Source organism: Mustelus asterias, chromosome 8, assembly GCF_964213995.1.
Source record: "Mustelus asterias chromosome 8, sMusAst1.hap1.1, whole genome shotgun sequence".
In the NCBI taxonomy this organism is placed as follows: Eukaryota; Metazoa; Chordata; class Chondrichthyes; order Carcharhiniformes; family Triakidae; genus Mustelus; species Mustelus asterias.
The window spans coordinates 79,505,249-79,627,144 of NC_135808.1; the positions used below are offsets into that span (position 1 = coordinate 79,505,249).

Below are 121,896 nucleotides of genomic sequence, written 5' to 3' on the forward strand. Positions count from 1 at the left end.
TTAATGATCCCAATTTGTGCAACAAGAGGCCCTCAGATGCTATGACGACTCTACAGAATGGAACTACGTATGTTTTTAGAGGTAAGCTGTTTAAAGTTTTTCTTAAATATAACTGCTTTTTTTAAATAAAGTACAATTTTGACAAATATCTACACCTTCAGCATTGAGCATTTTGCTTTAGATTGTGATATGTGTTTCTAATTTTTTAGGCTTTAATTCCAAACATTCATTTGCAGTTTTTTTCTTGTTATATACACACACATGTTTACAATGATATAACACTGAATTAACAATCCTGAGGTAATGAATTCAAATCCCATCATAACAGCTTATGTAACTGAGCATGATAATTTTGGTAATTTTTTAGGCTAGCACCAAGGAAAATAGCAGTGAAAACTGCTGTATTGTTGTCAGTAACCTAAGTGATCAGTAATGTCCTTCAGTGAAGAGATCCAAGAGCAACTCTCTCTATAGCCCTGCAAATTTTCTATCTTTTGAAAGCCATCCGTAAATCCCAGAAAGTTCCAAATCCTAATGCTATGTAAAAATATTTTTCCTCATGTTTCCTTTTGTCATTCACCTTAACTCAGCACCCCTTGGTTCTCATTAGATATTTCTAAAGTGGAGCCACTGTTGTAATGTACGAAATGTGGGTGGTTCTCAATTCTTCTGCCAATGGGAATAGTCTCCTCATCTACTTTCTGCAGGCCCCACATGATTTTGAACACCTCAATCAAACCTCCACTAAACCTTCTTTAAGGAGAACAATTCTGCTTCTCCAAACTATGAAACTGAAGTCCCACATCATAGGAAACATTCATTTTTCTGCAACCTCTCTAATAATTGCATAAGTGTGGGTACAACACTCCAGTTGAGACTGAAAGTTCGCTATGACTTCCTTGCTTTTGTACTCTAAATCTCTACTTACCAAGCCCTGGTTATCTTTTTGACCACTTTCTCAACCTGTCCTGCCACTTTCAATGATTTGAGCACATATAGCCCCAGGTCCCTCTGCCCCTACACTCCCTTTAGAATTGTACCCTTTATTTTACATTATCGCTCCCCATTCTCCCTACCAAAATGAATCACTTCATACTTTGTTGCACTGAATTTCATTTACTACGTGTCTGCACATTCCACTGGCTATGTCCATAAAGAAAAATCCCTTCATCCCAGGAATCAATCAGGTGAACCTTCATTGCATTTTGTTAAAACTGGGTGAGGAGGAGTGAGTTGGCTCCCCTTCTATTCAACCTCTCAGTTGATTGCAACAAAGGTTTGGAAATTTCTTTTCCTTCAAAAATGCACTTTGCTTGTCTTTGAGGCTTAAATTGTTGAACACAGAGTGAGTGAGAACACTTTGCCACAATGTATTTTATCTGCCATATCCTTGCCCAATCACTTAACCAGTCTATTTCCCTCTACAGCCTCTGTGTGCTTTCCCACCAGATCTTGTACTGACAGTAAATTTGGCCATCTTACACCCAGTCTCATCCAAGCTATTGAAGTGGATTGTAAAGAGCAGAGGCCCAAGTACTGATTTGAATTATTTTCCAATCCTCAGGGACCATTTAGAATCATGAGAATTCTGGGAGATCAAAATTACTACGTCTATCATTTCTATAACCACCTCTTAAAACTCTGATGTAGCCGTCTCCATTTGGCACATTGAGCCTGCACTGACAAAAGTCCCACCCAAGCCCTATCCCATTAATCCCACGTATTTACCCTGCTAGTCCCCCTGACACTAAGGGGCAATTTAGCATGGCCAATCCACTTAACCTGACAGATTGTGGGAGGAAACCGGAGCACCCAGAGGAAATCCACACAGACACAAGGAGAATGTGCAAACTTCCACCCAAGGCTGGAATTGAACTCCAGTCCTGGTGTTGTAAGGCAGCAGTGGTAACCACTGTGCTGCCCATAAAACTGATAAAACCTTCTAAAACAATAACCATTAAGAGTTGGACTATCATCACCTAGTTCCCTTCCAAGCCACACAGCATCTTGATTTGGAACCACATCACCATTCCTTTACTGTGACTGGACCAAAATCCTAAAACCACAATTTTAATAGGTGTACCTACACCAGATGAACTGTAGTGGTTCCAGCAGCTCACCATTACTTTCTCAAAGGCAATTAGGGATGGACAACAAATACTGGCCTTGCCAGCAACCCAACATCCCATGAAATAATAATTTAAAAAATCTATTCTGTCACTTATCCCAACCCTGCTTTCGCTGAACCTATTAATCTATTGTGAGGGTATTTTAAAAATCCAGATAAATTACATTCACTATAGTACCATTGTCTACAATCTGTTACCTCCTCAAAACAGTAAGGTTAGTTACGCAAGACCTCCCCTTTTGAAATCCATGTTGACTTTAATTGTTATATTTTTGTTTTCTACTAGTTATTTTTATTCTCTCCTTTTGTACAGATTCCACTGATTTTCCTACCAGCAGTGTTAAGCTGACTGGTGTATAATTTCCTGGGCATATTCTTTCCGCCATCTTAAATATAGGATTTTCATTTTCTCTTTTCCAGTTCCCTGGCACTACACTTTTTTCTAATGAATTACTATGTTTATAGGTCATTTGTTTTGGACGGTAGACCAGAACAGACAAATATTAGGAAACGCTGGTAGAATTTCGGATGTGTGGGGAATTCCATCTCCTATAGATACGGTCTTCACAAGGTGCAATTGCAATGGGAAAACATTTTTCTTTAAGGTAAAAGTCTTTGATCTTTACTTGAACTACTTCTCCATTGCTCATTTGTTGAAGTGATCAATTTGACAACACAATAATATTGAACATAATGGACTTGACAATACTGTAACACAGAACCATTCTGAACATATTTTCTTGAACATTTTACTCTTAAATTGGGTCCCAAATAGTCAGACCAGGACTTTCACTGTCTTCACACTATTATTTTAAATCAAGATTCATGGAATCATACAGTACAGAGGACCCTTTGGGCCATTGTGCTGGCATTTTGAAAGAGCAATCCAATTTATTCAACTCTCCTTTTCTTCATAGATTTGTAAACATTTTCTTTTCAGTTGTTTATACAATTGCTGATAAAATTGAGACATGCCGAAGCTTTTTATCTTGCACTCATCGGGACACAAGAATACTGATATAAAGGGGAAAACAACAATTTATACTGTATGAGAAGTGCTGATTGGTTGGAAAGTGGACTCTGGCTGGTAGAGGTGTTGCCATGATGAATGCACCAGGTAACTGAGAACCAATCAACACTTTCTTCTGCTTCCCCCTTAATTGGTATTCTTGCAAAGAGTCCTGAGTGCAAGACGAACTTCAGCATGTCTCTTATTTTTTTCAAGTAATACTCAAGTTTTGTACCACGAAACAACTATTTATACAATTATCTTTTAGCAGTTACTACTTAGTCTGTTTCCACAACGCTTTCAGGTAATGCATTTCAGATCAGGTTGTTCAAAGCTGATGACTGACTGCTTGATGAAATTTGCTTTATACAAAAACAGTTCACAAGACCAATGAAAATATGATTTACACAGCTTCAAACAGAACGAACAGCATCTTAAACTCATGAAACCATGGATCTACAAATGCTTCTTCAGGTTAAGGCCATTTCCTCACCCAACACTAATCAGGGGAAGAAAATGACAGGCATCCAGAGCATGGATCTGTAAAAAGCAGATCATGCTTGACTAATATAATTGACTTTTTGATGACAATATAGAGGTGAATGAAGGGAATGCAATGGATGTTGTCTATATGGATTTTTAGAAAGTGTTTGACAAAGGTGTCGCATAATAACGAAAACTGAGGCTCATTGAGCAGCAGTGGCAGTGATAGGATGCGAAAAAAATGACTTACGGCAGAAAACAGTGAGTCATGGTAAATATGAGGTGGAGATGCCAGCGTTGGACTGAGGTGGGCACAGTAAGAAGTCTCACAATACCAGGTTAAAGTCAGACAGGTTTATTTGGAATCATGAGCTTTCGGAGCGCTGCCAAAGAGAACAATGCATGCGGAATGGGAGGAAGAACTTTCTTTAAAAAAAACACTGCCTGCAAGGGGGTGGAAGCAGAGATGATCAATGATTTCAAAAGGATGGGCACGTGGGTGGAATAAATTTGCAGGGCTAGTCATTGCGAGGTCATTGAGTGTCTTTAAGACAGAGATAGATTGATTAATAAGGGGATCAGGGATTATGGGGGAAAGGTAAGAGAATGGGGATGAGAAGAATATCAGCCATGGTTGAATGGTGGAGCAGACTCGGTGGACCGAGTGGCCTAATTCTGCTCCTATGTCTTACGGCTATGAAGTTAGAGCAGGAGAATGGGATTGACAGATTACTCTAGAATTGGCATAGACTCAAGAAAGCAGACAAGACGCGCATATAGACTCAATGGGTCAAATGTCCTCCTCTTGTACTGTAAGAACTCTAGGAGGTATTTTCCAGTCTTTTTCCTTGCTACGAAGTCTTCTGATTAACACGGCCCCTGGCCAGGAGTTCCCACCTATTGGCTAACATTGGAGGCAGATGTGTCCTGTGATTTTAAAAATTCACCCAAAGTACCTTTAAGTACATCACATAGAAAGATAATTCTTAGAGATAGGATGTATGCGCATTTAGAAAGGAAGAAACTCATTAACGATAGTCAGCATGGTTTTGTGAGAGGGAGGTCATGCCTCACTAACCTGGTGGTGTTTTTTGAAGAAGTGACCAAAATGGTTGACGAAGGAAGGGCCGTGGATGTTGTCTATATGGACTTTAGTAAAGCGTTTGACAAAGTCCCTCATGGTAGGCTAGTGAAAAAGGTTGGATCCCATGGGATAAAGGGGGAGGTGGCTAGATGGGTGGAGAACTGGCTTGGTCATAGAAGACAGAGGGTGGTAGTGGAAGGGTCTTTTTCCGGCTGGAGGCCTGTGACTAGTGGTGTACCGCAGGGCTCTGTATTGGGACCTCTGCTGTTTGTGATTTATATAAATGATCTGGAAGAAGGAGTAACTGGGGTGATCAGTAAGTTTGCGGACGACACAAAACTGGCAGGACTTGCAGATAGTGAGGAACATTGTCAGAGGCTACAGAAGGATATAGATAGGCTGGAAATTTGGGCAAGGAAATGGCAGATGGAGTTCAATCCTGATAAATGCGAAGTGATGCATTTTGGTGGGAATAATGTAGGGAGGAGCTACACGATAAATGGCAGAACCATAAAGGGTGTAGAGACGCAGAGGGACCTGGGTGTGCAAGTCCACAGATCTTTGAAGGTGACGTCACAGGTGGAGAAGGTGGTGAAGAAGGCATATGGCATGCTTGCCTTTATAGGACGGGGCATAGAGTATAAGAGTTGGGGTCTGATGTTGCAGATGTATAGAACGTTGGTTCGGCCGCATTTGGAATACTGCGTCCAGTTCTGGTCGCCACACTACCAGAAGGACGTGGAGGCTTTGAAGAGAGTACAGAGGAGGTTTACCAGGATGTTGCCTGGTATGGAGGGGCTTGGTTATGAGGAGAGATTGGGGAAACTGGGGTTGTTCTCCTTGGAAAGACGGAGGATGAGGGGAGACTTAATAGAGGTGTATAAAATTATGAAAGGCATAGATAGGGTGAACGGTGGGAAGCTTTTCCCCGGGTCGGTGGTGACGTTCACGAGGGGTCATAGGTTCAAGGTGAAGGGGGGGAGGTTTAACACAGATATCAGAAGGACATATTTCACACAGAGGGTCGTGGGGGCCTGGAATGTGTTGCCGGGCAAGGTGGTGGAGGCGGACACACTGGGAACGTTTAAGACTTATCTAGACAGCTATATGAACGGAGTGGGAATGGAGGGATACAAAAGAGTGGTCTAGTTTGGACCAGGGAGCGGCGCGGGCTAATTGTTCCTTGTTTCTCGTTTCAAGGCTTCATTCTATGATCATCTTGCTGGTGCCAGTACAGAGCGAGACTGCGGATAGTTGGGAACCTGTCTCGGGGGCAGGGAATTCATATGGTGTTCGGGGAAGTGGAAATGACTAGGGTTGGGAAGCATTTTCCGATCAGGGCCATTGTGATCTCCTGGACTCGTTTCGATCGCCTCAGGGGGTCGGAGAGGAATTTCCCAGATTTTTTTTCCCCATATTGGCCCTGGGGTTTTTCACTCTGGGTTTTCGCCTCTCCCTGGAGATCACATGGTCTGGAATGGGGGGGGTGGGGATGAGTTAATAGGTTGTAATGAACAAAGCATCGTAGCTGTGAGGGACAGCTCGGTGGATAGGATATTGGTATGTAGATAGGCTGGAAAATTGGGCGGGGATCCTGGATTCAGGATTCAATCCTGGACCGGGGAGCGGCGCGGGCTTGGAGGGCCGAAGGGCCTGTTCCTGTGCTGTATTGTTCTTTGTTCTATAAGTAGCACATTGAAAACACTCCTAGGAAGTTGTCGTAACATAAGAAATAGGAGTTGGCCATCTATTATCCCTCAAACCCGCTTTCACTATTTAATATGATCTTGGCTGATCTGATGAAATATACATCCATGGTTTCTAGCCCACTTTTGTGCCTGTCCCTCATAACCCTCAATTCACTTGTAGAACAAAAATCTGAATTATATTCAAGACCAAGTTAGACCATGACCCAGCCTCCCCAACTCAGTGGGGAAGGAATTCGAAAGATCAAAAACCTTTAAAAGATTCTTCTCCTCATCTCCATCTTAAATGAGACACCCTTATTTTTAAACTGTGTCCCCAGTTATCAATTCCAAGGGGAAACATCCTCCCAGCATTTACCCTGTTCAGCCCTCTCAGAATCATGTTTCATCAAGAACACTGCTCAGTATTCTAAATATATGGCCAACCTGCTCAGTGTTACATCAGAAACAGCCCTTTTATCTCCAAATTGCCTCCAAAGCAAGTATCTCGTCTTAAGCGACTCCAAAACTATGTGCAGCACTCTAGGTGTGGTCTAATTTTCTAAATTGCCCCTTCGTGTCCCAAGATGTGTAGTTTAGGGGATAAGCATGCCAAATACATGGGGTTACAAGGATAGGGCAGGTATGTGACTGCTGAGATAGTAGATGCATTGGTTTTACTATTTCAAAATTCCTCAGATTCTAGAGTAGTTCTATCAAATTGGAGAATAGTGAATCTATTTGAGATGGAGTAGAATCTATTGAGGTTATAACAGGGCACTTAGAAAATCTTAAAAGCTTAATGCAATTAGGCAGAGTCAACATGGTTTCGTGAATGAAAATAGTGTTTGACTAATTTAGTTGGGTTCTTTGAGGAAATAACATTCAATGCGGATAAAGGGGACCCTGTAACTGTCGTGTACTTAGATTTCCAGAAGATATTACACAAAGGTTACTACAAAAAAAAAGCCCATGGTATAGGGGATAACATATTAGCATGGATGGAGGATGAGTTAGTTAACAGTAGACATATTCAGGTTGGCAAGTTGTATTGAGTGGAATACCACAGGAGTCATTAAGTACTTAACAATCTATATCAATGACTTGGATGATGGGACAAAATGCATAGTTGCTGAATTTGCTGATGGCACCAAGATAGGAAAGTAACTTGTCAAGAAGACATAAGGAGTCTGCAAAAGAGACATAGATAGTTTAGTGAGTGGGCAAAAATTTGGTGCATCTAGTATAATGGGGAAAATATGATTTGGCCACAATGCAGGAAGGATAGAAAAAGCAGCATGTTACTTAAATGGAGAGGTTGCAGAACTCAGTAGTGCAGAGGGATCTAGATGTCCCTGTAGATGAATTACACAGAGTTAGTATGTATGCAGGCACAGCAAATGGAATATTGAGTTTATTGTAAGGTGAATGGAATATAAAAGTAGGGATGTTTTGCTAGGCTTGTGCAGGACATTGGTGAGAGCACCAACTGTGTGCGCAGTTTTTATCTTATTTAAGAAAGGACCCAATTACATTGGAAGCAGTTCCTAGGAGGTTTATTAGGTATATTCCTGGAATGAGGGGGTTATCCTACAAGGAAAGGTTGGACAGGTTAAGTCTGTATTCATTGGCGTTTAAAAGAATGAGGCATGACTCCATTGAAATGCAAGATCCTGAGGGGACTTGACAGGGTGGATGCTGAAAGAATGCTTCCCCTTGTGGGAAGCAAACTAGGGAACACAGTTTAAAAATGAGTCTCCCATTTGAGACCGAGACGAGGGCAGCACAGTGGCACAATGGTTAGCATTGCTGCCTCACAGCGCCATGAATCCACAATTCCCAGCTTGGGTCACCGTGTGTGGAATCGACACAGGTTTCCTCTGGGTGCTCCGGTTTCCTCCCACAGTCCGAAAAATGTGCTGGCTACGTTAAATTCTCTCTAAACATGTGCCAGAGTGTGGTGACTAAGGGATTTTCACAGTAACTTCATTGCAATGTTATTGTAAGCTTACTTGTGACTAATAAAAACTTTAAACAAGAATTTTTTTCTCCAAAGGATTCCGAGTCTGTGGAAGTCTCTTCCCAAGACAGCGAGTGGTGGAAGCAGCATCATTGAATATCTTTAAGGCAGATATCTTGACTAAGGGAATCAAAGGGCAGCAGGAGACAGGAAAGTGGAGCTGAAGCCACAAGGTCCAAAAATCAGCCATGATCTTACTGAATGGCAGATCAGGCTTGAAGAAACAAATGGCATCTCCTGCTCCTAACCCACATGTTGTCATGTCCATATTCTGTGACTAGCAACTACCTCCTTTATTATTGATTCCAGCATTTTCTCCAGTATTTGATTATGCTATCCTTAACATCTTTAGTTAGCCATGGATAATTCATCCTTTTCCGAGTCTTTCAATGGATTTGGAGTTAAACACCACTGTGCCAGTACCCTCAAATTTAGTTATGAACACCGGAAGGGTGAACAGACTTTCTCTTCCAGATCATCCAAATGTATTGAATTTAAATAAACCTGAACTGTTTAACAAATCGACAAGCTGTATGTCATGCATTTGGTCTTAGATTTCCATCCTAGTTAACACGCTAATGTACACATTGATTTCAAATCAGAATTACTTCATATTTATCATTCTTGCTTCATTTACAGGGTGATCAGTATTGGCGATTTCAGAATGGGGTCATGGACGGAAGCTATCCTCGATTAATAGCAACTGGCTTTTCCGGATTGAGTGGGAAAATAAGGGCAGCCCTTTCAGTGGCTGCACACAATAACAGACCTGAAACTGTGTACTTCTTCAAAAATGGTTATTTCCTTTTCTGACACGACTTTTCCATTCAGTTACCCACTTGATGGGCACTTATAATTTTAATTTACAAAATATTAATCTAAAGTGAAAAACATTTAACTCTTTACTACAAAATATCCATATACCCAAATGTTGATTATACAGATAGTCTAACACTATTTTTATGCAATGGCACAGTTCAGAAACATCTCGGCGGCAATGTTCCCATCCTGCTACACTGCCGGGAGACTCGAGCGAAGGCTGTTTCACGGCCTCCCTGCTGGGCACCATGGCCTCCGTAAGCCTCCGGCAAACTGTCAGTTCCGAGCTGACAGTTCAAATTCTTATAATTTTCATCTTATTAGCAGGTTTGGACTGAAATCTCCAGGCCCATTAGTGCCTCTCCTCTCTCTCCCCCCTCCCCCACCCGGGCCAGGAGTGGTTCACTCCAGCAGGATTTACTATAGCTCTCCATTTGTGGAGAACTGGGGCAGGGCCCTGCTGCCACTCTGCACTCGGGCTGAGTGACAGAGGGAGGGAGGGAGGCCGGCCAGTGATCGGGGTTGGGGTAGGTGATCAACAATTGGGTCATTGGGATTTGGGGAAGGGGGGGGCGGGGGGTTGGTTGCAGGCTGGCAATGCGGGGGATCGTGGGGCTGGCCAGCGATTGCGAGGCCAGCAGTGCGGGCTGATCTTAGCACTAACAGATCGGTCAGTGCATGCAGTGGCCTGTTCAGCTATGCTGCCCGCCTCTCCAGCGGGAATAGGCCCCACCCATTGATTTTCAATGGGATTCACACTAGTACACTCTGCAGTGCAGAGAGTTTGGGAGATTCATTTCGAAACTCCGGCTGAAAAAACAGCGTGATTTATTCCAGTTTTTACGCATATTCGACACTTAAATATTTTGGGGGGGGAATTGCCCCTTCATGATTGCAGCTATTTTCTAAATAGAATGAATATGTCACTGTGCAAGTTTCTTCAATAACCAAGGTAGTGTTATTATTTTAGGTGGAAGTTACCATAAATATGTGTATCATCAAAGATCCCCCACAACTTGCGGACAACGCACTATGACCTACACGTACCCAGTATTAAGGCGACGCTTCAAACGGCAGACAACACTGGTTATAAAACAGACAATTAAAACACAAAAGACAGGTACAATTATAGTATTGTAGTAGATTTTGTGGCTAGACAGGTCATTTTTGTTGGGTTACCTTGCAATAGCAATGTGTGGAACTTTACTTTCCTAACAATGTGATCCACCCCTTCCAGGTTAAAACATGGCCAAGGAATATTGAGAATCAGTAAACATCTTCCTTCATTTTTAAAAATGACTAAATGAGAAAATTGAAGCTTCTCAACCAATCCTTATCAGGCCATTAAGCAGAAATGGTTCAGTGTGATAGTCACAGTGGTTTAATAATTGTATACAACTACAATGTAGAAAGCTGGTGGTGCTTTTGAGAATATTTTGATTAATTCAGCCGAAGAGCAATTAAAAGGCAAGATTAGGAGTGTGATCACATTATGACAGTAATGCATCTCAAGAGTTAGCTGTTGGAGCATTTTTAATTAGTTTCTTTTATACAGTAAAAGGATACTCTTCTGCAGCACGGGCAGGACAGAAATAACCTACCAAATTATAGGGCGTGTGCTTCAACAGCAGCACACTGTTGCAGTTTTATTGCAGTCATTCATTCATACATACAGGTGCTACAAACACATTTGGCATAGAATGTGCAAATAATGCTACAATCAGAAAGTTGACCATGCTCAAATGATGACACAACCTGCCATGAGAGAAATTAGGCTCACCTAATTGAAAGATGTCTTATGTTGGTGCAACTATAATTTCTGCAGTTGGTCACAAATTTCAGATGCAGCTTTCAAGTCTGAAGAACCTATTTTGAACATTCCCTCTGTGTCCTTGCCAAGACCACCACCAACTGGCTGCACTCACTGCAGATATAATAAACTAGTCAGAAGCTTCATCTGTAAGACCTGTGGACAGTACAGTAACTACAGTGATTAGCAAATTTCTAATCCCACCTGCAGAATGTAGATGGGAACAAAGTGAGGGGAAGCGAGGAACTCCACAATTGCAGGTTCCCAAACTGTTGAGCCCCTGAACTATGAGGCACCTTGAAAATGAAGCTGCATTAACCATTATTTACCTGCATAGCAATGTTTTGAACTAAAATTGGTCTACCTAGTTTCGGTCAAATACATTTATTTTCCATTATTTTATTTGGGCATTATTCTTTAACTTCCTTCCAGCTCAACTTTCTATCGAAATGTCAGTCAGAAAAAATTGGCATGGATTTCCTACAAGGATCACTTCTGCCATTTCATTTCCAAATCATCAACGTGCTGAAAAATACGAATACTATGTTCTTTCTGGTGGTAAGTTTCCACTTTATTGTGTTTGGGGATGTCAGTTAACAGGGTAAAAAAGGCAAGAAAATCAGAAATGGTTTAATCACAAGTCTTCAAATTTCTAGACTGCACCTGTGGATCAGTAAATTGCAAGTCTAACTCCAGTATTTAACAGAGGGAAAAAACAGGCAGCTACAGGCCTGTTATGCAAATTGGAGTATGAAGTCACAAATAGATTGTGTTCAAACTTAGTGCAAATAAAGGAGTTCAATGCGAGGGATGAGTGAGGCCATTCACTTTGAAACAAGAGGATGAAAAATCAGAATATTCTTGAGACCAAGAACAACAGACGTGCAATGGGATTGTGTCCAGATACATAAATATATATAACACAAAGCTGGTGTACAGGAACAAAAAAAAACAAAAGTAACACTGACATTAATTGCAAGATGGTTGGAATTCACAATGAGAAAGTGATGCTTCAGTTGTCTAAGAGGCCTGGTCCGTCTCCAGAATACTGCATCTCAGGAAGGATGTATTAATCTTAGAAATTAGATCTTGAATGGGGGTGCAGCATTAATTCACCAGAATACCAATAGAGCTTAGAGGGTTCAGTTCAGGTACAAGTTTGCATAAATATGGCTTGTACTCCATTGAGTTTAGATAGTTGGGGTATGATCTATTTAAGGGATTTTACACAGTAGGCCAGGATTTCCCAAACTGCATTCCACGGGAGGCCAGATCAATATAAAATTTGCAAAACATTACGTAGCTGCTTCTCCAGAACCCAGTCTCCGATAGGACAAGCCAAAGCAGCACGAGAGTCAAATTGCCAGATATGGGGAGCTCAGAGCAACGGTGAGAACAGGCAATTTAGTGGGAGGGAAAGCAGGACTTGGAGCAGGAGTGAGGGGGTGATTGCACCTCCAAGCAGGGGAGAGAAAAAAAAAAGGGGCAAGGGTTAGGGTGCAGGACAAATGAGAATCACTGCATGTGGCGGGGGTAGGTGAGTGTGCGTGTGAGGGAGAGGCAAGCGAGCAAGTGAGGGAGAGGCATCCAGCAGCACTTTTCTCATTATCCAATTGAACCAAAAAGGAACAGCACCAGTCCTCCCATTAAAAATGACAAAAGACCCAAGTATTTTTTTTAAAATGAGAACTTTTTAATTATAATAAACACATACACGAGAGAGAGAAAAGACAAGTTTGGATTCTATATGTTTGATCTATTGTGCAAAAACATTTTTTGTGGTTTAGCTCTTCAACACAATAAAAATGCTTCTCTGGGTTCCATTACCACTCTTGAGAGATCAAAAGTGTTATGAGTGCGGCACAACTTTCAAATTATAATGACCAACTTTCACCATTTAAGAGTAAGTGAAATCGAGAACTCTTACAAAAATCTGGACAATTGAAATTTTAAGACAGTTCAATAGGTGCTTGTTGGGTAAATGTATAAAGAGCCATGGGACAAGGGTCAATAAATACAGTTTAGGTACAGGTCAGCAATGATTTAATAGGACAGCAGATCAGGCTCAATGGGTTGTACGACCCAACAGTTCCTGTGCAAAAATTTGCAATCGAACATAGAAAGGAAAATTTGCATACAGGAGCTGGTGTAAACCAAGTTGTTTCTCCTGCCTTCCTGTTATCTATTTATGAAGTCTCATTTACAACACTTCAAATGGGTCAGGACATACTTTATTAACTAGCAGTCTAGGCATGTCACTGATATAACAACACAACCAAAGTCTAAGCAATACCTTTGGTGGAGGGGAGGGAAAGAATCTGTAATACCTGCAAAAGCAGAGGAAACACTAATTGAATTTAAAGTGAAACCAAAAATTGCTTTTTTTGACCACATCTTCCCCTCACTTCACATCTCTCCATTTAGATAAATACTACAGCATTGATCCTGTTAACCAGAAGGCCATTAATACAAGAAGAAGTGTAACAAAGGACTTGTATGGATGCAACGAGAAAAACTTCCCAAGAAAAAATTCAAGCTTCACCACAATGTAAAAGGAAATCAGTTTATTTTTCAATGCGAAGATTACACTGTGACAAGTACCCACAATTGCTCAAAGTTCAGAATTTTTTGTTCTATTGCGACAAGACAATCAGGAATCAATTTGCAGCAATGGGTATAAGCAGTCAATTTTGATTCCCTCTGTTTATTCCTCTTCCTGCCATTGAATGCGTCATACCTACAAATAAGAAACATGTAAATAATAACCTGAAATTCTGGGAACAGCCTACCTAAAACTATACTGCTACTTCAAAACGTTTTTAGATGCCAATCAATAAATGTAAAGTTGGTGAATACCGATAGAAAAAATTTCAATTTTTTTTCGTAGATCATACTTCCTCTTTCTGTCTACAAAATAATTTAGCATGCAGAGCCCAGATAAATGTTTACAACCGAAATCGAAACTAATTTGACTTGTAAAATTAAATTAGGATTTAGACCGTGACTAAAGCTATAACTTTTTGAATTACAATTCTGCTTCAGAACGATCAATATGAGAAACACACAAGGAGGATAATCAGAAGCACAGCAAATATTTAAAACCCAGTCCTGGAAGTGTGCAAATTTAATCAGAACAAATTCTTCCCTATATGCTAATACATATTAACTACATCAATTCAATTGCAGCTGACAGAGCCAGGAGTCCTACAAACCAGGCACTGACAGCTTGGAACATATTTTGTTTGGGGCGAGGGAACAATACACCAGCTATTCTATTTTATATGTAATCATACATAATTCTTTCACTCAAAAGGTACAACATTTGCTTTCTCCTAACAAGGTAAAAATATAGCCTTGTCCTTTGAATGTAACTAAATTGTTTTTCTTAATACTTTTAACAATAGTCATTTTGAAAATGTTAATATATTTTCTGCCATACGGAACAGATATTATAATTTTAAAAGTTGATTGATTGGAGTTACTATTTAAATAGATGATTTCTATTGCAGACGGCAATTTCTAATTCAACTGGTCTCATTCCTGTTATCACAAATACTATACAATAAAAAATGAAGCAAAAATTGCATGCTTTGTCATTTTTAATGCAAAGTATATAGTGTTGCAGATTTTAAAGTATGTAATAAAATGACAGTTCACTCAATTATCCCAAGTTCCTTTCTTGGGAGCATATCAGGACCCATGCCCTTCATCAGTTAAATCTAGATCTCGAATCCCATGATCATCCTTGCAAAATTCTCTGGCGCTTTGAACCAATTTCAAGATTCTTCAAATCTAAGGCATCATCTGCAACCTTATAGCCCAGCTTGAATATGAATGGTTTTATTGCTTGCTGCCTGTCTCCCCTCAGTCACCACCTGCTCCCCACTTCACTAGGCATGTCTTTGTCAAAACTCACCTGTCTGACATGTCTTCTTGAATCATTGCCTTGTTCCACTTACACGCTTGTAAAACAGCTTAAAATCCATCTCTTGGACCATGCCTTCAGTCTCTCGCCTAAATTCCTACTTTGTGTTCACCTTTCACCTTATAAAGCATTCCAATTTTTTTCCCAAACCAATGCATAATAAGTATTGAAGAGGACCTTACCTCTTCGGCTAACAAACTGTCGCCCTCGGACAACAGTTCTCCCCATCTGTGGATAAAGTCGTACTCTTCGCAAAGGTTTCGGCTGACTGACACTTGTATCTATTAAAAGATGTCATATTAAACAAAATGAAAGAATGTTGAAGCATTGCATAAATATCCAAAAATCATGTCCGTTATGGTTATTTATCAAAACTTCATTACTGCTAGACCACAGATAGACCAGGTTAATATTTACACTGACATCAAATGCTCTGTTCGATTGTATAGTACTTTAAAAGCTATATCCAAAAACTGAAAACATAAGGAATTAAATAAAGTAGAAAAGCACATGCTCATCAGCAAGGGATGTGACACCAGGACGCACAATACTATACTCGAGACTCAAGTGCTTTGCATCAGGCCACTTTGTGCTACATTTCATGGATGTATTCAAATAATTATTGACAGAAGCCGCGGGCATTTCACTTTCTGTACAAATGTTGGGAAATGGAACTAAACAAAGAACATCTAGAGAAATAACTGCTGATATAGGCACACCTATGAAAAAAGGCCTTGCCCAACAGCCTGGATTTATCTGCATGCCTTACATTTTTTTTTAGAAAAGCATTCCAGAGAAGGTATTTTTCTATATTTATATACACCAGATGTGCAATTTATTACACTTTATAGAACTAAACACTGCCCTCATTCATTTCTTAAAGCACTTTGATATTTCACTGGTGTAGGATCAGAATCCCTTCCAACGAGACAAAACCCACAGACACAAGTACTATAAATAAAAAGCCGAACCTCAACGCAAAACAAAGGCAGGCTATTCTGTAAAGGGTTAATTTTAAACATTCCTACATTATAGGAGTGCTGCTTTTATAGAAGAACTAGAAATGGGGATGTTATCACAACAGTGGCACATGATAACTGCCATCAGATATGATGTGGAGATGCCGGCGTTGGACTGGGGTAGCACAGTAAGAAGTCTCACAACACCAGGTTAAAGTCCAACAGGTTTATTTGGTAGCACGAGCTTTCGGAGTGCTGCTCCTTCATCAGGTGAGTGATGAAGGGGCAGCACTCCAAAAGCTCGTGTTACCAAATAAACCTGTTGGACTTTAACCTGATATTGAGAGATTTCTTACTGTGCCATCAGATAAGCCAATTAAGCCACCAAGGGGGCCATTGTAACAAATAGCCCTCAGCAAGTAATCAAAAATAGCATTCATAACGGGTCAAGAAAGGAGAGAAATGTACATGCGCATCAGCTTTGGAGCCAGAGTTATTTCACTTCAATGGAGTCCATTATTTTTGGTATAATATTAGCACTAAATGAGTCTATCTGGATCAAAGCATGTAACAGACAAGAAAGACTGAAAAGGTGTTAAGCACTGATCACCCAGCAGGATAACTTCGGGAAATGTGCTTGCGAAATTCCACTAAGAATCATCATAAAAAGGACAAGATCGATGGTCTGATACTGCAATCAAGATAGAGGGCCAGGAACAGACATCCTGACTCATGGACCTACATGGATTGGAATGCATGGGGGATTGGAAGTTATCAGCCAAATCCAAGGGGTATTGGGGCCAAGGTTTGATAAAGTAACCTAAGGGTAACAACCAAATTCAGGTGGGTGAGGTTGGGTTTGAATTGAGGAAAGTTTGGGCAGAAACAGGTTTGGCTGCGGTTTTAAGTAATCGCTTTCTAATAAGTTGATGATTTTGTGTGCTTCAGTGGAAGCAGAGGTTAAATCGTGGAGGGATGTAATTTGGACTAACCAATTAAGTTGTTTGGTGTTATTTACACTAGTATAGAGCTCATGAGTTTTTTGTTAACAAACCCAGTGTCTGTAATATTGTCCTTTGTAATATCGTAAAGTCAAGAATGACCCGTAGAGGGAAACAGGAATGTGAGCCTCTTGCACTGGATTAACACTCCAGCACTAATACTTGTTAAGCAAGTATTAAGAGCTTGCTGCACTATGTCCAAACACATACTTGCAGATCTCACTAAGAAAACACACACAAAATCTCCAAACGGTTTCAAATTACTTACCCGCTGAACTGGAAGGAGGATCCTGACTCGTGGATGGGAGATCTGACTCTTCAGATGGCTGAGCAGAATCTTCTTCCTGATGCCCTTCAATTTCCAACATCACATCCGAACTGAGACTGAACAAATAAGACACGCTTATCTTGTTAACTAATGAGCTAAGGAAATTGAAGTGCTTCTCAATTAAACACAAGTCATCAGGGTCGACATCGGATTGAAAAGGGATCAGGTGGCACAGTGGTTAGTACTTGCTGCCTCACTGCTCCATTCCAGCCTTGGGTGCCTGCCTGCTCCATTCCAGCCTTGGGTGCCTGCCTGTGTGGAGTTTGAACCTTCCCCCTGTGCCTATGTGGGCTTTTGCCGGGTACTCCAGTTCCCTTGCACAGCCCGACAACATGCAAGTTAGGTGGGTTGGCCACAGTAAATTGCCCATGTGAGTGTATGAGAGCAAGTGTGTGCCCTGTGATGGACTGGCATCCTGTCCTGTGTTACTTGCATAGCGCCCAATGCCTGTTGGGATAGGCTCAGATTTCCCCTGAATTGGAGCAAGCAGTGAAGTGAAAAAATGAAGTGAAGTGAAGAGGGATCAAAATTCTGCTCAGCGTGGTCGAAGAGTTGAAATTGTGCTTGAATGCATATTTGGGAAACCAGGGAATGGAATTTTGGGAGATTGGAACCCTGTGAAGTGGGCAGTCATTGATGCCATCCAAGTTGGAGCAACTTTTACAAACCTATGAACAAGGAGCAGGAGGTGGGCCATTGGGCCCCTTGAGCTTGCTCCACCATTTAGTAAGATCATGGCTGATCTGATAGTAACCTCAAATCTGCATTCTGCCTACCTCCAATAACCTACCACCCCCTTGCTTAGCAAAATTAAATTCACCTCTGCCTCTGCAAAATATTCCACCACCTTTGAGGAAGTGTGCCAAAGATTCACTACCCTCAGAAAAAATTTAGGATCATCTCAGTCGTAATGGGCAACCGCTTAATTCCAGTTCTAGATTCTCCCATTTGTGGAGAAAATTCCTAGGTAGGATCTTCAAAAGCGAATCCCCTGAGAGAGACAGTTTCAGTGAGACTGGTTGACTCCTGGTGTTTACTGACATCTCGGTGGGTTGTTGTGGACTATGTCTTGGTTGCATTAGTAAGAAGTCTCACAACACCAGGTTAAAGTAAAGGGACTTTAACCTGGTGTTGTGAGACTTCTTACTGTGTTTACCCCAGTCCAACGCCGGCATCTCCACATCTTGGTTGCATTAGCCATTGTGTGCAATGTGGCGTGGTGTGTTTGAGCACATTTTGCATGCTAATTCACATGTACCTCATTTAACCCTGAATGTTGCAGTACAAGATGGATAGGCCAAAATGGCTCATCTTTCTGATCTTGTATGATCTTGTGCCTTTATTCACTGAACAAATGTCTTGAATCGCAACTTTATCTATTTCAAACAAAATGCAATTGATCCCTAACTGGATATTACCTACACACTGGGGGTCTAGTCTAGGGTCACAACATGGCGAAGAACCAATGATAACTGAAGAACTAATTTAGATTTCGAAAATACTTTTCACAATGGAAAAACCTCCCAAAACGTTGTTATGGTGAATAGTCAAGTATTGTAGCATTAAAAGGTAAATTGGGTTCAGAAGGCTTTATGCAGTGCCAGTGTCCAGCCGACTTACTTAACTCCGAAGGAAATAACACAAATTTCCCACTGTTTTTCTCAGTTTACACCCCCCCATATTTTTATCTATATATTCATACAGTTAACATTCCACAATATGCAACATTACTAACTGCTGTTAAAATCAACTAAGATTTAGTGAGGATTTTTAAATGTAGTCAGCTCAGAATTTAGTTAATATTCTAATCCAACTGAAAATTTAATGGAAGTATTGAGTATTTTAATTCATTTTTATAAGTATATCAAAATCTGCAAAAGTGAATTAATTTAATTTACCACAGATTGAATGATACTTTTCTTTCATCTTACCCCTCTTGGTCTGCTCCTTCCACAAAAACTTCATCCGCATCATCACCACCTCCAGAGTCAGCCGTATTAGACAAACTTCCCGTGGATGTTGTAACCATGGGAACAGATTGAGAAGCATGTTCAGTTACATCTGACTGTGCACCCTCATTGAAAACTGTTACTGAAGGAAAATAAAGCAGCAAAATTTTAGTTATCTAAGCAAGCCGAGATCACAGCATGACAGTAAAGTGCTCAGAGCCATCTACATCATAATATGGAGAGCAAGTGGCATTGAGTGGAGGTTGGAAACTAAGGCTTACAACTTTTCTGTCAGCACATTAAGCAGGCATGGCTCCACGTTACACAGGATGAAACATTCAACACCTGTTAATGTCGTCCGCATAGCCAGTGCTGCAGCTCAGTAAATTATATTAAAAGTGTCATACTGTATTTTTTAAATAAACGTTTCAATTTTTACTTTGACTACTTGCTTTTGCTATGATGTAAACATTGCTTATGTTCATACTCTTTGCACTGGCTTTAACCAGCTTCGGATTCATACTCTTTGCGCTGGCTTTAACCAGCTTTGGAATGGCTGTATATTTAAATAAACCAGAATACGGGTTTATGCAACCACAGAGCACATGGATACAAACTAGTCTCAGGTATTACCTATTGCCCAATATCAGATTCTACAAAATATATAAGCTGAGGATATATAAATTTCAGCAACAAGGCAACTACTTTAAAAGGATTCAATGAGTGAAGGAAAATGAGTTACTCAATTTTAAAGTAGTATCAATCAAATATTCAGACTGTTGCTCAACCAGCATTACATTAACATGCAATTCTGTAGAACTTTGGAGATCCTTAGAAATTTGTTCTGGCTTGTTTAGAGAATTTCCAAGTATATGCAGTACAACCGCAAGATTAGCAACTTGGATAATATCAAGTTACAGCAAAAATAAGTTACTATCATAGTTTCAGACTGTGGGAGATTTAAATTACATCTTTCCTGATCACTTATCTCTTTCCAAATACTAATCTTCTTCACCCTAATATTTAATTTTTTGACAAATTCAAACTCTACACTGTTCATTAATAATTATTTAACTGGTTGAGCAGATAAACAGCTGTTTATCTTATTTACAAAGATCCAAGATGTTCTGTAGAGAACAGCATGCCTCTTATTTCCAATGCAAAATGCCATTGAAAGTTTATGAGGCACTACAATTAATGACCAGTGCCATCCATTCATCACAGGAGAAAATCCAGACCATTGTGTTTTTAGATCATACCTCTAAGAAAATAATGTACATGAGAAATGGGAGGGGGTTCAGGATAGATCCAGCATTTTGCAAAAGGATTTGGTTAATGATGCCATATGTTGCAACTTTCAATCAGGAACACACCTACTCTTCTTTTAGAGTAACTGTGGAAAATTAATGGCTAAATAGTACAATTTCACTTGGGGTAATGGCAATAGCTGTGTCCCAGAAATTCTGCTACAGAAACTATCTGCCCAAAACGTGTAGTACAATCAAAAATATGAAGAAATGCGTAGTCAGAAATATGAATATTTTCTTTGCAGGTATCAATGCAATAACACCATCACTCTCCCAGAAGGACAGCTGTTCTTCCAATTAAGATAAATTCAATAAACACACACCTGGTGCATGAACTTGCAGTGGGGTAGTAGGTACACTACGGCCTCCAGATTCATCTTCATGAACAGCAGCAAGGTAAATGGGAGTTTCATACATTCCTAACCCTACCGAGACAAGGAGACCAGTGACTCAACAAAATCAAGAACAAAAATCAGAATAAGCAGATGTCCTATAAATCATTGCAATAAAAGTAGTGAGCAGGTCTGAATTTTTGCAATCTATTGCTGCATTGTTGCTTTCATGGTATTAAAAGACCAGTAATAGTAGCATTTTAGAAGTCTTTGAAGAAACTGTCGCATTCTTTTTCAGTGTTTCTTCATGGAATGATATTTATTGCAGCACGATGGCAATGGCTAGCACAACTGCCCCACAGTGCCAGGGATGTGGGTTCAATTCCAGCCTTGGGTGACTGTCAGTGTAGAGTTTGCACATGCTCCCCATGTCTGCATGGGTTTTCCTTCTGGTGCTCCGGTTTCATCCCACAATCCAAAGATGCGCAGATTAGGTGGATTGGCCACAATAAATTGCCCTTGTGTCCCAAGGTGTGTAGGTTCTGGGGATTGGCAGGGTTACAGGGATAGGGCAGGGTGTAGGCTGAGATAATGATGCTCTTCCAGAGAGTTGGTGCAGACTCAATGGGCCTCCTTTGGCACTGGAGGGATTCTAGTGCTTCTTAACTCAACCATTGCTGCAGTATGAACAATGAATGCACGTAGCCTAAGTTGCTACTGCAATCATTTGATACTTGCCAATTTTCAGTTACTTGTGACGTTTAAGGCTTCAATTTAGCACACAAAAACAGTGAAGGACTAATACACAAAATACATGAAAGAAAACCACTATTCAAGTTCTAAGTGCATAACAACCATGTTTCCCCCTCAATGAAATATATTAAGTATTATTCTGTGAAACTAGCTGAATCTTATTTATTGATACTCACAACCTGTAAAAATAGAAGCACTTATGGATATAACAAAAGCAAGTGAAATTTAGTCCCAATTACCTCATGTACCTTTTCCCTTTCAGCATTAATTGCAATATCTTCTATTTATGTTAAAATTTTTACGTTCTTGTAAAAACATTACCTCCTTGCGATGCCAACTGCCCAAGGTCTGATTGACTTGAACTGGTTTGAGACATATCTTCAGGTGGTCCAAACCTGAACCGAGGAACTCCAGTGACCTGCGGAGAACTAACCACAGCTTCCAACGTGAGTTTAAGTTCAAGTCACTTAGAAAACAACAAAACTAAGTTTGCTACCTAAAGTTCTCTGCAATGTGTATTTAATAACATATGATATTGAATAGTTCATGATACCATCAGTTGCTCAGCTTTCAAAAAGCTATTTCAGTAAACATGCGAATGCAAAAAAAAGTCTGTTTACCTGATAGCAATTTCAAGTTAAGAAAATTCAGAGAAGGAGCACTTCTGGTATTTGACATCTCTAATATTAAAATATTTTGACTAACTTAAGTACAATTTCAGAATTTTGTTTCTATCAGAAAACAAATTCAATGGTTTTGTAGAATCGCAATTGCTATAGTGCAGGAGGCTCACCGTCTCTGCACCAGCTCCCCAAACATCACCTTAAACAAGCAATGACCCTACACCCAGAATTTTACTTATAATCTTACTGTGCAATAATAGACCCTTGCTGCTGAACTCTTTGACGTACCCAAGTAAAAATTCTGAAAGTTTTTACTGGACAAATGACATCCACTTCAGAACTTAACATGTCTGGTTTGGTAGCTCATTAGGCACTGTACAAGCTATTTGATATAATTCAGAAATTTACTTACTGAATGGCTTCTGCAAACCCATCGGATCGATGAGGCACAACAAGAGTTGGTGTACTTGGTACCATCCTGTCATCTTCATCAAAGAAGTGTTGCTGTTAAACAAAGCCAAGGCAAGTTAGAGGATACCAGTTACGGACAGATCAGGAATTGTGTTACACTTAACTACAGTATATTTTGTATCTCAAAATGAAAAATGTTTCCAGAATTTTAAAATTAGTTTTGTATGAAGTTAAATATTGTTATCCAAAATAGCATTCCTATTTCTTTTAAAAGTCAGATTAGCTTCTTATGCAAATGACAATGAGGACTGTATGGAGGATGAACAAACTGATAATACAGGGAACCATCCACGTGGGGGGAGAAACAAAGCAATGGGGTAGTATTATACAGTCAGGGAAATAAATGTTCTCTGCAGTTATGACTGGGAGTTTCAAATGTGTTGTTGCCTGAAAGTGCCAAAATTAAGCATATCTCATGGTGGCAGTGGTTAGCACTGCTGCCTCAACGCCAGAGACCTGGGTTCAATTCCGGCCTCGGGTCACTATCTGTATGGAGTTTGCACATCTGCATGGGTTTCCTCCGGGTGTTCCGGTTTCCTCCCCCAGTCCAAAGATGTGTGGGTTAGGTTGATTGGCCATGATAAATTGCCTCGGTGTCAGGGAATTAGTGGGGTGAATGCGTTGGGTTCGGGGGATGGGTCCTGGCTGTGATCGTCATCAGTGCAGGCTCAATGGGCCGAATGGCCTCCTTCTGTATTGTAGAGATTCTATGATTCTAGAAAGGAAGTTGAATGGGGCTTTTAGGTGCTGGAATATGAGATGACTGCTCATTCTTCTATACAAGATTGAGGGGTCTTGAAAGAGTAAGTTTTGAGGGGCTTTTCTCCCCCCAGGTTGTGGAGTCCAGAACTAGGATAACCAGTCAATCATTTAACACAGGTTATGAATCTTTGGAATTCTCTTCCACAGAGGGCTATTGAATTGCTCAAGACCAAAACAGATGGAAATTAGGACTTCAAGGAATGAAGTCAAAGATAAGCCACAATCTTGCAGAATAGCAAAGCAGGCTCCATTTCTCATGTTATGTTCCAGTTTCCAGCACCATCACCCAAGTCAGAAGGTTGTAGGCTAAAACACCACTGCAGAAATTGATCACAATCTGGACTGACATTTCAATACAAGATTGTGAGCTGCATTTAAAGATGATGTCCTTCACCAGAGACTTTTAACAGGGGCCTTATGCAGCTGCAGACAAAAATATCTACTGGCACTATTCTTGGTGTTCTGGCCAACATTCCTTCCTTAACCAATTCCAAAAACAGACTAACCAGTCAACCCATGCTTGTTGTGCATGCATGGCTGATTTGCATTGCCTATGTGTAACAAAGAATGCATTTAATTTCATTAATTGGATGTGATGCGTTTTGCTATTAATTCAGCGAGTCGTTCTCAAACCGAGATCCCGAGAGGTGTGTGGAGATATTCCAGAGGGTCCGTTAGATAATTGCAAGTGGACGCAGGAGAGCGAGAGGAAAAATACAAAGAAAAGAGAAGGTAGACAAAAGGGAATGCCGGCCATCTCCAGAGGTCAATAGTTAGTGCAACCCCTCACTGTGGTTTGAAAAATATTCACTCCAAAAAGCTTCACCTACTTTGTAGTGATGCCCGTGCCTTGAAGGATCATGATTTTCAGCAACATCTCGCATTTACTTTGGGTGAGAGGCAGGCTACCGACTGCTGTAGTGCAATTTGGACTTGTACTGTGAACAAGTACCATTAAAAAGCTGCCTGTCCTGCTATTCCCAGCGGGTAATATTAAGTTTGCAATTTTGCAAAAGCTGTCAGTTCGATTACTTTCATCATGTAACAATGTAAATTCTTTGAACAATTAAGCACAAAAAGGGCTGAATTTTAGCAGATCAAGAATGTTCAGGTCAAGTGAGTGCTTTGTAATAGAGTTGGGGGGAAGGAAATTCATCTGTTTATGGGAGGTCTTTACAAATTTAGTTTAAACAATAACCTGCTTTGAGCCTAAACATCTAATTTGGTTAATTACTATTTGTATTCAATGTGATTTGTGAACGGATCGCTTATTAAAAGCAAATGTATCCAACCGTTTGGTGTGCAATAAACTTAGTTGAATCACAAATTCCTTGAATTCTAGTTTGTCTGATCACTGTCAATAGTTGTGAAATTGTTCTCAAATTGCTACTCCAAGTAACGAGACCCATTTAAAAAAAAAAAATTCTATACATGCAGCACTTTCCTACTGATATGATAGAAGATTTGGGATGTGTGACTATTAACCCATTTAAAAGTGGCCATTCAACTAAATAAAGTTTGAAAAACATCCAGTTTGACACTAGATGAATACAAGTTTGTCTGAAGCATCTACAGTGGGAAGTTCAATTTTGGATAACTATTAATCCAGCAAGTCAATGAAAAGGTTTTTTTTGGAAGAGGACAGATTAAAATCACAAATAGCATTGCAAAGAGGTCGCAAAATATTAAACTGCATAATTTTATAATTGTGTATTTCAACTACTTTTTGTTACTTACCACACCTCCAACACCTGGAGTAAGCTGGATTCCTCCTCGGCTTGATGAAGGCCGCCTTGCTGGTGGGAACCGCTGAAGAACAGAAAAGCTATTCTTACAAACAAAAGACTGCAAAAATTGTACAAATGTCAACTCCATCATTCAAAACTGATGAGGCAAGCCATACTCCTAACTTGCAACTTAGAAGGTACCCATTATAACAGCAATAAACTGTTCTTGTACAAAGCACTTTTTTCTACCTACAATTTTTCTTCCAGCCTTCTGATGAATAGGAATTTGTCTTTGCTCCAAATCATTCAGACAGAAAGGAAAAAGTTTGGGGATTCTCTGTGTGAGGCAGATCCATTTAATGTCATAATAGTGTTATACCAATACAATCTAACCATCATTCTGTTCTGAAGCAGTACAAACCTGCTTTAATAAACAGGTATAGTTTTTAAAACACCCAAAGTATCGTAATCAGACTGACCCAATTTGCCAAATAGTATGACCAGATATTCTAAACAAAGGCACATAAAGGGTGAACATGTACACAAGTGGTGCCAACAATTACACATCTCAGTAATAAAACTACTTGTGCACATGAAACCTACGTCATTTTTTTTCTTTCAATTTTCCTTCTGATCCACCTCAGGATCATTTATTTAACTTTTTTGGTACATCAACCCTGAAAACCACAATCTACGATTTGCCTCCACATTCTCACTGTACTTAGCCTTTACTTCCTCACTGTAAGGACCATCACAGGAGATTGGTAAAATTCTAAACTGGAAGAAATTCTAAGCTGCCGCAGACATTTGGTGGCGAGTTCCTCAACACCTTCCCCACCCTAAAAGTATTAATAATTCGAAGAAGCCAATTACAAATAAGTTACAAATTGGAACAGCAAAGTTGTCATTCGTCATTCCCCCTGCCAACCACTGAAGGAAATTCTTACATTGACTTTCACCCTGATAGTTGACAGCAGTGCACAGAGTCAGCAAAGTTCCACAGACAGTATTTTAAAAAGGTAGTGTGAAAATGTCACAAGTAGAGGGAGAGAATAAGATGTGATTAGTTAAATGGGCTATACCTACACCACAACTGTTTGAACATGTAGTTGAAAGTATGGCAGGCAACTTTCATTCAAAGCCATGGTGCCACTGCAAGTTGAGGATAGAAGGCATTTGCTCAAGACATTCGAGGGGAAATGCAGAGGAGGGCAGTGATCGTTAATCCATCTGCTACAACACTGGCATCTGCTCAAGAAATAGGACAAATCCAACCGAGCCAAAGGAGTCATCAACAGCGCTATCAAGTGGCACTTAGTCAGCAATAACCTGCTCGCAGATGTTCAATTTGAGTTCGGTCAGGGTCACGCAGCTCCTAAACTCATTACAGCCTTAGTTCAAACATGGACAAAAGAGCTGAACTCCAGAGATGAGGTGATGTGACTGTCTTTGGCATCAAGGAGCCCGAGTAAAACTGGAGTCAATGGCAATCAGGGGGAAAACGCTCCATTGGTTGGAGTCATAACTGGCACAAAAGTAGTTAGTTGTGGTGATTGGAGGTCATGGATATCAATGCAAGGGTTCCTCGGGGCAGTGCTCCCGGCCCAACCATCTTCAGTTGCTTTATCAATGACCGTCCTTCCTCAAGTGGGGATTTTCACTGATGGTTGCACAACGTTCAGTATCATTTGCAACTCCTCAAATAGTGAAGCAGTCCATGTCCAAATGCAGTAAGACCTGGACAATATCCAGGCTCAGGCTGACAAGTGGCAACTAACAGCCATGCCACACAGGTACCAGGCAATAACCATCTCCAACATGATGATCTAACCATCGCCCCATGACATTTCAATGGCATTACCAATGCTGAATTTTCCACTGTCAAGTTACTGGGAGTTACCATTGACCAGAAACGGAACTGGCCTGGCATATAAATACTGTGGCTACCAGAACATGTCAAAAGGCTAGGAATCATGAAGCTATTAACTCACCTCCTGACTCCCCAAAGCCTGTCCACTACCAACAAGGCACAAGTCAGGAGTGTAATAGAATACTCTCCACTTGCCTGGATGGGTGCAGCTCCAACAATACTCAAGAAGCTCGACACCATCCAAGGAAAGGAACCCTTCCACCACTGATGAACAGTGTTACACCATCTACAAAATGCACTACAACAACTCACCGAGATTCCTTAGGCAGCACTTCCAAACCACTCTAGAAGGAAAGGAGCAGCAGATACCTGGGAATGCCACGACCTAGGTCCCCTCCTGACTTGGAAAGATATTGCTGTTCCTTCACTGTCACTTGGTCAAAATCCTGGACCTCCCTCCTTAAGAGCACTGTGGGTATACCGACATCTCAGGGACTACATCGGTTCAAGATGACAGCTGACCACCACCTTTTCAAGGGCAACTAGGGATGGATAATAAATGCTGGTGTAGCCAGCAACAGCCACATCCAATCCAAGTAAGTAATAGGCAGGCTGACCAGGATACAAAGGAATTGAGAAAATTAGCTCGGTGTTAGCTTGTTGGGTATGGATGTCAACACGAGGGGAAAATGGGAAGGTTGACATTTCTGTTGGTAAGGAAACAATAGGTGCCTAAATTGAACATTTGGAGATTGAGGATGCAGAGTAGATGGCAATGCATCCAAGGAGGATTCAAACCTGTGATAGCGATTAGAACGAAGGAAGGGAAAAGTGAAGTGGGGAAAAGATCTTCAGCAATCATAATTTGCAGTAAAGTGCTCAGGTTGTCAACTCAAACTTGCATCCTGAGTATACCATACGCCACAGAACCTCCAAGGTGCAGCTCTCTGCTGGATAGAAGTCAGAGCACAAGGCTAGATTAGCACACTTACACAGATTGTCTGGTCCCGCCCCCCCAAATTCTACAATGTTGGGAAACTCTGGCATGCCAAAAGTAACTTGATTTTGTGTCTCTGTATGCCCTGTTTGAGAGCAGATATCCACTCCATCTGACGAAGGAGCAGCGCTCCGAAAGCTAATGGCATTTGCTACCAAATAAACCTGTTGGACTTTAACCTGTTGTTAAAACTCTCAGTGTTTACCCCAGTCCAACGCCGCCATCTCCACATCATGCCAAAAAAGCTGCAGACTCAATTTTATAATTGGGACACAAAACAGAATTCAGGGCAAACAATTTGCAGTCAATGGCTCTACTGCTAAACTACTGATGTAACTGAAAAATTCTGAATGAGCTTGCAAGTCAAAATCTGCAGTCAGCGTAAATTTATCAAGCCCTTAAGAGCTTTACACAAACATTGCCACCAAATTTAGTTTGTGGACAATAATGAAAGCTGCTTTGGTTGGCTGAAGAACTGTTCCCCAAAGCTTGGGGTTGCAGTCAAAAGGTACAATGAGCAGCATTTTGTCCACTTAAGTCAGGATACCTGTGCAGGTGGTCCCAGTTCTTGTGCTGGAGGTTGAATTGTTAATCGTGGAGGAAGAGGATGAGGTGGCCTTCGTGGTGATCGTAGAGGTCGTGGAGTCTGTCTCTCAGACATGGTTTGATCTCTTGAAGTTTCTGTGGTGTAAGACTCTGCAGTGGGGACACTGCCTTCACCTCCAGCTGCTGACAAGAAGAAATAATTACTATTTTTCCAAGAAAACTTTGTCCAAATTCAGCACTTTGTTCCATGATCAATGGGACAAGTAGCATTAAACTATCTGATGTTGCAATTTGCAAACTTTACAAACTGTAATTTTAGACCAGTCAAAAACAAGATTCAATTTAAGCAGATATACTTGACTAAAATAAGCTACTGTGCAAGATAAAAGTATATGAATCAATTGTAGAGATGCTTTGAGCATCTCCATTCTTTAACATTGCTGGGATCTTGATCATTGCTGCTTAACTATTGCACTAGACTTAGTTAAGGGAAGGATGCGATTTTCAATGTCAACCTGCAGGTCAGATACCTTTTCAGGTTCCTTCTTAGCACAAAACTACCAGCTGGATCTTTCAACCTTACTGACTAATTCTGCTGTAGACAAACCTTATGCTGACCTTCATGGATATTGGAATACAGAATACTGCAACATATGAAGACAAAGGATCTGAAACGCCACCCAGAAATATTTACAGTATATATCAAACTCTGCTGTCTGATATGACAACAAAACCAATCCACATTTCTGTAAGTTAGTAAAATTTGTAAAATAGGCAAGAAAGGAACTTCACAAAGGCATTTATTACCAAAATTACAGCGTGCAATTTTAACCCCAATTAAATTGATAACTATTCATCTTTTCTGTTGTTTAAATGCAAGGAATTTACTAATACTTACAATTGTCTTCTGGCATTTGGGTACTTTCTCCTTCCTTACCAGTGCTGCCACTTTGCTCATTATCTGTGCTAGGCTCTGTCCCATCTGCACCCTGTGAAAAGTGAAGAAAAAGATGCAATTGATTATCAATGTCACAGGTTCCTTAAGTTCAAAATTTAAGCAGTCACTAATTCCACCTCTCATTACTCAAACACAGGTGATTTTAATAATGGCAATAAAAAGTTAGAGCCAAAACGAAGGAGCATATTAAACTAATTACTTTAAAAAGCACTATGCAAATTTATGATTAAACTCATTTGTCACTGCAGTGACAAATTTACAGATAGGAAGAGTTCAAAATACATACTTTTTCCTGATAAAAGTTGCTGAACTTCTTACAAGTAAATGACCTGTCCTTAAATGTGGCACACTACTTTTTGCCCATAGGGAGCATAAAGTCCAAAAGCTTAGATAGCAGGTTGCTACCTATCACCACAAATCATTGATCATCTGCCCACAACTTGTGTAGATAGGACTAATTTAATAGTTTGGATACTGGCCTGTGGTTATTGGATGAGATACTAACTGGTCAAGTCTAAAATACCAGTTTCTGCCACAGGTCAAACATAAAATGCCCAGTAATGAGCCACAGCCGACTGGTCAATAATTGACAGCAGACGACTCAGCTTAGGTATTGGATGACCAAAATTGACAGAAAGGTTAAACGTTCCAACTTTACAACCTCAGATGTCACTTTCACCCAAAAGATCTCCCATTTACACAACCTATAAAAGGAGAAGAGTCACTACTTGCTAAATAATCACTGGGCTTCAGTTTTTGGTAGCTAATCAGAAGGCATCTGATACTGTTTATAAAGATGACTTAAATGAAGGGAGAGAGCTGCATATTCAAATTTATGATACAAATTAAGGCGCATAGCAAATTGTAGAGACACCGGGAAGTTAAAGGGGCAACGATACTGAAAGAGTGTGAACAACTTTGCCAGAGTTAAACATGAAGTTGTCTGGGGTCATCACCTCAACTCCAAGATATGCCGCTCAATTTACTTAATGCTGAGAACACATGGTATGGAGTTATCAAAAAGATTTGGTTATTCAGCTACATAAATCACTAGAAGTTACTGAATAGATACCAAATAAAATCAAAAAGGCTAATGGAATGCTGATAGTTATATCAAGTGGAACTCAAGTGATGCTCCTGTTGCAGAGACTTGATGACAGCCCATCTGGAAGACAATATTTAGCTTTAATCACTAAATTTCAGGAAAATTACATTGTCCTTGAAGGGGATACAGCACAGATTAACCAGAGAGAAATCAGGAATTAAAGGGTCAAATGATGATGGGCAGGTTGCATAAACCTGACTTGTATTAATAACCCTGGTTTAGAAGATAATGATAAAGGAATTCAACGGGAGAGAGTAAAAGAAACAATTTCCTCTGGAGTGAGGTAATAAGGAACTATTATTTCCACACAATGGATCTTGAAAAAGTGGAACTCCACCCTCAACCTAGACTGTGGATGCTGGGTCAATTTTCATGGCATGAGATTGATAATTTTTTTGGACGTCAAACATATGGAGCATGAACCAGTAAATACAAGGTACAGATCAATGGCTGAACATGCCCAAGAGTGAAATGACCTAACCCTGTACCCATCACAGTGAACAGCATTGCATACAATGCAAACAATAACTGGAATCCGGTATGTTGACGTCCGAATACTTGGCGCAGACTCATTAAAATCATGCATACAACCTCAATCGGTATTCATCCAATTTCATTAATGGTTTCATTATTGGATACAAGGAAATCATTTATTTTTAAAGAAGTTTCTGGAAGAGGCACCTTCAATGAAAATAAATCACTCCATTTTAGCTCACTTCACCCATAGCTATATTCCAGAGTCTCAAAGGATTTTCCAACCTCAATTTTTACATACCTCTGCATCACCACCATCATAATTATCTTCACCATCAGGACTAGCCCCATTACTATCGTCACCATCTTCAATTCCAGTATCATCATCCTCATCATATTCCTCCTAGAAGGATCGAAAAACAGTTAATGGGGTCAGAACCTCAAGTTTGCACCTCTGGAAGGCAAAAATATACATTTCCAAAATAAGCTTCTTTCATGATATTCTGCTCTTAAACTTCCTTTTCTGCAAAATTTTCACATGCAGCTGTCTTGACTCAAACAAAACATTAGTTAGGTGGTGGCAATATTTTTAAAAATTAATTCATTAGGACATGGGCGTTGCTGGCTGACCAGCATAAATTGCCCATTCCTAGTTGCCCAATGGCAGTTGAAAGTCAATCGCATAGTTGTGACTCTGGAGTCACATGTAGGCCAGACCAGGTAAGGACAGCAGATTTCCTTCCCTAAAAGGGCATTCGTGAATCAGATGGGTTTTTCTGACAAACAACAATGGTTTCATAGTCATCGGTAGATTCTTAATTCCAGATACAATTGGAAGGGGATGTTGCACTCTTTTACAGAGAAACAATCATCCAACATAGGAGCAGAATTAGATGACCAATCAGGCAGGGTCACATCAATTTCTCACTTCAGGATTTCAATCAGCTGCCAACATTTATGACTCTAATTTCAGCGAAGTTGAATTAAGAAAGCTTATCCTTCCAAATGAGCATTCTTGGCCTTACTTCTGCAAATGCTTTTTGGTGTTGAGATAACACTGAAATCGATGATCTAGTTATTTATTTGATTATCACTTGCAGGGATCCTGGGTGATGACTGCTGCCACCCATATTCTCTACAATGGTAACACTTCAAAAGTACCTAATTGGTTGTAAAGTGATTTGGGACACATACATATTAAAATAGGTAAATTCCACACAATAATTCATTAAAATTAAGCAACATACCATAATTCTTATGTTATTTGCTTCAGTATTTAATAGGGAAACAGATAAGGTGGGCATATTCGAAGATATTGCTAGAAATTATACAGCCATATTTAAAGCACAATGAGAAATATTAAATAAACTAAAAACCTCATGAGAAGACCCTAGTCCAGGTAGATTACATCTACGCATTCCAAAATAATCCAAAGAGACAACAGGAGAAAAATTACACGTATTAGTAGGTTGGGATGGGAGTAGTGGCCAGAAGTCTACCAGTTAACTAACATTAAACCTAAATTTAAAGAGTTGCTAAGTGTTCAATCCATTGTAGGCCAGCTAGATTAACACAGGAAGGAGAAAAATAATTGAATCTCTCCAAGGTTCCAAGTTCTGATTGCCAGAACAGCTGGAGGGGCCTGGAGAGATAACAAAAAATATTTAAGCACAATGTCAGAACTGAGGTTTATACCCATCAGGTGATGACCAGGTTGAGTCTCTTTTCTCTTGAAAAAAAGAGAAGGCTGGTGGTTGATTTGACAAAGGCCTTTAAAATTATGTTAGAATAGACATTAGTCTTTCCATCCCACTAAGGGAAGCAAAACGAGATGCCAAGACAACCACCAAATCAAATAGGGAATGCAATGCAGGAAAAATCTTTTTTTAAAAATTGACGAGTAGCTGAGAACATAGAATTTGCTACTACAGTGAGTCGTGAAGGCATTTACATTTAAGGGGAAGCAAGGTAACAGGGAGGAAGGGAGTAGGGAATAGGGAATTACACTTGTGAAAGGAGGATGGGAGGAGGTTCAAATGGAGCACAAACACTGGCACAGACTGAATGGCCTGTTCAGTGCTGTATTTTCCAAACATGCAGTCTTTCACCAAATTATCTACAATTCAGCAATATTCTGCTCAGTTTTCACCGTTATCGTTCATAGGTTAAGCACGATTTGGATTCCATCTTCAGAACTTTTACCTGCTCTTGGTCCTCTTCATTTTCTGCATCTTCATCACTCTCGATTATAATATATTCAGTTTGTGTCTGAGAATTTTGTGATGACTGGGTATTCTGCTGGTGTTCAGGTGGTTGAGGAACCAAATCCAAAGAATGAGATGTCTCTTCATTGTCTTCCATCAGTTGCGAAGGGGGATAATCTTCAATGACCACCTACAAAGGTATCACAGATTACAATCGGTTGGTTATGTGCAGAGCTAGAGAAATTTCATTGGTGGAAGCATCTTGTTAAAATGTTACATGTGCAGTCTTGATCAACAAGTGCTCAATTTCCACTGTCACCTTTATTACACTTAAGGCTTTATAATGGCAAATCTCTAAATTCCACTCTGGATTGGGAGAATGTAAAACTTGCTACCACATGGTGTTATTGAGGTGTACAGCAGATGCCAAATCTCAATAGTTTCTCACACTGGATGACATCTTGGTTTCCATACAATTAAGTTGTGAACGTTTTTTTTTACAAGTCCACATTTTTATTTTAGTGTTTTACAATTTGGTATGATTTTTAATTTTTATACTTTTAAAACTGTTTCTGCTCGAAACCTCCAGCTGTTTGTTATCCTCCCCACATCTGTCTCTGGCTGGCTGGACTTCTGTTCGTTTTGAGGAGAGACATTTCATTCTCCACACCTTCACTACTGTTGCTTTTAACAAACACATCTGGGTGCATTATGAAAAATATATGTTTCCCCCTCTCTGACCTTGCTCCCATCTCTGCTAGCCTCAGCTAAGTCTCCTGGGCATTGAATACCTGCTTTAACTTTCCTCCAAAAAGCCATGCTGCTTCTCCCAAAGTTGCTCACAACTTTTGTTCAGTCCCTAAGTCAGCAATTTCCATCGGCTGGCCATTCTGCAATTCATTCTCAATTTCAAAACATAACAGGATCAAGTAGTAGCTGAGTTGTCATAATCTCAAGAAGTTGTACTGAAGCTGCAGCAAGTCTGAAGAATATCAGTACTTTGCTACAAATAGATCACAATGAACCTTCAACCTCAATTGTTCACTCCATAATCTGGGACATTGGGCCGTTATCCATGCAATTGATAGGATCTGCCACTTCGAATAAAACCATCTGGCACAGAATTACTTCTGGGTGGGGGGGGGAACTGCAATCAATGTCATTCACAGAGTAACTCAGTAGCATCACTACTGGCCAAGTTGGTAGAGTCCTGAAGGACAAATTTGCCAAACCAGACCTTCAATATAAAAAAAACCCCTACTTGGCCTCACCTTCAATCCATCAGTGCAGTCTTTGTGGAAATGAAGTTCTATTTTCACACTGAACACGCCCATTGTATTAATGTGACACCACTGCCACAAATCCGATTGATGTTATCCAACTTGGAAACATCGGTTTGTGCTCATGTATAGTTTTGTCTACAGGAATGGTGTAAGCAGCCACGTGAAAAATTCAGTGAGAATAGTAACCAGCCCAGTTGTAGTCGTACACTTTGGAAAAAAGAATAGAGGCATGGACTATTTTCTAAACGGTGACAAAATTCATAATGCTAAAGTGCAAAGGGACTTGGGAGTCCTAGTCCAGGATTCTCTAAAGGTAAACTTGCAGGTTGAGTCCGTAATTAAGAAAGCAAATGTAATGCTGTCATTTATCTCAAGAGGCTTGGAATACAAAAGCAGGGATGTACTTCTGAGGCTTTATAAAGCACTGGTTAGGCCCCATTTGGAGTACTGTGAGCAATTTTGGGCCCCACACCTCAGGAAGGACATACTGGCACTGGAGCGGGTCCAGCGGAGATTCACACGGATGATCCCAGGAATGGTAGGCCTGACATACGATGAACGTCTGAGGATCGTGGGATTATATTCATTGGAGTTTAGGAGGTTGAGGGGAGATCTGATAGAAACTTACAAGATAATGAACGGCTTAGATAGGATGGACGTAGGGAAGTTGTTTCCATTAACAGGGGAGACTAGGACGCGGGGGCACAGCCTTAGAATAAAAGGGAGTCACTTTAGAACAGAGATGAGGAGAAATTTCTTCAGCCAGAGAGTGGTGGGTCTGTGGAATTCATTGCCACAGAGGGCTGTGGAGGCCGAGACGTTGAGCGTCTTCAAGACAGAAATTGATAAATTCTTGATTTCTCGAGGAATTAAGGGCTATGGGGAGAGAGCGGGTAAATGGAGTTGAAATCAACCATGATTGAATGGTGGAGTGGACTCGATGGGCCGAATGGCCTTACTTCCGCTCCTATGTCTTATGGTCTTATGGTCTTATAAAGATCAGGACTATGATACAATACAATTATGTATGCCTTCCCAAATGGCGCAATCGTCTATTAGCAGGACGATGTATGTATTTTGGACTGTCTACAACTGCTAATCTCATTATTGGAATTCACATACTGTGAAATACTTTTTGAACTTCTGATGGCTTTGAACCTTCTGCCACATTCATGACAGCACCAACGTGCTAAACTGGATTGTTTCAAAATAGATCTTGCAGCTAATAGTGGACATTAATGAGGCACTATGCCATCAGCACCAGACTTGCATTCAACCACAAGCTGTATACTCATGGTCTGAAATATTCCTCATTGTAACATTACCATAAAACCACGTGTATCTAAAACAGAGCTGCCAAACTGGCAAAGCTGCAAAGCAGGGCTGCATGCACACAGTAGCCTGCTGTAGAGTGCCAAGCAATCCCATTGATAGAGCTAAGCCATCCCACACTCAACAGGCCAGACCAAAACTCTCACAAGCACTTTCCTAATTTTCTAACTGACAACACTGAAACATCCCAGAGGGCACGATGTAAGTAGGAACAGTAGATCACATGACTCTTCCAGTTTGGTCCATCATTCGATTCAATCATGGTTGGTCTTCTGCTTTAATGCCACTTTCCTGCTCCATCTTCATATCCTCCAGCTTCCTGGAAGATCAAAACTCTATCGACATCAACCTCAAATACATGAAATGAAGGAACATCCAAAGCCCTAGGGGGTTTTTCCAAATGAAGAAATTCCTCCTCAGCTCATCTCAAATGATCTTAAATCTTGATCCTATCAAGACCCTCCAGAATCTTTTCAGTGAGATCAGCTATCCAAAGTATATAGGCCCAATTGACTCCGCCCCTTATTGTAGAACACTTTCAGAGGAGGAATCATTCCAGTGAAACTTCACAGCATTGCCTCCAAATCCTTCCTGGGAAAAGGCACACAATACTCCAAGGGTGATCTCATCAAAGCTTTGCACAAATGCAGGTAGGCTCTCTTATTCTTGTATTCCAATCTCCTTGCAATGAAGGAGGAGATTAGAGCAATGCAAAATGGCGAAGTAGGTGTAATATGCAGAACACATGCAATTGGACAGGACAATATTTAACTTTTCCTATAATGCTCCCATCTGGCATGGGAACAAACACTAGATGAAACATGCACGATTCAGCTTCGTCCTACTAGCTGCCAGTCTTAAGAACCAATATCTGCATTACAAAGCTTGTTGTAGTAAATTGCATGGTCATATGTTCCTCTTCTTTTTGTTCCTTCTAGGTACAGAAAGTAGGCCTTACTTCCTAATCTCTTGCTTTCCAAAGAATTGATCATCAAGTTGCTGATCCATCTCTCTCTCATCCAAGATTTCACTGTCAACCGAACATGGGCCACCTTAACAGATTGGGATTTTTTCATGACATCAGACATGGTCATCACTACCCTGTCCCATTTAGTGAGGAATGCAGCTTCAAATGGTCCTGTCAGGCTGTGATAGTATAAGAAATAGTGATGGAAATGAGAGGGCAGGAAAAGCACAAGTAACGGTGGACCCTCTTCACATCCTTTGAGCAGTACATTTCCAAGACATGACCCCTGCAATTCATGCCATACCTCATTTGCCAATTATGGTTGTATGGAATTTAATTCATTAAATGTTCCTATTTTTACAATATTTTCTTAACCATTTCAAGACGATATTTTGGTCTATTTATACTGTTTCGTCAGCAAACAATTGCATTTTATGAAGTTTCTTCAGTTGGATATTAAAAAATCCACTGCATCTCAAATAAACGGGAAAAAGCAATTTTTAAAGGGAGTGGCAATATCTCTAGTGTCTGGATTGTATCTAGAACATACAAAAGCTACAGCACAAACAGGCCCTTCGGCCCACAAGTTGCGCCGAACATGTCCCTACGTACAAGGCTTACCTATAACCCTCTATCTTACTAACTTCCATTAACTTATCCAAAAGTCTCTTAAAAGACCCTATCGAATCCGCCTCCACCACCACTACTGGCAGCCGATTCCACACACCCACCACCCTCGGAGTGAAAAACTTACCCCTAACATCTCCTCTGTACCTACTCCCCAGCACCCTAAACCTGTGACCTCTTGTGGCAACCATTCCAGCCCTGGGTAAAAGCCTCCGAGAATCCACTCTATCAATACCTCTCAACATCTTATACACCTCTATCAGGTCACCTCTCATCCTTCGCCTCTCCAAGGAGAAAAGACCTAGCTCTCTCAACCTATCCTCATAAGGCATGCCATCTAATCCAGGCAACATCCTTGAAAATCTCCTCTGCACCCTTTCTATGGCTTCCACATCCTTTCTGTAATGAGGTGACCAGAACTGGGCACAGTACTCCAGGTGGGGTCTGACCAGGGTCTTATACAGCTGCAGCATTATCTCCCGATTTCTAAACTCTGTTAAGTATTGATTAAGTATTAAGTATCTGTTAAGTATTGATTCTCACAGCTATTGAGTATGTAAAACATTGAAGTATTTACAGGGTATGCAATAAATCCTGAATAAAGATAATATAATCTGGGTATTTATACAAGAACAATGAATGATTAACATTCTCACGACATGGTGTTGTGCACATAACGTTATGGCACCTGAAGTTGTGAATTCAACTTTGTCAGTTCTAAAACAAATACTTACAAGTCATCACAAGATGGTGCTATAGCAAAGCATTTCTGAAACCAAATGTCCTCCTAAAAGATAATAGCTGCTCCATTGTATTACTCACCCAAAACTTGAAGTATTCAGCTCCTACTGATTTTTGTCGAGTAGCATGGGGTCCCACACAACTTCTGAACAACTTCTTTCCATCTAGTTGCACTAGTATTGCTGCTGCTATGCTTCTTTCCCATCTCTTTTGTTAAATGGTTGGCTCATTGTTGGACCTAGTCTGCCACAAGGTATGAATTGCGCTCTGTTGCTACTCGTACATCTTACAGCCGAGGTCCTTCTGGTCACTACCAGACTTGCATCTCCAGTCTCTCAATGATCTTGATATTTATTTTCATTTCCTCCACAATAGGTTGATCTTTGTTTAATTACTTTCCCCAAACAAAGTCTAAATTCCGAACTGACAGCTATCGCCCAGGTCTTTAGCGTTGTTATGAAAGTTCTTCCATTAACCCACACCTTTATTTAGGTCAACACATTTTAACCCCAATTTATTCCACTTGTGTCGCCAACGATAACAAACTTTAATTTGTATTTTGTTGCCATTTGCCCCAATTTGCTACTTTGTCATAAATTACATTTTTATGAAATAAATGCCCACATCTCATTGTCCTATACATCCCCTAACAAATTTCCAGACTCTCTTAAATGTACTTGTATGTTGATTGCAACAGTGTTACCTCACCACACCATATTAATCTCCCATCTCTAATTCTGCCCACCTTCATTGGTTCTGGTTTTTCCCTTCACTAGCTGGCATTATGGAGTATAATGCCAGCATCCTCCAGCTCTGACCCATTCTAGCTCACAAACCCACGATGACGGCACACACGCGCGCGCGCACACACACAATTAACTCGCCTGCGAGATAGAGTCCTGCGAATCCAGATTCTCTGACTGCATCTGCATTTCAGTGTCTGTTCCTGCACTATCTTGCACCTCCTGCAAATGTTCTTCCTATAGTTGAAGAAATAGTACAACTGTTTACAATACTGTAAAAGTGTAAACACTAATTGCACAAAATGAAATGTAATTCAGAAAATGGTTCCGCTGAACAGCTTTGGAGCAACTACTTCAGTAAACTCTTGCAATGTGGGCAAGATTAGGAAGGCCATTAATTTTTCACATGCCTAGCTGCCCTACTGTTATAAATATTTAGTTCATGGTTTGTAATACTACTTTCAGGTAATCTTTAGTTATGAGAAGATTAAAAATTTAACCACAGAAAATAGAATAAATGCAACTAAAGCAGCTTGAAAACTATTGAACTCAAAAGGCAAGGTCATGGAATAGCAGATGGATTTAGCTAGAGAATTGGAGATAACATGTCCAAATTGCATGAAAACAAATGCATCCCAGAGAATTTAGGTTACAAGTAATTTAAAAGGCATTTAGTGTGCCCTGGAAGGTTTCGTCATTGAGAGAGGTGGGGCTCAAGAAAGTTTGCACATTTCCAATGTATCAGTGTTTGCTGGGGCAGTGAGTATCTGTCTGCTGGGGCAGTATTCTGCAGCATACAAATGGCCACAACGAAATGCTGCTGCAAGCAGGTTTCAGGTAGCAAGTGTTGCTGTTCACCGGTTCTGTGCAGTTAGAGCTCAGGAGAAGTTCCAGAGCTGTTTGATAGCTCTGTGCATTTGGGGCTCAGGAATAGCCATGGGACCTATTTATAGCTCAGCATAGCTGGGGGAATTGGAGCTTGGTGAAATCCAGGGGCAATGCCAGCCCAGTGAAGCTAGCCGCTTATTAAAGAGCAAAATTGCACAAGTAGAGACTGAAGTGCAAACTTGTAAATCCAAGGAAACGGTGCCCCAGGAGACGAGATCAAAACCCTGAGAGTTGTGCAGTCATTGAGGCAGTTTGAGCAGCTTTGAGGTAATTCAGAAGCTTGATCTTTGAAAGTGAAAAGTTTAGTCCCACGAGGGAGTATCAACTAAATTGGTTGACTGTTTACTGTCGTCTGAGTGAGTTACTGAGAAATCCGTGGGGTCAGTCTTGGTCGCATTTGCTATTTATTGTAGTGCGATGTGTTTGACCACAGTTTGCCTGTTAATTCACATGCACCTCATATTAACCCTGAATGTTAGAGTACTGTATATTGACCATGCACAGTAAAGGTTATTTTTGTTTGTTCAAAATCCATGGAATCTTGTGGTTTTATTCTCTTAACAAGCATCTTCAATCTTGAACTTCACCTACTGTAAAAAAAAAATGTTATTGGTCCCAAATGGCATTGGAATGGAAACTTGGGGGCCTGGTCAAGGATCAAAACACAACGAAGGTGATGATCAGTCTTCATCAATCACTGCTGTCCTTATGGTGATGGTGTTGCCACAATGCTATTAGGAGGATTTTGAATTATGATGCTGCCCTTTTTCAAAACAATACATCTCACTTCTATCTTTTGGAAGTGACTGTTTCTCAATGTAAAGGTGGAAAAACCTAACCTACAAAAAGTGACCACTGATGTTGCTGTGAATGGCTAAATGTTATGTGCAAAGTAATAAATCTCCCCCACTTGTGCACACATCAACAGTTGCTCAATTTGCAACAGAGATGAGAACTTGGGGCAAAACTGACATACTAAGGGTCATCTAATATACGGAACATGGAGGAGATATTTAAAATTTGACTGGGCTTTAAATAGATATTATGCTGTTAAGTTACTTTTGCTTAGGTGAATGCAGTCATTATCTGTCATCTAAATAGACTGGCAAGTGCAATATAACACTACATGGACCTAAAACCTAAGAGAGTGAAATTAAAGGGCAAAATCAGAATTAAGATACTGTGAAAGATGAACAATTTGATAATGAAAGGGGTGGGACTGAAGAAACTTTTAGTGACCACAAACACAGACCTCGATTCCCTCCAAACTTTGAACCGTCACTACGCAGATGTCAGCATGAACAGGACAAATGAATTAACACCTCAGCTGTTCCCAACCATGCAGTTATTCAACTGGATTATATAATGGAGCTTGGGAACTTCCAAGATGTGTCATTCATTCACACACTTAACAGAGGAACAGAGGCAGGCTACTCAATCCCTTGAACATGTTCCATCATTCAATTAAATTATTAATTAGCACCTCAGCAGCTTTGTTCCATATCCCCGAATGACCTTATAAAATCTTTTTAAATTTCAAGTTGACTCAGCATCAGCTGCCCTTAGAGAGAGACCTCCAGATTTTCCACTTCACTCCTGAGAGCAAGTGCTTTTATTGCATTCTTAAATGGTTTGGCTCTAAACCCGTTATACCACTTGGTCTTACAAGAGAGGCTTTTTTGGAATTCACTGTGGAAAGCCTTCATCATTTTAAACACCTCTATGGAGATCACCAGTTTTAAATTTAAGGGAATTCAATTTTATTGCTTCTCATTTCAATCTTTTAAACCCTCATGTTGTTCTGGTGAATCTGTACTGTGCTTGATTCAAGGCCAATACATCTTTTTTGAACCTTGATACTCAAAATATAAAATGCAGTAGGTTGAGAAGGCTCAGTACAATTAAAGTACCAGTTCATCTCAAAAGGTGGTTGAAAAGCAATAGGAACATAACCTTTGCGATTACTTTGTGCCTATTCTCTAGTTCTTATTGATTTGATTTGCATAGTCATGGGGGTAAAACCATTTCACACATTTTCCAATATTTTTTTAAAAATGGACAATGACCTTTTAAAATGGCTGCAACAATGTATGTGACCCCAAACAAAAGAGGCTATTTGGCAGTATTGAAGAAATTTGCACCTCATTAGCTCTGAAGAGACTAAATAATCCCGTGGGCTGCAGAGACCAAATTCAAATAGAGCTGAACAAAAACATTTTGTAAACCAGGCCTGGTCACCCAGAGCAGATGCATTTGATGGGACAAAGAACCCCACAACCTCCTTTTAAGACAATGGTTAGAACATATAATTTAAGATACCCAGACAACAAGGATACATACCCTTTGTCAAAGCTCAAGTGGAGAGGTAGGAGTCCAGCGACATGAACCCCTAGCAGGTGGAACCAGTAATATTGCATTTGGGAGCTGCAAAGCCCAGTCTACCATCTTTCCATCGACCAGGCAGCAGCACAGAAAAGAGACTGTCCAGCTTTGAAAGCCTGCAAACTCCATCCCTTCCCCCGCCATCAACACTGTTTCTATCAGATTCTTTTTGTACCATTGCCGATGAGACTGATTTATTTTTGCATGTCTCTCTCATCATGGAAGTCAACTCTACTGGAAAAGTGAACTATTCAGCATCTGTGCAGCGTGCTGAACTCGGTGAAGGAATACTTGGACTCTGGACTTTGGATACATGCGTAGCAATTCTTTTCTATGTGGTCTTTGCCCTGTAAATCATTATTTCTCTGGAAAAGGAGACACCACTGCTATCCTCGTCAGATAGTCATGACAACATGAAAAATTACTGAAATCCAATCATTTGCAATTTGTTCCATTGGTCATAAGTTTTTTCAAAAATAACATTTAAAAATGGAAGCTGTGTAGAGGCAGAGACAGTTCAGCTATGTTGCTGAATGTGCCAACCCTGCGAACAGTTGTTTACCCAAGGCAAGTTGGTAACAACGGAGACTAGAATATCAAGGATTTGAGGAAGATGCTAGGGGGTTCAAAGGAGGAAATGAGGTGTGATCTTTATAATTACATTCGAAAAGGTGGACTTGCAAAATCAAGGTGATGTGTGACTTCTCAGGTGAGTTCAGATGAGGGAGGATCAAAACGAAAAAAAGTACGAGGAACAATTTCAACTTATGCAAGTTAGTGACAAATTGTTTTGAGACTTCAGTCCATAGCAGGAAAAGCTGTGAACTCCCAACAAGCTTTGTCTGTAGAAAAGCCTGCTTCAACAACCAGTTACATAAGAACATAAGAAATAGGAGGAGTAGGCCATCTAGCCCCTCGAGCCTGCCCCGCCATTCAATAAGATCATGGCTGATCTGACGTGGATCAGTACCACTTACCCGCCTGATCCCCATAACCCTTAATTCCCTTACCGATCAGGAATCCATCCATCCGCGCTTTAAACATATTCAGCGAGGTAGCCTCCACCACCTCAGTGGGCAGAGAATTCCAGAGATTCACCACCCTCTGGGAGAAGAAGTTCCTCCTCAACTCTGTCTTAAACCGACCCCCCTTTATTTTGAGGCTGTGTCCTCTAGTTTTAACTTCCTTACTAAGTGGAAAGAATCTCTCCGCCTCCACCCTATCCAGCCCCCGCATTATCTTGTAAGTCTCCATAAGATCCCCCCTCATCCTTCTAAACTCCAACGAGTACAAACCCAATCTCCTCAGCCTCTCCTCATAATCCAAACCCCTCATCTCCGGTATCAACCTGGTGAACCTTCTCTGCACTCCCTCCAATGCCAATATATCCCTCCTCATATAAGGGGACCAATACTGCACACAGTATTCCAGCTGCGGCCTCACCAATGCCCTGTACAGGTGCATCAAGACATCCCTGCTTTTATATTCTATCCCCCTCGCAATATAGGCCAACATCCCATTTGCCTTCTTGATCACCTGTTGTACCTGCAGACTGGGCTTTTGCGTCTCATGCACAAGGACCCCCAGGTCCCTTTGCACGGTAGCATGTTTTAATTTGTTTCCATTGAGATAGTAATCCCATTTGTTATTATTTCCTCCAAAGTGTATAACCTCGCATTTCTCAACGTTATACTCCATTTGCCATATCCTCGCCCACTCACTCAGCCTGTCCAAATCTCTCTGCAGATCTTCTCCGTCCTCCACACGATTCACTTTTCCACTTATCTTTGTGTCGTCTGCAAACTTCGTTACCCTACACTCCGTCCCCTCCTCCAGATCTATATAAATGGTAAATAGTTGCGGCCCGAGTACCGATCCCTGCGGCACGCCACTAGTTACCTTCCTCCAACCGGAAAAACACCCATTTATTCCGACTCTTTGCTTCCTGTCGGATAGCCAGTCCCCAATCCACTTTAACACACTACCCCCAACTCCGTGTGCCCTAATCTTCTTCAGCAGCCTTTTATGGGGCACCTTATCAAACGCCTTTTGGAAATCTGGTTGTTCTGGTTGTCAGAAGTAACCCCAAAGGATACAAGTACCTGACATGGTAACTATGATTGGATTTTGCCGTAAGTTTTTAAAACCCTATATTTTGGATTTAGCTTGATTTTTAAAACCTCTGATGTTGTTTGGAGAGCATTAGTTCTGAAGTTAGTGAAATAAGGATTTTAGAACTGGCTAAATTTAGGGATACTGTGGAAGGCCATTGAGTTAAGTGCATTTTTAGCTGACATTCTCGTTATGCATTTCACTGTTTAAACAGGTGTTTCAAAGTTGCCCCTCTAGTATTGGGAGTATTTTGACGTTTACCATCAGTTGTACTCTTAACACCCTCCTCCAGCATTTAAGGGTGCATAAATAAGCTAACCATCTGAGTTTATCCCATCATAAATTTGTTCTGGCGTTTATTAGTAGAAATTGAATCAAAAGGGAAAAATAAAAATCAAATCAAAACACCTTTCGATTTACAGAGAGGTGGAGAGGAAAAAGTCAGGGCTGTTTAAATTAAAACTCATTTTGTCTGTAACAAGATCCTGACACCAAAATCTCCTTCTCAGTTCATAGTCTCACCTTTGAAATATCATTTATTTTTCGTCCATCTAGTGTGGAGTTTACCCATTCCCACATTAAGTCCATTGTTTTCTACCAAACATGGCACCATCTGAAACCTAGATATACTGTTCTGTCATGCTTCATCCAAGTCAAGTCATTGATGTATTGGATTAAAAGTTGATAACCTAGTGCAAAGTTGATGACCCAGTGGTGAAGGCTGGGAGAAAAAACCAATCAAATCCACAAACCTTCACTCTCTCCACCAACACACAATGGCAGCCACGTACACCCTCTACAAGATGCATACAGGAACTCACCAAGGCTCCTTAGACAGCACCTTCCGAACCGACGTAAGCTACCATCAAGGAGGACAAGGGTAGCAAGTCACGTGGGGACACCGCCACCTGGAAGATCCCCTCCAAGCCACTCGCCATTTAGACTTGTAAATATATTACTGTTCCTTCACTGTTGTTGGGTCAAAATCCTGAAACTCACTCCCCATCAGCATTGTGGGTGTATCAACACCACTGCAACAGTTCAAGGAGGCAGCTCATCACCACATCAAGGTAATTAATGCTTACCTAGCCAATGATGCCTACATCCCACGAATGAACAAACAAAAAACTCCCAGCCAACTAGAACATCTTCCATTTATCCCACTGTCCAATGTGTTAGGAACTCACTTACCACTCTGACAACTCTCAATTTCTTTGACTGATGTTCCAAAGATTCATCCTGACCATGAACTATATTATCTGCACTCGTCTCTTCATCTTCTTCCCGCTGGCGCTTGGACATAGTGGCTGAAACTGAAAAACAAATCAGAATTATTTCAACTGCGACGGTTTTTTAAAAAACAAACTCAAATCAGCACACTAAAATCTACATCTGGGACAATCACTGCATGAGAATGGTCCAACAAGCCCAGATACCATTTAAATAAACAGGTCTAGCAAGATATAAACTCACCAAATTTGTGAAAGGAGAGCTTCATTGTTTGAAAGAGCACTGTTAACTTATGATTTTAAAAAGGATAACTAAACAAACAATTGTAATCTCTTGTTCAGGGCTCACTCTCAATGCTCCAAATTGTTTGATCGAACAACACGTACCACACAAGTCTCCAATTTCAATTATGATATTGAGCACTGGAGCCAAGATGGAAAGCACATTCTCCATGGTGGAAGAAGAAAAATAGAGAAACTCTACAAGAAACTTTTCAATTGACGTATAGAAGATGAAGCTAATGTATCATGCATTCTTTCACTGCAACACAAAATGAGTAAGAAAGGTACGTTGTCCAAGCTAGATCATTGTCTTCAAAGGCCATAATTAATTTAATAAGTAGACTGTGGGCTAGATGTGCAATGAACCACAGAATGTTGGAATTAGTATGCCAGAGGAGGCACTTTGGCCCATCATGTCTGCACAGACCCTCCGACTGGACATGTTGTAGTGCCGTTCACAGACCCTCCGACTGGACATGTTGTAGAGCCGTTCCCCATCGACACACACACACCAACCCCACACACCAACCAATGCCCTCGAGTGCCTTGCGTGAATGTGCAAATAACCACCAACTGTTTGGGGGTACCACTGCAGTAATGAACTGCTGCAGATTCCAATTTTAAAAACTGCAGAACCTCACGGATCAAGTCTATTGCCAGAATTTTTTAAACTGCCGATCAAAGTCTTGGAATTGCTTCATGAATGTCTGAAGAGTAAAATACCATCAGTACAAGGAAAAGTTAAAAATCAATCCAAGGGATAATATCTATTACATTGTTATTGCAGAAAACTTGTAATGGACAAAGTAATGAAATTTCACAGATTTCCACGTCTGCACCCAGGTTATTAGGTGAGGTAGATGAGGCATTTCCATGACTGACAATTTCTCAAAACGAGATGGGGAACTGTGTTATTGGACTGGTAAATGTTAAAATGCCTCTCCACTATCTTATAAGGGTGAGAGAGAAACCCGATTATCACAGACCCATCAACGTCACATCATTTGTGGGGAGTAACTAAAATCTGTTAGTAATGACAAAGTGACTGAGTGAGGTGTCTGACGAATCGGTCACATCTGACTAAACTTGGTGAATTTTGATGTCACAAACATGATAAAAGTGTTATCTACAGATGCCAGTAAGATGGATATCCAGAAGGCATTTGAGATGTTTGGAAATTCACAGAAATTGGTGTTAACAATTGTTTAGTGGTAAGAGACAAAATAGGCATAAAGGGCAAACAGGAATTAACTGCACTGCAACTGGTCAATCAGTCCAACTGTTCTATGCTGAGGTTTATGCCTATACAATCCTCCCCCTGCACTGCTTCCATCCAACCTTAAACATAACTGTTGATTACTACCTTCTGACCAGTTCTGAATCATCGCATGCAGAAACATTTTCTCTCTATATCTTATATCCTTCGAAATAGCTTCATAATTTAGGCCACCCCCTTCAGCCTTTGTTCCCAGAGAAGAGCCCCAACCAATCCAATCGTATCAGATAAGTGTAACCACTCAGTTCTGGTATCTTACACCTCCCCCATGTGTGTGTGTACTCTGATTGGCACAATGTGAGAAGAGACGCTTTCCTGGGCCCCCACTTTCCACCACCTTATTCATGATCTATATGAAAAAGTTGAAAATCGTGTACCAAGGTTTGCAGATAGCATTAATTAGGAAATGTAGTAATTGGGAATAGTTAAGTTACAAAGCAACATATATATAGGACAAAACTGCGGCAAATGAAGTTCAATAAGGGGAACTGTGAAGTTATTCATTTGGGGTCTAAAGGAAACACATGAGTATTTTCTAGAGTGAGAAACTTAAAATTGTACGGTAGAGAGATATTTGGATGACTACACACACAACTCACTATATGCAACCAGACAAGTACAAAACGACTGATGGAACATTGACAACCATCTCAAGGATGCTGCATATAGAAAGAGCCTCAGTCAGACTCCATCAGAAGTAGCAAGCCTGAGCATCATACTTGCATATTCAAAACTATTGGAAGTGGTACAGTATAGATTAAGATTGAAACAAGATCTAAAGAGGGTTAAGGGAAATGAAGCAAAACTAGTTTCTCTGGTGGTGGAAATCAAGAACAAGGAAGCATGAAGGGAACCAATCCATTAAGGATGAACTTGGAAAGCATGGATTTTTTTTTCCCCGATAAAAAGCAGCAAATGCTGAACTGAAACTTTGAATACGGAGATTGATAAGATATTTTTAGCTCAGGAGATCAAGAGATATTTACATGGAGAAGATCATATCAGATGAATCATGATTTCATTGAATGGCAGAGCAGACTTGAAGGGCTGAATGGTCTACTTCTGCTCCAATGTTTTATGGTTCAAGAGATATGCAGCAATGGAGAAAAATGGGAATATACGCACAGGTCACCTATGATCTAACTGAATGGCAGCACAGACTCGATTAGATGAATGGGCATCCCCTGCCCCTTAATCTCAATGTCATTAAAAAGATTGAAATCAAGCTTTCAAATTCATTTGAAAAACAAACCTGTTCCAAACACCGCTGTAGAAGTGGAAGGTCTTTCTATTTGAGAACTCTGCATGACATCTACCATGTTCGCAGAAGGATCCTGATTTGCTGGTTCTACCTGAAGAGTCTGCTGAGTGGGTTGTACAAAGGCAGTGGCCTGTGTCTGTTGCTGCTGCACTGTTAAAATAGGTTGCGACAAGTTTGGGATATTTGGACTTGTTGAACGTACTGTTCCACTTGTGCTACCAAAAACAGTTACATGTTCAACTGGTCCTTCTGACTGCATGGCTGCAGAATAAAAAAGGTAAAAGACAATTATTTAGGGGGAAAAACACACTGGGATAGTGCTTCTCAAACAAAATAGTAATTGAAGTTAAAATGAAACTTTAATTGAAAATCCCAAATGTAATCTGTTTCTTACCTTCTTGGGTTTCTACCTGTGTCGTTGGCATTACTGTAGCTGTTGGTGTTATAGCCGGCCCAGTGACTGTCGCTGGAGTAACCATTGGTCGGATACTAGCTCTAGGCGTAGATTTACTTCCAGGCACTGGCCCAGCAGCTCCCTTACTGGGTGTTGCCACAAGAGGGGTTGGCTTTATATTGGCTGTTGGAGGATCAGACGTACTCGAACTATGCAGATTTTAAAAATAAATGTATTTAGTTTTGGCTTTATGTCCAGAAATCAAAGTCCATTATACAGGATTCATTCATATAGAAAGTACAAGTTTACAAACAATAAGTGAATTACACAGTAAATAGGCAATCACATTGGGATGTTTTGACATTGCTTGATGCTTCAGTCTCCATTGCAATTTTTTTTGCAACAAGATTTTCTTTGAACAGCAATTAAAACTCTTCCTCTTTGATATGCTAATTTGCATTACTGAAAATGAGAACTGGATAGCATACATAACACACAAAAGCTCGTTAAAAAGCATGCAGATGTGGTGAATAATGCTTACCTTCCTCTGTCCACCGATGTTTGAGTTTGTTTGAGGGTAATCTGCCTCTGTTGATCCAGTTGCCTCTGTGGCTCAGAAGTCTGGTGGGAAACAGAAATAATTAACTTCAAGCTTTGTATTTTAATTATTTTTAAAACAATTTCATTACATTTTGTTACTGAATCAGATGAGTCACATACATCAATCGATTGAAAAGGTTTCATTTAGTAAACATTTCAACATTGAGAAATAATAATGGTCCAATAAAAAATGCAAATAGCAATAGAAGTTTTCAGCTGAAGCAACCTTCAGCAGCAAAATCTTTCCCAAGCATCCAAAAACAGCACTGTTGTTAAGAAGCAATAACTCACCTCTTCAATTTCTCCAAATCCCCATAATACTACTTTACCCAAATGTATCTGCCAAATCCTTATTTATCTACTATACATTTTTATGGCCTCTGAAGCTAGATGTTCACTAAACAATTAAAACTAATCCCAGATCAATTTGCAAGAGACAGTCACCTCAATTCATAATAACTGTCTCCTGAAGCAGTCACAAATTACTCAATGCAGCACAGATGAAAATAATCTGCAATGTTAAACGCTTTAGATTTTTATGTCACATTTAGTTAAACATTCAGCAACATTGCTTTTGCTAATAATTTGCCTCAGACTGGTAGTGTGTACACTTTTGGGGATGGCACCTCACTTGACTTTAATTATTTCATCAAAATTTTTTTTTTAAATCTTGAAAGCCCACTTGGATACATGGACCAGAGAGATCAAGCTCCAGAGTACAGTGGGGTTTAAGCACGCAATTGACAAACCCATTCTCAGAGATGCCACTCTTTGTTTGAGATATTAAATGGAGGTCCGATTTGTCAAAGGAAAGGCTAAAATGTACCCAAACCTAATGTATTTTCCAAAATCAACTTCTCACATGCAAATACCTCTAATGACAAATTCAGATCCACTATCTTATTTTTTTTTTAAAACCCTTTCCCAAAGGAGTCAGTGGTCAGTCATTTTAAAAACAAAGAATAATGCTACACTATCTTCGTTGCTAGCAAACGCAGGTAAATGATCAAATGCAGGAATTCAGTTTCCATTAAAATCTGAGAAGTGGAGGCCAGGAATACAATCTCAAATACCATGAAACTAAAATGCTCATGGCTAAACAAATCTCAGCTACATGATACCGTAGAAACAATTACAGGAATCAAAATACAGTTATAAACAAAGTATGACTTCGTCTATGGAATTTAGGGTTTCAATGCAATAATATTCAAATACTTAAATGGCAATTGTCTCAGAAAGGCTCACAGACCACAATGCAATAACCAAACATCAAACTTGCATTCTAATTTTGCATGACTCAAAATTTAAAATTTCAGGATTTTCCAATTCCAAGATCTTTCCACACACCTTGGTTATTTCCTGTGGCTCTTCACGCTGCTCATGCTGTCGATCCTGATGCTCCTTCAACTCCCTTTTGAGTCGAGCAATGTGGCCATCATACTGTGATTTCAGTGCACTCATGCGCACCTCCAGCTCTTCTCTCTGCTGATCTAAACTAGTGATACGTTGCTGAAATTCTTCATTGTGCTGTTTCAACTCTTCATTCTCTTGTGCCAATTGCTCCTTCAAACCTAAGGCAATAACAACCCAACTACCTTAGTTTTAAATTCTACTAAAGACAGTAAATTCAGTAAAATCTGTGGTGCACAATATTTAATTTCTTTTGGTCCATGAAGGACTCAGGTTGTCATTAGGCAAGTTTTAAAAAAAAAATAAGTGACCTAAAGACTAAAAACAGACTTCTGATCATCAATAGTACGAATCTATTTTATATTGAAAACTATATCAAATGATAAAGGGACCTTAAAACTAAAACAAATTGAATTTACATTTCAATTCCCAAGTTCTCAATTTTGGCTGTAATGCTACACATAAGTTGGTCAGTTTCCTCATAGAACAACAAGGGGAAAAATCATTTCAGCTTTTGCTTGGAGTAGTTTATGTTTCATATGGAGTCAAGATTTCTGCAGTAATTCTTAAAGTTTTTTAAAAATATAGTAGAACTTGATTAATTACATATTGAATCTTGATTAAGTGAGTGGACTTCAAATTAACTTATTTAATAAAGACCATTCAGTCCCTCAAATCCAGTGTGTACCTCAATTCCAATTATTGACAATGTATTCCCCTCTCTTTGACCTCTCCAAACAAAAGCTGGAGTTGCTTCAGTAGTTCCCTGCAGACTCCTGGCTGTACATTATTATGGGAGTTTACAGTTCACCTGCTAGCATATTTGCAGGCAGGGAGAGCATGTAAAATAAAGACAGGCAAGTAGTCCACCACCTCCCCGCCCACACCTGAGCTTTCCCTCATAGCATAGTGGGCAGTTAAGGCATCAGTGAGCCCATCCACCCTTAAATCTATTGAAGCCCTTATCTGGCCACAAGGGCCTGTTTGCACTTCCACTGTTATCACACGTGGCTGAGGAAGGCAGAATAAAGGTGGCCAGTCTGCTTCATCAACCTCAGGTGAAAAAAGCAGGAAGGGAGTGGTACACCCTGTGCCCACAGGGGACTCAGTTCTTGATTAACGAGGGGATCAGGGGTTATGGGGAAAAGGCAGCAGAATGGGGATGAGAAAAACATCAGCCATGATTGAATGGCAGAGCAGACTCGATGGGCCGAGTGGCCTAATTCTGCTCCTATGACTTATGGTTCTCATTCATTACGTAAAAACGTGAGAAAGTGCAAATGGCTGACCAGCTATTTGTGTTATCTTCTGTTTGGCTACTAATATTGCTTTCTTGGTCTTCTCTTCCTTCTCCAGAATCTGCTGTCGAAGCTGTTCCTCAAGGTTTGCTTTTTCCTGAAGTTCTTGGCGCAAGCGGGAAAGTTCACTGTGCAACTGGGAAATGTCATCTTGTAATTTTTTCACTTCAGATTCCTTCTCACTAACGGACTATTTATTAAAAAAAAGAATAATTACTGAATGCAGAAGTTTTAATTACAGGTTGTTGGTACAAATTCTGGGTTGTATTGGTTAAGAATATACGGACATTGAAATGGTGGGACAAAAATAAAAGTAATACCACAAGATATCCACTGACAAACCATGTGAACCAACTTTAACAATAGTCTATAACAGTCCCGAACAGACAAAAACTCTTTGTGGTGGAAAGCTTTGGGAGCTTTGCTCAAGAGAGCAGATATCCACTCCATCTGATGAAGGGGCAGCGCTCCAAAAGCTAATGGCATTTGCTACCAAATAAACCCGTTGGACTTTAACCTGGTGTTGTTAAAACTCTTACTCTGCTGCTCTGGACAAGGTGAAACTGCACGTTATGGTGTACAGTGGAGAACTGCTTTAGAGCCCCATGTGCAGCATTATCATCACATTACCTGTCAGAAAGTGTGCAATGTGTGCGCGCCATTGGATATCACTCTGCTTTTGGCCTTTTCTGCATCCTTTCAACTGAAACTACAGCAACCTAAACTACAAACATTCTAACTCCAGCCCAATCAATTATCTTGCCTCCATTTTAGTCTTTGAATGTATCCCCAACATTGGATTTTCTTTTACTCTGTCACTGAACATTGTTGCAACAGCTCAATTATTGACTCCAGATCTCAAGTCTCCATGCACTTTGTTTTCTTTCAATTTCTGTAATAGTCCCTTACTTCATTTTTTAGTCATCTGTTCTCAGAAGGAGATGGAAATGAATTGTTACACTACGCAGCTCTGGTTCAAGATGGCAGCAAATGCTTCAGTCTTGTCTTTTGTATTCACATGGTGAGTTTCCCCCATCACTAATGAATGGGGATTTGAATGTCCTTTTAAAAGAGTACGGACTGTACACGAAACATCAAGACATGTTTGTTGATACAATAAAAATAATTAGCGATTAGAGTGTGCTGTTTCCAAGTTGTTCTTTTCAGACATTTCAATCTTTTCAGATTTACAAGGCAACAATAAGGTTATCATGGTAGGCATTGCATTGTCATTTATCCTTCATATGCCATTTTCAAATTCATTTTGGGCTCAAAGGTAGCAGCAGGAGCATGTAGTTCAGATACCCCAGCACTTTCATTATTATTTTTTTTACATAGAGCAGATTGTATCTGGTCTTTGATTACCAGAAAATCATACTAGTTCTCAGAATTTAGGTTCCACTTCTAGGAAGACTCAGGATCACATACAGGGATGATGCTGAGTTCAGACAAATAAAACAAAATCACAACAGACTGTATCTTATTTGGCACTAACGCGAATTTAAAATTAATGGGGGGGTGGTGGTGAGGCAGGAAAAGGAGCAGGGGGGTGGTGAGGCAGGAAAAGTGGGGGGAGAGAGAGAGAGAGACTGGAAAGTAGAAAAAAAATATTTACAATTGTTCCCTAGTTGAATCATTTCATTTCTTGACACCTCACCTTCTGCAGGGCTTCAGCCTGAGACTCCAGTGCCTTAGCTCTAGATTCAGATTGAGCCAGTGTATCTTGCAATTCCTGAGTGACTTGAGCAGAAGACTGCTCTGCTTGCTGCTCTGCTGTATGTTGAGAAGATGTCTCAGCAACCATCTGAGAAAATAAAAAGGTTTCAACAAAAACATGGAAAATAAAAATGTTGGTCATGTGTTACTTATAAAATCAACCTGTATTTATGCTTTTAATGTAAATAAAATGCTTCAGAATGGCCAAGCAGTAGCAATTAGGGTTGGGGCAGGGTTAAGTGGTGAAAACAGCTCAGAATTAAAGGAGTACATGAACTGGTATGACAAGTTGAGGTTGCATAAGCACGGATGGCCCGATTCACACAAAATGCTTCATTCAGTTAATAGGGAAAGGGATGCCAACTAGACCAGTCAAAACAAAGTTCTGCTCAACAGATATCTAAAAGATAGCACTGAGTTAAGCCTGGAGGTGAAGGCTGTTTGTTCATGCCCGGTTATCAGGTTGGAGAACACAGAGGAAAGTTTTCTCCAAAATATGGTAATTTGAACAAGTAAAAAGTATATAGGGTCTTTTAAGAGACTCCTGGATGAGTAGATGGGACTTAATAGGATGGAGGGTTATAGGTAGGCCTAAAAGATAGGGATATGTTCGGCACAACTTGTGGGGCCGAAGGGCCTGTTTTTGTGCTGTAGTTTTTCTATGTTTCTATATTTAGAAAAACAATTATTAATTTCAACCTTGTTTACTATTCACACTCCAGCCCGATCATGAAGTAGTAAAGTATTTTTTTCTATTAAACCAAGTAACATTTGATTTTTATCCTTTAGTCCTTGTGAATAAGATTGTTGTGGGTCAAGGAAATGAACTTATCGCAAAGTAAGCTTTGAAAAATATTTAAGTAAATACAATAGGTGAGCCACAATTCATCCTGACTTTGGGCACAAGGCCAGTGTGCTCAGAAAGGACGCGGCCAACATAAAACATTGGTATGTAACAGAAATATGCAAAACAGGCCAGACAATACTGGAAATCCAAAGTTTTAAATCTCCAGCCTGGAAAAACATGAATGAATATGTAGACAGAAACAAGAATAGAAAATGCCAGAAATATTTAACAGGTCAGACAGCATCAGTGAAGAAAGAGTTAATGCCTCATGCCAATGATTTTCCATCAGGTTCATTCAGGTCCTCAGTCTGAAATGCAACTGTTTCTCTCTCCAAAGATGCTGCCTCTTCTGTTGAGTATTTACAGCATTTTTTTCCGATTCTATTAAGAGCAGCTGCAGCACTGTGCTTTGAGCTTTAGGCACACATTACCTTAATTGCAACACCTGCCCCTTTAGCTCTTCCCATCTCACTTGTCAAGGCCCCAAATACTTTTTCAAGTTAAGCAGCAATTCACTTGCACTTCCTTCAATTTGGTTTGTATTCGTTACTCTCAATGCGGTCTCCTCTGCACTGGGCAACTAAACGCAGACTGGGTGACCGCTTTGCGGAACATTTTCACTCAGTCCAGAAGCATGGTCCCCAACCTTCCTGTTGCATGCCATTTTAATGCAGCTCTCATGCCCATTCTTGTTCTGCTGCAATGCTCCAGTGAAGTTCAGTGCAGCATCTCATGCCTGGTTGCCCATTGCAGCCCTTGGAACTCAATGTAGAGTTTGGCAACTTCAGATTTTAATCTCTCCCATCTTAAACCCCCTCTTTTTAAAAAAAAAATGCCCTATACATGTAATGCCTCAATGCAAACAGTCTTCCCCACTCCCCCTTGATACCAGGTCATCTGTTTTTTGTTCTTAAAGTTGCTACTTTGTGTGTCAGTTTCTACAGTTCCAACACATTCTCCCTCCCTTCAGTTCTGACGAAGAGTCTAAGGACTCAAAATGTTAACTCTGCCAGCATCTATTTGGAGAAAAACAGACTTGAGTTTTTTCTGCAACCTCTGCTCGCTTCAGACTCCAGCATCTGCAGTATTTTGCTTACCTTATCATATTGTGCCTTCAGCTCCTCATACTGAGTCTTGTATCTACGACCAATCTTTTTGACCTGGGTGATAGTTTTGTTCTTTTCCTGAATATCTGACACCCTAGCCAACATCTCTTGTTTTATCTTATCCCGCTCAAGAGTCACTCTACTGAGCTCAGCCTTCAAAGTCTGAACATCCCGCTGAGATACAGAGGATGATGCATTTAGTCTGTAAACAAGACAGTATTAAAGAGCCATTTAATTTTTGACAAAATAACATTGAAATTTTCTTGTCCTGATCTAGCTACAACATAACCCTAACAGTTGAAAATTTTGAATTTAAGATCGAATACACTAGATTATTCTTCTCAAATGCTAAGCGAGGAAAAATATTTCTGCAGTAATTATTTAACTTGGCATCCTTTGCAGATACATAAACAAGTGTAACAGGAAATGGAGAATCCCAAATACAATTTAGTGGTATGTAATTTCATAATTTACAAGCATCTGGTCCAGCTTCCATAGAGAAAAAATATTTTATTACTGGAGATATTTTCTTGGTGAAGTTTACAATCGACCTGATACAAATATTGGAGCAAAGTACATTAAAAGTGTTTTATCATTTCTGGAATATACCAATAGTTATGAGATAACTGTACAAAGGAGGAATATTCTGATTAAATTAGCCTCTAGCTTTCAAAGATGGACACCAATAGTGATATCCAAACAATGAATTTCAAAGCAATTAAGATCATTTATTTGAAAGCAGTTGACAATCTAATCAGAAAACAATCTGATCCGAGTTTAGTCAATAACACAGAGGAAAGATATGGAGCTGTAATAAAGGACTGACAAGATGCCAAACTAGCAAAACCATGGCAACAGTAATTGCATCCCAGTGCATTATAACTTAGCCAGATTGTTTAGGAATGAAAGTGAATGCCCTTTTATTCCTCTTTAGAAGCAGAATATCAGTTATCCTTTTGTGATATGCTTAAAATTTAGCTCATTTCATCTTTTGTATGGTGCCCTGATGTCACCATCATTTCTCTGATGGATGCTACCATGTTGCATATTTAAATATCTGAATTTGGCAGCATTTTAAGAGATGATGCTGAACTTCATGAAATCAGCGGTCTCCTTACTTAAGGAAAGTAGTAAACATGTTAGAAGCAGTTCAGAGATGGTTTACTCTACTAATACTAGGAGTAGGCAGATTGGACAGGTTAAGTTGTATTCACTTACGTTTCGAGGAGTAAAAGACAACTCGATTGAAACCTTAAGAATTCTGAGGGGTATTGACAGGGTGGATCTGGCAAGAACGTTTCCCCCTGGAGAATTTAGAACTAGAGGTCATTGTTTAAAAGTAAGGGGTCACTCAATTAAGATGGAAACGAGGAGAAATTTCTGATGTTGAGTTTCTCTGGAACTCGCTTCCTCAAAAGGCAGTGGAAGTGCAATCTTTGAATATTTTTAAGGCAGAGTTAGATAGATTCTTGTTTAACAAGGGGTGAATGACACCAAGATTGGTGGAGTAGTGGATGAGGTGGAGGGCTGTTGTAGGCTGCAAAGAGACATAGATAGGATGCAAAGCTGGGCTGAAAAATGGCAAATGGAGTTTAACCCTGATAAATGTGAGGTGATTCATTTTGGTAGGACTAATTTAAATGTGGATTACAGGGTCAAAGGTAGGGTTCTGAAGACTGTGGAGGAACAGAGAGATCTTGGGGTCCAGATCCACAGATCTCTAAAGGTTGCCACTCAAGTGGATAGAGCTGTGAAGAAGGCCTATAGTGTGTTAGCTTTTATTAACAGGGGGTTGGAGTTTAAGAGCCGTGGGGTTATGCTGCAACTGTACAGGACCTTGGTGAGACCACATTTGGAATATTGTGTGCAGTTCTGGTCACCTCACTATAAGAAGGATGTGGAAGCGCTGGAAAGAGTGCAAAGGAGATTTACCAGGATGCTGCCTGGTTTGGAGGGTAGGTCTTATGAGGAAAGGTTGAGGGAGCTAGGGCTGTTCTCTCTGGAGCGGAGGAGGTTGAGGGGAGACTTAATAGAGGTTTATAAAATGATGAAGGGGATAGATAGAGTGAACGTTCAAAGACTATTTCCTCGGGTGGATGGAGCTATTACAAGGGGGCATAACTATAGGGTTCATGGTGGGAGATATAGGAAGGATATCAGAGGTAGGTTCTTTACGCAGAGAGTGGTTGGGGTGTGGAATGGACTGCCTGCAGTGATAGTGGAGTCAGACACTTTAGGAACATTTAAGCGGTTATTGGATAGGCACATGGAGCACACCAGGATGATAGGGAGTGGGATAGCTTGATCTTGGTTTCAGATAAAGCTCGGCACAACATCGTGGGCCGAAGGGCCTGTTCTGTGCTGTACTGTTCTATGTTCTAATGGTTATTGGGGATGGGTATGAATGTAATGTTGAGGTTACAATCAGATGAGCTATGATCTTAACAAACTGCACAGAGGCTGATTGGCTTTCTCCAGCTTCTAATTTGTATGTTCGTATATAGATAAAGAAAGCTGTAACATAATTCTCAATCTATGGCCACGATGGTCGATATCTCCATCATGTTGCATCCTTTCTTAGGTGTTCACTTAAAACATAAGATCATATGAAGGAAAGTTTGATTATATGAAGAGCATTGCATCACGGAAGGATTTTAGAAAAATTGATGGTTGTATGCTGTAAGGTGATTTGAGGATGCTAAATTATGAATGTTACATAATGCATTGTGGGGTGCAACGCAATTTTTATCAACTTCCTTTTGGAAAAATATATTTTTGCTGTTTCATGTTATTAGGAAGTGGCTGAAAAAAGCTAGTCTGTTTTATTGAGTCTGAATTTTGATCTTCATATTATTGTATACAAGGCATATTCATGTATACCAGTACTGTGAAAGTGCCCATATTAAATATGAACATTTCTGTCACCTTGATAGCCAAAACGGTTGAGGGGCTGCTGAAATTGTAGTGTCAGGTTTGTCTGTAATGGTAGGGTGTGGAAATTAGTGAATAATATCTTAATTTCATAATATGGAAATTGGAATGTTGCGTTGAGAAAAGGAGGTGGCTAGTGAAAATCCACATAGCTAATATGCAAGAGAAAAGCCAGCGAAGTTTGCCCAAATGAACAGAAGGGAACAAAGCAGGAATACTATATGGTTTCAGCAGCAGTACAAAACATCTTTTAAGTAAAGACCATATTGTTATATTAGCAAATGCTGTACCGATCCTGAACATTACAGTAAAAGATGGCAGTCTGAAAGACGTGATTAGGTGCATTGACCATGCTAAATACCCTTGAAGTGTACCTGAACAGATGCAGAAGTGTGGCGACTAGGGGATTTTCACAGTAACTTCATTGTAGTGTTAAAATTAGTGTTACATTTCAGAAAACTGAACAAATAATTTTGATCTTGACAAATTAGTAAAGTTCCTTGATTGAGGGTTTAAAAATATCTCCGTAGTAGGTCAAGATAAGGCACCATCACAAATTGAACTCAAATTATTTTCTGTGCAAAATATTTTAATCTCTTTCATTTAGTTGTTCTGTTGCCTATAGAATAAAACTATTAATACATTTGTACTATAGGGTGATAAACTGCAAATCAAGCCAGAGCAATTAGCAAACTTGCTGCATCACAAAGAGAGACACAAAAAAATTGAAGTATTTAAGGAAGGAAACATTGTCAGTGAATTCAGCTTTTCCACAGACTTGGTCTGACCTAAACAGAGATTTTTCTTTAGATTTGCTGCATGTGACATTTGCATTTCGGAATAATTATTCTTATGTTCTCCCTAATCTCCACTTAAAGTAATTGAAGCAGCCAATAAGCCATCGATATTCTTCATTTTGGGGGTATCAAGTATTACCATGAGTTTATGCTTCAACCCCACATACACACATTCCATATTTACCGAACAAGTTCGGTCTTCAGCTTCCCAGTTTCTTCAGTCAGTTGTTGAATACGTTTAGTATTTGTATCTTTCTCCGATAATAGCTTCTTGTACTCATCAGGATCAGTTTCTTTCTGCTGGCTGATCAATTGCTAAAATACAAAAGCAACCATGACATTGCTTTTATTAATAATCAATGGTAGCTAGTTTCTACTGTAGATAGTGTTTATAAAAGCATCAATTACATATACAAATCCAAGGAAATCTGCCTCCATTATACCTGAGCACGGGCCTTCCAACGTTTGAGATCCTCATCAAGCAATTTCTTTTCTGCTTGCAACATGCCACTTTTCTCACTAAGCTCAGTATTAGACTCCTGAAGCGGCAGGATATCAGACTCCAACTTACAAATCTAAAGAATTGAACAATAAAATTATGAACAAATATCAGCTAAAATGCAAATTGAATATTCACATTATCAGATTCCAAACTTAATTTCTTTGAAGCACAATGAAATATTACTGAAAGACTTTAGTTGGTACTCTGCCACAAAAAATACTTTAAATCAACATCTTGAAACAATTAAAGCAATATACAAGTGTAAAGGATTAGAAAAGATGACTGTGGTGCTCCTGCTAAATCCTATAAAATACCAAATTATATTTTTTCACAGTCCAGTATTCTTTGGCACTGGGATGATGGTTGTCTTCTTGAAGCAGATAGGGACCTTTGCTTGGTGTAAAGAGAGGTTAAAGATGTCTGCGAGTATCCCTGCCAGCTGGTCTGTGCAAGATCTGTATGCCTGTCCAGGTACCCCATCCGGGCTAGTCACTTTCCGTGGGTTGACTTTCGATAAGGCTGATCTGACGTCTGCAATGGTGACCTCAGATGTGTGTTTGGCCAAGGCTTCCAGGGTGGAGGGCATGCCCTCGCTGACCTCTTGCTCAAAACAGGCATAGAATACGTTGAGCTCATCAAGGAAGGTGCATTGGTGCCAGCAATTCTACATGCCTTCATCTTGCACCCTGCTATGTCTTGCAGACCTTGCCATTGTCAGTGGGAGTCCGTGTAGCTAGCCTGGGATTCTAGCTTGGCCCGGTACTTTTTGGCATTTTTGATGGATCTCCCTAGGTCATATCTGGCACCTGAAATAATGGACTGGATTCTCTGACCACGCCTGCAGCTGTGATGCTCTGGTCCTGTTGTCGTGAATGGAGATTTGGCTGAGCACCTAATTCTCCATTCTCACAGGCAGCAGCGGTGGGGCATGAACAGCTGGAGACCTGCAGACGAGGCTCAAATGCTCAGTAAGTGCCGAGACTCAAATTAAGGTAAAATGCACTCTCAAGGTTAGAAATGTCATGAATTCGACAAATCACTGATTACAGATTCAATAGAATGTTATTTATATACCTAAATACATTTTGTTTAGGAAAAATATATAAAGAAAAAACACAAAGTAGAGAAATGTGAACCAGTGTGGGAAAATATTCGACTGCATCTATTGTGCGCGCTGAAGCATGTTTGGTTCATTAAAAGGTGAAAGCACTTAATATTCTGACTGGTTGATAAAACTGTTATAACGTAAACTGCTATAACGTAAATTGCTGCATAACGTAAACATTAAGTCAGTACAAAGAAAATTGTTGGGCGGGGAGGGTGGTAAAAGAGCCACATAGCAAGATTGTATTGGCCATCCATTTTGTCGCCAGCAGAATTTTTACTTTCAATAATCTTCAAAATTACCAATTTAATTAATTAGTTCCCATGAATATGGAAATCCAATCAATTCCCATAATTCTACACAGGAAAAGGCATTGGATTTTTTAATCTAGAAAGTATACAGACCTTTGCTCGCGACTGCTGGAGTTCTTGCTCCAGCCTCTCTTTTTCATCTCTCAGCATCTTGTTGGTCTCAATTAGAACATTCATGGTCTCAGTTTTCTTCATTAGCTCATCGTGTTGGGCCAGTGTTTTGGCAGTTACCTGAAAAGGTATTCAAGCCAACAACTGAATGTATGAACAAATTGTTGTTTTTGTTGAAAATAAAAACTACTCCAAACTACATAAAACTTGTCAGTAAACAACTGTTCAGACTCGTTATTGTATTAAATCTTATGGAGCAAAAATAAAAAGGAAATTTGTTTAAATGTTCAAAATACATTTCAATCAAGTGTATTTGCTGTGTATAAGAGCCACATCTGAAATGCCAGGTGCTTGGCAATATTCCATCTTCATGGTTTACAAGTAACTATCCTTCAGATCAAGATCTTTGCTAGAGAATTAAAGCAATTCAGGTTGGTTTATTTACCTGCACCTTTTCCCTTTCGGAGTTTAGGCTTTCCTGCACTTCCTTCAAATCCCTCTCCAAATTCTCCACTCGCTGGCGATATCGCAGTGACTCAACTTGGGCAACTTCAAACCTTGTTTCTGCAATTTCTCTTTCTCTTCGCACAAATCTAAGATGTACATATTTGGAGAAAACTTATTTTAAATCCTTTCCAGGCATTGATGTTGTTTCAGCATCTCAACCTCTATTATAGATTTATTTTTAGGCAAGTGCATGTTGACTATGTCCAACTCCTGGCAGATAGCAATACAAACTGAAAATATGCTTGACATTCCACAACAGTTGATGGCCCTAACTAAATGTTTAGTAACATTAATGGCAATATGCAGCAGGATTTTGAAATGGCATAACTAAATAATATCCAGCAAAGCAAGAAGGTGGGAGGAGATGAGGGATACCTGAAGGACATCGATGACCAAACAGGGACATGTGTGCAGGAGGGAGCAGAAAACAAGGAATCTTTGGGCCCATAGACAGTTTTGTTTGGATAGAGATACATGAAGCTTTCATGATATTGAAAATTTAAGTGGGCTGAGACCAAGTGTCACTCAATTCACACCATTAGCGTTTTCATTTTCAAGGGGCACAGAACCTCAAAAAGATGTAGAGGGTAAATTCAGAAGTAATTGGGAGTTTGATGTGTCTTAGCTAGAGGCTGAAAATGAAAGTGCTATAGAGTTGGTGGATCAGTGAAAGACTGATCCACGGCACAGTGGACCAGAGTTCAATTCTGCCTTGGGTCACAAGGTGTGTGAGTTCGCATGTTCTTCCTGTGTCTGTGTTTCCTCCGTGTGTTCCAGTTGCCTCCCACAATCCAAAGATGTGCGGGTTAGGTGGATTGGCCATGAAAAATTGCCTGTCAGGGGATTAGCGTCGGTGCAGACTTGATGGGCCAAATGGCCTCTTTCTGCACTGTAGGGATTCTATCCTACTAAGCAACTTAAGCAGCAAGTTGAAAATTTTAAAGCCGAATTATATGGGGAATAGAATGTAGATCAAAGAAAATGGCAAATGTGACTAGGCTAGTAATCCAAGGGCTGAGGCTAATAAGGACATGGGTTCAAATGCCACCTTGGCAGTTAGTGGAATTTAAAATGCAATTAATAAAATCAATTGAAAGCTAGTCAGCAATGGTGCCATGAAGCTATCAATTGTTGTCCAAACCCATCTGGTTCACTCAAGTCCTTGAGGGAAGGAAAGCTGCCATTTAGTTGAAGGTCAAATAGGGATAGACAACAAATGCTGGTCTTGCCAGTGATGCCAACATCTCACAAAAAGAATAAAAAGCATAGTGATTGTAAGAAGATAGGATAAAAGAAGTTTACTATGTGCTAACGTACACAAGAGGCCAAAAGAGAAAATGCTGGAAAATCTCAGCAGGTCTGGCAGCATCTGCGAGGAAGAAGAACTGACATTTTGAATCCAGATGACCCTTTGTCAAAGCTAAAAGGCATAGAAAGTGGGAGATATTTATACTGTAGGGTGAGGGAATGAAAGATGAGTCATAGCCACAGAAACATGGGGAAAGGCTGCTAAGGGCAGTCCATAGGGAGAATAGAAGGTGTGAATGGCCAAACGGCAGAGAAACTGTACCAAAAGATGTGAGGGGAGGGAGGGAGATGGGTAACATTGGCAAAAAGGGGGCAAGAGGAAGCAAAGGGGGAGAAAAGGTAAGGAAAGGAGGGAAAGAATGGGGGGGGGGGGGAAGAAAAATAAATAAAGACAAATTTAAAAAATGGTAGAGAACAGTTAAAAATGAAATGAAAACGAAAACAATGGGGTCAAGGTGGGGGAGAGCTAATCATCTGAAGTTGTTGAATTCGATGTTGGGACCGGAAGACTGTCGCGTGCCTAGCCTGAAGATTAGATGCTGCTCACCCAGCTTGTGTTTAGCTTCACTGGAACATTGCAGCAGGCCAAGGACAGACACGTGGGCATGGGAGCAGGATCGTGTGTTAAAATGGCAAGTAACCGGAAAGTCAGGGTCCTGATTGCGCACAGACTGAAATTGCTCAGCAAAGCGATCACCCAGTCTATGATTGGTCTCTCCGATTATAGAAGAGACCACATTGGAAGCAGTGAATGCAAAAGACCAAATTGAAGGAGGTGCAAATGATACACTGCTTAACCTGGAATGAGTGCTTTGGACCTTGGATGGTAAGCATGGAAGAGGCGATGCGGCAGGTGTTACACCTACTGCGATTGCATGAGAAGGTGCCATGAGCGACGGGAGAAGTGTTGGGTATAGTGGAGGAGTGGACTGGGTCATCCCAAAGGGAACGGTCTCTGCAGAATGCTGACATAGGGGGTGATGAGAAGATGTGTTTGGTGGTGGCATCACGCTGGAGTTGGCAAAAATGGCAGAGGATTATGCTTGGCAGGTGGAGGCTGGTGGGGTGAAATGTGAGAACAAGGACTCTATCCTTGTTCTGGTAGGGAAGGGAGGGGGTCAGAGTCATGCCGCGGGAGATTGACCTCATACTGTTGAGGGCCCTGTCGACAACTGTAGGTGGGAAACCATGTTTGAGGAAGAAGGAGCACATATTAGAAGCACCACTTTGAAAAGTGGCATCATTGGAACAAATGCGACGGAGGCGAAGGAGCCGAGAGACAGGGATGGAGTTTTTACAGGACGTAGGGTGCAAAGAGCTGTAGTCCAGATAGCTGTGGGAGTCAGTGGGCTTGTAATGGATATTATAAGAGGCCAGCCAGAAAAGCATGGCAATGGTTAATTCTGGCGGTGAAAAAATATAGAAGAGCACTTGGGTGCCAATGGATGTGATAGTGGCAGGTGATGTTACAGAAGCAGTAGGTGGTCGGTGCAATGGATATATGAACTGAGCTCAAGATAGAATAGAATACCAAGCATACTTGCAGCCTTGCTCAGGCTGTGCCAAGAGCAGGGCAGGAGGTGGAATCTGTGGCACAAGTTATAGTTTGTGCTAAGGACGATGCATCCAATCTTCTCAGTAAGTTGCGACTTAGTCTGGATGTCATACAAGCAGGAGAGTTCAAGAGACATAGTGGAGTGGTGGAGCTGGGCATCCTTCGCATACACATGGAACCTGATCCCATACTTAATAATAACCCCAGCAAGATACAGATTTGAGAGATGTGCAGAAGTACCAGCATTTAGTTGGTTACTTACAGCACACTGAAAAAGAATCGCAAAAACTGCGCAACAATATAGCCAACCTGCATAATCCAAAAATTGTAAGACAAATATTTAGTGTGAAATGATGATTGATTCATCCACCTAATCTAGGGACAACTGTCACGGGATGTATTAACTAAATTAATACAAATGGAAAAAAGGTCCAGTCGTGCTATTGAAATTGTACCAACAATGCACATTTCTTACCCCTCCCTCTCCCCACCACCATTTCTTCTGCTAAGGAAATTTTCTGGGAATATGATAACAATTAAATTTTGAATAAAATGGGACAAAGGTAAACTAAACAAGTACACATAGTTTCTGGACATTTTTGACTTGCATCATTTCAATGACAAACTCATTTTAGTTACCTCAAAATTTCAAGTAGCTGCTCCTGGGACTTTCCCTCCTCATTAAAAGAGATATTCAAGGAGCTTTGACTTGCTTCATGCACAGTGGTTACCATCTTATTACTAAGACTCTCCACTTGCTCAAGCAAGAGTTTGTTCTGTTTCTGCAGATCCTCACAACGCGTTGTCAGCTTAGAAATTTCATCCTAATCAAAATATTATAAAAAAACATTAATGATAGCTTTTAAGAGTTTTCCAGTTTCAGTCAACTCTTTGTAAAGTACTGTTCAGTTTATAAATTCTTCACCAATGCATTTGCCCCATTCCCATGAAACATAGAGAACATTAGGTGTAAATGTTACTTGAAGAAAGTTGGAATATTTATCCCAACATTCAATGGCCTGAGAACAACACAGGATGAAGCCAGGGAATAATCTGTTTTTGGTCCTATTGATGAATGGGCATTAAGAGTACATTTTTCATGAAGCCACAAAAGCAGGATTGATAAGTGACCGCTGCAGACTTGATGGGCCGAATGGCCTCCTCCTACACTGTAGGGATTCTATGATTTACATGAATAAACTCAATCTTAGAACACGTGCTTCGCAGCAAGATCAGTATTTACAGTCCATCCCGAGTTGTCCTTCAAAGATGGTGGTGGTGTCAATGAACCACAGCAATCCATGTGGTGAATAATGCTGCCAGTGTGTTCCGAGGGATCCAGGTGCAGTGAAGAAATAGCAACAGCTCAAGTCAGGATAGCATGCAACTGGGATTGTGTTACTTGCCCAGGCTGCCCTGGTTCTTCTAGGTGATTCCGATAGAGGGCTAGGGTTGTTGAAGCTTCACTGAGTTGCTGCAGTACATCCTGCAGCTATAAGAGCCATTGCTGTGCACATCGCTTCCTGTGCCATAACTTGGATGAAGAAATTCAAACTGTGGCAGCAGGGCTTATGCAGAAAAGGAAGCATTCTCTGAGCACTAGGCCAAGTTCAAGAAAAGGAAAGTTACAACCAAGAGACAAATTTATGATATTAAATTGTACTAACCATCATGCAAAGAGCATAAATAAAAAAGGAGGATGTAAACTAGTATGGTAGAGGATTGAGTTAAAGTGATGAGATTAAACATACATGGCACACATTATGTCTCAAGTTCTGTAGGCATTGCTCATGACTGTTTTAGAGGTGCCCTTCTGGAAGCAAAAGGAAGGGGTCAAGGAGAGATCTTGATACACATTCTTCAAGCCAGATGGATATACAGAGAGAATTTACACATGACTGGAAACAAAACAGTTACCTTCAATAGTCTTTCAAGATCATCCTTAGCAGTCTTACACTCCAACATCTGTGTTTCAGCCTTCTGAGCAGCATCTTCCAACTTTTGTCGTACCTGGGAGTTCATGGATACTTGCTCTTTGGCAATCTGCAACGCTTCCACATCAGCAGCATGCAGCATCAGCTCACGTTCATACTTATTCTGTGCTTCAGAAGCCATCCTTGCCTAGCAGAGGAAAGAAACCTATATGAGGTTTAAAATTTCCATGCAAGTGGCAGGTATCTTACCTGTTTTAATTAAAACAGTTCCTAAATGTCAAGTTCTTTTTTCAACATGAAATTCACATTTTCAAACACCATACCACACTGTTAAGTATTGGAAACAGAAAGATATGTGGCACAGAAAGATATCGCACCTTCCTGCTCTTGACCTGTGGTCCTTGTTGGTTACATCACTTCAAATGCATTAATCTTTTTTAATGCAATGAGGATTTATGCTCTACTACCTTTGCCAGCAGCGAAGTCTAGCCACACAGCCTGTAAAATTACTCTTCAACTTCCCTCGAATCCTTCCAGCAATAATTTTAAGCTCATGCTTCTGAAGAGAACTCGGTGTCATCTGTGCACTCTATTTCAGCCTCTTCAATTTTACAACTTAGTTAAATCTCTCCTCAGTCTCCTATGTTCCGAAGAAAACGCCCACCTATCTGATCTTTCCTCAGCTATAGCTAAAACTCATCATTCCTGGCAACATCCTTAAATTTCTTCTTCGCATTCTGCAATTACATCCTTCCTGTAACAGTGACTAGAACTCTACTTGGTATTTGAACTGTGGTCTGGTGTTTTATCTAACAAAATGTTTTTACACTCTAGGCCGTGGTCAATCTTGGAAAGTCTGCCCTTTGCTACCACCTGATCCACATGTCCTGCTACTGTCAGGATTCTGCGAAAATGCATTCCAAAATCCCCGTTACTCTTCAGAATCCTACCATTTATTGTACACTCCTTTGCCTTGTCTATCCTCCATAAATGCATTCTCACACTTGCAGAAATTCAATTCCAGATACCATATTTCTGCTCACCAGTCCAGTCCATTGACATATTCTTGCAATCTAGATTTCTTTCTCACCATCTCACAACCAAATTTTGAGTTATGCAACCTTCTTAAACATGCCCCTTACATTCAAGGCTAAATTACTGATATTTACCACAAAACAGCAAGCGACCCGGTAATGAACCTTACGGAATCCTACTTAGTGTAGATATCCAGCCACAAAAACATCCACTGGTCATAACCCTAGTTTCCTGCCAGAATCAATTTTGGATTCAACTTGTCACTTTCCTTGGATCCTTCGAGCATTCAATTTACTCACCAGTGAATAGTGCTGCATTTACCACTTTTGATAATTTTGTCTTTTACAAATGGATCCTAGATTGCCTCAAAACAGGTCCAGAAGTACAGAAGTAACATATAAAAACTCTTAGCATTAACCATCCACTATTATTACAACACAGGGACAAGGCAGACCCTGTAAACTTATCTTCCGTTATAACTATACAAACCTGTTCTTGACAGTCAGCCCTTGCTTGCTGTTCATTGGTTGCAGCAGTAGCTGCTCGCTGAACTGCATCCTGAAGTTCAGCCTGGAGACTGCTCAAATTCCTCCTCAGTTCAGATGTCTGCAATTTTTGAGAAAAAACACTGCATTAGAACAAATTTACTTGAATTTCTCTAACAAATCCAGTATCTTCCAATTAGAAGGATTATGCTGATAATAGTCAAGGATGTAATGAGATGATTAAATATGTATCATCAGTAGATGCAACTTCAAAGCAAATCTATTAGAGCACATGACCATACAATTAATTGCTCTTGTTCATTAGACACTGAAAGCTAAAATGCAGGTGCAGCAAGCAATTTGGAACACCGTTTGCTGACCTTTATTGCAAGAGGATTTGAGTGCAGGAGCAAAGGTGTCTTGCTTCAAATGCGTAGAACCTTGATGTGACTGCATCTGGAATACTGTGCACAGTTTAGGTCCCCTTACCCAAAGAAAGATACTTGTCAGAGAGTCCACCTGAGGCTTGCTCACCAGACTAACTTCTGGGACGGCAGGAATGAGGGGACCAGACCTGCATTTTCTCAAGTTAGGGAGAATGAGAGATGATCTCAGTCAAAATTCTACAGGGCTCAACAGGGTACATGCAGAAAGATTGTTTCCCCTGGCTGGGTTCTAGATGTGGAGATGCCGGCGTTGGACTGGGGCAAACACAGTAAGAGTTTTAACAACACCAGGTTAAAGTCCAACAGGTTTATTTGGTAGCAAATGCCATTAGCTTTCGGAGCGCTGCTCCTTTGTCAGATGGAGTGGATATCTGCTCTCAAACAGTGAGAGCAGATATCCACCTGTTTTATACCCTGTTTGAGAGCAGATATCCACTCCATCTGACAAAGGAGCAGCGCTCTGAAAGCTAATGGCATTTGCTACCAAATAAACCTGCAGGACTTTAACCTGGTGTTGTTAAAACTCTTACTGGGGTTCTAGAACCAGGCGGACACCATCTCAAAATAAGTAAAGTAAAAGTAAAGTTTATTTATTAGTCACAAGTAAAGCTTACATTAACAGTGCAATGAAGTTACTGTGAAATTCCCCCAGTCGCCACTGTCCGGCACCTGTTCAGGTCAATGCACCTAACCAGCACGTCTTTCAGAATGTGGGAGGAAACCGAAGCACCCGGAGGAAACCCACACAGGCACAGGGAGAACATGCAAACACCACACAATGACCCAAGCCGGGGATTGAACCCGGGTCCCTGGCACAGTGAAGCAGCAATGCTAACCATTGTGCTACCGTGCCGCCCCAGTGGGCCATTGAGGACAGAGACGAGGAGGGATTTCTTCAAATGTGGTGAAGCTTTAGAATTATCTAACCCAGAAGGCTTTCGAAGTTCAGTCATTGAGTATGTCCCAGACGAGAGAGAAAAGTGGATATATTTCTAGACGTTAAGGGAGATGGAGATAGTGCAGAAGAAAAGGCATTGAGATAGATGATCAGTCATGATCTAATTGAATTCAGAGAAAGATTAAAGGGTTAAGCTCTATGTTCCCAAATCAAAATTCGCTCTTGCAAATTGCAATGTCTTGATTGCGACCTCAAGCATAGGTATTGAATGAGTTAAATCACAAATATAAGAACCGAGGGACTTGCGTGCTTTTGTTCTTCTAAAAAAATAAAGGCGTGTATGTTTAACGTTTACCAGCCTATTGCTGCCCAGTTTTAGCTGGGCATAATAAAACTTGATTCAAATACTAAATTAACCACGGTAAACAAGGCAGAGCTGAACATCTGATTAATTTCCAGCACTCATTACTTCAACATTAGCAAACAAGGTGGTTATTTGCAAGATTGCACACATCTTGTAGACACCTAAATATTGAAGCTTAAAGCAAATTCTGTCTTTGTAGAATATAATATTATGATCGAAGTGACTTATAATGTTTGAAAGAGAAATTCAAATCCTATTTTGACGTTTAACCTTTGCCCTTACATCATTTTCGTAAACCAATTTGGAGATATCTAGTTATGTACAGTTAATACCTTTGCTATTTAGGTGCAGCCTAATTCTCCCATTTTTCGTACGTTTAATGGTAAGGAAAGCAAATAAAATCCAAATACTAAACAAAACTCAGTTTGAAATCAACATCTTATTACCTCTATTAAATATATCATCCATAAAGAGACAAATTAACAGCATTATTATTGCATGTCAATTCATTTCAATGGTTGTCTACCATTTCCTAATAAAAAACCATTACCTGTTGTTCTAAGTTTTCTATAGTTTTCCGTTTCTCATCAGTGAGAGCTTGTTTCTCATTCTCAGCTTCCAACATACGCTTTTCCAACTGTCTCTGGTACTCTGCAGACTCTTTAAGACTAGATTCTACAGCAGCCCGTACCTCTTCAGTCACCTGAGAAAAGGATCAAGATAAACAGTTTAATTATTTACAGCACTTTGGTCCATTTAAATAGGTGGCAAATTAAATTCAACTTCCCACAGAATGCTATCTAAACCAATTTCAGTCTCAATGCCACTTTTGTCCAGAACCTGCTTATGTTAACAAAGTTATCCTTACATGACACATGCAGTCATTCTCAAGATAAAGGCAAAATACTGCAGATGTTGGACTCTGAAAACAAAACAAAATGCTGGAGAATATCAACAGGTCTGACAGCATCAGTGGAGAGAGAACAGAGCCAACGTTGGGTTTATTCTCTCTCCACAGATGCTGTCAGACCTGCCAAGATTTTCCTGCATTTTCTGGTTTTGATGCAATCATTCTTGAACTGCAAATTAATAGGTATTTGGCACAACATAACAGAACTGGAGTTGGGCAATTGTAAATTAAATGTGCAAATTGAAGGGGCGGCTCTCACATCAGCACTTGCTTAATTACTGAATAAGGGCAAATTTTTCCACATGAATACTTCTGGTCATGGCATAGAACGGCATCAAATGTATTACGAATGCTGGACTGGATGGGTTTAACCTGTTTCTTTGAATTTAAGGTAACATTTGGGGGGGAGGGGAGGGGGGGGGGGGGGGGGGGGGGGGGGGGAGAACCTCCTATGGGATCAGCCTAGAGATAAATCTATAACATAATAGTTAATCCACCCAGGAAAAAAACCCTGATCTGTTTACTTACTATGGAAATCAAATTGAATTCCAATTTAATATCAGGTTTTTTTTTGATGCATTGAAGCTGATGTTGGGTGGAAAAAGCAGCAGAGTGTGTGCCAACTGCAATGGCAACCTTTCCCACCATATAGTGCAACACGTAAAAGAGAACAGGCACCATGTTCCATGACATATTGCTGATCTTTGGCCTCTGAATCACCCATCCCACTTTCAAATCATCAAATTGATGATGCAGGCACCCGACACATTGCTGGCAGGTGGTCTCTGATTCACCCACCCCGCCATCAAATCAACGAATTAATGACCCGGGTGCCATTTTTAAAGGTCGCCCGAGCGCACAACTAGCAAACCAGGAAGCAATCTTAAACCAGGTGCACTCCCTGACACCACATTATTCCCTTCAGCCCCAAATGCTGCATTCACCTCAGAGCTCCCCTGGGAGTACCGTTCGCCAGTACTGAAACCAGGTATGCTTCATGCTATTCTAACATCACGCTGCCATGGATGCATTATTTGACGTGTGCGCATGATTCCAGTATATGGGCCTGATAATCTGTTAAATTATTCCAATGAGGCTCCCAACACTAAGCCAGTGGGAAACACAGCCCACCACTGACGTTGGAGAACAATTGCTTCACGTCAACTTAAACAGGACACGAGATTTTGGCCTTCTTGATATTTCCTGCTCGTCACCAAACCCGCCCTGGCATGAATGAGAAATTCTGACCACTGTTTCTGTAGTTAAGTGGATTAGTTGCCCATGTTCATTTTAGTTAGTTACACTAAGAGTCTTAAAATATGAAAATTTTTTGTATTCTTTGCAAAGGTCCCTGGGAAATTCAAGCCTCTTTAAAGTTATCCATCTCTATAGGGCTCGTAATAACAAATTAGAGGACAGAGATCTATATCACACGTCAGTTCACAAAAGGTCATATTATAAATCACTCCAACCTTTCAATTTACTCTGTAAAAGGATATCAAAATTGAAGAGCACTAGTCACTGCAAACTTTCCAATGTAGCCTGTCAAGCAAATTTACATCTCAGGAACAGATTTCAAAAGATTATAAATGGTTTTCAATTGCTAACAGGAATAGTGCAAGCCTTTCACTAATTCCACATGCAAAACCAACAACTCTTATCTTCCCTTCACAAACAATCCAGCCCCTTGAAGTGCTGTACTCAAGTCACTAACCTGCTTCTCCTTACTGAGGGACTCCTCCAGACTAAGGACCATGTCTCTGTATTGTCCCACGCTGCTTGTAGTAGTCTTGAGACGCTCTCTCAATTCATTTGCCTGTTCTTCAGCCTGCCGAAGTCGTGACTGGAGATCATCAACATCATCTTCTGTATTGGTTTTCCCTGGAAACAGATCAGAAGTGTACATGGCTACTTAAAATTTAGTTGAACAATGCCAGATCCAGTAAGATTTATTTTCACACGAGTAGTTTGAGGGCTTGTCACCCTAAATTCATATCCCAATTTCTCTCAAAAAAGGATAGTCCATCACAAAATTCAGTCACAGTGAAGTTGATTCACATGTGTTGGAGAGAGCAGGAAAATATCTTATCAAATATATTGGAGAAAAATGACCCAACTTGTGGATTTTCTTACTTGTGTTTATTGAGTCTGGTCGAGGTACCAGTAATGCATGACTTGAGATTATTTGGTTACAAATATTGCATCAAAATCTTTGCATTTAGTTTGTCTCTTAACTGAAAAGCAATCATAGTTAAAGGCACCACAGAAAAGAAAAAAATTAAGTGCTGCATACAACTGAAAATATACTTAGACCTCATTCATATATTAAGGGAGAATAAAAAATTTAAATGGAGTAAAAATGCAGAAAGCTGCAACACAAAGGGACTTGGGAGTACTTGTGCATAAAACAAAGGTGCAGCAAGTGATTAGGAAGGCGAATGGAATGTTGGCCCTTATTTCAAGGGGTTAGATGTTTTGTTGCAACTGCCCAAGGTACTGGTGAAACCACATCTGGAGTACTGAGAGCAGTTTTAGTCCCCTTATTTAAGGAAATATATTATTTAATTGGAGATAGTTCAGAGAAGCTTCACTAGACTGATCCCTGGTATGGAGGGAATGTCTTATGAGGCAAGGTTAAACAAGTTGGGATGACTCATTGGAATTTAGAAGAATGAGGGCAATGTCATTGAAACATAAAGGATTCTTACGGGGCTTGACAGGGTAAATACTCAGAGGATGTTTCCCGCATCGGGGAGTCTAAGACCAGAGGGCATAGTCTCAGAATAAAGGGTCGCTAATTTGAGACTGAGATGAGGAGGAATTTCTTGAGGGGTCAAGTGTCTTTGGAACTTCTTGACAGTGAACTGTGGGTGCAGAGCCCTTGTGTATTTTTAACGCCGAGATAGATTTTGGATCAGTAATTGAATCAAGGGTTATGCGTTGGAAAGTGAACCTGACGAATGTCGGATCAGCCATGATCCTAATGAATGGCAGAACTGGCTTGAGCAGCTGAATGGTCAACTACTGTTCCCATTTCTTATGGTCTTAAGTTACTATGAAACAATGGCCTGCAAATTGGCAGAGACGATGTCCACAATTTAAGTGAACTAAAATTGGAACAGGTCAAATGAGTTTGAGTTTTTAAGTTTATTTATTAGTGTCACAAGTAGGCTTACATTAACACTGCAATGACGTTACTGTGAAAATCCCCTAGTTGCCACACTCCAGCATCTGTTCGGGTTCACTCAGGGAGAATTTAGCATGGCCAATGCATTTAACCAGCACACCTTTCTGACTGTGGGAGGAAACTGGAACACAGGAAACCCACGCAGATACAAGGAGAATGTGCGGAGTTTGCACAGAGAGTGACCCAAGCCAGAAATCAAACTCAGGTCCCTGGCACTGTGAGGCAGCAGTGCTAACCACTGTGTTGGGGTAGGATCTTACAGAAAAACTCTATCCAGATCAATTTACCAATGTACAAGTTATGATCATAAATATGCTTTACCTTTAGAATCACTTCCTTTAGTCTCTGCCAGATTAGTTTCAATGTTATTAAGGTGTAGTTTCAAGGTGTTAATTTCTTTGTCTGCATTTTTCAAGAGCTCCTTGGTCTTCATGTGCAAATTAGATTCAGTTTCAAGCTGCTTCCTGAGATCCATAAACTGAATCTTTTGCAAAGTTAAAAAAAAACAAATACAGCTTTATAGAGAAGTTGCATGATTCATGAAGTACAATAGTTTTACAGGATTGATAAGTGGAGTGATGCTTTGTTCTTTATTAAACCCGTGCTATGCAAGCAACATGCAGCAAAAGCAGTCCCACCTCAATGATCAGTACAGACCTTACAGAACTTAACTTCTGACTATCTAACATTCACACAAATTTATGTCTTACCTTAGTTTCAAATGTGATCCAAATATTACATATCCTACACATTGTATACATTAATGGGTGAGTTTTCATACACTTACATCATGGTTCCTGTTCAGTAAATGCCGCTGATCCACTTCATATTCAGCTTTCTTTTTCAGCTTCTCTATCTCACGTTCTTGTTTTTCAATCTGGCTGTTTAGACGTTGCCTAGTCTCAGTTTCCGCACGTTCCAGACTCAACTGCATATTCAAAATTATAATATATTAATACTTAAAATTCATCTCCCCTCAGAAGAACTGAATGCCAGCAACCGTCTTGGAACGAATAATGGAATACTAAATATTCTTTAAAGACAGTCTCAACCTACTTCAAGTCTGCATTTCAAAGTTATGTTTACTGCAGATTTGAAGTGACTATTAATCTATGCTCACCACTACATAACTGATCGTACAATGGGTGACACCCAAAAAAATTAATTGACAATTTGAAGCTTGACATTCACCCAACATGCCTTGGGAAACCAACAAAGTTCTGAAGAGACGTTGCTTTCTCAATCTTCTAAAAAATTAAAGAACGAATTTACCAGACACAAAGCAAATGCTATCAAGCGAAACAGACAAGAGACGAGCCAGAGACAGTAGTGCTTTTGGTTATTAACACTAGACCTTGAATCGAAATGGAGGTAAATATAAACATCTTTTCCTGGAAAAATTTGATCAAAAAGGAATTATGATGGAAAATGACTCGAGAAAACAAAAGAAAGATGGACATCTTCCAGGCGGAGTCAAATCATGGTTTGAACAAAGGCTGCAAATAGAATTAAAACAAACTTCACGGGAGAGTATGGCTTGTCAATATAGTTTAGTAACCCCATATTCAGAAAAAGATAGACTAGATATATTGGAAACCTTTACTCCAGCGGTGAGACTCCAGCATGGCAATCAGGATATTGAAATCAAGGGGTGGGCCCGATTGATCATCAGAACAATCTACATCTACCACTTGAGCTGGTCACTTCAGGTGATTGTTTGGTTAGTGTTCATAGTGTAATGGAGCTGGATGTTTCCATGCTGGATACAAAGCAAGATTCAATATCAGCAAAACATTCATCACTGTCTCTCAGTGCCAGGGACCTGGGTTTGATTCCTGGCTTGGGTCTCTGTCTGTGTGGAGTTTGCACATTCTCCCTGTGTCTGTGTGGGTTTCCTCCGGGTGCTCTGGTTCCTCCCACTGTCCAAAGATATGCTGGTTCGGTGGATTGGCCATGCTAAATTCTCCCTCAATGTATCCAAACAGGCGCTGGAGTGTGGCGACTAGGGGATTTTCACAGTAACTTTGTTGCAGTGTTAATGCAAGCTTACTTCTGACACTAATAATATAAACTTTAAAGCCTTCATTTGCTGGAAGGAGAGTAACAAAGCAGTTTTTGTATTTTTAATTATTTTTACATGTTCAATCTGTAACTAAGATGTGCCCCCAAGGTATGAAAGGGATCAACTGTTTAAAATCAAACCTTGAAAGGAACTCTTGAAGCAAAAAAGATGGCTTATGCAGGTCACAAAGATTGGTAATTTCCAAAAACTGGCCAAACAGCATTTGGAACGCTGTGTGGAATCTCACACCCCTCTTTGGGAGGACATTACAATAAACAGCAGACAGTCTCTCCAGCCTGAACGATAACAAAGGGAGAGTCATCAAGAGTTAAGAGTCACCATTCATCTCAAAGTAGATAATGGATTTGATTAGGGGCACAAAAATTGCCTGCAATTGGCTATTAATAGGTCACATCACACAATCCAAGCTTCTGGGCTTTGGAAAATTGTGAATATTATGTTTGAGACTCTTAACCCAGTCTGCTGTTGTACCTCTAACCTGCAAGATTCAACAGGAGGACTCCAGGTTGACAAAGCAATCTGCAACCAAGTGTTAGCCCTTCAAAACCTGTTATACTGGAAGCCTCTGATCATTGTTCCATATAGATGGTCTGCTTGGCAGGCAATCTAATATCACTGCAGCGTCATCCATTAAAAGAAACCCCAGCCCAAGGATACAACAGGATATGGATAGATTGGAGACTTGGCACAGAAATGGCAGATTGAGTTTAATCTGGACAAATGTGAGATGATGCATTTTGGAGGATGCGTGTAGGTCCACAGTTCCCCAAAAGTGGCAACACAGGTGGCCAAGGTGATGAACAAAGCACATGGCATGTTTGCCTTCATCAGCCAAGGCACTGAGTACAAGAGTTGGGAAATGTTGCAGCTATATAAAACCTCGTTTAGGCTGCATTTGGAGTATTGCGTGCAGTTCTGGTCACCACACTGCCAGAAATTTTTAAAGTCTATTTATTAATCACAGGTAGGCTTATATTAACACTGCAATGAAGTTACTGTGAAAATCCCTTAGTTGCCACACTCTGGCACGTGTTCAGGTACACCAAGGGAGAAGTTAGCATGGCCAGTGCGCCTAACCAGCATGTCTTTTGGATGTGGAATGAAATTCAGGAAGATACAGGGGGAATGTGCAGACTCCGCAGAGACAGTGACCCAAGCCGGGAATGGAACCCAGGTCTCTGGTGCTGCGAGGCAGCAGTGCTAACCACTGTGCCATTCTACCATCCGTGGTATGGTGGAAGGATGTGGAAGCCTTGGAGAGAGTGCAAAAGGTGGTTCACCAGGGTGTTGACTATGAGCAGAGGCTGAATAAACCAGGATTGTTTTCACTGGAAAGGCGGAGGGGAGACAAAATTATGGGGCATAGACAGGGTTGATAGTCATAGGCTTTTTCCCAGGGCAGGAGTGCCAATTACATGGGGGCTCAAGGTGAGAAGGGGAATATTTAAGGGAGATGTGCAGTGGAAGTTTTTCAGAGAGTGATGGGTGCCTGGAACTCACTGCCAGAGGTGGTGGTGGAAGCAGACACATTAGCAACATTTAAGAGGCATCTGGATGGGTACATGAATAGGGAGGGAATAGAGGGTTACAGACCGAGTAATGGCAGAAAGTTTTTTTTTTAAAATTTAGTTAGGGCATCATAATCAGCACAGGCATGGAGGGTTGCAGAGCCTGTTCGTGTGCCATACTTTGTTCTTTGCTGAAAAAGATACAAAAGTCTGAAAAACACGTAACTGACTCAAGACTAGCTTTTTCCCCCCCCGTCAGATTTTTGAATGATCTTATCATGTGTTAAACTGATCTGTCTCTTCACCCGACCTGTAACTGCAACACTATATTCTGCACCCTATCCTTCCCCGCTCCCCTCCCCGCCATGTACAAAGAACAAAGAACAAAGAACAATACAGCACAGGAACAGGCCCTTCGGCCCTCCAAGCCCGCGCCGCTCCCCGGTCCAGGATTGAATCCTGAATCCAGGATCCCCACCCAATTTTCCAGCCTATCTACATACCAATATCCTATCCACCGAGCTGTCCCTCACAGCTACGATGCTTTGTTCATTACAACCTATTAACTTACCCCCACCCCCCCATTCCAGACCATGTGATCTCCAGGGAGAGGCGAAAACCCAGAGTGAAAAACCCCAGGGCCAATATGGGGAAAAAAAAATCTGGGAAATTCCTCTCCGACCCCCTGAGGCGATCGAAACGAGTCCAGGAGATCACAATGGCCCCGATCGGAAAATGCTTCCCAACCCTAGTCATTTCCACTCCCACGAACACCATATGAATCCCCTGCCCCCGAGACAGGTTCCCAACTATCCGCAGTCTCACTCTGTACTGGCACCAGCAAGATGATCGTAGAATGAAGCCTTGAAACGAGAAACCAGGAACAATTAGCCCGCGCCGCTCCCTGGTCCAAACTAGATCACTCTTTTGTATCCCTCCATTCCCACTCCGTTCATATAGCTGTCTAGATAAGTCTTAAACGTTCCCAGTGTGTCCGCCTCCACCACCTTGCCCGGCAACACATTCCAGGCCCCCACGACCCTCTGTGTGAAATATGTCCTTCTGATATCTGTGTTAAACCTCCCCCCCTTCACCTTGAACCTATGACCCCTCGTGAACGTCACCACCGACCCGGGGAAAAGCTTCCCACCGTTCACCCTATCTATGCCTTTCATAATTTTATACATGTACTTCATGAACAGTATGTTTTACTAGTATAGCACACAAGAAACATTACTTTTCACTGTATCCCAGTACAAGTGACAGTAAATCAAGTCATCCACAAAGTTTCCATTTCATAACTGATTTAAGACCATAAATTGTGCCCAATGACAAGCTTCAGCAATTTTATTCTGGAAACATTGCAACGTGTACCTGAATAGACTGCAGATTCGTTAGCAGCAAGCTTTGTCCCCTGTGCTCAGCAAACTTTGAATCTCGCTCTTGGGTAAGACGTACTTCCACCATCTTCAACATATCTTTCTCTTTCCTCAAGTTTTCTCCACGAGTCTGCAGAAAGGGGTGGAGAAAGGGACAAAATTGAGAAACCCATCTGCTTTCTTGACTTGTTGCAATGCCCAACTGACTAAAATGAAACTAATTCTTTCCATTGACATTAATCAGTTGAAAACATTTTGGTAAGTGAATTAACCAATATGCAATCAATTCTGGAAAGAAATCCATTAGTGGGCTGTTACTCCCACTCGAAATTGCTTACCTGGAAATCCAGCCGTCCTCTCTCATTTGACTTGGACTGAAGCAAAGCGTGATCTGTGCAGTGCAGCAGTTCACGAGGCCTACCCATAGTCGAGGGCAGCTCAGTGAAAGCTATGTGATCTTTGCTCCTTTTTTTCCCCCTTTTTCCACAGCACTAGGTCTTTGTCATGCCAGGGAGAAAGTATTAGTTAAGTGGGTAGGAGTTTTGATGGGAGTGGGGAAACCATAAAAATAGTTACCCAGAAGCTAGAAGTGGTTTAAATTCCAAGTTTTGATGAGTAATTATTGCTGTGTGGCAGTCAGAACCATCTGACATTTGCAATTCAAGTATCATTTTGTTGGGCGGATTCCAGTCTAACATAATTTCCCAAAGAATGTTTGAACTTTGGGCGGCACAGGAGCAGAGTGGTCAGCACTGCTGCTTCACAGCTCCAGGGACATGGGTTCGATTCCCGGCTTGAGTCACTGTCTGTGTGGAGTTTGCACATTCTCCTCATGTCTGCGTGGGTTTCCTCCAGGTTCTCCGGTTTCCTCCCACAGTCCAAAGATGTGCGGGTTAGGTTGATTGGCCATGCTAAAATTGCCCCTCAGTGTCCTGAGATGCATGGGTTAGACGTATTAGTGGGTGGATATAGGGTAGGGCCTGGGTGGGATGGTGGTCGATGCAGACTCGATGGGCCAAATGGCCTCTTTCTGCACTGTAGGGTTTCTATGATTCTACGAACTTCCCAATCAAGGAAGATTATCGGCACAAAGCTAGATCACTTTAAAGTAAAGTGAATATTGGATCCAATTACAGAACAGTAGGTTGCAGGCTATGAGTCCTGATGTTTTCAGTTATGGAGTTTTTTTTTAAATTACAAAATTCTCACCTCCTCCAAAGCCAATTTTTCATTTGATGCCCGTAAATCTTGAGTCATGTTGCTAATGATGTGTTCCTGTTTCTGAACAGTTGTAGTGAGCTTCTGACATCTATCACGCAGGGATGCTATTTCACGCCGGAATCCATCCACATTGTTCTGCAGCATCTCGTACCTAAATTTTAAAGAGATTCTTAACATTTCCCCCAAAAACAACTTGCTAAATAGCAAGTTAACTCTAGTGCTGGAAAACAAACTTGCACTCTGAACCATGGCAGTTACAGTATGGAGAACACCACAACTTGGAGCAGTAGACAATTCAGTTCTAATGATCAACTCATCTCATCTGTTTCATCTCTACCTTCCTGCCTGCACCCCTTAACCCTTCATCCCTCTGCTAATTAAAAGCCTATCCATCGAATTGGCTTAGTGTTCCTGCATCCACTGCAGACTTGGAAAGAGAATTCCACAGATTCATAACCTTTTGAGTGAAGCAATTCCTCATTTCCACTTTAAATGTGCTATCCCTTAGCCTAAAACTACGGTCTCTCATTCTTGCATGTCCACCAAGGGGAAACATCCTTTCTACGTCAATCTCCTTTAGCATCTCAAATACCTTGATTAGATTTCTCTTCCGACTTCTAAACTCCAGCTAGTCTAGGCCTAAATTGCTCAATCCTCTCTTAAAACAAGACCTTCATCCCTGCAATCAATCTAATGAACCTTCTCTGAACCTTACGGGGATCAATACTGTGTCCAATAATCCAGATACTGTTTCACCAATGCTCTATACAGTTGCAACAGCACTTGCCTACTTCTATACTCTATTGCAATCACAATGAATGCCAGAATTCCATTTTCCTTTTTTATTATCTGCTCAATCTGCATACTAGCTTTGTGATTTGTGCATGAGGACACCCAAATCCTTCTTGTTAGGGTACCAAACCACAAATCCCAAGGTATACTATGAAGCCAGACTCGAACCCAACAGTGTTTCTATTTTGACAATGTGAGGATAGGATATTTCACTCCAGGCACAATTCTACTGATCATCCAGAGAGCTTCTATCAAAGCAAACTTCATTTGAACAACACAGTTTAACTATTACAAATGAGTGAGCTGAACTCTTAACAGTAGAACAATAGTCAAACAAGTCACTTAACTGCTAAGCTATCACTGCAAGTATAGACTTAAACCCCTCTTGAAAAATAGTTAGCAAAACACAGGCATACTTGCTTTGACTTAGATCACCAGGATTGAAGCTTTCAGAAAACCTGTGAAGACAGAGACACTGCTTTCTTCTGGCAGCCCAGGCAACAACTACTCTTGGTTTAAAATTAAAATGAAGCCATTTCTTTCCTTCAAGCTTTGCTCCTCCCAGTAGCCACATGAATCTGTCCCTGTCAATCAACCTAATTAAAACTCACCACTACATACCTAATCTAAAATCCCAGGAGAACCTAAATAAACAAAAGGTCCATTAACACATCTCTAGCTAAATTCAGTTATTCGCCTGCACTCTTAGCATCTGCTGCCTGTTTATCTGAGAAATTGACTGCAACAAAACTGCTTCTTAAAGCAGCCCGACCTTAAAAATAAAATGCATCAAAATAGCAAGCACCATATTATCACACACCATCCTCAAGCAATTTGAAGTTTCGCTTCATTTAGATAATAAGTTTCCTCTTCATTTCTTTGACCAAAAAGAATAACCTCACTTATCCAGGTTAAATTCCATCTGCCAAATTCTGGCCCACTCACCTAATCTATCCATTTCCATTTGTAGATTTCTTATTTTTTCTTGCTGCAATCTGCTTTCCCACCTGTTGAAGTGTTGTCTGCAAATTTAGCTATAGTGCATTCTAATAGTTGCTGTCTGCACTCCCCCTATAATATCTTTTCCCTAGGTAAACAGGATTGTCTCTTCTGGACAACACAGGTGCAGATGTTCTGACAATCTCCAAAACTATCAACACATTTTTCTTTCATGTAGTAATGTTGTGATCTTGCAACAATAGCCTTGCATTGTGAAAACAGGAAAGTTTTCCATCTGGTTTTGGAAAATTTGCACTAATCAGTGGTTTCACAGGGTAGTCAAAAGAAAAAAAAAATTAACCCTTGGAGTAGCATGGCTGCAAATGAGTTCTGGAACTCAACTGTGCTCTCCAGAATGCATTGTGGGATAATCCAACATGATAAGTAAGGGTTTTTGGAACTAGAAAGTCCAACAACAGAAACAAGTTTACCAAATTCAACACTTTGACCCCATCGCAAGGCTCATCATCAGTTATAGTGGGCTTCAAATTAAGCTTTATTAAAGACAGGATACTTTCATCACAACATCTAGTGGAATGCTATGATCACCTCTTACGGTCTCTACATATCCACAAGATTTAAATTCTTCCAACTATAGCATTAACTCTCCAACCATACCGTTTTGACGCAAATTCCAATTGTGTAGACAGTTTTGTGCTCTGAGTTCGCAGTTGTGTCAGTTGATCTTGAAGTTTTTCATTCTGTTCATTTAACATTTTGTCATTCTCTGCCTTTTCTGTCTTGTAGCTTTCAAAGTGTAACTGGAGCTGAAATGAAGTAATTTTCTAAGTATGACGCAGCTTAAAATTCTACCACTCGTGATGTGGAAAAAGTTTCTCATTTAGCTTACACAACCAAAGAATAGATTTACATTTGTTATATTTCAAAAATTTCTCCCCCTTGGAGTGTAGTGCTGCAGATCTATTTAAAATCCTGCCCCATCAGGAGCCAGGTTGCTATCTGACTCCTGACGAAAGTTTCAATTCAAGTATGGACAATATTTTACCTGCTGCCCCAGTAACATGTAGGCTTTGACCTGAGCCAGATGGTTAGACTTTGGGAATTATTACATCTATCCAACTATAAAATATTAACATAGTGCTAATAATTAGCACACGCTCCAAGATTGTTGCGTAAAAGAACGAAAATTCTGGGTTTTACAGTTTGCCAGAACGCCTAAAAGAAACTGGCAGTTCAGGTGGTTACTTATGTTTAAAAGTCAAAATGGAAGAAATGAAGCAATAAAAAAGCATGAGGGCTTACTTAACTGTTGAAATTATAAGGAGGGACAGTAAATAACTGGCTTGGAGATTCGTTTAAGAATAGACTCGAGTAGGCTACATCATCATGAAGGTGGGTGAAGCTGAAGACGGTTATCTGGTTTTAATTTATTTAACTGTTCTGCAGCAAAGGCAGTGGCTCCATACCAAGTAGGTGCTGTGGTTAGCAGGTTCCATGCAGTTAGAGCTCAGAAAAGCCCTCGGAGGCATTTGTTATATCTGAGAGTTGCAGTTTAAATTTTGTGTAGTTTGCAGCTCAGAATCTCTGGGACCTGTTATGGTGCATTTATGGCTCAGAAATCATAGAGACTGAAAAGGCAGTGGAAGGTTGCTGGTTCTGTGTTGGAGACAGATTGAGAAAGCCTGATGCAGCCGGAAGACTGAAGTTCTGAGAAACCCAGGCACAGCGTCAGCTTAATGAAGCCAATAGCCTGTCAAAGAATTGGATGTGTGCCAGGAATTAGAAATGGAAGTGCGGCTTTGGGAACCAAGAGTCTCAGAAGAGACATTGGAAGGCGAGCAGTCATGGAGGCAGTCCGAATTGGAGCGGATTTTGAGGTAATTCAGAGGCTTGATACTTAAAAAGTGAAGACCTATGATGTCATCAAGGAGAGTGTTTTAATGAGATAATGTGGCTCCATCACTGACATCTGAATGGGTTGGTGAGACATCTGAGATTTTTTGGACACAATTAACATTTAATGTGCATTGTGATGTATTCAACCACAGTTTGACTGTTAATTCATATTTACCTAATGTTAGAGTACAAGATATTGTAGATTGTTTTACTTTTCTGACTTTGTAAAGTTAGTCTTGTCAACACAAATTTATGAAAGAGCAATCATATCTGACTGAGGTTGTAACTTGCAGACAAGGGGAAAATCATTGGATATAGTGCATTTGGATTTTTAATTTATATTCACTAATGTGCCACACAAGAGATGAGAAGAGACAAAATTAGGGCTCATCAAAATTTAGGATAACATTAGCCTAAAATAGAGGATTTATTAAATGGACGGAATAAAATTGGGAGTAAACTGGTCATTTTTGGGTTAACCGTGTAACTATCTGAATACTGCAAGGATCAGTGCTTGGGTCTCAGCTTTTACAATATCACATTTCATCTAGTTTTTTTGACTTATACAAAGTTATAAAAGCTGTGAAAAGGACACAGGGATTTAGATAGGTTGGGCAAAATGAACGCATTGAAACACAAATTAAAGCTCCTGACAGGATAGATGTTAACATGCTGTTTCAGCTTGTTGGCAAGTCTAGAAATGGGAGTTAATCAGATAGGACTGACGACGACAAATTTCTTCAAATCAATCATTGTAAATTTTTTAACACTATCCAGCGATCTATGGATGCTCGAGTTATGGACAAAAAAACAATTAAGAAATGTGGATTTAGCAAGAAGATGGGAGTCATTTTATTGAATGACAGATCAGGTTTTGAAGGGCCATCTGTCCTGCTCCTAGTTTTGAATGACATTGCAGTATTGTGCATGAAAATCCAGGCTTTAACAACACTGCAAGAGGGGAGAAATTTTGGAAGATTTCTGGGGCTTGTAAATACAGAAACAGCAGGGGAAAGGGAGGGGTGAAGATAATTGAGGATTTCAATTTCAGGGAAATTAAAAGATGGCACTCAGTCTGTCAAAATTAGCTTGGGACAATATAATGTGGCAGTCATGAGAAAAAGATCAGAGCATGAAAAGGTTTCAGTCGGTGCGTTAGAGTGTTTGAGGGAGAGAGAAATCTTCATTCCACCAACTTTAAATCTTCTTCAGGCTGGAGCACAAAGCACATTTTGTGCCAATTATGTGCTCCACGGACATTCCGTCATCAAGTACTTCACTAAATTAGTGTCCCAAGAACCATCAGCCTTTCTTGCTCTAAAATAACTGCCACAAAATACTGTTTTCTATACAAGTTTTCTTACAATACATAGTCAAATTTGAGCTTTAACAGCTTGTGAATTTTAGTTAATTAATTCTACCAACTTTTAAGATTGAAAAGATGTAGGGGGGAAAAAAAACCTATTTTATGATGAACGTGTTATCTGTTTCCACTTGCGAATTGGTCTACCACTTGCCCTGCAAAATCCTGTAGACACTAACACCGTCTCCCTGAAACTAAGATGGTGTCTCTGTTCACCACAAGAGCCAACAGTTTGGCAAAACCTGGGATGAAGTCGCTGGCACCATTCATACCTGTGAGTGAATCCTGGAATGGAGGGGAGAGTGGGAAAATGGGAGGAGAATTTGGCAATATGAATGTGTTTGGATCTGAGAATACTGGAATCTTGAAGGGGTTGGGATTGAAGGCAAGATTCCAACTGCCACCACAGGCGGCAGTCCTGCCCATCAACAGTCCCCTCTGCACTCAAGAAAATCTGTCCTGAATGTTGCCCATAATTTGTTGATTTAGATCTTTCAATCCAGCTTAAAAATATTTGTTCACCATTACCTAGTTTTGAATGAATTCCCGTAAACATAAATCAACTCCTACTTCATAAAAATATGCAGTTTTCAAGTATTCATATCAATTTTTTCACAAACATAAATGGTCACAACATTTTTGAAACTTCATTTTTAACTTGGAGGGAGAGTGGCTAACCACATGTAAAAGCTTCAGCAGTCGAGTCTTCAGGAGAAAACTGCATTTAAAATCACTGTTGACCATCAAAACTGCTCTTTTCACAGGTGTGTGAACTGCTCATAATGAAGCAACTTAATTATCTTAAATGGTAGCACTTTAAATTTTGTTCATCCTTTCAAATAAAAAAACAGAACTTCCTGTTTGTCCAAAAAAGATAAACATGGGATATTTTGCATGCAGAGTGATTTAGGGTCCCATCTGAGCCATTAAAAGACAAGATATTGCTCAATCATATCCTTGTGAAATTATCTTGGAAATCTATTGAACAATTCAATTTGCATTATGATAGGCAATGGTGAAATTTAACATGCTGACACTGGATTTCCTCATCGCTAATGTATACATAAGGTTATTTCCCCCCATTGTGCCATGTTAACATTGTGGTTTCATTATGGAGTCTTGAACATGACAGTTATTGTGCACAAGAAATACATGCCATTTGCAAACTCACTAGTTTAAAACATCCAAACTATGAAGCAACATATGCTGTCCCAGACACTAGCAAGTTTCAGATGTTGCTCTGAAACTTTTACCAACCAATTCTTCATTGGTGCATGACATCTTAAAACCTTTTGTGGAGTTTTAAAAGTAAAACTATATTTTGGAACAAGGAAAAGTATTCTACACTTGATCCTTCCTACCTGTTTAAGTGCTGTCCTTGCTTGCACAAGCTCTGTGGATTCCACTGCAGGAAGTGGAGCTGGTGTGGATGCCATTTGTGGAACTGGTTTTGATTTCCCTGGAGACCGTTTTGGAGTAGATGAAACTAAAGACATCTCTTCTGTGGCTGCACCTGAACGATGAGAAGAAAATTACAGCACCTGCAAATTGTTTTTTTAAACTACCGTAGAAGCTTTTTTTTAAAAACAAAATGTTAAAGAACTTGAACTAATTCAGCACTGTGGCAGTGGTTAGCACTGCTGCCTCACAATGCCAGGGACCCAAGATCAATTCCAGCCTCGGGTGACGGTGTGGAGTTGGCACATTCTTTGTGTCTGCGTGCGTTTCCTCCCACCGTCCAAAGGCGTGCAAGTTAGGTGGATCGGCCATGCTAAATTGCTCCTGTGTCAGGAGGATTAGCAGTGTAAATACGTGGGGTTACGGGAATGGGGCCGAGGTGGGACTGTGGTCAATGCAGAATGGCCTCCATCTGCACTGTAGGGATTCTCTGATTCTGTAATTAATTTACAGCACTTTTAAGAGGAGCTCTCTCCTACAAAGACTGCCTACTTCCAAGTCTGCTAAATTAGTCCATTCTCAGCTGAAATCTTATCCAGGTTTGCTTCAGCCCAAATCCTGTTAGTTTATCCTCCATCTCCAGCAGTTCTACCTCATCTGATACTCAATATCCTGGTATAAATTGCAGGTATCCTATCCAGCACCACAGCAACTTCAATTATCTGGGTCTCATGTTCTACAATTACCTCAACTTTATCAGCTTCATCTCCTCACAGTACACCTCTTTGAGCACACTATAATGTCCATTTTTTTCCATTACCTATAGATGGCTTTCGGTCAAAGCCACCATACAAATTACATTTATTCTTTTATTACTTTCATGAGAATCTATAGTGATTATTTTAATGTAGTCTGTTTGCAAATAAATGTCGGGTTTAACTGCCCAATGCCACAGTGTTGAACAGCAAGTCAAATTTTGGTCTTTCAGACTGGAGTAGCAAATGTTCAACAATCTAGTTAAAATCAAACCTACTCTAAAGAAGGGCAAATCATTGTTTAAAAAATTGTGCTTCTAATTTAAATTTGTTTATTTATCAGTACCACAACTAGGCTTACATTAACACTGCAATGAAGTTACTGTAAAAATCCCCTATTATTTATTTTACAGAGGGACAGCATTTATAATAAACAAACATTCAGTTAAATTACGGCTGGTGTATCACTCCTTACCCTGGATTGGAATGGTCACTCCAGTCATCTGTGCAAGTAATATGCGGTACATATCACGCTGCCGTACAATTGATTCCACCAGTTGCATCTGATGAGCCCGCGCTTCACGAAGTCGTTCAAGTTCATTCAAAGCTTCTCCAAGATTTACCTCGAGCTCAGAAATTCTAGAATTCAAAAAGATTTGCTGAAATCTGCTGAATGATTCTATGCTGTTTAACACCACGTGCTACCTCTTGAGGCGAGGCACAATGAGACAGATAGACAGACATTGCGAGGGGGTGGGATTGTGCACATAAAATCATGCAAAAACCTTCCCTTATGATGGAGGAGTAGAGAACAAGCATGATCTTGAAGAGATCAACAATGGATGCAAAGGTTCATAAAATAGCCTGGGAAAGTTGCAGTGATGTCATGAAGGAATTTGAAAATTGACCTGTTGCACAAATGCAACTTACTCAGGACAGGAGTCATGGACAATGTTACAGCTTGGATTAACTACATATAGGGGCAGCAGTCGACTGCACGTTGAAGGTGAAATTTAAGTTCAAAAAGGGGTCAAATTGACAAATAAATTCTGAATATGCACAACCAGAGCACAAAAGCTGGGAACGTGGCCATGTTATGGGACACCAAAAGCATGTGGATGTTAGCAGAAAGGGAGAAGAGGGTTTGAGTTTTATGAAATTTTCCAGTAGAAGCGGCTGAGGGACTTCACTGGTGCATTCTGGGAGAAGTCGGAGCAGCAACATTTACCAAGAAGTGGGAAGCAGAAGATCTGGTGTCAAGGAGTGGTAAGCCCGAAACACTACATTAGTGTTTCCCTCCCTCCCTTCTCCTCCTCTAACCAAAAAAAAGGCCACTGAGAAGGTACAAGTGAAGGTAAGAGTTTTATAATTTTTCTCAAATAATTTAATTGATGCTCGAAATGTCGGTCAGTGGGGTTAAGTGTTGCACGAGAGATGTGGCAGATCCGTGACGCTTCCAACGTCTCGGACGACTATGTCGGCAGAAAGTGCACCCAATTGCAGCTCCTTACAGACCGCATGGATAGGTTGGAGCAGCAGTTGGATGCACTTGGGAGCATGAAGGAGGCGGAAAGCATCATAGATAGGAGCTTTAGAGACGTGGTCACACCCAAGGTGCAGACAGATGGATGGGTGACTGCCAGAAGGGACAGGCAGTCAGTGCAGGAATCCCCTGTGGTCATCCCCCTCTCCAACAAGTATACCGTTTTGGATACTGTTGGGGGAGATGGGCTATCAGAGGATAACAGCAGCAGCAGCCAAAGCAGTGACACCACGGCTGGCTCGGTGGTTAAGCAGGGAGGGACAAAGAGCACTAGAGCAATAGTTATAGGGGATTCTATAGTTAGGGGTGCAGATAGGTGCTTTTGTGGACGTGAAAGAGACTCCAGGATGGAATGTTGCCTCCCTGGTGCCAGGGTCCAGGATGTCTCTGAATGGGCAGAAAACATTCTGAAGGGAGAGGGTGAACAGCCAGAGGTCGTGGTACATATTGGTACTAACGACATAGGCAGGAAGAGTGATGAGGTCCTGCAGCAGCAGTTTAGGGATTTAGGTAGAAAGTTAAAAAGCAGGACCTCTAGGGTTGTAATCTCAGGATTACTCCCTGTGCCACGTGCTAGTGAGGCTAGGAATAGGAAGATAGTGCAGCTCAACATGTGGCTAAACAGCTGGTGTAGGAGGGAGGGTTTCAGATATCTGGACCATTGAAGTCTCTTCCGGGGTAGATGGGACCTGTACAAGAAGGACGGGTTGCATCAAAATGGGAAGGGCATAAATATTCTGGCCGGGAGGTTTGCTCGTGTTACACAGGAGGATTTAAACTAGTTTGACAGAGGTGTGGGAACCAAAGCAAAGGTGAATTAGCTGAAGGGGAACCAGAGAGTAGGGCCAGTAAGACCCAGAGAAACAGCAGGCAGGGTGGGGTTGCTAATCAAAGAAGGTCTGGTGGACTGAAGTGCATTTGTTTCAATGCGGGAAGTGTAACAGATAAGGCAGATGAACTTAGAGCTTGGATTCGTACTAGGAACTATGATGTTGTTGCCATTACAGAGACTTGGTTAAGGGAAGGACAGGATTGGCAGCTTAGCATTCCAGGATACAGATGTTTCAGGCGCAATAGAGGGGTGGGGGAGTTGCACTACTGGTTAAGGAGAATATCACAGCTGTACTGCGGGAGGACACCTGAGGGCTCATACAGTGAGGCAATATGGGTAGAGCTCAGGAATAGGAAGGGTGTAGTCACAATGTTGGGGGCTTACTATCGGCCACCCAACTGCCAGGGGGGAGATAGAGGAACAGATATGTAGGCAGATTTTGGCACGGTGTAAAAGTAACAGGGTTGTTGTGGTGGGAGATTTTAACTTCCCTTATACTGACTGGGACTCACTTAGTGCTAGGGGCGTGGATGGGACAGAGTTTGTAAGGAGCATCTGGGAGGGCTTCTTGAAACAGTATGTAGATAGTCCAACTAGGGAAGGGGCCATACTGGACCCAGTATTGGGGATGAGCCTGGCCAGATGGTCGATGTTTCAGTAGGGGAGCAGTTCGGGAACAGTGACCACAATTCAGTAAGCTTTAAGGTACTGATGGATAAAGATAAGTGTAGTCCTCAAGTTAAGGTGCTAAATTGGGGGAAGGCTAATTACAACAATATTAGGCAGGAACTGAAGAATGTAGGTTGGGGGCAGATGTTTGAGGGCAAATCAACATCCGACATGTGGGAGGCTTCCAAGTGTAAGTTGATAGGGATTCAGGACCGGCACATTCCTCTAAGGATGAAGGATAAGTATGGCAAGTTTTGGGAACCTTGGATAACGAGAGATATTGTGAGCCTAGTCAAAGAGAAAAAGGAAGCATTTGTCAAAGCTAGGAGGCTGGGAACACACAAAGCAAGTGTAGAATACAAGGAAAGCAGAAAGAAACTTAAGCAAGGAGTAAGGAGGGCTAAAAGGGGTCACGAAAAAGCATTGGACAGCAGGATTAAGGAAAATCCCAAGGCTTTTTATACATATGTAAAGAGCAAGAGGCTAGCCAGAGAGAGGGTTGGCCCACTCAAGGACAAGGGAGGGAATCTATGCATGGAGCCAGAGGAAATGGGCGAGGTATTAAATGAGTACATTGCGTCACTATTCACCAAAGAGAAGGACTTGGTGGATGATGAGTCTGGGAAAGGATGTGTAGATAGTTTGAGCCATGTTGCGATCAAAAACGTGCTGATATTGGGGTTCTTGAGAAACATTAAGATAGAAAAGTCCCCAGGGCCTGATGGGATATACCCCAGAATACCGAGAGAGGCAAGGGAGGAAATTGTTGGGGCCTTGAGAGAAATCTTTGTATCCTCACTGGCTACAGGGGAGGTCCTAGAGGATTGGAGAATAGCCAATCTTGTTTCTTTGTTTAAGAAGGGTAGCAAGAATAATCCAGGTAATTACAGGCCGGTGAGCCTTACATCAGTGGTAGGGAAATTATTGGACAGGATTCTTCGAGACAGGATTTATTCCCACTTGGAAATAAGTGGACATATTAGTGAGAGGCAACATGGTTTTGTGAAGGGGAGGTCATGTCTCACTAACTTGATCGAGTTTTTCAAGGTGAAAAAATGACGAAGATGATTGATGAGGGTAGGACAGTGGATGTTGTCTACATGGACTTCAGTAAGGCCTTTGACAAGGTCCCTCATGGCAGACTGGTGCAGAAAGTGAAGTTGTATGGGATCAAAGGTGAGCTGGAAAGGTGGATACAAAACTGGCTTGGTCCCAGAAGACAGAGGGTAGCCGTGGAAGGTTCAGTTTCTGAATGGAGAGCTGTGACAAGTGGTGTTCCTCAGGGATCAGTGCTGTGGCCTTTGCTGTTTGTAATAAATATATAAATGTAATTGGATTGATTAGCAAGTTTGCTGACGACACAAAGGTTGGTGGATTTGCGGATGGGATGAGGACCATCAGAGGATACAGCAGGATATAGATCAGTTGGAGACTTGGGCGGGGAGATGGCAGGTGGAGTTTAATCCAGACAAATGTGAGGTAATGCATTTTGGAAGGTCTAATACAGATAGGAAATATACAGTAAATGACAGAACCCTGAAGAGTATTGAAGGGATCTGGGTGTACAAGTACACAGGTCACTAAAAGTAGCAATGCAGGTGGAGCAGGTAGTCAAGGTGGCATACGGCATGCTTGCCTTCATCGACCGAGGCATTGGTGTTTAAAAATTGGCAAGTCATGTTGATGCTTTATTGAACCTTAGTGAGGCCGCACTTGGAATATAGTGTTCAATTCTGGTTGCCACACTACCAGAAGGATGTGGAGGCTTTGGAGAGGGTACAGAAAAGATTTACCAGGATGTTGCCTGGTATGGAGTGCATTAGCTATGAGGAGAGGTTGGAGAAACTTGGTTTGTTCTCACTGAAACGACGGAGGTTGAGGGGGACCTGATAGAAGTCTACGAGATTACGAGAGGCATGGACAGAGTGGATAGTCAGAAGCGTTTTCCCAGTGTGGAAGGCTCAATTACTAGGGGGCGCAGGTTTAAGGTGCGAGGGGCATTGTGTTTAAATGTACGAGGCAGATTTTTTTTTTTAAAAACACACTAGTGGGTGCCTGGAACTCGTTGCCGGGGGGGAGGTAGTGGAAGCGGATACGGTAAGTGACTTTTAAGGGGCGTCTTGACAAATACATAAATAGGATGGAAATAGAGGGATGTGGAAGGGTAGGGGGTTTTAGTTCAGTCGGGCAGCATGGTCAGTGCAGGCTTGGAGGGCTGAAGGGCCTGTTCCTGTGCTGTAATTTTCTTTGTTCTTTGAAATGACAGATAAATCCAAGTACAACTGGTTAGGAATGTGTTCGGGTGGGGTATTAAAAGAGAACACTATTTTAAAATGGGAATTGGTTACGAAGAGAGATTGGCTGGGATGAAGGAAATGAAATTTTTGATAGGTAGACAGGCCTAGCACCACAGTAAACACATTTATCCAAGAGAAATGGATTACAATAGGACATAGAATTTTAGGAGTTAAAGCAAAAGATTGCAATAGTTCAAAAGAGATGATAAGAGTGAATTTCACACTTGCATTATAAAAGTGTGAGCTCATGCAAGAAGTGTTTAAACAGCCATGTCACCTCTATTCTAAGCAAGAAGCAATCCAACAAGAGATATAGATGCAGAGTATGCTAACTGTTGCTGGATTTTGCTTATCGTTTAAAATCAATGGAATCTTGTTTGGGGAGGTTTAGCTTTGACTCAAGTGGAGGGATTTGGAACCTGGTCAATTTAAATGGATTGTGTATCGCCATTAACATTCTTCCCTGGTCTTCACATCTTTCCTCACATTATACCAAATTTGAAAAAAAAAGTTAGGAAGCAGCAGTCCAAGTTTCCTTTCTGGGGTTTGGCACACTCTAGCATTTATCAGTTGGGTTCTAAACAATAGGGATGGCATGGTGGCACAGTGGTTAGCACTGCTGTCTCAGTGCTAGGGACCCGGGTGACTGTGGAGTTTGCACGTTCTCTGTGTCTGCGTGGGTTTCCTCCAGGTGCTCTGATATCCTCCCACAGTCTAAGGATGTGCAGTTTAGGTGGACTAGCCATGGTAAATGTTCAGGGTTACAGGGATAAGATAGGCAGGTGGGCCTGGGTAAGATGCTCTTTGAGAGTCGGTGTAGACTTGATGACTGAATTGGCTCCTTCTGCATTGTAGGGATTTTATGGTTTCATGGAAAAAAGGTTTTCCTTCCACAAACCTCTTGACTAGTTTATGACAACGATTATCAAATTTTAATAATTAAAATGACCTTAAAGAATCAAGTATTTACCGTGCTGAGGTTTTTTCTTGCTCTTCTTGTTCCTGTTTCTCAGCAAGTTCACGAATCGCTACCAACAGCTGTTGATTCTGCTGTTGCAGCTCCTCAACATTACGATAGGTTACTAGATGCTGTGTAATGACTTCAGAGGAACTACTTATGTCAGCAGAACTAACTTCATCTTCACGCAGAATATGATTCCCACGTGCATCCTCCAGTTCCATCAAAAGAACTCTATTCTGAATCACAAAAAATGGGCACATTGGAGGTCAGATATGCAGCAGTTAATGCAATGATATGCTGAGTCTTATTTTTAATTTTAAGCAATATTGCAAGGGAAGATAAAAAGTGCAGCACTGCAGAAGTGTTATGCAACATTCTCTTTTAACTTTTGCCCTTGTAAGTTTCAGTACAGAACAAAGGTGAATGCTAAAGCTTAACAAATGCAATGATTTCACAATATGGCACACCTATTGGTAATAATCAAGATCAGCTACTGTAACAGAAACTTTGCTAGTCTATTAACCTTGCTATATATTTCAGTCCCTCCATTTTAACAGCAATTACATACATCTTAAAGGAATACATGCAATCTTTGATTACCAACCTGCTGAGAGAGGTCCGACACTTGCATTTTTAATCTCTGGTTCTCCCTGCCGAGCAATGAAGAATGCTTATTTACCTCATCAGTACCTTTTTGCAAACGGCGAATTTCCTACAAAAAAAATGATAGATTTTACTAATATGGTGCATCCCATTGTAATTATGTTTCTCGATAAGCTGACCAAGTCATCAGTTGCAAAATTTAAAATTCAAAGCTCAGTATGTTGAGGTATACATTCACTTTTATAAGGGATTGTGCAGAGTCTTCAGTAGCTGTCTGTTAATATGGACCCAGAGAACTTCTGTAGATGCATTCAAGCCAAAAAGTAAGTTTTTAGCACGCAACACTTATGGCAATACCTCTGGTAGGCATTTCTTGTTGAATCAATATTGGAGAAAAGTTCTGAGGTTGTTATTCTTATTTCGTCTAATTTCACACCACATCTTAATGCGACATTACTGACTAGCAGAACACAAATTCATTAATCTTAAAAGAACTTTAAAAGTGGACTACTCTACCAGGTTAGGACAAAACACAATATCAGGTATTCTTCATTACAGTAGATGGTGAATTGGATTGAGAGAAATCATGAATAAACTTAATGTTTATCAAGTAATTGCACTGAAATATACTACAAGTGCAGTTACTGCCTTGACACCACATAAACAGTGGCTACAAGAGGTCTGAGGCGAGGAATACTGCGGTGAATAAATCACCCCGACTCAAAGAACAAAGAACAGTACAGCACAGGAAACAGGCCCTTTGGCCCTCCAAGCCTGTGCCGCTCCTTGGTCCAACTAGACCAATCGTTTGTATCCCTCCATTCCCAGGCTGCTCATGTGACTATCCAGGTAAGTCTTAAACGTTGTCAGCGTGCCTGCCTCCACCACCTTACTTGGCAGCGCATTCCAGGCCCCCACCACCCTCTGTGTAAAAAACATCCCTCTAATATCCGAGTTATACTTCGCCCCTCTCACCTTGAGCCCGTGACCCCTCGTGAACGTCACTTCTGATCTGGGAAAAAGCTTCCCACCGTTCACCCTATCTATACCCTTCATAATCTTGTACACCTCTATTAGATCTCCCCTCATTCTCCGCCTTTCCAGGGAGAACAACCCCAGTTTACCCAATCTCTCCTCATAGCTAAGACCCTCCATACCAGGCAACATCCTGGTAAACCTTCTCTGCACTCTCTCTAAAGCCTCCACGTCCTTCTGGTAGTGCGGCGACCAGAACTGGACGCAGTACTCCAAATGTGGCCTAACCAGCGTTCTATACTGCTGCATCATCAGACTCCAGCTTTTATACTCTATACCCTGTCCTATAAAGGCAAGCATACCATATGCCTTCTTCACCACCTTCTCCACCTGTGTTGCCACCTTCAAGGATTTGTGGACTTGCACACCTAGGTCCCTCTGTGTTTCTATACTCCTGATGACTCTGCCATTTATTGTATAACTCCTCCCTACATTATTTCTTCCAAAATGCATCACTTCGCATTTATCTGGATTAAACTCCATCTGCCACCTCTCCGCCCAATTTTCCAGCCTATCTATATCCTGCTGACAATGCTCTTCGCTATCTGCAAGTCCAGCCATCTTCATGTCATCCGCTAAACTTGCTGATTACACCAGTTACACCTTCCAAATCATTTATATATATATCACAAATAGCAGAGGTCCCAGTACAGAGCCCTGCGGAACACCACTGGTCACAGACCTCCAGCCGGAAAAAGACCCTTCGACCACTACCCTCTGTCTCCTATGGCCAAGCCAGTTCTCCACCCATCTAGCCACTTCTCCTTGTATCCCATGAGCCTTAACCTTCTTAACCAACCTGCCATGTGGGACTTTGTCAAATGCCTTACTGAAATCCATATAGACGACATCCACGGCCCTTCCTTCATCAACCGTTTTTGTCACTTCCTCAAAAAGCTCCACCACATTCGTAAGGCATGACCTCCCTCTTACAAAACCATGCTGTCTGTCACTAATGAGATTGTTCCGTTCTAAATGCACATACATCCTGTCTCTAAGAATCCTCTCCAACAACTTCCCTACCACGGACGTCAAGCTCACTGGCCTATAATTTCCTGGGTTATCCCTGCTACAGGACCACATTCGCTATCCTCCAATCCTCAGGGACCTCACCCATGTCCAAAGAAGCGACAAAGATTTCCGTCAGAGGCCCAGCAATTTCATCTCTCGTCTCCCTGAGCAGTCGAGGATAGATGCCATCAGGCCCTGGGGCTTTGTCAGTTTTAATGTTCCCTAAAAAACCTAACACTTCCTCTCTTGTAATGGAGATTTTCTCTAACGGGTCAACACCTCCCTCCGAGACACTCCCGGTTAACACACCCCTCTCCTTCGTGAATACCGATGCAAAGTATTCATTTAGGATCTCCCCTATTCCCTTGGGTTCTAAGCATAATTCCCCTCCTTTGTCCCCGAGAGGTCCGATTTTCTCCCTGACAACTCTTTTGTTCCTAACGTATGAATAGAATGCCTTAGGATTCTCCTTAATCCTGCCTGCCAAGAACATCTCGTGACCTCTTTTTGCCCTTCTAACTCCCCATTTGAGTTCTTTCCTACTCTCTCTGTATTCCTCCAGAGCTCCATCTGTTTTCTGGACTTAACGTACGCCTCCCTTTTCATTTTAATCAGATCCTCAATTTCTCTGGTTATCCACGGCTCTCGAATCCTACCTTTCCTATCTTTCCTTTTTACAGGCACATGCCTATCCTGCAGCCTTATCAATAGTTCCTTAACAGACTCCGACATGCCAGACGCGGACTTACCCTCGAACATCCTCTCCCAATCAACATCCACCAATTCCTGCCTAATCCGGCTATAGTTAGCCTTTCCCCAATTTAGCACCCTATTTAACACTCCCCAAAGCCTGCCCACTATCTACAAGGCACAAGTCAGGAGTGTGATGGAAAACTCCCCACTTGCCTGGATGGGTGCAGCGCCAACAATACAAGAAGCTTGACACTATTCTGGACAAAACAGCCCGCTTGATTGGCACCACATCCACAAACATCCACTCCCTCCACCACCGAAGCTCAGTAGCAGCAGTGTATACTATTTACAAGATGCACTGCAGAAATACACCAAAGAAATACACCAAAGATCCTTAGACAGCACCTTCCAAACTCATGACATCTTCCATCTATAAAGGGCAAGGGTTACAGTTACATAGGAACACCACCACCTGCAAGTTCCCCTTCAAGTCACTCACCATCCTGACTTGGAAATTTATCGCCTTTCCTTCACAATCACTGGGTCAAAATCCTGGCATTCCCTTCCCAACAGCTTTGTGGGTCAACCCACAGCAAGTGGACTGCAGTGTTAAGGAAGCTAGTTCACCACCACCTCCTCCTCAAGGGCAGCTCGGTATGGGCAATAAACGCTGGTCAACCAGCAACTCCCTTGTCACATGATTGAATAAAAAAATTGCAGAGGCCACACTTCTTCATGCATATAGCTGCATTGTCTTGGATGTCAAAGCATGCAACTGCAGAACTGATCATTAAAATATAGGTCCTTAGGAGAACTCAAACAGCTTTATCCACAGTTGAAGCAAGCCAAAATAGCAAGCAACAAAATTTGCTTACAAAAGGTTACATCTTGCTGTACAGTATATCCCAGATTGCAAGCATGATCATATGTGTTTACACTTTAAATTGTTTGAAGTGTGAAAGATATAGATTACCATGCACAGTGATGTGAAAGACTCAGAATTCATGAACATCCTAGAACTATAAAAATCTTTAGCACTTTAAAATAATCCCAAGTAGACGGATTCAGTTCATTGTGACCATTAACCTGGGGAATGAATATATAGACAAGAGCAAGGATAAATACTGTGTTATGAGAGACTTGCATGTAGGGTAGCATAAATAGCAACAACTGAGGAAGCTAGCCAAAGCCTGATAAGACTGCTGCTCACAACAACTGGTGACCTGAGCAACACACAGGAAAGCCTCTGGGTAATGGAGCGAGCAGGGCAGCAGTGGACCGTTACGCTGCCAGCTGGTCAGCAGAACAATACCAATGGTGAGAGGAACCACTTGTACACCAGCCAGCATATTGCAAGCCGAGTGCAAATACATAACTGAGTAGTGGCTAGCTGATTGGTATCTGGAGTCAGTGAATAATCTATGTCATAAACAGTCCTACTGCTCCAAAGATTGCAGACCACAGAAATGTTCAATACTACTATGGTTCAAGGATATTCAAAGAAACACAAAAAGGAAGCTGATAACAGTGCAAGTCGAACAAAAATTACCTTCATGGCATCTTCCAATTTCGCTGAGAGATGTGCTACAGCCTTCTGCACACGTTCATATTCTTCACGCTGACGCTTCAAAAGTGGAGCCTTCATCTCCACTTCTTTAACAATTTCATCCAAATATTTGTTTACCCTCTTATTCTCTTGTTTTGCCAGTAGCAATTGATCCTGGGCTTCCACATATCCATTATATAACTGTACAGACAGAGCAAACCAAAACTATTAACTTGTGTTTGCGTACATTTTAGAAACCAAAATATGACAAAACTGGCCTACCCAGTTTCATTATATCAGCATTACTTTGGCTTTATAAAGGCCAACATCTCAAAATCAACAAACACTTATGAGCTTACAGCATACTTTCAATCTCCAACTTCCAACAGCATTACTAATTACAATTCATTCTGTGGTTCAAGTAGTTCCAAAAACAAAACGATTGCAACTGTAGTTATAATGAAATTAGCATTGCTGACGGTTGTCACAGGTCCAGGAAGTTAGTGGCAGCAATCAAAACTGAAGCCCAGAAGTACCCTCTCAATCAATGCCTCAACTATAAAAAGGTGTTACCACTGGAGCTCAATACAAGAGATGAGTCTAGGTCAGTTATTTGGTACTTTATTACAAACATTACTTGACTGACAATAGCATCATACCTCTGTAAGTTTCATTCCAGGCTTTACAATCTTAGCAACAGCTGCTGCAGTGGGTGACATAGCTGCCAGTTCATCTTCTGAAAGACTAGCTGCTCCTATTGTAAAAAAATTACATGCAGTAAGATAATAAAGCACACATGCAGTTGCGTTACAATCCTTCAGAATCAAAATAATATGCGTACCTTTACGCTTAGTAGCCGACAAGAGATGGTTAGCATTTTCCAATTCTTTTTCAAGTTTGCTAATCTTTTCATTGAGTTCAACAACTGCTCTAGTCTTGGAGGCATCGACCTCAATCAGTCGATCTTCAGTTATTTTATGGGCTGAAATAAAAATTGCCACAAGTGTTTATTTTCATAAGTAATTCACAACTAAAAATGTATATTACGTGTAATTGTAGACAACCCTTTGATACAGCAATCTCACCTTCATTTGCTTGTTTCAGTAGACTATGAAGCTCCTCAACTGCTCTGGTGAGTTCTGTTGCCTTTGTTTCAGAATCGTCTGCAGAACCCTGAAATGATTCAAAGGATTATATTTATATTTTACACATTCACTTCGTTGATTAAAAGTCAAATTCACCTGTATTTTAAAACAGTGCAATTCAAACAATACTTTGGATGGAAAGACTCATTCAATGCATTACTTCAGATTGAGAAGTGAGAAAATATCCCAAATGATCCGTAAACTGAATTATCAATTTCAGGTACAAGTGAAATGGGAGGAACAAAATACTACTGCCATGCTTATCTGCAAGTATTCTAACAGTTAGAAGAGATAATTGTGTCCTTATGCAGGAGTGGAAGTAACAGCAACCATTTTCTATGTCATGCAAAAAAGATAAAAGTGGGGCTGCAGTGGCCAAGGGACAAACTTTACATGGTTACCTATTGTTCCTCACAAAAGGGCAGTCTGGTATCCATCAGCCACTGTTCAGGAACACCCTAAAGAATGTGGCCTAGAGGGGAATGTCATAGCAACTGTTAATGAAGACAGGTGCTCCCAGTTGCAGGCCCAGTTCAAAATGCAAACCTGCTCCACTATCAATGAACTTAAGCTCAATCGCAGTTGGAAATGATACCCTTCTTTTAAAAATTATGACCGCGTACAAATAATTTGCTTTTAAATATCCACAAAAATAGATTGGATTAGTCACTCAAGTCGGTGTGAAAAGTAAAACTAAGTTGCTGGTCTCAATTTTGCAGTTGAAATGATTAAAACGACAGCATTTGTCATCATTAGAAGAATGAAGTTGACAGCATCTTCTGGCACCTGCACATGGGCAGTGGAAATTTCAAAGTTGCTGTCAGTGATACCTCATTCCTCCAAAGGGTGCACTGTTGAAATCCTCGCTGATGAAAACCTAGAGACATCATGAATTAAAGAATACTTCCATTCTTTCTGGTTTTAGTCTTGCTATAAAAACACTCAATGTTAAATATTATACAGGTACCTTAGTTGCTGCAAAGACTATATACTTAAGACCATGAAAACTAATTGTGTGTGGGGAATGTTATTGGCGTGAAGTGCTTTGAGGCGTCCAGTGACTGTGGAAAGTGCTACATAAATGTCCTCCCTGCCAATACAGGGGGAAGGCATCTTCTGGTTAAAAGTAGCATCTGGGACACATTTACAAGGCAAGTAAAAACTTTCAGGATACTGCATGTCACAGTCAGAATCCTCAAACAAATCAAGGATACTTACCTCCAATATCTAGATAGAACATAGCATGAAGTCTCTCAACAGCAGATTAAAGTGCAGCAGGTTTATTTGGAATCACGAGTTTCGGAGCACTGCTCCACCATCACGTGAGTGGAGAGCTAGGTTCACAAACATGGCATATAAAAAAGGCGAAGACACAATTGTAAGATAATTACAGATTGGAATGTGAAGAATGGGTGAAATGCACGTCTCTGAGGTACAGACAGTGCGAGCGGAGAGTGGGATAACCACAGGTTAAAGAGGTGTGAATTGTCTCAAGCCAAGTTGGTAGGAAATTGTAAGCCCAAGCCAAATGATGGGAGTTACACGTGGTGTGACATGAACCCAAGGTCCCGATTGAGGTTGTCCTCAAGTGTGCGGAACTTGGCTGCTATGTTTCTGCTCGACGATTCTGCATTGTTGTGTCTTGAAGGCCACCTTGGAGAAACTTACCTCAAGAAGATCGGAGGCTGAATGCTCTTGACTGCTGAAGTGTTCCAACAGGAAGGGAACACTCCTGCCTGGCAAGTGCCATGCGGTATCCATTCATCTGTGGTCATAGCGTCTGCATGATCTCACCAATGTACCATGCCTTGGGACATTCTTTCCTTCAGCACATGAGTAGACAACATTGGCCGAGTTGCACGAGTATGTACCACGTACTTGGTGGGTGGTGTTCTCACATGTGATGGTGGTATCCATTTCGATGATCTGGCATGTCTTGCAGAGGTTGCTGTGGCAGGGTTGAGAGATGTTGTGGTCGCTGTTCTCCTGAAGGCTGGGTAGTTTGCTGCAAACAATGGTCTGTTTGAGGTTGGGAGGTTGTTTGAAGGCAACTAGTGGGCATGTGGGATGGCCTTGGTACAGCTGTTCAACTTGTCATCGAAGATAATGAATGCTCTGAAGATGTCGTAGTCTCTCCGTTCTGGGGAAGTACTGGATGAAGGGTATTCTGTCGGTCATGTCCTGTGTTTGTTTTCTGAGGTCGGTGTGGTTTTTTGCTGTGGAGTGTCGGAACGATCAATCGAGTCGAGCGCCATATCCCATTCTTACGAGGGTGTCTTTCAGCGTCCCTCCTTGTCTGAACAGATCCTGTGCATACGGAGGGCTTGTCCGTAGGGGATGGCTTCTTTAATGGATTTAGAGTGGAAGCTGGAGAAGTGGAGCATCGTGAGGTTATCCATGGGCTTGCAGTCAAGTGAAGTGCTGAGGTAACCGTCCTCAATGGAGATGCATGTGTCTAGGAATGCAACCAAATCTGGAGAGTAGTCCATGGTGAGTCTGATGGTGGGGTGAACTTGATGTCATCATCTAGTCGTTTGAGTGATACTTCACCGTGAGTCCAAAGGAAGAAAACGTCACTGATGTATCTGATGTACAGCGTCGGTTGAAAGTCTTGTGCGGCGAAAAGGTCTTGTTCAAACATGTGCAGGAAGATGTTGGCATATTGAGGTGTGGATTTGGTCCCCATGGCTGTTCCGTGTGTCTGATGAAGAACTGGTTGCCGAAGGTGGAGACGTTATGGTCCAGGATGAAGCGGATGACTTGTAGAATTGCGTCTGAAGATTGGCAGTTGTTGGTATTGAGTACTGAGGCTATTGCAGCAATGCCGTCGCTGTGGGGGATGCCGGTGGAGAGTGCCGAGACGTCCATTGTAACGAGGAACATTCCTGGTTCAAGTGGTCCATGAATGCCAAATTTCTGTAAGCAGTCCAGAGTGTTGCGACAGAAGCTGAGAGTTCCTTGTACGATGGGTTTCAGGATGCTCTCGACGTAGCCAGAAAGGTTCTCACACAGGGTCCCATTGCCTGATACGATGGGACAGATGGGTGTGTTGGCCTTGTGCATCTTCGGGAGGCAAGACAGCCCCAAATGTCACCCAAGAAGTGCAACGCCATCCACGCTCTCAAGATAAATTGCAACATTGTTATCAAACCAGCAAAGGAGGGGCCACCATCATACTGAACAGAATGGACTACATACAAAGAAGTGTACCGACAACTGAACAACCAGGAACACTGTAGTTACCCACAGATTCAACCAAATAACACACCCACCAACTCAGATTGATCAAGACCTTCAAAGCACCCTATGTGCTCTCATCCCACATACTCTATGTTGGAGATCTCTACTGTCTCCCAACCTCTGCAAGGTGTGTCGGATCACCAACATGGATACCACCATCACGTGAGAACACCATTCAAGGACATGGTACGTACTCATGCAACTCTGCCAACATTGTCTACCTCATACATTAGAGGAAAGGATATCACGAGGTATGGTATATCAGCGAGACCATGCAGACGCCACGATAACGGATGAATGGACACCACGCGACAATTGCCAGGCAGGAGTGTTGCCTTCTAGTCGGGGAACACTTCAGCAGTGAAGGGCATTCAGCCTCCGAACTTTGGGTAAGCGGCCTTCAAGACACATGACTACACAGAATCGTCACACAAAAACGGATAGCCAAGTTCTGCACAATGAGGACAACCTCGACCGGGATCTTGGGTTCATGTCACGCTCCATGTAATCCCCACCATTTGGCCTGGACTTACAAAATCCTACTAACTGTCCTGGCTGGAGACAATTCACATCTCTAACCTGTGATTATCCCTCTCTCCACTCACACTGTCTGTACCTGTAAAGACTCGCATTCCAACCATTCTTCACATTCCATTCGGCAATTATCTTACAATTGTGTCTTTGCCTACATATGCCGTGTTTGTGGACCTACCTCTCCACTCACATGATGACAGAGAGGCGCTCCGAAAGCTCATGATTCCAAACAAACCTGTTGGATTTTAATCTGGTGTTGAGACTTCTTATTGTGCCCATCCTAGTCCAATGCCAGCATCTCCACATCATAGAGCATGCTGCATGCCACATTTCCACAGAAAATTTCAAATTCCAGCATTGCATAAAGTGTGTGATTGGTCAACTCTCCCTCCATGTTCTAGATATACTGGCTAATACATCGTAGTCTCAGAATGGAATGATGGAACGTAACAACATTCCATCAGGTGTTGTGAAGCGTGTGGAGGGATGTCAGAAGTTGCAGCAAGACATTGATAAGATGCAAGACTGGGCGGAGAAGTGGCATATGGAGTTCAACCCAGATAAGTGTGAGGTGGTTCATTTTGGCAGGTCAAATAGGATGGCGGAATATAATATTAATGGTAGGACTCTTGGCAGAGTGGAAGATCAGAAGGATCTTGGGGTCCGAGCTCATAGGACGCTCAAAAGCAGCTGTGCAGGTTGAGGCTGTGGTTAAGGCGGCGTATGGTGTACTGGCCTTCATCAATCGAGGAATTGAGTTTAGGAGTCGTGAGATAATGTTGCAGCTATATAAGACCCTGGTCAGACCACACTTGGAGTACTGTGCTCAGTTCTGGTCGCCTCATTACAGGAAGGATGTGGAAACCATAGAAAGGGTGCAGAGGAGATTTACAAAGGTGTTGTCTGGGTTGAGGAGCATGCCTTGAGGATAGGTTGAGTGAGCTTGGCCTTTTCTCCTTAGAGAGATGAAGGATGAGGGGTGACCTGATAGAGGTGTATAAGATGTCGCGAGGTATTGATCGAGTGGACAGTCGGAGGCTTTTTCCCAGGCCTGAAATGGTTGCCACAAGAGGACACAGGTTTAAGGTGCTGGGGTGTAGGTACAGAGGAGATGTCAGGGGTAAGTTTTTCACTCAGAGGGTGGTGGGTGCGTGGAATGGGCTGCCAGCAACGGTGATGGAGGTGGATTCGATAGGGTCTTTTAAGAGACTTTTAGATAAGTACATGGAACTTAGTAAGATAGAGGGTTATAGGTAAGCCTGGTAATCACTAAGGTAGGGACATGTTCAGCACAACTTTGTGGGCTGAAGGGCCTGTATTGTGCTGTAGTTTTTCTATGTTCTAACATTTATTGTGCTGAATTGTGGTTCAAGACAAAGAATTTGATTAATAGTGGTGGGAAAAGTAGAGAGATGTACAACTTTGTTCCGTCTTTAAGTTCTGCTCACCACAACTTCTGCATAAACATCAATACAATTTAGTGATAGATTTTGTGGTCATACAAAAATATAGAATTAAAATATTACTGTGAAAAGACAAGAACTACTGAATGTATAAAGCACTTAGCTACTAAATCATTTATCAGGGATGATACTATTTCCCTTTTGAAAAGCATGCCTGTTAGTCACTGTACAAATGAGAATTGTTACACAATGCAAACCATGTTGACTATACATGAATTTCCAAAGCATTAAAAATTAGCAAAACTATGTTAAAAGTGCATAATGAGCTGTAGAAAAATAATTGTTACCTTGTACAAGTTTGACAACTTCAAATGGGCATTTAATTCATTTCGAAACCTTTCCTCCGTGGTTGCTGACTGTTCCTTAGACTAGTAAGAAAAAGTGTGCTAATTAGTGTACGTACACATACAATTTTCAAAGGTTAAGAAATATGTTTAGATTCAACTACAAGAAAATGCAAACATTTTAATAAGTTGTACAAGCAAAGATTTGAAACAGTGGTTCAAATTATGAAGCATGGTGCTGCATTCTGCATAAACTATAGGGAGAGATGGTGGCCTAGTGGTAATGTCACTGGACTCAATCCAGAGACCCAGGCCATTGCTCTGGGAACACTAGCTCAAATTCCAGTGCGACAGATGATTGAATTTAAATTCAATTGATAATCTGAAACTTAAAGCCAATTTCAGTAATGGTGATCATGAAACTGTTATTGATTGTTCTAAATACATCTGGTTCACTAGTGATTTTTAGCAAAGAAAATTTGCCATCCTACATGACTATAGATCCAGAGCAATGTGGTTGACCCTTAACTACCTCTCCGAAATAGCTGAATAAGCCACTCAGTTCAAAGGCAATTAGGGTGGACAACAACTACTGCTTTGCCAGCGATGCCCGCATCCCAAAGAATGAGTGAATTATTTGCTGTGTTGATTGCTTAAAAACAAAACAATATTTTACATTTGCACAACATTGGTAGACTTAACTGCTTGGGGAAGAATTTGGTGGATTGAATGGCTGTTACTTCAATTCTTACAATCGAGAATAAAAGTGCACTTGGTGAGCAAAAACAGAAACGAGCAATTGGACTCAGTCCCATTTTGAAATACTCATATGCTAATTGTAGAATGGGGAATAAACTAACCTCTTTCAGTTTATTCATTAAGTCCTCAATTTGCTTCTCAAAATTTTCCTTAGCTGCTTTTAAAGTCTGGATCTGCTCTTCCATGCTGCACATCTGTAAAAGACAACCATTAGAATCAAAATCAGGGTTAGAAACTCACTGCTTAAAAAAGATAGTAGAGGCAGAAGCCTCAATTCAAAGATATTTGGATGTGCACCTTAAGTCTGTAACTCCAGGGCTATGCATTGAGTGCTGGAAAATGGGTTTAAGCTGAGTTGTTCATTTTCAGCTAGCACAGGCACAATGGGCTGAATGGTCTTCTGTTCAGTAACAATTCTAAGATTTAGAGCTGTTCATTATCACGGAATGAAATTAAAATTCTTGCAGTAAAAATTGCACGTGAAAATTAACAAAGGGTAAAATACAAAAAACTTCAATGTATGTCTAGTTCAGTTGGAAGCACTTTTGTCTAAGTCAAAGGTCATAGATTCAAGTCTCATTCTAGCAGCTAAGTACAATCTGGAGCATGTATATTGTTGGAGCTCTTTTTTGAAGTCAGTTTTAAACCAAGAACATTTCAGGTTGACACAAGATCCTATGATAACTTGCTCTTGGGAAAAGTGTTTTGTCTTGCCCACAAACTTCCAACCCTCAACCAACACCAACCAAATTAGATAAAATGGCCATTCACCTCAGTCTTGTGGGATTTTGACAAACCCAAATATTTCCATTTTCTTTAAGTAAGCGCACATTTTTAAAGAGCAAACACTTCAGAAAGCCCCAAGAACATAAGACAATATGAAAGCCAGGACAAGATATTAAGATAAATTACTTCATCTTTTTTGTTCTCCAGATTGCATCGGAGTTCAAGGATTTCATTGCTTTTTTCACGACGAAGTTCCAGTAGCTCATCAGTCTTAGTTTTTAACTCAGCATTCAACCAACTGTTCTGATTAATCAGTAATTCTTTCTCTTGTTCAAGCCTTTTTTCACGATACTGCAAGGAAAGCACAGTTTAGCAACCAATCATTTGGAATATCTGACAGAAATACATTGATAAAAATTTCTCCACCAAAGTGGGTGTGACAATACTGTGTCTTTGAGAAATGTATTTGGGTCTTTGTGCAGAATCTATTTTAGCAGTTTGTTTTATTAACACCAGTGCTGCTGGGTCTGTATCCGGCAGCCCTGAATTGCTACTGCAGTAGATAATTACTCCCAATTGCTGCAATGTTTGTTTTAAATCGGGACTAATGCTGTTTTTCTTTTGTTTTCCCCTGGGGTTTTGCAGAGTAGAAGCGGATACGGTTTATTGACAGAAAAACCAGGTAACTGGGTGGAGCTAGGCTTACACAGAAATCATGCTTAAGTACTGCTTAAGAGTTTTGAGAGAGTAGTGCCTCTTTTTCTTTATGGGTTTGGAGACTGGAAACTGCCAGGAACTAAGTCTCTATCACAGATTCTGCTGTTTGGGGGGTGGTTATATGACAGAAGACAGGTGTCTGTCTGGATTTCTGTCCAGAGGTGTTAAAAGGATCTAAGTCTAGTATCCACATGAGCATATCAGTTTTTGATGCTAACTGGTTCTGAAGTAGTGATTTATTTCTATGGGATACTGCTTAGATTGGAATTATAGAGATAGCTAGCTGTTAAGAATTATAAGTACTTAAATTGGCAATTTAAGAACACAATACAACAAAAATAAGGTTGGTTTTGATAAAAGCTTCCAAGTGGGTCAATTAAATCATACCTGCAGCAGAAAACCGAAAGCTCATCCCAACACCAAAATCATAAAAAGTTAGGGTCTAGGCCAACTTCAAAATACATATGGCCTGGTCCCTAACATGGGTGACAAATGTTTTGATATTTTGGATAATGTGACTAAGTATACATCACTAGATTTGGTATATTTCATGTGTTTGTCATATTTAACATACAAGTTTTACTGAATGTAAATCCTTCTATGTCTTGAAATAAATCCAAGATTTGGAAAATTTATTCAGTCATGAGCCACAGAAGTTATTTCACAGGAGATTTGACTATTTACAACCAAAACATTTGCTTAATTGTTACAAGTATCTGGACCCTTTTTTAAAAATAGAAAATATAGTAATACCTAATGATCGTGTATACACTAAGAAAATTTCAATGAATGAAAAGCAAAAATACTTTTAGGAAACCATCCAAATGCACATGGAAATTTGTCATCCATCCAAAGGAAGCCTTCCATTACCCAATCCTTAATGTTTACTCTAGCCGAACCAATTACAAAGATCTAACACAATAAAGACAAAGTTTTCCACTGCCTTCTCTGCCAATATCAGATGCTGCCCATCAAGTTGCCAATCCAACCATAGCATGACTTGAAGACAATTTGTTAAATTGAGTGGGCAACAAAATAAAATAACCCCACACATGCTTTTAGCTTTGCAGAGGGAGAACTTTGTCACCAAGTTTCAGCTCATTCAAATAATTTGTAAAGTGGTTCTTACAGAAACCTTTCACTAGAAATGGAAGAATGAAAACCTCCTCTATTCCAACGCCTCTAAATAACTTGTACACCTGCCCTCCCAAGAGATCATTTCAGTCAGAAACAGCCATTGTTGGCACAACCGTCAGGTTCTCAGCATCCTGAAGACCCCACAAATTCTAATACCCCTCCCTGCAACATGACACACAAAAAAAGTTCCCAAACCTTATCCAAATGCAGAGCTTGGCAAAGTAATTACAAATCAGGCAAATCCCTCCAAGGGCTAAAATTACACTCCTCCATTATTTTTATTTCGTCTAAGAGTCAATGCCATTATTGTCAGATGAAGCACATTTTGCACTTCGCAGCCTAAGATAACTCTCAATCTACAAAACTTCAAGAGCACAGGCTCAATGCACTCAGCTCATCATAGAAAACAGTGCAATGAATGAACCTTTGTTATACTACGTCAAGGTAAGTATATCCTTTAAATATGGAGATCAAAATGCCCCACACTACTCCAGGTGTGGGCTCACCAAAGCTCTGTTGAATTGTAGCAGGAATTATTTCTATAATCCAGTTCCCTTGCAATAAAAGCCAAAATGCTATTTACTTTCCGAACTACTTGCTGTATCAGCATGCTAACTTTATGTTCCTTATATGTGTACACCCAAATACCACTGAACATCGACAAGTTTCACAACCTTTGAAAAATAAATTTTTCAAAGGGTGTAAAGTGCCTAATCAGAAGATGTGCTGCTCCTCCAATTTGTGTTTATTTAGCTACTGGTTTTTATATATCTCCGAAATATTTTACAATCTGCCTTTATATTCACTGTTAGTTTACTCAACTAACCAGTGCTTAGCAAAGGCAGCCCAATCTAAAATACAATTCTGACTGCAGATCCAATGCCGTGACTTAATAAATCATGCAAGACAATGACAAATAGAAGAAAGATGTGATTTTATACCTTGACTTCAAAATTAAAAGTTAGATATTTCTAAAAATCCAAAAACTGACTCATTAAAAATTAATTTGAAGGTTGAATCAAGCTTATACTCAGCAACTGAGGAAATGTACTCACCTTAATGGAGACTTCTGATACCTGAAGCTCATCAAGTTTTAACTGGAGATCTATCTTGGTTGAATTTGCTTCCACAAGCTTATCATTTAGTCGTTTCAAATCCTCTGAAGAAACAAATATTTAAGTTCGCAGATCACAAGATTTCTCTGCCCCGTCCAGAAAATCCTTTTACTTTAGCAAAAACATGCACATTTCCAACTAGGTTCCATCTCCCTTCATTTTGACTGGAATGACAAGACATGACTGAATATTATCCCTGTCACTAACTCAGAAGCAAGAGCAGGGCCAAAGATAGACATGAACATTCAGATCCACACCTGCATTAGTGCAATATTGTGTTAAATCATAATTTAACTCTGTTAAATAGTGGCAATTCTTTCACAATTGGATTAGCACATAGTTCCCAAGTAAAACTGCTATGCTCTAATAATTTGGATATGGTTTGGCTGACATGAATGTTCACTGCTGACCTATCAACATGGATTTATGCATTAATTTAAAAAAGTAATTGTACTAGATAATCCATGTCCCAATGTTAACATCCTTTACATTGACATCAAACTAAAAGGGGGCATTAAATCAATTTTGAAAATTGCAATTTATATTTCTTGCAACCAGACAAGTTTGGTTTGTTTCTTGATGATGAAAATTGCTCAAATTTTATACTGTTTTAGCCAGTAATCCAATTTTATTTCAAACATTCCAACTCGCTAATGCACATTAGGGAAAAAGTAGTCTTCGGAAGATTTGTACTGAAGGAGCTATTATATAAAACTTCCATTTTCCTCCTGAAAGTGAAGGGGATTCTAGCTTCCTCTAAGTACACAAGTTTCAGGTAGGAAAAATGTTTAAAATTAGTGAGATTAATAATTAAACTGAAACTTGTAAATGCAGTTATGCTTTTCATAAAAATTTAACATCGATATATTAAAGCCACAAATATATATGAGATCCTCGCAAAAATATTTGTCCTTTGTCAAAAAGGTAAACAAAACTTACCATTTAAGTGTTCAACTTCCTGTGACCGACGCTCAAGTGTTCTCACCAATTCTCGCTTTTCATTATCCAACTCGTCTTTTGTGCGTGAAAGTTGGTTCTGTTTTTAAATTGGAGATGAAAGTAGTCAGCATTGCTTTTCCCCCCTCTACCTTTTCTAAATCTAACATTCTGGCTGTTACAATTGACCAAAAGTTGAACTGGATCAATTTTACAAATACTGTGCCCACAAGAACAGGTCAGAAGTTTGGAATTCTGTGGCAGTTAACACCGTCCTGACTCCTTTGCATCTGTCCACCAACTACAGGGCACAAGTATGGTGTAATATTTCCCACTTAGCTGTACGAGTGCAGATACAACAACACTCCCATCCAGGAAAAATTTGCCTGCTTAACCAACAATGGCAAGATGCATACCATGTTAGTGGCACAGTGGTTAGCACTACTGCCTCACAGCATCATGGACCCAGGTTCGATTCCCGGCTTGGATCACTGTCATTGTGATGTCTGCATGTTCTCCCCGTGTCTGCGTGGGTTTCCTCTGGGTGCTCTGGTTTCCTCCCACAGTCCGAAAGACATGCTGGTTGGGCGCATTGGCCATAGTAAACTCTCCCTCGGTGTACCCGAACAGACGTCAGCGTGTGGCGACTAGGGGGTTTTCACAGTAGCTTCATTGCAGTGTAAACCTAAGCCTACTTGTGCCATTAATTAATAAACCCAAACCTTATCTACCAGATGCAGTGCAGCAACTCACCAAGGCTCTGCCATTGGCAGCATCATCCAAATCCCTGACTTCAACCATCCAGATGGATATGGGCAGCAAATGTACGGGAACACCCACCACCTGCAACTTCCCCTCCAAGCCACACACCATCTTGACTTGGAATATATTGCCATTCTTTCACTGTTGCTGGGTCAATGTCCTGCAGCTCCCTAACAGCACTGTGGGTGTACCTACACCATTTAAGACTAGCAGCAGCTCAAGGAGATAGGTTCCCACCATGTTCAAGCACGATTAGAGTTAGCAACAAATACTGAACTTGCCAATCATCCCATGAAAGAATATAGACATTGCAACATTTAATTCTCAGTCCCGATTTTCTGCAGCCATGCTTCAGTACTATTCATTATATCCAGTTCCTCTCAATACACGATTGCCTCCAGCTCCATTTTATTACAGATGGTTTAACAATTTTGATGATTTCCTCATGTTTTATCTTGGACTCATAACTATTTGTCCCTGGCCACAAACGTACCCCGTTCTTTAATTCTTGTCATGTTTTGTTTACATTTTGGCTGCTTATGTTTCTTCTAGATCTCATATCTTTCGACCAATTTAAAACCTTTGTCACTCCATTACCTTTTCCACAAGGACACAGGTCCCATTGTAGTTCAGGTAGAGGGTTGGGGTAAGCTTAGGGCAGCTCCTTCATGCCCAAATACTGGTACAAGTGTCCTATAAAATACAACCTTCTTTCCCAACTACCCTTCAGCCATTTTTACATGTAGCTCCAGATTTTGGAATGCACCATGTGGAGAGAGTTCATCATGGCTTTCTGCTGAAAAAGATCTGCAAGACTAAAGGGGAAAAGCAAGGCAGTGGAATCTGCTGAGTTGCTGTTGCACTGACATGGGCCAAATGGCCCTTCCGCACTGTAACCATTCTATGATAAAATACATTCACTTCAGCCATGTGAACAGCACACAGTTTCTCCAACATGGGACCTAGCTAAAGACAAATCCTTCTTGTTCTCCCAACAATATATTCTTCTTTCAAGGCTACAAAATATTGTTCTCAAGCATTGATAGGGCATTCTTTACATCCAAGCCGAGACAGCAAGTTTGCAAGTCCATGAGTCCACCAAAACTGAAACCACTTCAGTTCTTATATATTCAATCCCCCAAAGACTTAGAAAGAAATCCTACAGTGCAGAAGGAGGCCGTTCGGCCCATCGAGTCTGCACTGACCACAATCCCACCCAGGCCCTACCCCCATATCCCTACATATTTACCCGCTAATCCCTCTAACCTACGCATCTCAGGGGCAATTTATAGCCTGGCCAATCAACCTAACCTGCACATCTTTGGACTGTGGGAGGAAACCGGAGCACCCGGAGGAAACCCACGCAGGCACAAGGAGAATGTGCAAACTCCACACTTAAGACAGTGATTATTGGTAGCAGGACCATCGGCTTGTTCTGCTACTTAGTCAGAACGAACCCACTTAGCTGACAAAGGAGCAGCGCTCCGAAAGCTAGTGGCTTTTACTACCAAATAAACCTGTTGGACTTTAACCTGGTGTTGTGAGACTTCTTATTTAGTCAGAACAGGACTGATTGCAATGCCTCATATCAAACTGAGACCAGTTAATGCAAGTCTACCGTTAAACCTTCTTAGTATTTTTGTTCAGTATCACAGACCACATATTTCAGAGGGTACCGTGGATTTACTGGTTTTTAAATTCATTCATAGCACATGGGCATCGTTGGATGGTCAGCATTTATTGCCCATCACTAGTTGACCTTGAGGTGGTAAGCTGCGTTCTTGAAACGCTGCAATCCACATGCTGTGGGTTGACCCACTGTGCTGTTGGAGAGGGAATTCCGATATATTTCCAAGTCAGGATGGTGAGCGGCTTGGAGAGGAGCTTGCAGGTGGTGTTACCATGTATCTGCTGTCCTTGTCCTTCTAGATGAAAGTGCTCGTGGGTTTGGAAGGTGTTGTCGAAAGTATCTTTGCTGAATTTCTGTAGTGCATCTTGCAGATATTGCTAACTGAGCATCAGTGGACGTGATACCAATCATGAATATTACTTTGCTGTATGGTGTCAAGCTTGAGTGTTGTTGAAGCTGCACCCGTTTAGGCAAGTGGTGAGTATTCCATCCCACTCCTGACTTGTGCTTTGTAGATGGTGGCCAGGCTTTGGCGGAGTCAGGTGGTATTTGTTGCTTGCCACAGTATTCCTCGTCTCTGACCTGCTCTTGTAGCCACTGCGTTTATGTGGCGAGTCCAGTTAAGTTTCTAGTCAATGGTAACCCCAAGGATGTTGACAGTGGGGAATTCAGTGATGGTAATGACATTGAATGTCATGAAGCTGGAGTCTCTCTTATTGGCAATATTCATTGCCTGGCATTTGTGTGGCACAAATGTTACTTACCACTTGTCAGCCCAAGCCTAGATATTGTCGCATTTGAACATGGACTGCTTCAATAGGAGTTGCAAACAGTAGTGAACACCTGATCAACATCCCCACTTCTGACCTCATGACAGAGGGAAGGTTATTGAAGCAGCTGATCACATTTGGGCCTAGGACACTGTCTGGAGGGATACCTGAAGAGATATCCAGGAACTGAGATGACTGCCCCCCCCCCCCCCCATCTTCCTATGTGCCAGGTACAACTCTAATCAGCAGAGTGTTTGTCCATGATCCCCACTGATTCCAATTTTGCTAAGGTTCCTTGATGCCACACTTGGCTCATTGGAGCCTTGACGTCTAGGGTTTTCACTCTCAGCTCACCTCCATCGTCCACGTTTGAACAGAGGCTGTAATGAGATCAGGAGCTGAGTGACCCTGGTGAAACCCAAACTGGGCATCACTGAACAGGTGCTGCTTGATAGCACCATTGATGACCCTTCCATCACTTTACCGATTACCAAGAATAGACTGATGGGGCGTTAAATGGCTGGGTTGGATTGGTCCTGCTTTGTGTACAGGAGCTACCTAGGCAATTTTCCACATTGTCGGGTAGACGTCAGTGTACTAACTGTACCGGAAGTGCTTGGCTAGTGGAGCGGCAAGTCCTGGATTACAAGTCTTTTGTACTATTAATGCTGGGATGTTATCATGGCCCATTGCCTCCAACCATTTCTTGATACCACGTGGAGTGAATCAATTAGCTGAAGATTAGCATCTGAGATGCTGGGGACCACTGGAGGTGGCAGACATGGAACATTCCACTTGGCACCTCTGGCTGAAGATGTGTGAATACTTCAGTCTTGTCTTTTGCACCAATGTGCTGGGCTCCTCCATTTCCAAAGAAGGGGATATTTGTGGAGCTCCTCCAGTGAGTTGTTTAATTGTCCACCACCATTCACGACTGCAGAGCTTGGGTCTGATCCTTAGACTGAGCTAAGTGGTCACACAACCTATCACTTGCTGTTTGGCATGCAAGTAGTCTTGTTTGGTAGCTTCATCAGGTTGACAGTGCATATTTAGGTATGCCTGGTGCTGCTCCTGGTATATCCTCTCCATTGAACCAGGGTTGATCACCTGGCTTGATGGTAATAATTGGGTGAGGGGTGTGCCAGGTCATGAGGTTACAGATTGTGCTGGAGTCGTTCTGCTGCTGTTGATGGCCCACAGTGCCTCATGTATGCCCAGTCTTTAGTTGCTAGATTTATTCAAAGTCTGCCCCATTTAGTGCAGTGATAGCGCCATACAACACAATGGACGTTATTCTCAATGTGAAGACAGGGTTTCATCTCCCTAAGGACTGTACAGTGGTCACTCTTATCGATATTGTCATGGACAGATGCACCGGCAGATTGGCAGGTTTTTCCCTCTTATTGGTTCCATCACCACCCAGTCTTGTAGTTATAACCATTAGAAGCTGGCCAGTTCAATGGTGCAGCTGCCAAGCAACTCTTGGTGGTGAACACTCAAATCCCCCACCCAGAGTACATTTTGCACCCATGCCACCATCAGTGCTTCCTCCAAGTGTTGTTCAACATGAAGGAATAATAATTCAGCTGCCGAAGGAGGACGGTATGTGGTAATCAGTAAGAGGTTTTCTCGCCTATGTTCAACCTGAACCATGAGACTTCATGGAGACCGGAGTCAATGATGAGCACTCCCAACTGTATACCACCGTACCTTCACCTCTGCTAGGTTTGCCCTGCTGGTGGGACAGGACAAATCCAGGGATGGTAATCGTGGTGTTGGGGGACATTATCTGTAAGGTATGATTCATGAGAAAGACTATATCAGGCTGGACTAGTCTGAGACACAGCACTCTCAATTTTGGCATTAGCCCTCAGATGTTACGAAGGAAGACTTTGCATGGTCGACAGGGCTGTTTGTTTTGCCGGTGTCTTTTCCGGTGCCAGGTCGATGCGAGGTGTTCCGCCCAGTTTCATTCATTTTTGTTGACTTTGTAGTGATTGATACAACTGGTTTGCTAGGCCATTTCAGAGGGCAGTTGAGTCAACCACATTGCTGTGAGTCTGGAGTCACACGTAGGCCAGACCAGGTAAGGATGGCAGCTTTCCTTCCCTAAAAGGAAATTAGTGAACCAGATGGGTTTTCTGACAATTGACCATGATTTCATGGTCATCAGTAGACTCTCAAAAACAAGAATCAAAGTTCTTGAAAAGTATAGGTCCACTATTACTAGACACGCTGTCTTTTTATTACAAGTAGATGCACAAACATTCTTCACTGCAATTTTTTGGAGAGTGTAAAACATATCCTGCTATTGGTTTGAAGAAATAAATTCTTCAATAGTTTCTGTAACATGAACATTTTTTTGTGAAATACAAACCCAACTGCAGTCAAAACTAGCCAGCCCCATCTGGAATTGTACAATAACAAAAACTACAAGAAAATTGGAGCTCAGATTAACTTTTTGAAACATGAACAGCAAATTGCCTGTAAATACATTACTGCCTTAATTCAGAGCTTGTTTTCAAAAAGTTTAATGAGGAAATGATTTTGAAACCATCTTCACTATGTACCTCATTCAAACAAAGCACTATCCAAAGCATTAAGAATAGTTAAAAAGGTAAATTCCAGAAGAAGGGGAAGATAGTTCTTGTACATATTGCATACCTCAACACTGGTCAGTTTTTCCTTCGCAGATCTTAGTTCCTCATTTTTTGCCTTAATTTCCTTCAATTGTTCATCTATAGTAGAGAATAAAAGTGTGATCATGAAGGGGTCTTTAAATAATGGCAAGAAAAAATTCGACATCTCTTGCTCAGTTAAGTGGCAATTAACTTGATAACACTCACTTCAAAACCTTGCCACAAACTTACAACATGATACTGTACTTGTTCACCACACTTTTGGCATAAATTAATCTCCAGAAGACTTAGGTTGTCAATTTACAAACTTAATATATGCAATAATACTTACTCAGTGCAGAAAGTTCCTCACGCAGCCTTTGACATTCTCGCATCTCTGACACTAATTTTTCTTGTCCCTGGGCAAGTCGTTTTTCCACTTCAAAGTACTGTTGCTCTGAAATATTAAAAACATAACTGTACTTTTTCTGCAACTGTTGAGGTCTATAGTCAACATATGTTTTACCAGTTAACAGGTTATGGTTCGAACAAGTGATTTGGTGAGGTGAAAGAATGTTGTATTTTTTCATTACATGTGACATTTACCACCCATGTACCATATTTTTCGATGGAAAATTCCAAGCAATAAAAATAACCTTTAAGGAAATCCAAGCAATGAAACGCAACAAATCATGTCCTAAAACACGATCTAGTACAAATAAAAGTTCATAGCTGAAAACTATTAAAAGACATCTCGTAAAGTAACTTTGATCAAGTCTAATTCTGATGCAGACGAGTGAAAAGAAATTCAAACATACAAAATAAAGACAGCAAGCAAAACAAATTAGATTCCAGCAGCAATTATTTTCATTTTTTAAAAACTGAACCCTCACAGTTATGTTCAAGTTTTAAAATAAAATATAAAAGTAATTGCTGCTGGATTCTAATTAATGTTGCTTGCTTTCTTTTTTTTGTAAGCTGCTGAATACTGTTTCAGGATATCCGAGTACCTCAGGCACTTCAGAGGTCAGCTAACAATCAAGTATAATGGTATATTTGGAATCACATTCATGAGATTGAATAAGCATGGCATACTGCTTTGCCTAACATGGACACTAGCCAGTTGAGTTTACAATGATCCAACAGCCCACTTCTCTAAATCAGATTTTTATTTAGATTTATGTTTTTAAATCTAGATTTAAATTCATAAATCCTAAATGATGGTACTTGAATATTCATTATGAATCCAGTATCTAACAACTGCACTAACATCCATTGGCTCTTCTTTTGGGTAAAGTATTTGACAATGTATGATCCAGGATTGCAGAGAGCACGCATAACACCAAGTCATTATGTGCTGCATCTGCAAATAATAATTTTGCAAGCAATTGCAGTAGCTGTAACAGCCAATTTATGAACAGTAATCCACCAAACACCAACAAGATCATTCAGCTGTTCATTTATTTTGATGCTGTTAGTCCAATGAACACTGGCCTGACACACAGCACTTCCCACTGTTCAAAAATGTGCCACTGGAGCCATAATATAATCACTCTAGCAGGCAAATATTTATGAAAAAAAATGAAAGAAATATTTTGTTCATAGCCATATAACACTACCTCACTTCAGTTGTGATGCATCAACCTCAATTATTTGCTCATATCTGGTAAGGGTGCTTGAATTTTTAACAGGCTCACCTGAGTCGGACAGTTGATCCGAATTTATACTTGTAAAGGTTGGGAATAAATATCAGAATACATTAACATTTTGATTTTGAATCAAATTAACATTTTTGCATTTGATCTGGATATATATTTCATGTTGCATAGATTTCTAAAATGGTATTGTGTTATTGAAAGAACTCTTAATAGGCCTAATGACTACACCATTAACCACTGTTTGAAACAATTCAAATTTGCATTTATATTCTATGGTGTCAAGCCAAGAAATGCAAAATGAATCTCAATCTGTTTAAATCATTACTTTTGTCAATAATAATCAAGCTATTTATACACAGTCCTGTCCACTCATTCTATTCCACTGAAATATGACGAATGCTTGCACACAAATGTGAAATAAATGAACCAGGGAAAGTGGAAAGGATAACATGTTAATCTATTTTGTAGATTAGACTGTATAAAAAACAAATTTCTTATATTGTAGAGAGGGGACAGTGTGCCATCTCCAACTCTAGTCACAATATGGATATTAGCTGGCTAAAAACTGCCCAAATCCATTTAAAACTTTGCTTAGCAACCCAAACATCAGGAGGCAGATAACCATCTTAACCAACATTGTTGTCAACTTCCGAACCAAGATTCTGCGTTTCAATTTACATTCTCAGGAAGTGCAAGAACATTAGATCAAAAGAGAAAATAGTGTGAAAGTTCACCCAACAGTTCCACCCCCTATAAATCTACCCCTGCTGCCTGAGGTATGTGGCAGTTGCCCTGAAAGGGGGCAGGGGGGCTGGAAGGAGAGCTGGAATGGAAAGTGGAAAAATTGAGGTGAATGGGATGAAATAAAATAAATGGAAATGGGGTGGAGAAGAGAGTTCATCCTCTGAAGTTGTTGGACTCAATGTTCAGTCCAGAAGGCTGTAAAGTGCCCAATCAGAAGATGAGGTGCTGTTCCTCCAGTTTACGTTGGGGTTCACTAGATCATTGAACTATCCTTCCTCAATCGTGATGTTCCACCCACTGTGGTGACAGGGCTCTCAACCACGTCTAACCCACCCCTGGGTCCACTGCTCCCACCCTCCTCCCTCCCAGAACCAGGATAGGATGCCCCATTGTCCTCACTTTTCACCCCACCAGTCTCAGCATTCCAAGGATCATCCTCCGTCATTTCTGCCAACTCCAGCATGACGCCACTACTCAACACATCTTCCCCTCAGCTCCGTCAACATTTCACAGGGACCATTCTCTCCAGGACACCCTGGTCCATTTCTTTATCACACCTGACAGCACAACCCCTGCTCACAGCACCTTCCCATACAATTGTAGAAGGTGTAACATCTGCCCCTTTATCTCATCCTTGTTCACCAGGTCCTAAAGACCCGTTTCAGGGGAAGCAGTGCTTCATATGCATCTCTTTTAACCTGGTCTATTGCATTTGCTGCTCCCAATGAGGTCTACTCTACATCGGAGACACCAAACGTAGACTGGGTGATCACTTTGCTAAACACCTTCGGTCCGTTCACAAGCAGGACCCTAATCTTCCTGTCGCTTGCCACATCTACACACTTCCCTGCTCTCCTGTCCACGTCCGTCCTTGGCCTTTTGCAATATTCTAGCGAACCCCAAAACAAACTGGAGGAAACAAATTGGGTACTTTACAGCTTTCTCGATTCAATATTGAGTTCAACAACTTCAGAGCATGAACTCCCTCCTCCATCCCATTGGTTTTATTTTATCCTACTCACCTCCATTTTTCCACTCCAGCTTCTTTTTGCCCCCCCCCCCCAACCCCCACACCCCACCACTTTCTGTTCTGCCATTCTCATATTCTGATCATTTAATGGACACTTTTAGCACCCTCTCAGCCTTCTGCATCCTCATTTACATTCCTTTTGTCCCAATCCAACTCCCACCTTCATTAGTATAAATCTCCACTGATTCTCCATGCTCTCAGCTCTGACAAAGGGTCATCTATACTCAAAACGTTGACTCAAAAAAAAAAATTGGCTCTGTTCTCTACCCACAGATGCTGTCAGACCTGCTCAGATCTTGCAGCATTTTGTGTTTTTGAATGAAGTAGCAAAGCTCAGGGAGAGAGAATCCCCACACATGAGGTACATGATATCAAAGGTAGAGCAGTGTGACAACATAGTAAAATAAAAGATGGATTCAGGAAGCAAGTGCTGTGGAGCTTGCACAGAAAAGGTGGCGCCAGAGCAAGGTGACATCTCACAAGCTGTTCCCAACAATTCCATCTTTTACTCCCATTCTATGCTCTTAAAATTAAACTCTTCTAATCAAACACTTCCATCATATATTAAGCTGATTTTTCTCTCCACCTTATCTGTACCTGCAACACTACATTCTGCACCCTATCTTTCCTTCTCTATGTACGTTATGAAAAGTATGTTTTGTTTGGATAGCACACAAGAAAGATTTTTTCACTGTATTCCAATACGTGACAATAATAAATCAATTTCTTTTAAAAATCGCCATGGAAAAAAACAATTTTTAAATTGTGGGTTAGGGAGCCGAGATCGACCGACAAAAGCATGAGTGGATGCACATTTTAGCTAAGATAATACAGTCCTGAGAAAACCTGAAGGAATTCGTAATGGAAACTAAAAAGGAAGCTTTAAAACGAAGTAACACTGCTTCAAAATCCTGAGGTCAACCCTTATAAATAACAAGGTCCAAAAGTCTCAGTGCAAGGTGAAGCGAAACAAATACTCCGTATCATCCTCATGCCAAGGAGCGGCCTAACTCCCGCTGGCTTTCTTGCCAAGCCTGGATGTATCCATCACTCACCACTGTCAATTTTAAAACGCTCATATTTGGCTTTAAGGGTAGTTAGATCCGCCTCTTTATCGGTGATGAGCTTCTCGAGTTTGGAGACAGTAATTTTGGGGAGCTTGGCAAGTTCAGCACGATCGAGCAATTGCTGCAACACAGCCGCCGCCATGTTACCGTCTGCGCCCTGCAACCTCCCCCCCCGCCCGGACACCGAACAAGGCGCTTATGTGACGTAAGTATAAGACAGGCCGCGCACGGCCCTCTGGGAGCTATAGTCCCCAATGTGGAGGAGATGCCGGCGTTGGACTGGGGTAAACGCAGTAAGCAGCCTCACAACACCAGGTTAAAGTCCCAACAGGTTTATTGGGTAGCAAAAGCCACTAGTTTTCGGAGCGCTCGCTGCTCCTTCGAAAGCTAGTGGCTTTTGGTCCCCCAATGAACCTGTTGGGACTTTAATCTGGTGTTGTGAGACTTCTTACTGGGCTATCGTCCCGCGCAGCCGCACTTCTCCCCGGCTGTCCTCGGACAGGAACAACAAATCCCGGCAGGCACCGCGGGGCCGCCATTGTGACGCACTCCCTCCTCTCGCCGAGGCTGCAATCAGAGTGGGAAGAACGCGCGGGAAAACTCAAAAGACCCGGAAAAAGGAGTCAGGAAAATGTAAACAAAAACAGGAAGGAGCAATCATCCCCGGCCAGATCTTCCTGCCCAGTATCCAATTGCATGTCAATATTATTCGATTTGCAACCCCCGCAGGCCAAGAACCCGGAAGGCCGTATCTCGCCTATCCAGATGAGAGTTTAACAAACACACAAAAGAAGCCCTTCAGTCACC

General features: G+C 41.0%; 1 protein-coding gene across 2 annotated transcripts; it reads right to left on the bottom strand.

The window, feature by feature from the left end:
• Window positions 1-13,587: 13,587 nt before the first annotated feature.
• On the bottom strand, window positions 13,588-121,261 carry tprb (translocated promoter region b, nuclear basket protein). 2 transcript variants are annotated; one of them, XM_078218317.1, is made up of 51 exons: window positions 121,078-121,261; window positions 116,943-117,047; window positions 116,637-116,710; window positions 110,814-110,910; window positions 109,815-109,918; window positions 107,092-107,256; window positions 106,281-106,373; window positions 105,424-105,504; window positions 99,840-99,927; window positions 99,596-99,736; window positions 99,414-99,508; window positions 98,758-98,955; window positions 94,471-94,578; window positions 93,876-94,102; window positions 88,040-88,203; window positions 86,773-86,924; window positions 82,810-82,958; window positions 80,389-80,551; window positions 79,175-79,309; window positions 74,997-75,137; window positions 74,531-74,693; window positions 72,737-72,903; window positions 70,663-70,815; window positions 68,409-68,525; window positions 66,868-67,071; window positions 65,590-65,774; window positions 62,026-62,173; window positions 61,563-61,700; window positions 59,995-60,126; window positions 59,736-59,866; window positions 55,815-56,025; window positions 53,812-53,958; window positions 52,146-52,344; window positions 50,794-51,017; window positions 49,388-49,467; window positions 48,847-49,055; window positions 48,444-48,713; window positions 45,596-45,717; window positions 39,164-39,259; window positions 33,328-33,519; window positions 31,427-31,528; window positions 29,487-29,577; window positions 28,590-28,768; window positions 25,186-25,257; window positions 22,628-22,719; window positions 21,914-22,020; window positions 20,831-20,932; window positions 19,183-19,342; window positions 17,192-17,307; window positions 15,146-15,244; window positions 13,588-13,775 (listed from the first exon to the last, which is right to left on the bottom strand). In XM_078218317.1, the coding sequence occupies exons 1-51, from the start codon at window positions 121,229-121,231 to the stop codon at window positions 13,723-13,725; spliced, it is 7,095 nt and encodes a 2,364-aa protein (XP_078074443.1). In that variant the 5' UTR covers window positions 121,232-121,261; the 3' UTR covers window positions 13,588-13,722. The 2 variants fall into 2 exon arrangements, with proteins under 2 accessions (XP_078074443.1, XP_078074442.1); XM_078218316.1 differs by having other exon boundaries at window positions 28,590-28,771.
• Between the last annotated feature and the right edge of the window lie 635 nt (window positions 121,262-121,896).

Bases quoted from the DNA above. Each gene is read 5' to 3' on its own strand.
- tprb (XM_078218316.1), bottom strand. From the start codon at position 121,231: ATGGCGGCGGCTGTGTTGCAGCAATTGCTCGATCGTGCTGAACTTGCC. The intron at 99,928-105,423 runs GTAACAATTATT...GAATCATTTCAG, and splicing joins AGTTGTCAAACTTGTACAAG to GGTTCTGCAGACGATTCTGA. The intron at 86,925-88,039 runs GTAAGGAGTGAT...CTCATCGTTCAG, and splicing joins AGTGACCATTCCAATCCAGG to GTGCAGCCACAGAAGAGATG.